The sequence below is a fragment of the Tachysurus vachellii genome, chromosome 10 (assembly GCF_030014155.1).
Source record: "Tachysurus vachellii isolate PV-2020 chromosome 10, HZAU_Pvac_v1, whole genome shotgun sequence".
Taxonomy (NCBI): domain Eukaryota; kingdom Metazoa; phylum Chordata; class Actinopteri; order Siluriformes; family Bagridae; genus Tachysurus; species Tachysurus vachellii.
Window position 1 is genome coordinate 18,387,526 of NC_083469.1, and position 101,071 is coordinate 18,488,596.

At 36.7% G+C, this 101,071-nt stretch overlaps 3 protein-coding genes and 1 long non-coding RNA gene across 5 annotated transcripts; 3 read left to right on the top strand and 1 right to left on the bottom strand.

The window, feature by feature from the left end:
• Window positions 1–7,633: 7,633 nt before the first annotated feature.
• ltk (leukocyte receptor tyrosine kinase) lies at window positions 7,634–64,855 on the top strand. The gene is made up of 29 exons (XM_060880269.1): window positions 7,634–7,744; window positions 22,427–22,525; window positions 23,731–23,883; window positions 25,087–25,312; window positions 27,625–27,764; window positions 27,993–28,136; window positions 34,702–34,851; window positions 37,946–38,046; window positions 38,932–39,092; window positions 39,280–39,374; window positions 41,744–41,836; window positions 41,961–42,135; window positions 43,834–43,984; window positions 44,141–44,272; window positions 44,551–44,707; window positions 45,195–45,377; window positions 46,690–46,788; window positions 50,296–50,448; window positions 51,255–51,368; window positions 55,217–55,403; window positions 56,634–56,724; window positions 56,816–56,880; window positions 59,713–59,842; window positions 60,092–60,189; window positions 60,425–60,517; window positions 61,531–61,632; window positions 61,785–61,919; window positions 62,765–62,855; window positions 62,964–64,855. The coding sequence occupies exons 1-29, from the start codon at window positions 7,690–7,692 to the stop codon at window positions 63,921–63,923; spliced, it is 4,533 nt and encodes a 1,510-aa protein (XP_060736252.1). The 5' UTR covers window positions 7,634–7,689; the 3' UTR covers window positions 63,924–64,855.
• A 3,512-nt stretch (window positions 64,856–68,367) lies between these two features.
• On the bottom strand, window positions 68,368–81,480 carry itpka (inositol-trisphosphate 3-kinase A). 2 transcript variants are annotated; one of them, XM_060880074.1, is made up of 7 exons: window positions 80,740–81,480; window positions 74,915–75,014; window positions 74,594–74,807; window positions 72,270–72,474; window positions 70,940–71,041; window positions 70,096–70,167; window positions 68,368–69,453 (listed from the first exon to the last, which is right to left on the bottom strand). In XM_060880074.1, exons 1-7 carry the CDS (start codon window positions 80,989–80,991, stop codon window positions 69,241–69,243), a joined length of 1,158 nt encoding a protein of 385 aa, XP_060736057.1. In that variant the 5' UTR covers window positions 80,992–81,480; the 3' UTR covers window positions 68,368–69,240. The 2 variants fall into 2 exon arrangements, with proteins under 2 accessions (XP_060736057.1, XP_060736058.1); XM_060880075.1 differs by having other exon boundaries at window positions 74,915–75,011; window positions 80,740–81,479.
• Window positions 78,278–79,658, top strand: LOC132852706 (uncharacterized). The gene is made up of 2 exons (XR_009649128.1): window positions 78,278–78,669; window positions 79,491–79,658. It is a non-coding gene; the product is annotated as an uncharacterized LOC132852706 (long non-coding RNA).
• Window positions 81,481–83,283: 1,803 nt separating the features above from the next.
• Window positions 83,284–93,169, top strand: ivd (isovaleryl-CoA dehydrogenase). The gene is made up of 12 exons (XM_060880077.1): window positions 83,284–83,513; window positions 85,996–86,085; window positions 86,195–86,246; window positions 87,234–87,403; window positions 89,002–89,095; window positions 89,383–89,513; window positions 90,400–90,496; window positions 90,590–90,683; window positions 90,770–90,851; window positions 91,560–91,664; window positions 91,762–91,834; window positions 92,497–93,169. Exons 1-12 carry the CDS (start codon window positions 83,385–83,387, stop codon window positions 92,628–92,630), a joined length of 1,251 nt encoding a protein of 416 aa, XP_060736060.1. The 5' UTR covers window positions 83,284–83,384; the 3' UTR covers window positions 92,631–93,169.
• Window positions 93,170–101,071: the final 7,902 nt, after the last annotated feature.

The following is a 101,071-nucleotide window of genomic DNA, read 5'->3' on the forward strand; positions in this document are numbered from 1 at the left end:
ATGTCACACATTCCACCTCCAAACAACTCTCATATTGAATGCTATGGTGACTGGACTCATGGTATAGCCAAAGCCAACAACCACCCCACCGCCCAAACCACTAATTTAGTGTAGTGAAATTTGTTGCTTTGGACATGGAAAGATAACAAGAGGATCAGATACATGGAGTATATGTGAATCACAATAACCAGAGCTCAGGACTGGGTTCCTAGAGCTGTGAAAATGTATTTCTACCCATTGCTCCTCTGTCCCAATAATCTCCTTCCTCTATAGGGTGCAATAAAATGTGGCTGTTTATGGTCTCACTTTACAATAACAGTACATGGATAATCCTGCACTCATACCTAAATAAATATTGACTTAAATATGAAAAGTACAAGGACAAATATTACAGATATTTCCACTTATTTAGTGTATTATTCCTAGTGGATTCCTAATAGTGGATTATTCCTAGTTCCTGTCACTAATCATAACTTTTGTGGCTACAGACTACGCAGTTTTTAATTAATACTTTTTTGTTCTTTGATTATTTATTGTTTTATTAATACTTTAATATTAATTGTTAAACTTTTACTGTCCTTTACCACTGAAATTTCTTGTTTTACTTTTACATTTATTATGTTAAAGGAGGGGAAAGTTTTTCTTTCAAGGAGACATTTGAGAATGCGTCTCAAATGAAATTACTTTACTTGACCATGTCATCAACCATAACAGGAAGACAGAATCCCCTGTTGTTGAACAGAATTTTTTGTTGTTGTTGTTGCTGTTTTTTATAAGTAGAACTGATGCATTTTGAAGGCATGATAAATGGATGGAAAGAAAAAAAAAATAAAAATAAACCCAAACAATTTATTGCGTTGGAGACAAAAATTAGACCTTCTGCCTCTCTCATAATCTAATCATGGCTGTTTGTCAGATGGTGCCATCTGGATTTCATTTGATGTTAATAAGACGTGCCAACTCTAGCTGACCACTTGCAGTATGTTTACTGGAGCACGGTGCCCCATGGTGTAGTAAGCCAACTCATAAACCATAACTACAACTTCCTCCGTCCATTTTCTGTAGCGTTTATACTACACAGGGTCAGAGGGAACCTGGAGTCTATCTCATTGGACTTCGGGCACAAGGTGGAGGACACCCTAGACGGAGTAACAACCGATTACATATTGTCACAATCACACACTTTTACAAAGTACAGATAATTTAGAGATGCCAATCAGACTACAACATATGTCTTTCACCCAGGGAAGGAAACCAGAGTACCTGGATGAAGCCCCCAAAATATATGGACAACATGCAAACTTGGAGTGTGAGGTAAACTTGCTAACCGCTAAACCTCCATGTCCCCTTAAATAGAACTCAAGGTTTAATATAGTTACAGTATGGTATCTTTAATCTGCGTACTTAAAGCAGAAGAACAGAACACAACCTTTTCATAGAAGTAAAGAATGTTTTCTTAAGTGAAGAGCATTATTAATCATTAGGATGCTTACAAGGTGATTCATACTGTATATTAGCAAAAAGAGCAGAATTTTCAAATGAATGAGTCAAAGCAAGTGGAAAATGTGTTTGTGTTTGACAGAACTTGTTTTCTCTCTTACTCTTTTCTTTTCTGTGTCTGTTTCTCTTCACTTCTAAGCTGCTCAGGTCAGGCGACATAGAAAACTTTCAGCCTAAACAAGAAGTCTGTTTTGTCAGTAACTTGCAGACAGGTCATGCTGTTCTAATTAAAGCATTAAATCTTCAAAACATGTGGGCTACACTGCCTAAGGACTCACGTCCATAGGAGACTGAATTTTAGGGAATGTCCCCTAGCTCATGTTAGTATCAAGGGGAGTTGAGGGAGTGCAATTTATGTTTAATGACGCACAAAACAAAGGTTTAAGTCTGAGGGCAAGTTAATGTAATGGTAATGGAATAATTTAATTTGCTTATTGAATTGACAATCATCCTGAGAGATGGACAGGATGCAGCCAGATGGAGGTCAAATCATTGTAATGGTGAAGTATCATGTTTGAATGCCAACACTCAAACCATGTCTGACATGATCTTTTATCAGATGTCAGTAGTGGCAATTTGTCATACAGTCAACACATAGAACACCTTCATAAGCCATTTTAATTCACTATTTCTTTCTCAATGTATACACTCATTTTCCCTTGTATGTTTCCCCTGATGTTATCAAGCCTTATTTCTAATGTTTGTTTATTCCAGTTTTGGGCCAGCTTTTGCCCACTGTTTCATTCTTTTGCTTTCTTTCTGATATCCTGTTTACTGATCACCTGACCGGTCACTGTTTTCTTACCTTGATATTGCCTTACATTTTAGATCGTCTTCCCTGTTGTTAATAAATCAAGCTAACCTGCAACAACATCCACCTCAATGTTTCTTTGTGACATCTGCCCTCATTTAAATGTCTGATTAAAAATGAAAATAAATTAAAATTAGATATTTTAGTCAATGCCACGTTTATGTAATTTTTTATGTAAAAGATTATGGCTTATATTACAATACTTCATTTTAAAAAGGCTCTAAATGCATTGGACTCAAGTTCATCAAGTTCATCAAGTTCAAAATCACCACAACCCTGATGAGGAAGTTGTTACTAGAGGGGAATTTTAAACTAATCAAGTCTTTATTCTATGTTTTCTATGTTCTGGATATCTCAGATTTATTTTTATTTTCCTTGTATAACAAATTGGCACAGGACTCATGAAGTCAGGGTTCTGAGGAGAACACACCACAGCAGCTCTAACCTAACTGCATCTGCAGCTACAATAAAACTACTAATAATTCACTCATCACTCTCACTCATCTTCTACCACTTATCCGAACTACCTCAGGCGTCATCGGGCATCAAGGCGCCTGAGATATCCGAACTATCTCAGGCGTCATCGGGCATCAAGGCAGGATACACCCTGGACGGAGTGCCAACCCATCGCAGGGCACACACACACTCTCATTCACTCACACACAATCACACACTACGGACAATTTTCCAGAGATGCCAATCAACCTACCATGCGTGTCTTTGGAACGGGGGAGGAAACCAGAGTGCCCGGAGGAAACCCCCGAGGCACGGGGAGAACATGCAAACTCCACACACACAAGGTGGAGGCGGGAATCGAACCCCCAACCCTGGTGGTGTGAGGCGAACGTGCTAACCACTAAGCCACCGTGCACCCCACTAATAATTCAGATAAACAAATAAATAAATAGACATGAACACTTTAAAATTAAATATTTTAGTTATATACTATGCCTTTATACTATTCAAATTTACTTCATTATCTTGAAGAGAGAAAAAAATGCTTGGTGAAGGTGTAACTACTGTATGTCTACCAGCTGTAAGTTATTACAGAAACTATTACTAAGCACTAGTGACTCCTTCTGTAAATGTTAAATAAAAGTCTCCTAAAACAAAACTTTACTAATTATAATATATTTTTAGTTATATAACAACATAATAAATGGCTTTTGATCGATTCATTAATAGCCATAGGTTAATAATGGCAACCTCCCTCTGAATGAGCTGTTACTGTAAAACCAAAAATTCATTAGAATCCTAGCATTAATATTAACCCATAGTATAAACATTGTCTTTGATACTGCCATAAATATTCAGATCCTTGCTTCTGTAAATAATGATCAATGTCTTATCTTATTAGAGAATTCACCCATCCAGTTGTATGATTACTGTAATCAACAATCTGTCTCTTTCTCTAAAATAAAATATGGTCTATCTGGCCTTTCACTTTATCCATGATGTAAGTCAGTGTTAAAAACTGCCAGCGGTTCTATCAAACCTGATATGTCGTGACCTATAAGGCCACAGCAGCATTAACAATAATAGGTAACTAATCTAGTGTAAAAATAGCTTACAGAGAGTCTATGACTTATGTGTTATTTCTGACAAGATGATTTGTCAAAGCTCAAAGGGAAGTTGTCATTATTAACCTATGCGTAATAGGTTTATGCTTAAGTTATTTATTATGGTACAGTATATCACTCCCTGAGCTAAGCATTCTGTATGGGACTGTGTTTACTATACTATACTACTGTATATTTCAAGAACTGAATTTAACTTGCTAGCTTTTTAATGTGTCTTTTGGCAAAAGATTGATGTTGTCTGATCTTCACCAAATATGCAGTGTGTGTTACAGGGGTCCAGACTAACATTGGAGTATAAATATTGCAAAATATTTGTATGATAGGATTAAATAGGATACATGTTAATCTTGAGGTCCTTAATGCACAGTGTGATTTTGGTGAAAATCATATTCGGGTGGTATTTGTTGGCCAAAAAACCCGTAAACTGGCTCATTTAGCTTAATAATAATAATAATAATAATAATAATAATAATTATATATATATATATATATATATATATATATATATATATATATATATATATATATATTTTGGCCAAAAAATTGCTGTCAGATTTTCACCATATTTTGCGCTAACATTAACATATACACCTGAGATTTTAGCTATTTTAATAAATTGTACTGTAATACACTATAATCTCATATTTTGCTCTACTATATTGCCTGATAGGATGAAACACACACACACACACACGCACACACATAGATATAGATATAGTATTTTATATTTTGACTATTTCGATGAGTCAAATAGCTTTTTATTTGCTTGTTTATTTGTTTGTTTGTTTGTTTGTTCAAAATTAATTTCTTAATTAATTAATTAATTTTACACTCACATACCATATTTGGTATATGATTATCTGTAGTCAGGTTGACATATTTATAAGCCTACATGTTCTTGAGTCACTATTATACTGATTCAATTGATTCAGTTTTAGGAACTAGGCTTCCAGCAATATATTCATCTCATGCCCTAGCCAAGGCAAAACACTGACACTGAGTTCATTTTACTTAACCTGTACCAGTGGTAGCCTTAGTTTTGCTGTTTGCTCATTTTTTGTAATTATGGCATCCATTAGTATAAGCATTGAAATTCTCCAGTATCTCAGATAATGTACTCCAGCAGTACAGCACATCTCTGTACTTGTACATGAATTAATTCAGCTGTCAGGACTTGGCCTGGACTCTGGCCATGAGCCTTTTGTTTATGTTTTTCTGTCACATGTCTGCCCTGCCTTCGTCTGCTCCGCCCGGTCTGCACACTTGTCCCTCATGTGTCTTGATTGTTAGTAGTATTTAGTTAGTCCGCGTTGCCTGGTGCAGCGCGGAATCTACTGTTGTTTTGTACTGTTGTTTTGTTGTCAGTCTGCGTTATGTTTCCTGTCTTTTGGTTATTAAACCCCGTTTCTGTTTGTCTATCCTGCATCTGGGTCTCTTTTATCCTGCGTCCGTGAGCATTACATCAGCATTATCAAGTGCAGAATACTTTCTTATATATTCTTATGACATAACATCTGAAGGACATATGAACACATGAAGGAGGGGGACATGAGGGTATTTATCTTCTCTTCTCAGGTAACAAGGCTGCAGTGTGCGAATGAAAAATCATTTAATTATTTATAACATTTTTATATTCTCATTTTATTTTTATATTCTTATTTTCTATCTTTAGTCTGTCTAGGAGAGTAGCCATACTGTAGATAATTTCATTGTACATGAGTATAATAACAATAAAGTTTGGTTCATTTGATGAATAACAGTTCTTTTGTTTTATCATTACATTATGTACCACACACACACACACACACACACACACACACACACACACACACACACACACACATACATACATTTTATAAACATCTTTTTTCTGAAATATTGTTAAACGTTTTTAAGCACTTTAACAAAAACCTTTATTTTCTGGGAAACACAAAGAACAAAATTAGACAATAGTAACCACTGTAGCACAAAACAAGATGGCAACTAAGTTTTTCAGGGTTACTGTCAAAAAAATAGTAGATAGTTTACAGGCCCTTGCTTTGAATGACGTCAGTACATCTGCAGTTGTACTGCAGACATCACTAGTTTCTCACACTGCTCTAGTGTAATCTTGGTCCATTTTTAATCCAGTCTCTTCCAGAGTTCAGTAACTGTTGTGAGTTTCTTATAAATAACTTTGCTGCCAAGGATTTTCAATCAGGTTTAGATCAGAACTCTGGGCTGGCCATTTCATTATTTTTACCAATCTCAATCCTGTTAAAGTAACTTTAAAAGGAACATTGTCATGTGTGAAAAATTAAATTGATTGAGTTATTCTCACAGGGAACGAAACACGTGCTGCCGAAGGAGATTCTGATAAACATTTACCTTCACCCTCCTATGTAGCTGCATAAGAAGGCCAACTCCTGCTGCAGAAATGATTCCCCAAACTATGACACTTCATCCCTCCTTTATTTTTCACTGACTTCTTTACACACATTGGGTTCAGTCTTTACCCAGTTTGATGCGGTATGTTGCCATTAAGACTGGAAAAACTTGCTTTCATCATTACAGTGAACTTTAGACCCATTCTCTAATCACACAACATGCTAAAAGTGTCATGGTCAATTTTCAGCAAGTCAGTACCTCCACAGAAATGTCTCCACATGACCCACAAATGGAGTTATTTCATTAAGCAAAAAAAAAATCTTTCCAGCGGCAAATTCTTGCCTTGCTGCACTTTGCCTCCCAATATACACTGATAATTAAGCTTATAAGAAATACATCAATACGATTCTGCACTCATCAATGTTTGATGTGATATCACATCATATAAAACGATTGATTCATTTTATTGGAATTTTTTCTTAAACATAATGTGCAAAAAATGTTAATAATTCGTCAAACTGGACAATGAATGCAATACAATTAGCTTTTATAAATCATTCACGTCTTCACACGTTAGTTGCAAATTGATCAAAATGAACACTGAGTGCAAGATTGTTATGACAGTATAACAATTGATAATGGTTTCAGATTTGATTGAAATATATCACTTGATATTATCTATCACAGCACCACCTGTGTGTTATGCGGAAAAAAGTTAAATATGTCCATGCGCATTCTTTATGTCAGATATTGATATAAACGTGAAGGTGACAAAGAACTTGCAATTTAGGTACAATATGTCTGTCTCTTTATTATAAAAGCTGAAATGCAATCAATAAGAAGTCTGTTGGACTCTTGTTCCTGCTGACTGGGATTGATTTCGGTTGGTTCAATAGTTGCACTGGGGAAATGCTCATCATCACTCACTGTAAATGGCAAAGCCATGCTGCTCTGAAAATGGACAGAAGAAGTCTACTGTAGATTTATGTTGATATTTGATAGTTTCCTATATCAGGACATGGTTAAAAACATCTGCTATCAGCAAGAATACTATGTGAAGTGAAAATGTGAAGCATCTCTGGTTATATAGGACTGTATGTATTCATTTTAAATGTAATGTATGTATACAACTGTAATGTACGTATAAATATTTTATATACAGTGCACATTTGTAACGGACTGATAAACGGCGGCACTAGGACCAAGAGTGATGGGGAAACTCTCAGTGAGAGACACAGAGAGATAAACAGAGTCGAGTTGCAGGCAGTCAGTAATTCGCGCGCGCGCTGCCGCAGCATCAGTATTATAATGAATGAGCACAAAGAGCTGTAAGAAAAGAAAAGATCTGAAAGTGGATTCATCCGTTTACATCTGGAACAAAACGAATCTTAATATTAGCACTTTATTTCCAGAACTGTTTAGGAAGCAGACATGGAATATCCAGCAGGACAAACTTCACTGTCATTAATGTTGTTCATTTTAACAGGTGAGTGGTTTATGAGTGAATTTTTGATTTAGCAAAAAAAAGAAAAAAAAAATCTTTTAACTTTTGTGGACTTAATATAAGAAGTTGTTTTATATATTCTCTTTGATAGATTTAATGGCACTTGGTCACATATTTGGAAGTCTGGTGGTCATTTCTACAGCGCATTTAAACCTGTCTTTTCTATCATTATAGCTGGATTTATATACCACAAGCTCATATACTTTACTTCTATATACTATTGTGTATAAACATTATCTGCTTCTAGGTGACTTATTCATCGTAATTATAGACAATCCCCGGACAAAGCACTGAATTGTGCGGTATATTTTTGTTTTTTAGTTACTAATGTGACTGAATAATAATAATAATAATAAGAAAAGTAAGAGCACTTGGGTAAACATCTTCATTTATACTGCTGCAGAATTAAAATACTGCATCTAATTTATTTATTGTGGTTTAATATTGTATTACAATCGATACGACAGTATTCCTTAGTGAAACACACACATACACACACACACACACACACACACACACACACACACATACACACACACTAAAACACACACACTCACACTCACATACACACACACATACACACACACACCAAAACACACACTTACACATACACACACATACATACATACACACACACACACACACAAACACACACATACATACACACACATACACACACACACACACATTCACATACACACACACACTCACACACACAGACACACACACGCACACACTCACACACACACACACGTTTAAATGACCATAAATTATTGTACAACTGGCTTCTGAGCTGTACCATGACCAGGTCTGTGTTATCCCCTCATTATTGTGCTTGCAAGAAAGCAAATAAAAGGTCTAAGGCTCTGTGTTGATTTCATCAAATCTGATGTTGGTAACACTTAGTATAATGTCCAAAGAACTGACAGTGAACAAAGCCATCATTTGATCATTTGGCAGAAATATCAAAACAAACCCAGAGACTGAAATATTAGGTGTGGCTAAATAAGCTATTTGGAATATACAGAGGGTTTAGCACAGGATATAAAGCATTGGTGTCAAATTGCAGTCTAAAAAAAAAACACGCACATACAGCTCTGAAACATCTTATGGAAAGATGAGACAAATATTAGCTTGTAGCAGAATGATAGAATGACAAAAGCATTGAGAAGGGAAGGATATGATACTCATGATACTAAACATAACCAGGCATGGGCATGTACTGTATAACTTTGTTTGTTCAGAGATTTTGGAACCGAGTATTAAAATGTAAATATAATTTATGATTATATTACTTTTTTTTTATGGTTGGGGATTACTTTTGGGCCTTGAATTTAGGGGAAGTGGAGTACCTGGATGTAATTAACCTTAAATTAAAGCTGAAAGTCTGAAAGACAGCACAAAGTCCAAATATTTATGGATCAGAATTTTTGTGAAATACACAGTACAATAACTTACTTAAAATACAATAAAACATTTTTTTCCACCATCAAAAATGTTCAGAGCCTGTAGTATTGCAAGAGGAGATTACATTTGTTTTATTATGAATGCCGAAATGTCAAAGAAAGTTTTAAAACACGACTTATGTTTATTTAAACAATGGTAAATTGCTGTCCATCGGTGAGTTTCAGTTCAGGGGATAAGGGAATTGATCCTAAAGGTTGTGTTAAATGCAAAATCCTTCCAGTGTGCTGGAACGTTCACAGTGTTCTAACTTACCAGTGTTCTAACTCGTCTACATGAGATAATTGGGATATACTAGGGAGCTAGAGAGTTGATTAAGACACACCCCTAGTCTCAAAATCAGATATGATTATTATAGCATAAACAAGAGATAAACTGCATGAATGGGGTTGGGAAAATCAGACCACACTTTAAGTAAAAATCAACAGATTACAAGGATCCTAAAGATTACGCTGAATAAATGATTCTAACACAAATATTTCCCTGCTCAGAAAGTCACAGGCCAAACAGGACACATCTGCAACTGCACTATAGCTCTAAGTTGCTCTCATATGGCCATATGGCTTTTATAATTCGGGGCATGTGCACAATAAAACCACAAAACTACAAAACCAGCTAGAAGAGTTTAGTGAGATTGAATAAGCAGACATCAGGAGGCAGGAGATAAATGAAACTTTACATTAACTAACATCGAGTTAATGTTACTCAGGGGGAAATTCATTGACTGCTCTGAGATCTTGAAATGATGAGATAGTTGATGTTGTACAGAGAATAGACCAGAGTAATAAGAAGAGCTGTCAGTCCATTTGCAAACAGCACAAAGGACATGAATGCCTTTGCCGTTGTATGCCGTGGTGTGCTTTATCCGTCCGTCCGTGCACCTGTCAGATTTGTTGTACATGAAATGTCTTTCAAGGTAGTGTTCCAAGGCTGATTTAGATGTGCTGTTATCTTGCTTCTGCAACACATTCCATTTGAGCCACAAGCACGGCTCGACTTGACCCACCATCTGTCAAGTTACTAGAAACAACGAAGGGTACTCATCTGTGTACCGATAACCAGGTGGTGGAATGGACTGAAATGCTCAGTCATTCGCTGTCTTCAATTAAAGACTGAAGATCTACATTTCATTATGCAATTAACTCTATAAAACAACCTGTAACCTGTAATCCTCTTCACCTTCAGCTCCTTCATTAACCAGGTTTTAGATTGATAGTATTCTTAGACCTTGACCTTGAATTGAATTTGAAATTGCTAAATTGCTATTGGTTAATTTTTATTTATTTATTTATTTATTTATCAATATTTTTTTTTTAGGTTGTGTTTTCACTATAACAAACATCCAACATAAAAAAAGGTCTGAATTACAACCATAGTATAGTACCACCTACAAACGTATGTTAATATGAATCATATTAAAAGAAAGAAATAGAGCTATACTAAACAATACTCATCAAATCAGCTACAGATCGGGCTTCATAAACTGATAACAAGTAAACACACCCTGCCTAGGTTATTGGGTTTAAAGAGTTGTGCTCGGATAACACGGAAATTACAGTGATGTGTAATGCTGCGCAAGACTTTAAAAACCCAACACTTTGGTTTTTCTTTCATGTCAAATCCCAAGTAAGTAACACCAAACCGCACCAGAAAAGTACTTGAATGTATTACTAATGTCAGGTCAGAGATCATAGCTTTGGCTCACAAATGAAAGCAAAATGTAAAAGAATGTAAAAAGAAAAGAACGTATTTTATTTCCACCGTGTGTTTGTTTGTTTTATTCCCGAAGTTGTTCTTCTTGGCATTAATGCAATGCATGTATGTTGTATTAGTACATCCTTGCCTTTTATTCTCAGTGTATTTTGATATTTCAATATTCAAATGACCATATATGAATAAGAATTGAAAGCATCATTGCATGCATCTTTTATACAGAATGTTCAAACCCCAATTTTGACATGTCTAGTCCTTTACTTTGACATTTCTTTCTAGTATGTAATTACATGTGATGATAGATGTAACACAAATACAGTATATGACTCATAGAAATTATTTATAGCAACATACCTAGCTACCAATTTCACATTTTTTTTAATGTTATGTATAAAAATGCATTATATATTTTGTTGTTCCGATGATTCCACAAGCTAATAAGGACTTCCTAAATGTAGCAGGCAGCGAGAGCTTGGACTGGGGTTAGCTGTGCTTTAATCTCTTGATCTTGTGCAGCTGAGTCCTGCACCAGCTACATCAAAGATGGTTGTTATTTAAGGCCACAGGAAAGGATAGAATTGGGTTCAGCTATAGCTGGTGAAAAGTGCATGCATTCATTAAGTGAGTTAATGTAAATGCAAGAAAAAGTTTTACTTTGCAATTTCTTGATATACGTATTAATATTTAAATCACATCATGTGCAATAGTCATAATTCTGTTGAACTGGTTGTCTGAAAACACACACACACTCATTCACACACACATTCACACAAGTTCCTTTCCACAGTCACCTTTGCTGTGTTTCGTCTAGTTTTGACACTTTTTGTGCAAATCTGGCTTTGTCATTTAGAGGGTAAGACCTCTGTCATCTTTCTTTGTGTAGAGTGCTAGAGTAGTCAAAATACTCTTATGTTATATCCAAAAATACCTTTAAAAAAACACAAGTATGCATTAGCAGCCCCTGTGCAACAACAGAGCATTAATAAATTATTTTGAACAGGTGAATGGATCACTTTGATGACACCAAGACCAGGTTCCTAATGGAAAAATGCATTAATACTATATATATAATGCGTCATGTAGCGTTTTAAAAGCATTGGAATTGTATCTTGTGTTTCTGTTATGTTGTTTTTTCCTCGTCATATATAATGACAGTTTTTACAGGTTATATCCAAAGGGCACGAGATGTTTAATGAGCTTTTGAATATACTGTATGAAATAAGTATGACATGCATACATAGATTGTAATATTAATCACTGATGTATTACTTCTTCTATGTAGACTCTCTGTGTTTCTGTGTCATGATAAAAACATACTGAAGCACCTGCAGTGATGGATCAGGTGGGCTTTCAGCATCATTTATATGGACTTAGATCTAAAAGGTAATTTCAGATACTTGCTTTTAGCTTCAGGGTTATTTTTAGAGTAATTGTGGAGATTGCCTTGATTGTTGAAGGTTAGGTCAGAGTCACCTATTTTTGCCCAAGACTGAAGGATGATTGTTAGTAGCAGAAAGAGTTGAAGAGTTAAACCATAATTGTTGCTCGGCATTATGCTTATTATGCTTATCATTCCATTCAATTCCATTTTTTGTATGGCTCTTTTGATGATGGACATTGTCGCAAAGCGCCATTACATGAATATGAAAATTCAGAAAAAAAATGTTTAATGTTTAAGATTTAATCCAAATATATCAATAATGAGAAAGCCAAAGGCAATGGTGGGAAGTAAAAACTCCATCAGATAATATGAGGAAGAAATCTTGAGCGGAACAAGACTCAAAAAGGAGTCCTTCCTCGGTCGCTTATAAATACTGTATGAGGATGATGCTATATTAAAAAAATATTCCTCTGTAACAAATTATGAAACAAGATCTCCTAAGGCTAAACTTACACGCACTACAGATTAGGTTTGTTCATTGATTTTCAGTTTTATACAATGGGTACTGCAGCTGAAACATATTTAGCTACAGATATTTGTTTTATTAAAAAAAGTTCTTTTATTGAAAATTCAATATTGTCAGTGCTTTTCATTGCATCTGCAAGCCTGGGGCTAGAAATCATAGTTCTGCATGGCAAGCAATGAAAACAGAGATGAAGCATGACTTGTTACTCTTTATGTTATACAGTCCCATCTAAAATTATTAGAACATTAAGACCAATTCATTGCTGTTGCTGTAAGCTGAAGACTTTTGGGTCTGAGATCAAAATATCAAGTTAAATTTCCTGATATTTACACCTACTGTAGATGTGTTTAACAATACAGAACATTGTACCTTTGGTTGCAGGCAACCCAATTTTTAGATGAGAGAATGTATACAGTGGTATAATAAATTAAAGTAAATAACACTTCATATCTCTCGTTTACAATAAATGCAAAGTGAAATGCTACTCAATTGGGTTAAGGCTTGGTCTTTAACCTGGCCAGTCTAAAAACCTTCCACTTTTCCCCAAAGACGTCCTATATTGAGGCGGGGATGTGTTCTGGGTCATTGTGTTTTGGATCACTGTGTAGCTGTATGTTGAAGTTCTTCAGAAATAGATTGGAAACATTACCATGTAAATTTTCAGACAGAAAGATTCTGTAAACTTCGTTACTTCTTTGCAATTCATCAGCTGCTGATGGTTTAAATTTACAGGTCGATGGCAGGTTGTTAGTACACCATTTTTTTTTTCTTTTGCAAGATATTCCAAATTGTATTGTATTGCCTATGACAAAGCTTGTACATTGGCTCAGCTTCAAAATGGCTTGCTTCCTCTCTGGTCTTCATGTTGGTGTATCTTTTTTTAACAAATGCAGACATCATAGTTGAAACCCAGGGTTCAACCCAGAGTAGACATACAGAGTTATGAACTGTTGGAACTGTTGAACTGAATCATTAGCTTTCAGAATAAATCCATGTGGACACAGGGGTAACATGCAAAACTCACACACAGACAAAATCCTGAGCTTAGGATCAAGCCAGGGAACCATGTGCTGGTCCAGAGAGCCTTGGATTCTTCTTCTTGGCTGACACGAGAAAAACCTGATGTACTCTTCTGATGTTTAATGTGAACACTAACTGATTCTGTTGACCTGCATCTTCATCATTTTATCCACTGCACTGTAACCACATGACTGGCAGATTGGATAACTGCATGAATTTGCAGGTGTTCACGAGTGATTACATGTAATATTAATGCCGGTTATTCATCATTTGACAGCCTTGAGCCTTATGGATTCTCTTTTTTGTGTAGTGGATGACAGAAAATTTGAAATTATGCTCAAAGTCTTATGATATTTTATTTCCATAGAACTTATGTAATAGATTCTACCAGTAATAAATGCCATTAAATCTTTGTCCTTATGTACAAAACATTTAACTAAAGTATACTATGAAGATTTTCTTATAAGAAAATAATGCTATTTGTTAGGATTTTGCCTGTGGGATGGGGATAAATGCAAATAAATCTACATTAAAAAAATTCTGTTCTGTAAAGCTTATTTGAGACAATGTCCATTGTTAAAAGCGCTACACAAGTTGAATCCAAACAAATCAGAGAGAAACATAAAGTGGGGGGATTCTGAGACGCATCCTGATCTATATGATGGACAGAACTATGTATGTCTGCTAGGAGACAATTATAGAGAGGGTTTTAACTGACGACAAAAGAACAAAAGAAACATTTTACCCTCTAGTGGTTTGCCATTATTTGTATTGTTCATGTTGGGAAATGGTGGAGAAAGCCTTCTTTGTAATTTTAATTCTTTGTAATTAGTCTACAGAAGAGCAGAGAAAGTAATATATGTACTTTCTTGGAATTTGTGTGTGTGGAGTTTCTGTGCATGCTCTAGCTGTGTCTGCATGGGCTTCTTCCAGATACACCGGTTTTCTCCCACCTCCCAAAAACATGCCAGTAGTTCCAGCGGCTAAAGTAGACTGCTTGAAGGTGTGAATGAGTGTGCAAGTGGGTGTGTGTTTGATGCCCTGTAATAGTGAGGTATCTCATACAGGGTCTATTTCCAGCTCATATCCACCTTTCCCAGGATAACATGACCCTGACAGGGATTGACAGGGATAAAGCAGTTACAGAGATGAATGAATAAATAATATTGAAACACTACTACTGAAATCACCCTTCCTTTCAGTGCAAAGGAATGTATATACATGTGTGTGGAAACAATGGTATTCAATATTACCCATTACTCTGCCTTGTGTGTGTGTGTGTGTGTAAAACAGCGTAAGTGTGTATACAGTAATTGTGTTCATTTCGCTGTGTTCTTTCCTGTGTTCATTATAATTATCTTCAGAGTACTCTACACTTTAGTTCTTTCCCTGATGTAACCCATTCATTTTGACTCAGGAACAGCCTGTATTGTTTTTGCAGTATTTTTATTCATTTAAAAGCCTCATGTCACCTTCTGTTTTGCAACATTAGAATCAAACTACATTTATTATTTAATTGAGAATGATATGAATGTGATCTGAATGTCATGTAACAGATTCTATTTGATTATCATAGACAACTGTGCATCAAGATGTTTGAGGAATAACACTTTATTCCTGAACATTGTTTTGTTTGGAGAAATAATTGCCACATGGCAACCATTGTCTAATTGCTAATCGAGCATGTCGTCCCAAAACAATGTACGTATTTAAAGAGTAATTAGTGGAAATGAAGAACTGACTGAATCCCAGTTGTTGCTATGTTTTTAGCGTTAATGATTGAGAGCAAATGTCCACAGACTGAAGTTGTGGAATAAATTGTATCACAATCAAGCTCAAGTGTTTCTATGTGTCATATAACTCGAATAAAACCTTTTTAATTCATTTTTTTGTAAAGTATGTCATTTTTCTACACTTTCTCCCTTACTTTCAGTGCCTGCATTTACAAACATCTGGATTGCTCTTGAATCGATTCTAATTTATATCCCACTCTAATTCATGTCCACAAAAAGATGGACTAGGAGTAGAAACGAACGAACAGTCTGACATTTATGTTCAGAAGCTTGCAGAGATCTTGCTACCTTTTTGAGGTGAACTGCAGTCCCTGATCTGATGCCATGTCCTCAGGCAGCCCATAGTACCTAAATACGACTTTAAAGATTACAGTACTTTGGATTTTCTATGGAAGTTGGAAGCTTTCGGAGGCACACAGTGCAACAGGTTTTAAATAAACAGACAATTACAGTTAATGTGGTTTGTGTTAACATGAGAAATGTGGAGGCCTGTGATGAAACTGGAGGACCAGGGTCATCATGGGATGGGTAGAGGTTGAATGAGGTCTGCTTGCAGTTGGCACAAGGTGCACATTTTTACATCTTAATCCAGAAACCTATCTGGATACTCAGAACTCCTTCAGAACACATTATATCTCTTTGTCTTGGACACGCTGGTGGTTTCAAGACTTCTTGTTGAGTTTTTTCAATGTTTTCCATTAAAGACATTGGTTTTTACATATTCCAGGTTGAGGTTATCTGAATAAGAATGGCCAGTGTCGCCATTCCTCATGGGCACCTTTGATTGACGCAAATCCTGTAATTTCTCTGAGCCAAGAAGAGATTCACATGGATATAGTTTGGTTGTGTTACGTTACAATGACATACTGTAGATGATCTTTGGCCTAGTTAGACAGCACCTAGGAGTTTTGAGGAGTTGAAAAGCATGGTTGACGTCTTCATTGTCCACCTAAGTGTCTTTTTTTGTCCCTTTTAGAAAAGGTGTTGATGGTGCTGCAATGAAGCTAACAACTCAGTTCAAAGGCTGATAGAAGTTTGAAAACTCCAGGAATCTGGGGTCATATACAGAAATCTGAATATTTATACAATGGCAAAGTTTCACACCAAGTCTCAAGTTCATGAATCTTTTATATGGTGCTAAGAGAAAATGAGTGGAAACCATAGAGAAGAGTTCAAATTTGAGGTGAGCCCTCAGTTGGCTTGGTGGAGAACTGTCCATGACGTGAAAATTCTGCTTATTATCCACCCTGATGCAAATTGTACATTTAATTATTTTTAATATGAGTTTTAATTTGTATCTGTTTATGCTTATACTGGGTTTTGTAAATCTATATTTGTCAATACAGCTGTGCTTTGTTTGGAAAACAAATATTTTTTGGCTTTTTTTTAAAACGTCTATTATTTAATTGTACTTTTTATCTCTTACTTTTTCTGTATTTTACCAACGTAAGTTTGTGAAGACACAACAAACAAAAAACAACCAACCAAAGCAACCAAAAAAAGAATTAAATACAGTAACGGCAACATGCAGGCATCTGTCTCTGGATCACTTTGACTCATTTTACATCTTTATTTACTGCAATTATTTAACCCAATAACAGAAAAACTATTTTCCTTATAGACTGAGCAACTCACCAGGTTAATCCTTATGCTTAGAGCTAAGCCTGACTTCTCCTCTGACAACTTCATATCTATCTCACATACTGTAAAGCGCTTTGATAAAATCCCACACGAACTTCATAGCTTCCTCTTTGATCTGCTTTCATATTGCCACACACGCGCAACTGCCTTGGCAAGGTTTAAGAAGCAGAAACCCTTAATATGAATTGTAAACATTGCTGTGATAAACATAGGGGTGTGTTTACAAATGAAATTAAGATAAATTATCATCATGAGTCATCATGGTATGGATTCTTATGAGCAAGAGCAATTTTTGGGACCGATGATATATATACGTATTTAAAGAGTAATTAGTGGATCTATTACTAATTAGTAATTAGTAATATATATATATATATATATATATATATATATATTTTTTTTTTTTTTTTTTTTTTTTTTTTTTGGGGGGGGGGCTTGTGGATGGGGTTTGTGCACATTTTAAACTTATCAAACACAATAGACAACTGTTAAAATATCTCCCTTTTTCTGCCAATTATAATTGATCATTGTGTATTTGAAGGCAGATCACATGCTGTGGTGTCACATGATGCTTACTGAGGCCTGAAATGTCAGCCTATTTTGGCTTCTGCTCTATTTAGTCCACGCATTGATAGTGTGGTAATAAACTTCATTTCAAAATCTGTCAATGTCTATTTCCATCAGTATTATCCACTTTATTAAGTCTATATTCATAACCCCAGAGATTGACTTCCTATCATTAGTGAACAGAGTTAAAGCTTGCATCTGATTGCCTGAAGCTCCGGATAGACAGCAAACCATGAAATACTGCAAATATCTTCTTTTTATAGTTGAGATAATATGCTTTTGGTACTGTGTGTTTGACCCATATGTAAAAATGAGATAACTCTTTTCTCATGATACTGATTGTGAAAGGAATAAAACTCACCAGCACATGCTGTCATAGAAAAACATCTATATGTGTGTGAAGTGTGTTATGACCCCACGGTGGATAATTTTTTTTAATACAGCAAGTTCTCATGTAGTTTGCCTTTTACACTATAGTGAATTTGCCAGTGACATATTTCAATGTGTTCAATAAATGTTATTAATAAGTGAATTAATATACATCATTTAAATTCTGTTTTCAGAACTGTTGTTAATTATTTAATGCCTTCTGACTAATCGTATTTGAAAATTCAGGTAACCCAATGGTCTCTAAAGTGCTGCTTCAAGGGCAAATCAGACGCACAGCATTGTGATTTGCAGTAATCTCATTGATTTGGTTGGATATATATAGCATTTTATCATAGATTAAAGACACTCTATGTTAATCTTCATCCTAAAGCAAAGTAATCACATATAAATCACATAAATATCACAGTTCTAGCGTTTGGTATGTGCAAAAACTGAAGCAGTCCGTCACTGGATTTTTTATTTTTATTTTTTTAACTGACATTGGAAAGTTATTACTTATTAAAGTACTAAAATCAGAGAGTTCATTCTCATATTTGGGGATGTGGTACTGTAGCTTAGAGTTGATGGTGTTGGCCTACTGAGCAGAAGGTTGCAAGTTCAAATCCCATGCTGCTGGGTGCCTTTTTTGTATGTAATTTGCATTCATATTATTTGCACTTAGATGAACACACAGCAGTCATTAATAGATTAGCATGTATTAAATGATGCTACTGTACACTGTGTGGTTGCCCTAGACAGCTGTCTCTACAGCCTTATCACTAGTATCTAGTCATAGCTGCTCTCACAAACAAGTCTGTAAGTTTGGCACATTTCCTTGTGACTTTCTCTCATGCCTTCTTGCTATCCACACTGATTAAAGGCTAAGAGGGCTCTCTGGACTAACTGTAAACCTGCACATTTCTCATGTGACATGCATTTAATCAGTCAAACACTTAAGGATCTCACTCATTGCCTTCTGTATGGGGAGACAGGGACGAGATTAATAGGCTGCCTGTATGTGGGTGTTTTCGTGTGTGCATACATGGCAGCATACATGGCAGTAAATAAGTACTAATATGTAGCTCTATAATGCTAACATTTATTTCTCCTGGTTCTACCAATCAGCCACTCTTGCAGGAGTGGCATTCATGAAAGAGACTTAAGAGCAGAAAGCTGTTTCTGTGGCTTTTAGCTTATAGCGTTTATCGCACACACACACACACACACACACACACACACACACACACACACACACACACACAGACTCACACACACATTTACACATTATGGGCAATTTAGAGATGCTATTCAGCCTAATAGACATGTCTTTGGACTGGGGAAGAAACCCACAAAGCACAGCGAGAACGTGCAACTCAACTCCACACACACAGACAGACAGGAATTTCTAAGCACTAAGGAAGATGCCTCCAGTTGTTACATTCAAATTCTCAAAAGAGTAGATTTACTATTATTTACCAGATAACAAAGATACAGCACTTACTTTACATTTATGGCATTTGGCAAATGCCCTTATCCAGAGCCATGTACAAAAGTTCAATTAAAACGTTTAAAGCAAGTACTTTGTCCTTAGTACTTGATTAAGTACTTACAGTACTATAGTAAGTACAGTAAGTATACTGTAAGTAATAGAGTACAGTAGTAAATAATACACTACTATAGAAAGTACTACTAAGTACTATACAGTACTGTGCAAAAGTTTTAGGCAGGTGTGAAAAAATGCTGTAAACAAAGAATGCTTTCAAAAATGGAAGTGTTAAATATTTATTTTAAATGAACAAAATGCAGTGAATGAACAAAAGAGAAATCTAAATCAAATCAATATTTGGTGTGACCGCCCTTTGCCTTCAAAACAGCAGCAATTCTTCTAGGTACACTTGCACACAGTTTTTGAAGGAACTCGGCTGGTAGGTTGTTCCAAACATCTTGGAGAACTAACCACAGATCTTCTGTGGATGTAGGCTTTCTCACATCCTTCTGTCTTTTCATGTAATCCCAGACACACTCGATGATGTTGAGATCAGGGCTCAAGGCAAAAGGTAGCAACACCAAATATTGATTTGATTTAGATTTTTCTTTTGTTTGTTCACTTTGCATTTTGTAAATTGACAGAAATAAACACTCATTATTTATATTTCTGAAAGCATTCTTTGTTTATAGCCTTTTTTCACAACTGCCTAAAACCTTTGCACAGTACAGTAGGTCTGTACAAGAACTAATTAGGTACAAACTGAATTAAAGCATGTCATTTGTTTTTTGTAAAGTGTTTGTGACAAATATCAGCACCAGCAAATTGAGAAATGTGTGGTATAAGATCAAACCACTTAACTAGACAAATATTAAAATGCTGCATTTATTCTATTTTCTTGTCTATAGTATGGGTGATTCTGGATCTTGAGGAATAACTAATGAATTGTTAAAGGATTAATTAAAATCAAACAAACATGTAGACAAAAGACATGTAAAAGTTCCCAAATATACAAAAAACAACTGTCTGCAAAATCAAATATTTTTATTTGATATTTGTAAGTTTATTCCAGCTTGTAAAACTTAATGGTTCTTGGAAAGCAAATTCAAGGGTTTAGGATGCATCAGGAACCTATTAAACCCAAATGAGTACATTAGTGTGTGAGCAGGGTTTCTTTCAAAGTCCCAAGAAACATGCTAAAAGGTGGGTTAAATGGCCTCTAGGTATGATGGTGTGCTTGTGTGTGCCTGTGTGTGTCTATGTGTGTGTGTTTCATTCTCACCTTAAATATTATATTAATGAGGAATAACATATCATTAAGGAGTGCTCAAACAAAGTAGCTTTTGCATGTGCAATTTGGAGGAAAATATTATTTCAGTAGTTTATTATCTTTATTAGTAGTTTATTATTTATTATATATGTTGAGATATCGACAGTCACATTTTGTTGTGCTTGTCTGAGCGCTTATGCACAACATGTGGTGAAAAAGACACGAGCCGACCTTGTGAGAAAGATATATATATATATAATATGAATATGTCCCAATGTGGCTTTTGTTTCTTTTACAACCAAAGCACGAAGACATCAGATTCTAGTTGTGTACTTCATTACATCTTGGATGGTTATAAGATTTGATTTTCATTGGACTCAAAGAGAAACCTGTAGCCACTCAGACCCTTTGCCAGCTGAAGACTCTTGCCATATGTGCAAGTGGTGGTGTACTTCCTTAATAGGTCTGTTGTACAGCACGTGCAGCTGATTCTTATCAGGAGAAATCTGCTGTAAATAAGCTGCTTCTTTCAAAGGACAGAACAGACTGGATGTACTAATTTGGTTATGAATGTATCACAGCAACTAGACGCGTGGAATGAACGAGCTGTCTTCAGACCACAATGGTGTTGAACGTGACCGATCATAGGTGTGGAGAATTCAGCCTTTCTTTTGAGACTTCCCCACCCTTGTAAGGTGTAATGATGTATTTGACTTCCAAGCAGAGTGTCGTTCTAAATTTTGCTACGACCGACATCTGTGATTTAACCTCCCGGCTCAGACTCACTAATGTGCCATCAAACAGCAGGTTCTCGCACTCTCTTTAAAAGATGTTATGTAAACATGTGTAGACACTGTTTTGCTTTGTCGGCTAAATTGATGTGAATGACAGTGGATTAGTGTGGGCCTTTTTTTTTTCCAAGTTATAAAACTAAGCTTACTTTTTCTTGTTAATGATTTATTAGCGGTCGTAAAAAAATAAAATAAATAAAAATAATAAAAAAAAAGGTCAGTTTCTCTCTCTCTTTCTCTCTTCCTCTGCATCCCTCTCTAAAGGTCAAATCATTATTTTTCTTTTTAATGAAAAAATAAAAAGCTGGCTGTTTATTTCAGAAGAAAGAAAAAATTGAAGGAACTGCAAGTTGTGGTTGTCAGTATTCAAGTGTTTGGTTAAGCAAGGATAAAAATACTATGTCAAAATGAAGGATGTGGAAACAAGCTGCTTTATTCTCCCTAAATAATGAAAAAACAGCTTTTGTAAATGAATTTGTATAAAGAAGTGAAAAGAAAGTTTTGAACCTGCATGAGAGAAAATTTTTCTAATAAAGTACTGTTAAGAGTTAAATTAACTCTCTCTCTCTCTCTCTCTCTCTCTCTCTCTCTCTCTCTCTCTCTCTCTCTCTCTCTCTCTCTCTCTCTCTCTCTCTCTCCACAGTGAGCCGGATCACTCTTGCTCTCTTGGATAGAACTGTAGAGGCAAGTTTTCCATTGCTGTTAAATCCTCATCACTCCAGTCCAGCAGAAGCAAGCCGAGGTAAAGCACAGAGCTCTTTTTCACTTCTGCAACGTGATCCTGAAAAAAATTATAATTAATTACATGGATTAAGCAAAGCAGAAAAACAGAAATAGAATAGAAATAAAGAGAATAGAAATATCACAGTTCTAGCGTATATACAGTACATTCCTGTATCATGGATTTAATGTCAATAAATTCAGCAATTCTTCTTCTTCTTCTTCTTCTTCTTCTTCTTCTTCTTCTTCTTCTTCTTCTTCTTCTACTTGTGTCTATACATGAAAATAAATGTTTTAAGAGAAAAGCTGGGATAAATCTGCAATGAAATGTTCAGGAAGCACATATAGGTGTAATGGTCAGGTGTCCACTTGGACTTTTGGCCATATTGTGTATCTGTGGGTTCAATAACTTTATAGATTGATATTTTAATTACTTATGGGAAATATTATATTAAATATAATATAAATTAAAAATATATGAAATATTTAAATTAGTTGGTTGATTTTTGATGTTCTAGGATTAAAGAAGAATATTTCTTTAAAGCAATATAGTGATATTGATTTTTTTTGTGGCTTCTTATAAACCACATAACATTTTTTTTGAGACAAACACTATCGATTTTTCGCCTAAAGATTTTATGTTGGAACATGCAGAAATGCTGAAAATCTCACAGACACACATCACAGACTGTTATTGTTGGCTGCCTATTTCAGCAAATCACATTAACGTCAAAATAGTTAAAAGCTGTCTTTCACGAAGGCATCGATTTCGCGAAAGATTGCTTGTGCTGTTGGGTTTTCTATAGATGACATTTTTAAAGTCATGAATCAGGTCGTTGTATGTGTCTTTGAACAGTAAATTGTGTTTTGATTGCTGTTTTATTTTAGCAAGAGCCATTTTCTGCAATATCTAAAGCATTTGAGAGAATTCTTGAAAACTTGAACTTAAAGATAAAATACATAGATTCCTTCAATTGAACAGATATAATAGTTTTTTCTTTTTACAATAGAAAACCTTGGCGATATGACTGTTAATGTTGATAAGCTTGGCTTAAGATGGGTGTGGAGATATTTCACTGGGTGTTGCCATTGTAGAGCAATTTTCATGCTCTTACATCTAATGCAGACTTTATTGTATGCAGTAGTTCAGTGGGTTTTTTTCACCACCCCACTTGAAAAAGTGTGTCGTGTTTTCTCCATAATGTAGCTCATTTTTTCCACCCACAGTCCTCACCTCCTGTGATTTTGAATCTCCTTGTTCCTGGATCGTGTCCAATCACAGTGCTCGTGGAGATTGGTATATCACATCACCTCAGCAACATTGGAATGGACAACGGGGTGTCCAACCAGTCACAGATCACTCGACTGGACAATCTAAAGGTATTTGTATGAACGATTTTGCATGGATTCATGCTGCCGTTAACTATTTGTTACAACAGATGAGAGGGTAGAACCCAGAAGCAGAAAGCAGACCTGGAGACAGGAATTTTCACAAGTTTTATTGATATATAATGACAGTAGAGGTGTGTGTAGGAATGGTGAGTTTGGGACTCTGTGTTCTGAAGCATGCAGCAGGTGTATTGCGGTAGATCCAGAGAAGCTCAGGCAGGCAGGGGGGTGGACATCACATCAAATCAGATCTACAGGATTTTCTTCATACACCCTCATCCAAGCAAGGCCTAGGATTTGAGATTGCAACCTTTCAATCGGTGGTCCAACACCTTAGCCACTATGCTACCACATCCCCCACATGGACATGAAGCACAGGAAGAAATAGAATTACACAAAAGCTGAGATTATGGTTGATAACACACTGTAACAGTATCTGAAGAATCTGGTTTATATACACTGCAGTCTGATGAGGAGATAGGAAGCAGGTGTGTACGCAGATATTAATTTCTATCTAAGCAGATAGAAAGTGGCACAAAGTAGAACGCAACACCCTGAGACACACAAACACAAACTGAGGAAGAAATAAACACAGGAAACATAAAGAAGGGGGGAAAAACTGAAAAAAGGGAATGGGGAAACAAACAGGAACCTAGTCCAGACTATTACACTGTGAGTTGATATGGTGAGATGAGAACAACATGAGATGATATGGCATATTATCAAAGTTTACCATCACCCATTTCATTCTACTTTTTTATTAATTCAGTTTATGGAGTAAAACGTACGCTTTTCAAATGTTCCTCTGGTAAATTGTTTTAGATTGTGTTTTATAAAAATATCTGCTTTGCAAAAACATTTATAGGCTTTCACAGTAACTGCAGAAAAGCATTTTCTTATATCTTTTCTGCAAGTTGTTTTTTGATTGGAATGAATACTTATTTCAGCAACTACAATAATAAATATGATTATCGATAATAAAAATAATATTTGCCAATGTGTAATGATTTTCTGGATTTGTTTTTAATGGAATAATATGTATTCCAGCATTCATAAAGCAACTGATTTAGATTTCTGACTGTTGTTATTCTCTGTGATGCAATCATTAGAAATTAATTTGATCCTTTTCCTGACAGAATAATTAGATTTTTGCACTGTGTTCAAGAACCTTCTTCTCTGCTTTCTTTCCCAAAGGTCACTTCCTGGTTCTGAGGCCTGTCTCTTCCCTGTGGGCTTCTGGGAGTTGCACATTCCACATTGCAAGTCCTATAGTGCAAAACAGTGGCCCACAGTGTCAGCTTCGTCTGGCTTACTTCCAGTCAGAACCGAAAACAGGAAACTTGTCTGTCTCCATAAAACTCACGGATTTTGCAATCGGCAGCCCACTGACTTCAGTCAACAGTGAAAAATCTGGCAATAGGTTAGAGTCGGTTCTTGTGGTTTTGTGCAGTCGAGTATAATCTGAATTCTTTAATGTCATTGGGCTGCACAGTAAAATAAATCATTTCAGTTAATTTAGATTAGCATTACCCACTGTCATAAACCCAAGCCAGAGGCAACAGTGAAGGAAAAACACAGAAAAACTATCTGAGATGAAATGAGAAAGACATTTAGAGAGAAACTAGAGTGAAAAGTGCTCCTCTCGAATTTTGTAGAAACCTTGTTAGCTGTAAAAACTGAAAACAACACATCACAGCTTGCCTGTTTCACCTTATACAATGTCCCAGATAACCATAATTCACTCCATATTAGTTGGCTAGCTATCAGTTTAATTTGGGTTTTATAAATATGCTACTGTTTCATAAATCGGCTTGTATTTCATGCTTTTGTTTTTCAATCTCAACAGTCCATTTAATCACATTTATAACAAAAGCCCAAAGTAGAGGTAAGCACACTGTTAGATTTTCTTAGAAAAGTCCAGGAGCTTGTTGAAGATGGTTACTAAATGATAAAATTCATTACAACAGTTTATTCTATTACTTGATTTCTGGAAAGGTCTGTAAACCTGCATTTAATTGCTTTGTTGCTTTTCTTTTTGAATGAGCTGATTTATATCTATCTATCTATCTATCTATCTATCTATCTATCTATCTATCTATCTATCTATCTATCTATCTATCTATATATATATATAACTAGGTAATATAACTAGATAATATCTATATAATTATTTATATTGATCATTTCAATAGTATATGTCTGTTTTTATGCAGTCAGCAAAAGAAAACTTTGAGAGCTTTAACTTGCACGGTTCAGTGTGTTGAGTGCTTTCAGCTTGATGATTATCATCTGAAAACATGTTAGTGAAGGCCATTTAAACGTCTTTAATTATCAGCTGTGGTCTTATAGTTATTCTACTTAAGATTTTGTATCATTTACCTGAACTTCATGCTTCATTCATGTTTCACTAGGTCTAATCACTATTTTCAGTGATTAACACTGTCGTAGGTTTTGATTTATTATTATGCAAAGTTAGGGATCAATCCAGATAATGACTAATGATTCATTATACAAATTCAAGCAAAAAAAACAACAACTGTATAATACATACATATATAATAATACATATATATTTAAAACAATACAAATGTGACATTCGGTTTTAGACTAAACAATGAAATGAGTTTATGCTGATGCATGCAGCATAGAATTTTGCACACTTTACCTTTAACTAACATTAAATATTGCTTTGCTCTGCACTTGTTCTGTCACAGGCTTTCCATCGCTGTTTCTGATTTGATCATTAGACCTTTACAAAGTTGCACAAATGGACAGAACACTGACATGTTTGGCTTAATAGCAGAGTCACATGTAGCCACTGTTCTGCAAATAAACCAAATGAATGTCATCTGAAAGTCTTGTTATGGAAATGTGCTCAGTATTGATTTCCTTAGTTTGGCTGAAGCTTGTCCAAGATGAATGGATGCATTTTGTTTCTAAAAGTAGATACCAATACGTCTTTGTAATTGGTTTTGACAGATGGCTTGAAATGGGTTGTGATGCAATGCAATTTGGAAAAAAGCAGTATGGTAATAATGGAACCAATACTCTTATACTCACTGTCTGTTTAGGAACACTCTGGGTTTGTATGGCTCAGTGCCTAAGAATGTACAGTGCTCCATCACACAAATCAGATTTAGTGGCTGCACTAACTGAAGTTATGGAAAAGGTTAGGTTGAGTTACAATCCAAGTGACTCTATAGATATGGCAATGCTAAAGGAAAATTTATCGAAAGCATCAAATCTTTATATGAGTTCATTGTTTTTAAACACACTGAAGTGAAATGGCCAGTGTTATATTTGGGACTTGTGGGCCAAGATGATCTAAAACTAATGAAAATAGCAAGAGGAGAAGTCAGTGTATATTATTTTAATGCAACTAAAACGTTTGATAATACTTTATTTACATTTAATCCCATAGAAACTCAACAGGATCTGTGAAATCTGTTTTGCAAGCGATTTGAGATACAATGCATAAAAAGATCTGGTCAGTTTACCAGGTTTCTATTGTGCAACAACAATATTCACAATTTAGCCATGAATCCAGTATTTACAGTATTTACTGATGTAATGATAGATTTTCTTTCTTTGTTGAATCTCTACATTCTTTGTAATTGACAAGACAGCAGTCCAATAGCATTTTTTTATAAAAATTAAAGTGTTTATTATTCAGCATATATATAAAAACATGTTTGTATTCACGGGTGCACATTTTAATGTTTTATGGCCCAGGGCATCTTGGGAGGTATTGGAGGCGTCAATAGGGAAAATGGATGAGCCTTTCCAGGTAACAGTGCAGTACACTTCTTGTAGTGGTCACGACTTTGGACTATTGGCCATTGATTCACTGGAGCTGAAGGACTGTAATGTGGGTAAGTATTTTATGAAATGAGATTTTTCACTGAAGCTCTTGCAGCTGGTTTCTATGTGAGACAATGATATGCTTGAGGAGCATGTTTGAGATCCTCTAAAGCTAAGGAGATATTGGTTGCTTTAGTTCTCGGATGTTATGGTGAATACAGTATATGACCATTTCCATTATTAGTCATTCACTTGAATTAATCTCGCTCACTTTCTGAATTCCTTTTTCATCTCCTCAGAAAGCAGACCTTTGAACGAGTTGGCTCCCGATTGTGTGGAGAACTCAGCCATTCGCTGTGATTTGGGAGGCTGTATAGATAAAAGCAAAGTGTGTGATTTCCACAGTGATTGCCCTCTAGGCGAGGATGAAGGATTCATTTGTGGTGAGTTGGACAGTGCTTTTGAAAGGTTCTATAGGTCAGTAGAGGATTTGGACAACATATTATTGTGTAACATCTGTTTGCAAATGAATGTAAAAGGTTGCCAGAATTAAAGCCCTGTAAAATATCCCATAGTCTTTGCAACATTATTTTGAAAATGTCAAGCTTGATGCTCTTGAGCTGTACCCATGCATGAAAAGAAGAAAAATAGAAACTAGAGTATGTGTGTGGTTTTTTAAATTAAAATTATTACTTGCACAAATATAGCTTTATATAAATTATTATTTTTGGTATAATAATAATAATAATAATAATAATAATAATAATAATAATAATAATAATAATAATAATAATATAACAATAATAATAATAATAATAATAATAATAATAATATAATCATTATTATTATTTTTATTGTTGTTGTTGTTGTTGTTGTTGTTGTTGTTATTATGTTTACAACAATAGAGTTGTACTGTGTCTCTTTGATTATCAGCATTGTCAGTCTCTGTCGGTCTCTTTCACCTGAGATTAAAATCACATTTACATTTACATTTACATTTACAGCATTTGGCAGACGCCCTTATCCAGAGCGACGTACATTTAAACACAAGCCTCATCACATCACTTCACACAATGATCTCTGTTGAGCTCTGATCTGTTTGTTTTCTCTCATTTGGGAAATAATCACTGATTGATTCAGGCATTTCTGTTCTTTAGGCCAAATGTCTTGTTATTAATGCCTTTTTATTAGGTCACATAAACATTAAACTTTGTCCAATGTGATCTGCACAGAGCACAGAGTGTTTGAATGCTCTTCTGTGTTTTGATGATGATGTGTCTGATAAAGCAACCAACAAAATGCAAGTGAAAATGAAAAACAAATGAAATAAATATAATAAACTGGTTGTTTAAGTGTGCTCATCCTATAACTACGTATAATACTATGTTTTTTGGATAAAAATCTTACTCAACTTTGCACATCTTGATTTGATTTTATCTTTGAAGGAACATCCTGTTCTTGGCCCTGTCGCTCTGGTGCTCCATTTTTTCCACTTGTTGATGGCCTTCACATGTTCTATGGTACATCAAATGTTTTCCAATGTTTTTGTACCCCTCTTCTGAATCATTTTCTCACTGAGACCCTGTAATTGCTTTGAAAGCTCTTTGCAGACATGGATTCAGCAGTCAGATGAAACCATAAAGGTGTCAATAAAATTTTAAAAGAACATCTGATCTTTTTTGGGATTAATCAGAATCACTTGATTGAGGACACGTTTATGATAAGTATTTTTAAACATGAGTTTGAATGTGATTGTGTCGTTCTAAGCACAGTCACATGGCCCTTTATAAAAGGGTGTGCACACTTATACAGCTAGTTTAAAATTTTACTGGTTCAATCTGACTGCTGAAGACATGGTCTACAAAGAGTTTACAAAGCAATTATGGGGTCTCACTGAGAAAAAGTATCAGGAGAGGCGTACAAAAAAACTTCCAAATTGTTTGATGTACCATGGAAGACGTGAAGTCCATCAACAGAAAATGGGGAAAATGGAGCAACAGATCGAAAATACCAAGATCCAATGATGGCCCTCTATTAGTTATGGGATACGTACACATATACAAGCAGGATCTATTTTTTTTAACTGATTTTGTTGGTTGTCTAGAAAATTCTATTTAATTTATTATTAAATTTGCATTTTACTCAAATTTACCACGTCCTCTAAGTGTATATGTTCTCTAATGTATCCGTTTCCCCAGAATTTCCAGCTCATACAAATAATACAACTGTCTAATTTATTGTAATTTATTTAGTAGTCAGCTATCCTTATAAGAAATGAAAGATCACTTTTGGCAGTCTGCATTTCAATGAGAATGTACACTTAAAGGCTGTGGAGTGGTGTGTTGGGACACTGTGTGCCACATACATTAGCTATATTAAAGCTTAGGCTGTAATAGATGGTGAATTATGCTTGCTGAAAATGCTTTGCTTGCAATGTCAAACTTCCCTGTGACAAGAATTTAGGCATTAGATGCTAAAATGTTTCTGGATTTTTTTTAAAAATGCAGGTAGTTCATGGATATTAACAGTTAACAAAGAGTCCATAATTTAGATGCAGCACTCAGAATTTAAATGCAGCACTCACACAGAATGAAATAAATGTATCTAGCAAGTAATGTTATTTCTGAAGCCCAGTGGAATAATAAGACTCCAACATTGTTGTGTTGCAAATGTGACTGGAATTAAAGTGTATTTCTTTACTGTATTGATTAAATTGTATTTATTTATTTAGTCAGTCAGTCAGTCAGTCAGTCAGTCAGTCAGTCAATCTACTATATAGTTTGTCCTTACACCAGCTACCAAATTGGAAGGAGTGAAGCCTAAGCCATATTTCATCTGTGAAGCCACAGAATCTTGTGAGCAATTGCTCATGCAAACTCATACAGCATCTAAATGCAAGCCAGTGGGAACTATAATGAAGATAACGACTAGTCTATACACTATGCACATAGACACCAAATTAACAGTTTAATACAATATATTGTGATTGGGTGCATATGCCAGAATATATTGGGTGTGTTTCAACATCCAGCCCAACCCAAATCCCTTCTAAGGGTTGAGTCCATAATTATGCAGCTCTCTGGACTCCAATCTATCTTATCAGACACATTGGACACATGGATAGGCATCAGCTAAGCAGTTTGCAACACACAAACTTCTAATAAGATAATCTATTACAACACATAGACACCATACACATTGTACCCACAATCACAAGCTTTTTTCTTCAGAAAGAAGTAAAGACAGAGACACCACCATTAAGAGCAGGGAGCTGTAGCAGCGGTAATGTGAGTAAATGTGGTAAACAGATGCAGGAGAGTGGAGAATACAGCAAGGAAAACAGGACAACATGGTGCCATGGAAATATGGAAATGAGCCTGTACATTATTGCTATAAGTTCATGTAAGTTCATCGTCATTTTTATAGCCAGAGAAAAATCGTTTTTTTGTTTATCTGGTCCTGCCTCAGTCATACATGTGAGCTAACAGGTGGCTTATTGTAGCCAAGTTGTCATGAGAGAGAGTGAAAGAGAGAGCAAAACCAATTACACTGTCTTGACCTCTTGGTACAAGTTACTTGTTAGTAACTTGTACCAAGTTAGAAAGACATCTGTTAATAAGTTACTTTGCTTGAAGCCAAATGTGTAAGGTCTGTCAGGAAACACTATAGCCTTTGTAAGGTTAAACTTTTACCTCAAACTTGGCAATTGTCATTTTCAAAAGTGCTTGAGTCATGACATCAGTTGCTTACAATGAGCTTTGCCTTCTCGCTAGCAGTAAAATTTGTTTCAACAGTTCCTCCAGGATTTCACAGTTTTGTGTTTGCAAAAATTAACGCAAAATCTGTGGAACATGACTACATCGTAGAATCTAATTACCTAGGTGTCTTCACTGGAAGGAGTTTAAAAGAAAAATCCTGTACTTGCGATTTCACCAATTCAAGTACTGTAGTTTTTCTCAAAGCACAAAAATTTGTTTGCAAGATCAAGCTTTTTAGCCACAGCATTCAAAAAATATGGAGGCATTTTATTAGGGAGTCAGACCTATCATACACAATATTATTTATCCCCAGTTTCCTCATTTTCTACACTCCTGATTTAGATACATGACAATTGCTTGGTTAGATTTGCTAGCTGAAGAAAAGTGGTGCCCAGTAAAAGAGAGACTTCAAACTCGTCTGAACTTTATGAGTTGTATTATCTTTAAATAGATCCTCGTGTCTATTGGTAGATCTTTCACTCAGACGGTGTTAGTCTCTCAGCACTGATTGACACTGAAGTAGCAGGAAACTTAACAGACTGTCATCTAGACTACCATTTATACTGTATATCTTGCTAGTTTCCTATGAACTGCTGCAAAGCTTCAAGGTTCTGGATTTGATTTTTGAACTTTATATACCAGAAAATAATGGGCAAGCAGGCTGGTATCAACATCACACCTCTGCACAGGATTTTAACATGCTTGTTACTCAGTCGTCTATTCTGATAGACTATGAGTTTGCCTTGATATTGTTCTCTTGTGGAGTGAAGGGGAAATGATTACCTGAAAACACTGGTGTCACTTTATCTGACTAATCCTTCCTTATAATTTCAGTTTAAACTCCAGTTTAAACTTATATTTTAACTACCTGCTTTTAAGCCATGGGTCTGCAATTACTCTGTTGTCTGAGGAGCCAAAACTATGAATTAAGGTTAAAAAAATCTGGTAAAACTGCCTTAAACTCAAATAGCAGGAGTTTAAGTGGGATTAGATTTTCAAAATGTTCATCTGCATTCATGTGAAAGGGCAAAAAGGGGACAACATTCAAAAATAATTTGGGTCACAGTAAATATTTAGTGATGTTAAATTGTCTTGTCAGTGCTCCTTTGGTTTCCAGAGATATGCAATATGTTTAGGTCAAAGTTCATAGTGACGACAATCAGATTTCCTCTCCCACTGAGGAGGAACAACTCATTCTGCCACAAAATAGGCTCACATTCTTCACTGAAAACCTGAATCTGGAGAAAATTCATTTCCAAAAATCCACATACCCACATAATGAGTGGGATATTAAAGCAATAACTTTTAACCTCAATTTGTGCTTGAACAAATCCATCCATCCATATATGGATTTAACTGAAATGTTCTGTCATGTGCATCTGTTGCTCATTTCCCTTTCCATCTGTTTAACATTTTTAACCTGCAAAAAGATCATTAGCAGACTCTCCAGAGTCTACAATGATCCTGTAGACTCTCTCTCTCTCTCTCTCTCTCTCTCTCTCTCTCTCTCTCTCTCTCTCTCTCTCTCTCTGTATATATATTTTCTAGGCGGAATTAGTAATAAGCTTTAATTTAGTGTACCTTTTAGACAGCTGGGTCAGGTTTGTAAAATTTGGATAATTGAAATGGGGATTTTTGTTTTGTTTTATGAATTTTGAAGTAATCAAAGGCATTTATAATTTATATATTGTATATATTATATACACAGTGAAATAGAAAAATCATTTGCTTATTTTGACTAGATTTTTAATTACAATGGAACATTCTTGCTTGTTTTTAATAGTGTTACACTATCATGCCAGATCTATTTAAAAAAAATCATTCATAATAATTTTTACCAACAAAGATCTTCTGAACAAAATAGGCAAGAAAAACTCTTATACATTTTCTGCTCAACTTTCAAGATTTAACACTAAGGTATAAGGTCATTGTGTAATTCCTACAAATTCATCTATTCTAAAGCTACATTCTCTTACAGTATAAAGTAATTGCAGGTCCCACTACACTGTACATTGTACTGTACTATGAAGTTTGTCAGTAGGCGTTCCTACTATTTGTTGCCAACATTTATGAGTGGGTGGCACAACTAATATTTCACTTGTGAACTAATCAAGTTTTCTTTCCACTAAAATTAAACATTCAAGAGGGAGATTTGACATTTGTGTATAAAATCCAGCAGTGTATATACTTTTCAAATTAAATTACATTTTATTTGTACAGCACAATTAACAATGGATATTGTTTCATATAGTACAAAAAGTTAAAGATTAGTATTATACAAAAGTGTAATGTAATAATGTAAATAAAGTATTTAAATGTGTTTGTATTTATCCCTAATGAGCAAGCCTGAGGTGACTGAGGTGGTAAGGAAAAACTCCCTTAAACGGAAGAGAACCCATCCTCATTTGGGTGACAGAAGAGGGTTTGATTATAAATTGTTATAAACACCAGAGAGTTTTTATTATAACGTTTTTCCTACAGTCTTATACAGTCTGACTGTATAAGAGTCTTTGAGTACTGATTAGGAGGTTGTTGTCCTCAAAAGCCCACATGTAGTTTGCATCTCTTTGAATGTCCAAAATCTTAGTTTAAGATTGAGGAGGAGCAGTTTTCACTTTTTGCCACAGATCACTTGTACTTTTCTGTCTTCATTTCCATTGGTAGTTGATGCACCAAATCTCCTCACATTTGCAAGTTAATCATTTCTCAACTTTGCGTGCCCACATCATTAGAGGTCACCGGCTCTAACATTAGCTAGAAATTGTAACCATAATATTTTGTCCTGTCTTTTAGAGTTGTATTACAGTCAGTGGGCTTACGTTACTTCAGACTATACCTGGCACACATTAAGTCCCCAGAAAGATTTAGTAGACAGTGAGTACAATAAGCTTTGGGTAAATTTTAAGGTTAATGATCACAGCTAATTTCTTTTTATGTCTTTATATGCAGCTATGTTGATTAACGCAGAGTAATGATGTATTTTTGGAGTTAACCTGCATATTGAAGTAGCGGTGGTAGCCTAGTGAATCATGGGACATTAGAATTCATTACACTTCTATGCTGTTATGGTTAAATCAGGGTCATGACCATATCTATCCAGCATAACCACTGAAACAGCAAAATGGATTTTTTATGTTTATTTGGTTCACAGGCAGATGATAATAAACTTATTTGATTGCATGACTGGTTATTGTTAATGTTTAGAACTGTATGTCATATTCTTAAAACTGCATGTGGCTTGTATTCACAGATACATTGCCTTTGGGTTCATACTGTTCATTTGAGGCAGGATCCTGTGGCTGGACAGTCTCTGATATACAGTTCAATTGGAACCTGGTCAGTGGAGAACAGTTATCAAGAAGTTCTTACCTATTAGGAACAACGCTTCAAAACACTCAAGGTGAATATGTAAACCTTGACGCAAACACCAGTTATTCACTTTAGTTTTGTTTTTTCTAGGTAAATTCATTTTACTGTATTATAGGAAACAAAGTTCGAACCTACATAATTAATCATAAATTGTACCCATGCCGACATTCAGATAAAAAGCACAGCTGATTTCTCAGAGCTTCTTGTTTTTCTGAGCAGAGACTTTGAGACATTACAGTCTTGTTCATAACATTAGCTAGTGTATGCTTTATTCTTGTTGACACCATGCATAACAAGAGCTGACAACCCCATACAATAGCCTGTAAATGTAGTTAACGTCAAATTTTGTCACATACACAGCCACACATAGTGTGACATACACAGTAGTGAGATGCATTTTGACTGTCTGTGTCATAAAAAGTATCAAATCAAATGAAATTACCTGAATACACAAAGGGAAAATTTTATAGGACACACACACCCACATGCACCCACACACACACATACACTGGAGGCAGTTCTAAGTGCAGATCTATTACTAAGGTGGGTCAGATATGGATTTAGGCAAAATGTGTTTATCTGACTGTAATATTTCAAGAAGCATCCACATTTTCTGGCCAGAAATAATAATAATAAACATTAAATTATTGTACCTTTGAGACAGCTGGGTCAGGTTTGGAAAATTTGAATAATTCCTTTAGTGATTTCAAAAGCAAAACACCAATGTCTGCTTAGGCAGATTTGAAAGGCAACTAAAGACTAACTTAAGCTGCACTTATTTTTGTCATAAGGACAAAAAGGACTTTTACACTGTATACATACCAGGCAGATTTCTCAAAAACAATTGAAATATTCTTTGGACATCATTGTAATGATTTAAGAGAAGGCTTTAAACAGGATATATTTCATCATTATGTTGGCAGCTACCGTATATTCATAAGCCATAGTTTATGAATGACTGGTATCTAGCTCTGTAATTCCACCTTAGTGCTATGCATCTTTGCAGTAGAGATAGAAACAAGGTCATAAGGTTTTTTCTTTACAATGAGGTGGAAAAATGGAAAATTGCACATTCTTTCCGAGTTCTAATTATAAACCTAAACGTATATGGTTCACTCAGGTTTCGAGAAATCTGAAAATGGTTTTGACATTTCAGCTCTATAACTTTAAGGTAGTTTAATCCTCATGGCCTGTATTTTAAAAGTGCTTTAAAAAGTAGCAGATGAGTCATTCTGCAAAGGTCATAAAAACACTGTTCTCTTCCCACAAAAAAACTTTTTCCTGTGTTAAAGCATGAAATTGGTTGCAGGTAGAATTAACATGACCATTTTTAAACAATGAATACATAATCTGATAAAGGATAATCTGACAAATAATCTGGGTTTATATGTCGCTTAGTACTACCTTCTCAACATTTTTACCAATAATGATTTGGATCACTTGTATTAAATGACCTTTAAATTGGTAAAGTAGCTTATTCAAAAAGAGTCATTTTGAAAAAAAAAAAACAGACCAGAGACTTAGAGAGACTTTAAAAACACAAAGATGATTAGGTTTTTACATAATGGCTGCCCAAACAAACAGAGCCATGTGTACCAATACTTTAATATTTAGTAAAGATTCTGAGGAGTTTGTATCCAAGCCTTACAGATGACCTTAAATACACGTACAGAGAGTTCTGGAGCTGAATCTCAGATGTCTTTCTACACTGTTGCTCTTGAAAGAGCTGCATAATGTTCAGCTCCATTCTGTTCTATCTGTTCTATCTGATACAGCACACAAAGTAAACAGGATGCCATAAGAGATATGCTTCAGATAGAAGATTTTATTTATTAAGGGGATTTTTATTTAAGCTCAAGCTACACAGCAATTAATTTACCCAAATATTATTGTGGGTTAATTAATTAAATAATGAATTAATGAATTAATCTGCAAGATTAAAATTACTGTATAAATTGCTGGCCTCTTATATCCTTAAAAAATCCTTTTTACTGTTAAATAAGTGACACAAGTTTAATTAGGATGTGTGTGGTGTTAATTTGGCATGAATTCTTAAGTACATTTGAAAAAGCGACATGTACATTTATGGTGAATTATTTGCGCCAAACTATGTAAAAATACTAAGAGCTTATGCTGGTTAGTAGTCAGGTGCAGGTTATTGTTAGCTAACATGTAATACTAGCAATATTAAAATATTGGATACTTTAGCTGAAGTATCAGAAACCTAACACAATAAGAATTAATTTCTCTAGACCCCGATGATAATTAAGTAATATAGTTTGAGCAGGAATTTGGTTAATCTATATAAGGAACACAGACTACTGAAATATCCTACTGTGCGAGTACTGTAGCTAATCACAGTCGTGCCAAGATTCACTACAACCGCTGTCTTGCTGGTGTGCTATTACTGTACATATTACATTACATAAGCAACATATTAAGTGTTACAGACATCAAACACAATATGGCCAAATGTTTTGTATTTTTGAAATAGTCCCCAAATAAGCTACACTCATTTCATAGCATGTCAGCTATCTGGCTAGCTAGCTTAAGCTATTTTGTATTTTGTAGGCGCTTACAGTTAAATCAACTTCCTTCCTCTACTGACCAGCTATAATAAGTCAAAAGTTCTAATAAAAATAAAAGTATTTTGCCATGTAATTCTGGTAGTGTCACTAAAACAACTGTAGTAACGGTTTCAAACTAAAAAGTGGAATGAAGTTGTGAATGATAGAGTGAAATGTTCCAGAGCATTTATAGGTTATATAGGCACACATGGAACGCCACTCAACCAATCAAGTTAATGGACTGAAACTAACTGTTATGTAATATTGTTTTACAAAACAGTTTTATCCAGTATAGTTTGTCCTTCTAAATTCTTTTAAACCACACTTTGTTTTTATTCAAATTTGACGTGCAAATAATAAAGAACTACTATTCGTATATAGCATATACTGTAGGGTGTGGTCTATAGTGTGGTCTATATAGTATATATTAAAACCTTCTAGACTTCACATGTAGTACAAGGCTGCAATTCATATACATACAGTACAGTATGTAGATATACAATCTTTGCAAATAAATAACTTTCCGTTTTTGCTTGTTCTCTTCTGTTACCTCTTTAGGACACTTCCTGTTCCTGAAGGTCAGAGGCAGTGCTAATAGAAATGAGGCATTCATTTACAGCCCTTTTCTTCCTGTGACTCTGTCTAGGCAAGATTGCCAGGTGAAAATTCTGAACGACCGAATCTTGCTTGCTTCTAAGAATGAATATGACTTATTCTAGGTATATGATGCGATGCATTCAAAGTACCGTTTAGACCAGTTTTGCAGTTTTCCTTTAAATGAAAATGTGTACACAAGGGTCAGCTTTTAGATACACAACTAATACCTGTGTGGCTCTTTTAACCTTTTATAGGTTGAAACCTATGCTGGGTATTCTCTCCAATTTCAGGACACTAATGGCTATGTTTGACAAGTCTGGGGTCATTACTCTAAAACATTGTGTTTTTCTGATGGTACATGCTGCACCGACGATACACTGTGCACTGAAAAAAATAATAATAATATTTGGTCAGTCAGATTTAAAGTAAAAATATTACATATAGTTTATCAAAAAACACTACATTTTTTAACATTTGTGATTTCATTGCTTATATTACACTTTTAACATCAACATCAAGTTTCTAATTAGTAGACTGAATGATGTATAGCAAGCTCGATCTATTCATGTAGTGTTAATGTAAACCATTAACGGTGTGAAATCTCATGAGTAAGTGAGAAGGCACTGATGCAAACTAGAACTTTAGCATTCGATTTTTCAATTAAAGGATACATAGCAGAATACCGAAGTAGATAAATGTGATTATTACACAACACCGGTGTTTTGTGTTTAGGTTTGATTCTTGGCTCAGGTGTGAGCTCGATGTTCTGTTTCATTCAAGGCTTTGACGATACAAACTCAAATAATGTTGGATGAATGAAGACTAATTGAGTTACTGTTACTCAGTTCAAGTGGAACAGAATGAATGAAATTCAATTAATCTTTTCATGTTTTTTTCCACTTATCCTTCTCTATGGTTGATCCATTTCTTGTGTTTTCTGTGTGTAGTTGCACTTCTCCCTGTATCTCTATGGGGATTTTAACGGCACTGTGCGTCTGTCGGTGGTAGAGAATGGTACTTCAGAGACTCCTTTAGTTTGGGAGAGGGCTGGACATTGGAAGGACAGTTGGCAAGATGTCACTCTACAGATTACTGACTTGCTTAATGGGTGAAGAAAATGTTGATTTTTATTTATTTATTTATTTTTACTGAATTCTGTGCTTACTGTGTTGTATAGTTGGTTATACTGTATACTAAAACAGCACAATGTAACCATGTACTGTAACCCAATGCTAAATACTTGGCCTGGTTTTTAATCCTTAAGGCTTTATTTGTTTTATTTGTTTTGATTTTAGGTTCCGTCTGAAAGTGCATGCCCTGTGGGCTGCCGAATCAGAAGCTGACATTGCGTTGGATGATGTTTCTTTAAGTGCATCGTGTTTTGAACAAGGTGACCTTTTGTCCACCCACACACACGCTACATCACTGTTACACCCCTGCCAAGTTGCAAATTACTGTTTGTGCATTAAGTGGTTATGTTCATATGAGGTGGAAAAGAATGCAATCTTACGCGTTGTTTATTATATCCAAGAATTTATTTCACTAGGATTGATATACACTGACTTAGGAACACTTGTACTATCTAATAGATCGATCATTGGCAGCAGGACAATGCAAAAAATCATGCAAATACAGATCAAGAGCTTTTTACACAGAATGTGCATGTATTTCATATATATCATATTATTTTACTCAAATTATACTGTATCATCATATTTAAATTCATATCAGTCATACTGTATCTGTATTCATATACTTTATATTTCCTATATATTCCATTTTTTTTGTCCCCTTTCCTACCTGTACAGTTAATATGGTTGTCACATCAAGTTTGAACTAATTTAAAATGTCATTCAAATATATTCAAATATCCTCCATCAAAAAAGGATACCACACCACAAACATTCTTTTCACTATTTATATTAACACTCTGTACAACGTCACAGAATAATATGCAGTCATTCAAGGTTGCGTGCTTAGCGCTGCTCAACTTGTCTGTCCGTCCGCTGTCGTGGAGGTGAAAGCCCTATCAAGACCGTAGCTTTGCCATCTACGGTGTAGAACAAAAATACTTCCACATGCTGCTTTTTTTTTTAGAAGATTTGGTGTTGTAATTGTCTGCTAAATGCACCTCCACTGCTTGCTGTTTTTTATAGAATTTATATCATTAGCTTAGTTTACTAATTGGTTAAGAGGACATTTAAACCGTAAGGGCACCTACTGCTGGATCAGATGCTAGACAACAAAATTAAAATCTGTGTAATGCACCTAAGCTACACATTAATATTCGTATGGGAAAATACTCTCATATTCGTTTGAATATCGATTAAAAAGTGACAGCCCTAATAGTTAAATGCTATTTTTATCATAATTCAATTCTTAGTCTATTTATATTCTATTTTAATGACACAAATTCACTACATCTCGTTCTGTGTATGATTGTATATGTAACCGATAATATTTAAACTTGAATTTGAATGGGGTGAAAACCAAAATACATCCTGGTTATTCAGGAAGTATACAGAATTTAACAAGTTTTTACAACCATAGTGAGCAGAAACCTCAACATCAAACCTTGAGGTGGATGAGCTACAGCAGCAGAATACTTATGAAGTTTCACTCCTGTCAGCCAAGAACCAGTATCTTCCTGTCAGCAGTCTGGTCATCCTCGTCTGATCTCTCTCATCAGAAATAATCAATAATAATATCTGCTTGTGTTCATAGCTCTTGAACAATGTGACGTGACATGACATGACATACGGCTAAGTATGGTGACCCATACTCAGAATTTGTTCTCTGCGTTTAACCCATCCAAAGTGCACACACAGCAGTGAACACACACACACCGTGAACACACACCCGGAGCAGTGGGCAGCTATTTATGCTGCGGTGCCCGGGGAGCAGTTGGGGGGGTTCGGTACCTTGCTCAAGGGCACCTCAGTCGTGGCCGGACCGAGACTCGAACCCACAGCCTTAGGGTTAAATGTCAGACTCTCTAACCATTAGGCCACGACTTCATAATGTTTATGTGAAATTCATAGTTTATGTGAAATTCATAGATGATCTGAATTTCTTAAATTGTGTGTTAGATCGGGGGGCACGGTGACTTAGTGGTTAGCACGTTCGCCTCACACCTCCAGGGTTGGGGGTTCGATTCTCGCCTCCGCCTTGTGTGTGTGGAGTTTGCATGTTCTCCCCGTGCCTTGGGGGTTTCCTCCAGGTACTCCGGTTTCCTCCCCCGGTCCAAAGACATGCATGGTAGGTTGATTGGCATCTCTGGAAAATTGTCCATAGTGTGTGATTATGTGAGTGAATGAGAGTGTGTGTGCCCTGTGATGGGTTGGCACTCCGTCCAGGGTGTATCCTGCCTTGATGCCTGATGACGCCTGAGATAGGCACAGGCTCCCCGTGACCCGAGGTAGTTCGGATAAGCGGTAGAAAATGAGTGAGAGTGAGTGTGTTAAATCATGGAAACACAATCGCAATATTCTTCTGTGTTGTTTTTGATATCCTTTCGTCTATGTTCTCTATGTTCTTCGTCTAGATCTTTCTATTCCTTTGTAACATTTTGTCCATTATCTCCAATATAATTAAATAGTTTATCTTCTGGCCTATGCACTTTAGAAACCTCCCTTTTACTTTTCTGATAGTGCGTTATTTGTAATGAAGGAAAATGGTTTAAATAGTGATGCCTTAATGCTCCAAACTGTTTATTTTTGTTATGGATTTTGCCTTTTACTGTCTGTCTGATCTAATCAGATCTAAAAGCGTTGCTTCTTGGCCATCAAAATGATTTGGACTCCATCAGCCAGTTAGACTTCCCGAGTCCTCTTCTTGAGCCTTCTGCCTTAGGTACAGTGTTTTACTCTGATTGTATGACAAATTCATTATACGTTAATGCTCTCTGTTTGCATTTTTTTGAGCCATAAGCTTACTTCAGTATAGAAGAAAGAGACGGTCAATATTGCTTTTTCAGAGGTGTCCCAGATGACGTGGGTGTTCACCTCATGCGGAGCCAGCGGACCTCAGGGCCCTACTCAAGCGCAGTGTGAAAGTGCTTATCGCAACACCAACGTTAGTGTGCTGGTGGGAAAAGAAGGCAATCTCAGAGGTGTTCAGATGTGGAAAGTGCCTGCTACCAACAGATACAAGTAAGAGTTAATTTACGTCCGTTTAATAGCTGCTACAAAAAACTTCACAATAAAGTACAGTGAAAATACACTGAAAAAAATGGTTCAATGGCTTTACACAGTTACGTTTCATACATCCAGCATGATTTGCTTGCCTATTTTCAAAGCACTGAATAAAATCAAACACTAAGATCACACCTAAGATGCGAATCAAACCCACAATGCTAGTGTTTTGCAACAAACACATTACTACTGCACTATTCTACTGTATGTTTACTGTTGTATTACTATAGGTAAAGATGTAATCGCTTTACGTTAGTACTACAGTACGTGAATTGCTCATGCACACTCAGCATCATTCAATCTAGTAAATTTGCAACTTGTTTAAATTTAGTATGAACAATGAAATCACGTTCATCATCGTGCTATGAGCTACTGTATATATCTAACCACCCTCTCCTGTCTAAATAAGAGTAAAAGCTGCACATTTGTTCCTAGACTTTTTTAGGACCTTATCTTACTCCCTCATCTTCCTCCTGGTGGTCCAGCTGCACGATGCTTTCATTGCTACGGCCTGGGTTTGATTCCCGGGCAGGGAGCTAACCCAGCCGCTGAAAAGCTAAGTCTCAGTGCTGGTCCCAAGCCTGGAAAAAAAAAGGTTGTGTCAGGAACGGCATCCGGCATAAAAACCTGTGCCAAATCAAATTTGCAGACCAGATGATCTGCTGTGTTGACAACAACATGTTACTCCCTCATCTACAGTATTAGCCATTTAGTCAGTGCGTGTTTACTGTGATATCAAGAGGGATTGTCAGAGTAAATTGGTTCTGTGAAGAAGTGTCAAAGTGCCACACAGAGCCAAGTCTCTTTGCCCTAGATGTAGCTGTTTTTGCTCTCTATTTAATCTGGTTTTTACACTAAGAGGCCTTTGAACTGATTTGCTCTATTTGCCTGGCTAGTCATGGGAGCTCATTAAAGGAGCACTGGCTAATAAGACATCCCTGAGAGGCATGAGAAATGCAGGGAAAAAAACTAGCTGGAAACAAAGACAGATGGCTGGTCCTTAGCTCTTAATAATTAGCCATTGAGATTTAAAGACTGGAGTTGAAGCCACCATTAAAGCTAGAGTGTTGTCATTTGTAAAATTGGCCAGTGACAGATACAGCTGATTTCCCTTTATCCCAATAATTAGTCCTGACATTTTACACCAGGTTACAAAATTACTCTTAAATATTCTGTGCCACAGCTGCATTAAATCACAAATGTTTGATTTCTCCAAGATAGCATAGGCTTTAGATAGTAGATAGATAGTATTGCTTGTTGTTTTTTCCTGTTTGAATATTGTTGAGCAATAGATGTAGCAAGCATGGGTGTAGGATTTATTTAGAGAATAGCAGAGATTTCTGAGTGCCTATAATGTGAACAATGAACATGAGGCAGGTAATACACACACAAGCACACACTCACACTACTATACACCTAGGAGCTAGGTATCTTAGCCAGTTCACTTACTGTCTGTTTTTAAAAGGTGCATGGAAATTTAGGAAAAAAATGGACAAAACTTCCGGAGCTCAGGATCGAACCCTGAGATGGCAACGCAATCCCCACCATGGTTTAAGTGTAGAATAGACGCTATTCATTGTTGGATCATCACAAACATTTTTGTTACATTTATTATGGTATAATCACCCAATTTATTTGGTTTCACTGCCTTCTCAGGATCTCAGCTTATGGAGCTGCTGGAGGCAAAGGGGCAAAAAACCATAACAAACGTTCACATGGTGTCATCATTTCAGCCATCTTCCTGCTCGAGAAAGGGGAAATCCTTTACCTCCTGATTGGTCACCAGGGGGAAGATGCTTGCCCGGGGGTGAGCACAGCTGCAAATCTATAGCAGGCAAAAATATAATCCAGTAGCATCTCATGCTTCTTGCATTGTTTTATCATATTAGTACAGATTTTAATTGTTCTTGATGTTCTCATTTCTCAACCCTCTGTTCCTTGCCTTTTGCCTTTCTTCCCTCAGAGGAACCCTCTGACTCACAAGATCTGCCTAGGTGAGACTTCTGTGATCGAAAACAGGTCCAAAGGTGACGGACCTGCTACGGAATGGGCCGGGGGTGGAGGCGGCGGCGGGGGCGCCACATTCATTTTTCATGTAAGCTTCATGCATTCTTTGTTCCTTTATTCTTCTCTCAGCCATCATGAGCACATCCCTTCAGGTGTTTAACAGTGCCTAAAGGAAACCATGTGGATAACAGTCTTTAAAGTAATATGCATGTCTACAGCATTCTTGGGACATGTTGAAAACATTTTGAGTCATCAGAACTGGCTGCAGATGGAAGTGGGGGATGGTCTGGGATGATAACAGTGGGTTACGTTGGTCTTTGATGAAAAGCAGCTCTCTTTTTTTTTGTGGGGGATATCCTGGTGCAGATGGAGAACGGGGAGCCAGTGCCTCTGCTCATAGCAGCAGGTGGAGGAGGGAAGGCCTATTTGGAGAAGCCTGAGAGCAGTTTGGATCAGAGCCCTCTGGAACAGTATGAGAACGACACAATGGCTTCTGGGGTCAATGGCAGAACTGGAGCAGCAGGTCTTTATCTAACTCCTTACTTGCTAGAATGGCTGAATGTTTCTAATTACCACTTAGAAGCAGAAAATCAATAATTGCATAATCACATAAATGCGCTGAAATGGCATTGGATTGCGAGGCTTCATGCAATCTATTTATTGTGTGTGGCTTTTCTCAGATGTGTCACATTTTAGAAGCAAAGCACATTTACCTGTTCTGTTGAATTAGCAGTATATTTTCAAAGCTAATCTTGTTTACTTGATTCCTATGGCTTCCTTTTAAGCGTTTAATTACACAAAATTCCCAAATTACAGTTGAGATTTGCAGCATAACGAGCAATCCATTTGTCTGAAGTTTAGGAATGTTTTTAGGCACTCTCTATTACTTTATTTGAAACGAGTATTTATTATAAGCGAGATTAGTGCATGTGAACTGAATGCAATAACCAATGATCTTTTCAAGAGGTTTAAAAAAAAGTAGTCATTCAGTTTTTTGTGTGTTTCTAAAGGAGCTGGAGGTGGCTGGAAAGACTCCACTACTCACATGTGGGCAGGGAAATCTCTGTTTGAAGGGGCAGAAGGTGGCTCACCTTGTCCTCAGGCCTTGTCTAAACTTAGCTGGGCAACTTTCGGTGGGTTTGGAGGAGGAGGAGGATCCTGTACTTCTGGAGGTGGAGGTGGAGGATACAGAGGTTAGTGTATTGATTAAGACACACATTCACTATCAAAAACATCGATACATTTGCCATAACTGCCTGTGTAAAGACCTTTACATGGTATACTGAAGAAAAAGGAATATATGGTCAATCAGAAAAATATGTATAACTTTCTAACAATACGTAATTTCATTGCTTATACTAAACTTTTAACATTTAAACTAGATTTTAATGACTTGATGTAGAACGTCATGAATGATGTAGATAGAATAATCAATTCACGTATTATTAACATAAACCAGATACAATGTGAAATCTCAGTAAATGGACATGGTAAGATCGTGTGTAAGCAGTTTAAAATTTCCTTACGTAAGGAAAAGTCAGCAGTGTGAAAGGCAGAAAATTGGCTGACATCCCATTTGATTATGAAGTGATTTTAATGGATTGATAGATATGGAAAGAATTAAGCTATTTTTTTTTATTATTATTTTAAAAGACCTGAAAATCCCATAGCCACATTGGTGTAAATTAGGATTATTGGAATAAATGCTGCTTTCTATGATGTTTATTGGTACAGGTTGTCGGAATAATGCATCAGAGTTATGAACATCTCAATGTGATCACGTGATCCCACACAAACTGCTTGTCTCTGAACTGCATTTTTAGAGAAAATTTAAAGAATCAATAGTAAAATGGGGGGCACGGTGGCTTAGTGGTTAGCATTTGCCTCACACCTCCAGGGTTGGGGGTTCGATTCCCGCCTCTGCCTTGTGTATGTGGAGTTTGCATGTTCTCCCCGTGCCTCGGGGGTTTCCTCCGGGTACTCCGGTTTCCTCCCCCGGTCCAAAGACATGCATGGTAGGTTGATTGGCATCTCTGGAAAAATGTCCGTAGTGTGTGATTGCATGAGTGAATGAGAGTGTGTGTGTGCCCTGCGATGGGTTGGCACTCCGTCCAGGGTGTATCCTGCCTTGATGCCCGATGACGCGTGAGATAGGCACAGGCTCCCCGTGATCCGAGGTAGTTCGGATAAGCAGTAGAAGATAAATGAATAGTAAAATGCCTGTTGCATGAACGTGATGTGAAATACATTAAAATATCGATACAGAATGTAGGTTTGTAAATCATATCGTCCTTTGTTTTAAGCCAGAATGAAATAACGTCTTTGTTTTGTACCATCAGCCATTATATGACACATCAGTACATGCTGACACTTCCCACACGTCTGGCTGTTATATATCTCAAAGCAAAAAGAATGATTCTGCATCAACAAACGGCTTTGAAATACATGATTATGCTACGGTGGCCTTACTTTCAGAAAGCTTGCATGCTTCATTCTTCTGTTAAGGTGGTGATGTGTCCCGCACTGATGACCTCACAGCAGATGGACAGGATGGCATTTCTTTTGTCCACCCCTCAGGAGAGCTATTTCTACAGCCTCTGGCAGGTGTGGGATACACACACACACACACACACACACACACACACAGAATAAGGCAAAGTAATACTAAAAAGCTCCATTAATTTGGTGACATACTAATTTCTGTTGCAGTGTTTGTTTACTGATTTCTGTAGATTATATACCTGGATGTTCAGTTATTTACTTCAGTGTGGTTGGTTGTCATACATACATATTTATAACATTTCAGATTGTATATTTATAGTTACAATACATCGACCTCACACTCCGAAATGTTTCTATTAACTTATAAGAATGAGCATCAAAGCATCTACAGAAACACTCAGAGACATAGACTTTAGATGTATGGATTGGAATAGATCATGAGATCATGTTTTTTCTCCAGTAGGAGATCATTACTAAGCCAGTGCATCTCGCCTGCTGACCTACATCTGCCATCAGAGCAGCTCTTTAATTTTACACACACTCTCACTCACTATCACCTCCTTTCACACCCACACTCACACTTTCTCTCTCTTTCTGTCTCCTTCTCTGTAGCTCGCGCTTCTTCCTGTCTTCCTCCTTTCCACCATCTCCTTTATATCATCTCATATCCTCTTCTTCCCTCATAAAGCACTAAGCATAGCTGTTCCTCCTTCATCACTCTCTCACATTCTCATTAATCTTATTCTGTTAGATATTTGTTCACTTTCACTGTTGTGCTAAATCACAATAGTGTACAGCTTGCTGTTCCTTTATAAAGAAAGCTGTGTATAAAGAATAATATACAAGATCATTTCTACTATTATTATCATATCTTTATCATCCAGAATGTTTATTTATTTACCTTGATTTTACCAGGAAGTCTCATTGAGATCAAAAATCTCTTTTACAAGAGAGACCTGGCCAAGGTAGCAGCCATACATAAACACAACATAGTAAAAACATACATACATTCAATAATACAATACAATGACTTCTTCAAGAAAAACAACTACATGTCTCCTTTACCACATTTTTTATGATGGTCTTAAATGTATTTATTGATATACACATTTCTAATTTAAGATCTTTTTTGCAAATTATTCCATGCGCATGGTACATAGTATGAAAATGCAGTTTTCCCCAAATCTGTCCAAACCCTGGGTACATTAAAAAGCTACCACTTGGAAGAGCATAGCTGATAACTAGCAGAATTGAGACAGAGGAGGGTACAGAGGTAAGCTGAAAGTTTACCTAGCATGGCTTTATATATAAAAATATACCAATGCTGTTTCCTGCGAGTCGTCATTGATGTCCAACCCACCAGATCATAAAGAATACAATGGTGAGTAAGGGACTTTGCATTTGTAATAAAGCGTAGAGATGAATGATACACTGAATCAAGGCTCCGTAAGATGGAGGAGGCTGCGTGCATATATAATATGTCACCATAATCAATCACAGACAGGAAGGTAGCTTCCACAAGTTTTTTTGGCATTAAATGTAAAACTAGATTTATTTCTAAAATAAAAGCCTTTATTTTAAAGGCTAATAAAATTTTAATTAGCCTAATAAAAATCTTTATTTTGAGCTTCTTAACTAAATTAGCAATATGTACATTAAATAAAGGTTTGTCGTCTATCCGTATGCATGATATGTATCAGAATTCAGTTTTCATATCAAGATAATTATCTTTTAATAATTATACAATTAAAATTAGACAATTAAAAAAACAGCAACAACAAGAGAAATATCCGAATAGTATAGGAAATACTGTATATACATATGTACACTATACAGCAATGATGTGTCTATACAGGCAGGTGGAACAAGAACTCATCATACAGAGCCCTCCCAAAATAATTGGTACAGCAAGACCAAATTTTTTCAGCTCCCCATTTCATGATATCTACATCTAGATGTTTTAAACAATTTAGAACATGGCATCATTTGTCAATGTCACTGCTATCCTGAAATTGGAGCTCATCTACATTATCCATCAGCCCCGTTCACATGCCACTGATAACTTATACATCAAGATCAAAACATATTGAACAGGTGTTTCTGGTTGCCTACAAGGTGTGCCCATTTAGATTGATTGTCTGCTTGTGGTTTAAGGCCTGGGTTTTATTTTTTAAGACGGATAAACCAATATGAACAACAGCGTGCTGTCTGGAGAGTGGTGGCTCATATGGTTAAGGCTCTGGGTTCAAGCCCAGCATCTATGGCTGTCCCTGTACTCTGATGCAGCTTCTTATCAAATGTGAAGAAAAGATTTTTGTTATGTATATTTGTCAAATTAAGGCTTCTGTTCGTACTTCTATGGGCTTGCTGTTCAAATACTTTGAGATTGGATTGTGTATCAACCTTTCAACAAATGTCTTTGGTGTAAGTGACTACCGATTTTTGAAAAAGTCAATTATATCAATTAAATATAAGCCAGTGTTCCGTAGATTTCCCTGCCTTTCATAGGAAAGCTTGCTAACTGCCTCATTCACTCCTGAGAGTTGATTTTGCTCCTAGAGTTCAAATATGAGAAATTATAACAATGTGCCATTAGAGTCCCATTGGTGCACAAATCACGCTGCCGTCATGTTCAAGAGAGGAGCAGAGGACTGGAAAGTTAATGACAGGTTTGTGGGTCATTTGTCTGACATTTAAGATGAAGTTAGGTTGGAATTTTTATTGAAATCTGGTAACTCATTTTCTTGGCACCTTGTTATGTCTTATTGAATGCCGAATAATAATCTCTATAATAAATATACAGTCTTTCCAGGATTTCATGACTTTGCTATCACAGAAATAAAAGTAAAATCAGGCAAACTCGACAATATTGTGAGGAACTTGCAAGTTGTCAAAATGACCTCAGATTGTCTGAAGATTCGGGGCTAGAAGCGTTGTGCGATGTCATCACAACACACATTCAGCAAAAGCCGATGCACTTTTTAATTCACGTGTGTTAAACATGAGTTCAGCTATCATAGAAACTACATAATAGTTTACAAAAAATACAAATACAAATACAAAAAATACAAAATACAAATACATATGTATTTTTAATTGGTAAGGACAGGGACAACATGGGCTATGGAAAATCACATGTATGTGTGGTATTGTCTATAAGTTTATAAAAATCATTGGTTTTTATAGCCAGAGTAAATATCACTTTTTATGTTTATAGTGTTGATGTGGTCCTGCCTCCTTCATACAGTACATATGAGCTAGCAGGTTGCTTATTGTTGCCGAGTTGTCATACTGTAGGAGAGAGTGAAAGACAGAGCAAAGCCAATTACACTGTCTTGACCTCTTAGCCATGGATGACTTTAGTTTCAAACTGTTAGTACAAGTGTATGTGTGCTTTGCTTGAAGCCAGAAAATGTGTATGGTCTGTCAGGAAACACTATACACTCCCATTTTATCTGGGCTTGGGACCGGCACTAAGGGTTACTCCTCAGTGGTTGGGATGGTTCTCAGGACCACCAGGGACCCTGGATTGACTGATTATAATATGCATATAATATACAGTATTTCAACAGTTTGACGTGTTACAGTGTGTCTTTGTTCTGTCTTCAGTCATGGAGAGTCATGGTGAAGCTGCAATTGAAGTGCATCTGAACTGCAGCCACTGCCAGACTCAGAGCTGCAAACGTGATGAAGATAGCAGGTTCATCATCTGCCTGTGTCATAATGATGAGATTCTTGCTCCTGACAATGTCAGCTGTATAGGTGAATAAGCGTGGTGATCAGATCATTATATCCCAAAGCAATGCAGTTTTTATAGTCTATATTAGGGCTATATAAGATGAGGAATAAAACAGGAATGCTGTTACAGGAAAATAATCCACAGTGGGCTGGTGTGATTCTGTCGCTACCATGAAGTGGACTATTTTCCTATAACAGTGTGTCATTTTAGCACTTTGAGCTACCGAAGATTTATCAATGCATTTCTTAGATAGATTTAAACAAGAGAAGTTACAGCTTTACAGAAGTTAATGAGTTATAGCTTTACCTTTAAAAAGACTTCTAAGATAAGATTTCTTTAAGAACGGTTAAAAAAAACGTTAAAGAAACACTTCAGCATCTCGCGATCATTTGTTTTTTCTTACATAATACTTTTCTTAAACTTCTATTATTAGGCTTAGTTTATGGAAGTGAGCTGTTATTGAAATGGTAACACAGTAGAACAAGCACATGAATATAAATCATTCCAGTAACACTTTCAAAGCAACAGATATGAGATTGGAGAAAATTCAATACATACTGTATGCAGAAATAATATATAATTTTGTGACAGTGATACACAAATTCATGTGATGTTATGAATAGTAATTATCTATCTGTCATTTATTTAGTTTGTCATTAAATTTACACAGAAGGTATTAATGCCTTTTTTTGAAGTGACCAGACTAAATTGTTTTTAAAATATTTGCTCAGTGTTAAAATGTTTTATTCAATTTTTATTCTTTTAATGATTTTCTTTTCACATTCATATTGTCTTTTACCTTTTTATTGCTCCATACTTGATCCGCCAGCAGATTTAAAGGATTCCAAGGTCGCCGGACACCCGTCCTTGTCTCTGATAGTAGCAGTGGTGGCGTCGGCTGTGGTGACCGGTGTTGTATTGACCTGTGCTTGCCTCACTCTCAGTAAGCGACTCTTCCAGTTGTGCCTCAACTCCGTCCCCTCCACCTTCCACCGCCTCTGACTCTTTCTACCCCTCCAACCCATCTGCTTTCTCTGACTGTACTGCTACAGACCTGCTCCCATTATTTAACAATTCCTCAAAAGTAACACGGCATCTTTAGAGGAAACAGATTTTACAATATGGTTACAAGTTCTATTTTTATGCCCGATTTAGGATTGCTAGATTTTGAGTGGCAGGTCAGATAGTAATAGAAGTAAATATTATAGAAGGAATAAGAATGAAAAGAAAAAGAAAAAAGAACTTTACATACAAGGTCACATAAAAATAGAAATCAAAATGAACCACAAAATAAAAAAACAACTCATAATAAACTGATCTTTGAGAACCTTGAAATGCCATGCAAAAAAAAAAGGCTTTAAAAACAACATAAGTACATAGTAGCACAATAGCTGTGATTTAATGTCAGTGTGCAAACAGCTTTGAGACTGTACACCAACTTTGGTGACATTTTATACTGAGACTGTGTTAGAATTTCAGGTGCATTATGAAGAAGATGCTGTTAAGTGAGAATCGATGTGTCGCACAAAGTAGATAAATGTATTAACGTTTATTCGAACAGTTAAACAAAACTCATAAATTGTTTAACACTGTAATACACTTTATATAATATTTGCATTAATAATACTAAAACTCATATATACTGTTTAAACAAGTAAGCCTGTATTAGCCAAATTCAATCGAACAATTAATAAATTAAAGCCCAAAATGACCAATAGTTCAAAACAGAACTGGATAATAATATTTAATATTCTAATATTTATGTAATTACAATAATAATTATATAATTTACATGGACTTACCTGTAACCCACTAAGTTATCAGTATTTATGAACATGTTATACATATTTTTAGCCAACAAATTGATATCTTAACAATGAAACAAATATTAGACTACTTTATTTATTGATTGATTTATGGATGCTGAACTTCATGGTTTATATGTGTTAACTAAAACAGCATATTATGTTGGTTAAGAGACTTAAATGACTCATTATTTGAAACTTTTGGTTCCATAAATTCCCTCATAAAATGTTCGTTTTTGAGACTTTACAGAGAAAGTAATTAAAAGTAAGCAAACATTTTAAAGAGCCGACTGCGTACCCTTTACCGAGGCAGTTATTGAAGGAGCTTTGTATTTTAATCATGTTTTTGTTTAAAAATTTTCCTAATTAGGCTGTTGTAAGATGCAGTGGAGGCAGATGTGCAGAAGTGTGAGGTTTTATTAAAGAAGACAAAAAAAAAAAGAACAAATTGGAAACATGGAGCAAAAAGATATAGGATACAAAAAATTATTTATAAAAAGCAGAGAAACCTGCAACTAAAATAAAGTGAAACAGGTACGAGTAATAAGTGAGTCACGTGACCAGGCACATGACTTGCAGAGCTGCTAGGATACAGAGTCCTTGTCTGCAGTTACGTGGCAAACCATCACTGACGTCACAGCAGCGTCAAACTTTACTGCTAAAAGCAGCGATAGTGGATGACTGATGGCAAATTAACTCATATTTATCTTTTCTCACTTATATTTTATCAATGTAACAATTATTGCTGCTATTTATTACTTAAAATCCCCTGCATTTTAAAGATCCTTTATAGCCCAGGATGATCAGGGGATATTTCATGTATCTCTGCGCTGTTCACATAAATGTGATGTGAGCATTAAAGTGAGAGTTGTGTAAATAAAATGTATCAAGTGTTATTTGACCCTTCTTATAGTGGACATGTAATTATTAATAGCGCTTCTAAAATTGCAGTTCATGGAAAGTTTCTGTTTTATAAATTAGATTTGAAACAATACTGTTATCCTGACCTCATTATGATGCTTACTAAGATATTCCTAAACACAGGATTTGCCATATTTGTGGGCTATTGGGAACATTCATGTTGGTCACAGAAGCTAACTTAGTTTCATATGTTTTATAAAACAATATTCACTTATACGGTTGGAAACAAAAGCTCGGTCATACTGACATTTTGTAGGTAAACATGGACACTTATCTAAAAAATAAAATGAAAGGAAATGTGCAGGTGCTTTTGTCTACATACTCATGTAAATTGTGGATCCATGTAGAAGACTGTTTTTACTATTTATTAAGATTTATAACAGAAGTGAAGGCATTGAAATGATGAAATGCTTCACACTGATTTATGCAGTGCCTAAAGAAATGGAAACTGTTTTTTTTATAATCTATAATTTATCGTGTACTCTTGATAACAACTTTACATTCTCTTGGCATTCTCTCAAGTGGCTTCATAAGTTAGCAAGCAGTGAAGCTTTTCCAAAAATCCAGAATGTTCAAGAAGTTCACAGTTATACAGGGCACTTGTAAGACACAGAGGGTATATACAGTAATAGCCACCAGTTAATCATACAGAGGTGTGAACACTCGGTCCTTACCCACCGTTCAGTCTTCATTCACAAAGCCCATGATTGACATAACATCACTTTCACCAGTTACTGTATGTTTATATTAGAACAAATTTTAAAAACATCATACATCCAAACATACTATAACCAGATGTGTCCAAGGTTTGTACTCATACTGTGTACGTGATGCAACCTCATTTGAAGCCAGTGGCATAATTGCAAGTCTTTAATGGTGCTGAATATGAATGATTCATACTTAATATTTTGTATTGTTGACTATCTTTTGATTTGGGCAATAAGCACAGAATTTTGTGTCTCTGTATAATAAGACTAGTGGATTACATTTAAGAAATCTTTTTTTTTTCAGTGTTTTCTCCAAACTCTTAATCCTACAGACTGGGTTCTCTAGTGGAAGAGCTCCATGTTTAGTTTGATGTTAGAGCTAAGTAACATGTCTCAGACCAAGCATACAAGGTAAACGTCTTTGGACAAAACTAGTGTTTGGGTCAAGCAAGAATTCCAGTGTCTTACATTAATTTCTGCTCCACTGGGAATCTTAATAACCATATTATTTGGTGCTAACTCCTGAGCTCTATTGGTGGTTAACTCTTGTCTTTTCCCATGAGCTCTCCCTAATGCAGGTTGGTAGTCTGTGCTTGGGCAACTCCCTTCCTCTTTTACACCCTCCCCTCTCTTGTCCCACTTCCCTCCCTTGGTCAACATCCTGCTGGCTCCGCTTCACACCTGACAGCAAAAGGGAACCCCTCACCTCCACGCAGTGCCCCCCACAGGCAGACTACCAACCTGCAGCAGGGACGTGGACGCCCGTTCCTGAGGGTGAGTGCTTCCTGCTCAGCTGTCAATGCAGAGGGCACTACAAGAACCTCACCAAGCCAGACAGTTTATTCCATTAGAACAGTTTTGGGCCATTTAAGTTAAGCATACTTTAAATTCCTGATTTTTTGAGAGTTTCCATGGAAACTGGGTTGAATTTATTTTCAGCTCTGGACATGACAAATGAAAAAATGTGCTTGGAAGGGTACTTGGAAGACTGTTAGACACAACTTAGACCATTAAGCTTAAAATATATCATGGAAGCAAATGCACTGGTCTGCATATAATAAGAAATTAAAATGAAAGTGTGGTTTTGGCTCCACAGGGCACTCCTGATTCAGTATTTTGTGTTTGGCCATTCACAATTTTTGTTTCAGTAGCGGTGCTAATCATATTCCATATAGTTTTCTATGACATGTTGTAAGTGAACAAACGTAGCTATATAACCTTGATTATCCTGAAAAGTTTAGGATAAATTTCTTGCATTTAATGGTGATCTAGTAGATTGAACTGTAAATGGTGTGTGGTGTTGTCTTCTGTTATGAACACCTCCCGTTTTGTTAACCCTGCTCTTTATGCTCCTGCAGTATACTACCGCAAGAAGAACCACCTTCATGCGGTCCGGGTATGTTTACAGAGTCCTGAACACAAGCTGAGCAAGATTCGCTCCTCTATCATCATGACTGACTACAACCCTAACTATTGTTTTGCTGGAAAAGCTGCATCACTGTGTGAGCTCAAGGAGGTTCCACGCAAGAACATCTCCCTTCTCAGGTGCTTCAGCCTTTAATGGATTAATAGGTTAAAATCAGATCCAGGATAATCTGTTAAAATGTATCTTGAGCAAGCAAGTATGAGATAACGTTTAGCTTTCTAAAGGGGTTCTATATGTAAATTTGTTGTAAAATTAGAAAACTCTCTGATGTATGTAGACCCTTTAAAGGAAATGTTCACGCTGAAACACATTATATATATTTGCATTGAAATATTTGTGGTGCGTTAAGTGAATATTGTACTGATTTTTTCACTCTAAAAGTAGTAAAGACAAAAAATTTGTGGCACCATGTTACAGACTGCAATGCAGCTATACAGTACAGATGCCATAAGTTACAGCAGAGACTTGACATGGCTCGTTAGAGGTCGAGTTGATGATATCCATCAAGGTGACAGCAGTATAAGGTTCAAGTTTGGATCCTTATGTGTTTGAGCTGAGAGTACTGGAAAGATTAAAAGAAATAAAGCACAACTGCATCTGTCTTTTTAGACAGGATTAAGTCCTACTGGTGAAACTATTAGCAGATAGTTGAATGGCATTGTGGTTAACTCACTTTACCACAGGCCAAAAAATGGAATTTCTCAGCGTTGAATTTCTTTAATATACCGCTGATGGTTTATATAACAGTGGAAAATTGCATGATTTCCAAAAAGAATTAACTGGATTTTCACCTTTGTATATAACATTTATTACATTCTGACTACTGAGTTCAAATTTCATCTTTTTTTTGTAGCAGTGTTTTACTATTAAAAAAGCCTGAGCTGTGCGGTCCATTTTATCTTTGTACCAGTGTGGTTGTGGAGAGGTGTGAATTATTTGCCCAGCATGGGGCTCAAACCTTGCTCCTTTCACAGCACCCTGCTCAGCCAAACAAAGAGTCACGGTACTCTAGACAGAAACCCAACTGTGTCCTGACTTCCAACGATAAAATCACTTGTTTGTTTATACAGTACCAGATAAGCAAATACCAGATAAGTCGATTCACCAGTGTACTGGTAGAAAACTATTACATAAAGTGAAAATATAAACCAACATGCCAGTGTTTAAAATAAAAAATAATCTCAGCATTTTAGTAGAAAGTGTTATGTCTTTCAGGGTAAATATTTCTTTTAAGCATTCCCCTTTCGGTTGCTAGCTGAAACCAGACTAGTGTTATATGCATGCATCGTTTTTAGTAGTGTCGATCTAACGAACGAGTTTCACTAAAGTACAGAGCATTGTCGTTGCAGGGCTTTAGGGCATGGTGCATTTGGGGAAGTGTATGAAGGTCAGGTTTTGGGAATGAACGGAGAAAACACTGCCATGCAGGTTGCTATCAAGGTCAGTATAACTGTTATGTGTTCAATGTGGGGTTTGGGTTTTTAATAGCTTGAAATTAATCCTGTCTTTCATTTCATGCCTGTGTGATTAGACTCTTCCAGAAATCTGTTCTGAGCAAGATGAGATGGATTTCCTCATGGAAGCACTAATTATGAGGTATGTATTACAGGCACTGGTTACGCAAACAAATAAAGCTTCAATGGATACACATGTGCAGAACAGACAAAGGAAAGAGATATTCCAGACCATTCTAGTAAAATATCCTGAAGGGGAGATAATATTTTTGCTTTCTTTGTTTTTTTTTGCTTGACCAGTTCACAGCTGTTAGTACATTGTCTCAGCTTTGAATCAAGCCTCCTAATTTACATATTTTAATGTTTTTTTGAGGCTTTTTTCTGTATTACGTTTGAGAACAAACAATATCTTGCAGATAATAATTTTTATAGTTCCTGCAAACCATGTATTATTTAATTACATTTAAAAAATATCATTTGTGTACTTTGAACAAATGGCCTTAGATATACTATATGACCATCACACCAATATGTGGACTCCTTTTAAGAGGTCGAGCCCAAACCTGTTCCAGCAAGTCAAAATTGCACAACAATTGCCTCTGTGCACAATATGAGGTCTATGAAGACATGGTTTGTCAATGTTAGAGTAGAAGAAATGTGTCCTGCACAGAGCTCTGACCTCAAACCCACTAAATATCTTTAGGAATATGAATGAACTGGAACATTGACTGCATGTCTGGTCTTTTACACTCAATCTCCGCATCCATCCCTACTAATGCCCTTGTCATGGGTCATTCATCCATGCTCCTCTCATAAGAGAGGAAGCTGTTGTTGGAGCAAATGGGGACCAACTCTGGAACGGGATGATCAACAACAGCATATGGTCAGCATTCTTTTGGCCATACAGTATATTAACAGGCTGGGACATACACTGTTGGCTCAGGCTGCTGCAAAGGAACTACTTCTACATTTTTCACAAAATTGTCCTCACTACTCGGATTGTCCAATGCTTTGTGGCAACTTTGTTTTGAAAAGAAGTGGAGACATGAACGATTATAGAGAAAAATCTGATGAGAAATCTTTTTTATGTAGTCCAGTACTAGTTTGACACATTTAAATTCACCCACAGAGGTTTTTTAAGCTCTCTAACAATCAATGATGCTTTGATTCATTTTGAGATATTATGGTTTACATCAGTACACTTAAAGGCCATTACAAAAAAAGGACAATAAAGCACACAATCTTGCAGGGGGACAAAATGGCCTTTGTAATGACAGCCACATATACATTCACCCGTGACACAATATTATTTTTGTATTATTCTGTAAATAAATCCATGAGTATTGACACTGTATAACACATCACATATCAGGCTCAACGATTCAAGCCCAGGATGGTCAAGCTGCCAGTGTTGAGCTCTTGAGCAAGGCCCTCTCTGGTGCAAAGGTGCTTTATCATACAGTAGCTGTCCCTAGCTTCTTAACAGGCTAATTTCACTGTGCTGTAAAGCATATATGACAAATAAACGCTTATTCCTCTTCTTTTTCTATGCATGAAAAGTACAGATAACAAATGAGAAGTAACAGAAGTAACAAATGAGACATATTATTACAGTCAGCACATTGAGCAAATAACAGACTAAATGCGGCTAAATGGATATTTAAATAAATATTTATTTATTTATTTTTAAAATCATGCTATTATATAGTTATCTCCAGAATTTGGGCATAAAATGGTAACAAAGAATGTTAGCATGGTTAATTAACTTAATCTTACGACTTTGTTTAATATCCTTACTGAAAAATTTCTTTTTCTTTTAGTGCGTTGTGCAACCTTCCTTTGCCAAAAATGACAGCATTAAGACTTGTTCTCTAATGTTTGTAATTTCAGTTTTATTAATTCACAAATGTAATAAACTATTTGATCTTTTCTGAAATATAATTTTTCTGAACTATTATATTTGTAAAATATAATATAAAATATAACTTTTCTGAACTATTATATTTGTTTGGGAAAAGATTCTATTGGTCAAGTACTTAAACCCAGGGATCTATATAGAGCCCCAAGAAACCGCTTTCTTTGTAAGAGTGCAGGTTTTTAGTAGGCTTTATGTCAGGATACTGGAATAGACATGAAACATTTGTAGTGTATTTAGACTTATGTTTTGGATTATTGAACAGGAGATCCAGTAACCGTGCAGTTGTAAAATATCTGGCAGAGGTGTTTACATTTTCATTTAAAATAGTCCTGTAGGATTTCATACAGTCCATGACTTCATGTATCTTTACAATGTTCTCAGGGATTATGGAGGAAAACAGCACCATATGTCCACAGAGTATTTTTAACACATAACAGTTATAGTGGTATTTTTGTGTATTCATTCTCCTTTACACACACACACACACACACATATATCATAGAACTTGTTTATTCAAAGTTCCAATAGCATCTCATATGATAGGATGACTGAAACTGTTTTCTATACAAATATATATGTGTGTGTGTGTGTATATATCTCTTTTTTTTCTTTTCAAGTGAAGTGGTGCCTAATTATAGTCTTGGTGATCCCAAAATATTGACATCTTTTGCAATTCTCCAACTGTGATCTTTTTTTGTACCATTAGCCTCCTTGTTACTCTGCATAGGAGCACAATACACCTGCATCCTGTTCCAGACAGGTTTATTACAGCCATTGTCTGATGTATTTAAGACAAAACAATTTTATCTCATTTTATTTTTGTATTTTTTATTCGCTAGTTTTTAGTCTGGCCTCTTTGTCACTTAGAATTTTAAGCAGAGTGAAACAGGAGGCTATGGATCACAACTTAAGAGTTCTGAGTGGTTTGGTTTTAATAGAAATGGGAAAAAATTTGATAAAGCATTGCATAAAATGAATGTATGTTTTTTTTTACTGAATACATAGTGGTGTGTATTTAAGTGAAAAAAAAAAGTCTGTGTTTGTGTGTTTTGGCAGTAAGTTCAACCATCAGAACATAGTGCGTTGTATTGGAGTCAGTCTTCAGATCTTGCCCAGATTTATTCTTTTGGAGCTCATGACTGGAGGAGACATGAAGAGCTTTCTCAGACAGAACCGCCCCAGAGCTGTGAGTGTCTTAAGTATGTGTATTGTACAGTGTGTGTACATGTGTCAAGATGTGCGTTTTTTTCTACCTGTGGTACAGTGTCTGCCAGGTTGGATTAACTAATTCACACTTATGTACAAGTGCTATCTTATATACATAGGAGGTGTCAGGTTCCTAACAGTCTGTGTGTACTGTGTGGTACAGTGAGTCAGAGTGATTTGTAAGCTGACAGTGTGATTAGACAGTAATCTGACAATTCGACTCACACAGAATCAGCAATCTTCCCTGACGATGCTGGAGCTGCTACACATGGCCAGAGACATTGCATTTGGCTGCCGATATCTGGAGGAGAACCACTTCATTCATAGGTAGTGACACAGCAGAAATATTGCAGTGACATTTGTAAACACTAATAAATGCCCCAAATGCAGTTTTTAGTATTTATCGTATAAAAGAAGAAGAAAAGAATTTCCTTGAAGTACAAACTACTAATACATTGAGTGTGTATCCTCTTTCAGAAGTGTAAATCAGCTCAAATTGTTTGCTTTGTCACGTTAGAGTTGAACAAAATGAAAATGCTTTAATGAGACTTTCCTGTTTCAGAGACATCGCTGCACGTAACTGCCTGTTGACTTGTCCTGGTCCAGAGAGAGTGGCCAAAATTGGAGATTTCGGGATGGCTCGTGACATATACAGGTGCCATTACTGTCTGTTTTCATAATTTAATAAAGGATGCTGTACTGTACTAGCATCTCACCTGATGTCTTTAGAAAATATATAAATGTAACACTTACAGTCAATACCCTGTTTAAGTGCTAATTAAACTGATAAATCCTGTTCAATATAATTATAAAATATATGACAATGGGCTCCGGGGGGCACGGTGGCTTAGTGGTTAGCACGTTCGCCTCACACCTCCAGGGTCGGGGTTCGATTCCCGCCTCCACCTTGTGTGTGTGGAGTTTGCATGTTTTCCCCGTGCCTCGGGGGTTTCCTCCGGGTACTCCGGTTTCCTCCCCCGGTCCAAAGACATGCATGGTAGGTTGATTGGCATCTTTGGAAAATTGTCCGTAGTGTGTGATTGCGTGAGTGAATGAGAGTGTGTGTGCCCTGTGATGGGTTGGCACTTCGTCCAGGGTGTATCCTGCCTTGATGCCCAATGACGCCTGAGATAGGCACAGGCTCCCTGTGACCCGAGGTAGTTCGGATAAGCGGTAGAAGATGAATGAATGACAATGGGCTTCATCTGAACAGTTTTGTTCATAAATCATTCATTGGAGCATTTGCACAAAAAAATGTATTCATCTAGCGTTAAGTCCACAACCTGGTGACCGAACGTCTGATGCATATTGCAAAAAAAATTGTAAATGCTTCAGGAGCCTCAAAGTTGTCATCTGATTGGTTAGATTTTTCAGAATTTCTGAGAGACGTGTGTAGCATATTTTAACAGTGCACCTGGAAACAGAGCCATTATAACGCCTTATCTCTTTATGGAAGCTCCTGTGTGTACAACCGTGTAAATGAGAAATATTTGAAATTATGTGAAGTTCATGGTATAGACTCTCTTAAATGAAGGCTCTATGCTTGCACGCTGCTCTGTTTTTGTAGGGACATCGCCAACTAGAGAAATGTTCATTGTGCGGGAAAAAAATGACAGGAAAATTGCTGAGACACAATTATTGGTTAAACTATAATTTTCTTAACTGCAGGGCCAGTTACTACAGGAAGGGTGGCCGTGCCATGCTGCCTGTGAAATGGATGCCACCTGAAGCCTTCTTAGAGGGCATTTTCACTTGCAAGACTGATACATGGTAATGTTTTTTTTGGCCTTTGTGTTACATTTCTTTAGGCTGTCAGTTGATCAAATGGTTCTATCCTATTTTTAAAATGCCCACTAAATCCTTTTTGTTTTTAAATTACTGTGGTTTTGATGGAAATGTCTGTGATATGTCTCCCTCTGTAGGTCATTTGGTGTACTGCTGTGGGAGATATTCTCCCTGGGCTACATGCCATACCCCTGTAGGACCAATCAAGAGGTGCTGGAGTTTGTGACAAGTGGAGGACGCATGGATCCACCTAAGAGTTGCCCAGGACCAGTGTAAGTAGCAACCAGCCAATATGTTCTGCACTGCAGACAGGAGAAGTGTGAATAATAACAATAAATGTATGTATCTATGTAGATTTGGCTTGTCCTGCACTATTGTTATTCAGGTTATTGGGATTAACTTGTGCCTATTTTTTAAAAAACATTTATGATTTCACACTCCACAGTAGTTAGTCTTTCATATGAAACTCAGGGCTTTAGTGTTTAATAAATATTTGTTTTTCATAGAAATTTATTTATATTCATAGAAAGCTATAAAAAAAATAAAATAAAACTCTTGATATCTTCAAAGTGTATGATGATATTAAACCCATTCCAGCTCTAGTAGTGCTTGTTCATATTCATCTAAAATTTTAAGTTGTTATCGTTAACCTCTAAAATTCTGCGTAAGGTTATCCCAACAGAGGTAAAAACATCTCACTGAAAGCCATCAGACTTGCAGCGATCAAATAATTTATTTGTTTATACTGATTGAAAAAGTCTGATTATGTTCAGCCGGTGAAATGGAATGCCAGTGTACTGATAAACACAGTTTAAGACACATAAACAAAACAAAGTTTCGTCAAGGGAACATTGGATGGTTAATGGTTATAGCTTTTTTTTATTTTATTTTATTTAGAACTTTTTGCATTTGGTAATTATTATTGATGTAATAATTTTTAGGTGTTGAAACCCTAAAGGTGCCAGGTGTAACCTGTGTGATAACAAATGTAGAGCTTTATGTACTGATACAATCTCAAGATCTCACATGAGTTTAATAAGTACTCTGTTATAAATTGGTTGGTTTCCATACAGAGTCAGACTTGTTCATTGACAGATATATTTTTTCCATGTTGTAGTTACCGGATTATGACACAGTGTTGGCAACACTGCCCAGAACATCGACCAAACTTTTCAGCTATTTTAGAGAGGATCAACTATTGTACTCAGGTAGAGTCAAATTAACACTTTCAATTAATAATTACATTTGTTTTTGGTCAGGAAACCTAACTTCCTGCGTCTTTCCTCCATTTCTTCTTATCTGCTAATGTGGTTCAGGATCCGGATGTTATAAATACGCCCCTGCCAGTGGAGTATGGGCCAAATGTGGATGAAGAGGGCAGCACTGTGATTCGTCCTGTAGCATCTGGCAGCGTGACTCCTCTTCTAGTGAGCCGAACAGTGGATGCACCTGTGCAGCCTGCAATCTTTACTCCACTCCCTCAGGTCCAGAAAACAAAGCTGTTGTTACAGCGGCCACCCCAAATGCCTCAGGAGGTGACCATACTTGAAACTTTGGAACCTATTTGGGCTGAGCCACCTTCTGCTTCCGGAGCCAGCTCGAGCTCCTGGTTGCAGGTCCCAGAGCACCAACCATGTTCCAGATCTAGGTCCTCCTCAGGAAGCCAAAAACTAAAGAACAACACCAAGAATCTTTGGAACCCTACTTATGGTTCGTGGATTCTGGAGAGCTTTGGAAGGACAGCCCTTTCTCACACCCAATCCGTGCCTTTGTCCAGTACCCCCACTGCTCCTTCTCATTTTACCTCAACCTCAGAATATACTGACTCTGCAACTGAAGCTGATGCGTCACCATGCTCAAATTCATCACCAGCTCCCTCTCAGATGAGTTTGAGTACTCCTGGATCTTTGAGTCTTGCATTACGAAAAGGTCCAGCTGGGGCTGTAGGGGGATCACTTGCTGCTGTCATGGACTTGGCTAAGCTCCAGAGCTTCCCTTGTGGCAATGTAAATTATGCGTATGATGAGCAGAGCTATGAAGCTGAGAGTCTACCCCTAGTAGTTGCCAGATCTCCAAAACCCAGCAGTAGTGCTGCAGCTAGCTCCTCTCTAACAGCACTGGGCCCTGCTTTCTCTGTTACCCACAAACCACTGGTCAAGCGCCACGCCAGCTACGGACATGAAGACATCAGGAGGCATACCAAGGCTGAGAAACCCACACGAGACAGAGACTCTGGCTTCTCGTTATCAGAAGATCTTAGCGTTACTCCTGTGTAGCACTTACAGATGCTGGACTAAACCTAGATACGGTATAATAACGGAAAAATATCGTAGCTCACTTCATTCAGGTTGCGTCACCTAGAACTAAAAAAATTGGGAGGGCAGCGACACACTTGTGGCGCCAAAATAATAGAAAACCTGATGGCCATTCCATTATTATTTTTTTGTGTGAACTATACTGTATGAATGGGTAATGAATGGGTAAGCACTTTGTGCATATATTACAGAAAAGTTAAAACATTACTGGAGGGCATTACATCCACTCTGATTAGTGACATCATTAATCAACCCGCTACTCACAAACTATAGAGAATATAGAATATGTGTTCAGCAAGTCTTACAGGCACTACAAATCTACGTCTGAGTGCCATCATAGAGTGAGTTTTTCAGAACATCGTGAATGTTGTATGTGTAGGTAATTATGAGTTTTTCTTTTAATGATCTAAGTGAGATTTTGGCCATTTTGTCATTTTAGTTGAAACGTAAAACAGTAATCTGAACTTGAAAAATATAAGGAACATTAGCTATGGTTTTTTTTTTATTTGTATTAGATTCTGTAGTAGATTCTGCTTTGGTTTCCAGTTTCGATTCACTAGGCTGTCCTTCTGTCTTCTGTCTACTAAGAGGGATTTGGTATCATTCACATGTTCAACATCTTTATGGAAAGATCCTGATGTGTACAGCATGCAGAAGAATTTAGGGCTACACAGTTTAGGCAAGTAGTCTGAGTGCTAATACTGGTGTTAATTCTGGTGTTAAAACTGGTATTAATAATGGTGTTCACACTGGTGTTAATTTTTGTGTTAATTCTGGTGTTTGTACTGGTTTTAAATCTAGTGTTAATATTATTAATTCTGGTGCTAATACTGGTGTTCATACTGGTTTTAATTGTGGTGTTGATTCTGGTTTAAGTCTGGTGTCAATACTGGTGTTTTTACTGGTTTTAATTCTGGTATTAATACTCGTTTATCGTTTGCTGTTAATACTGGTTTTTATACTGGTTTTCATTATGGTGTAACTTCTGGTGTTAATTCTGGTGTTAATACAGGCACCACTAAACCATTAGCCATTTTCTGTCACTGATGTTTCAGTTATAGTGGTTTAAATCTATTGTTAATATTGGTTTTAATACTGGTGTTCATACTGGTTTTAATAGTGGTGTTAATACTGGTTTAATTTTGGTGTTAATACTGGTGTTAATACCGGTGTTCATACTTAATTTAAATCTAGGGTTAATATTGGTTTCAATTCTGGTGTTAATACTGGCATTTAAACTGGGTTAATTCTGCTGTCAATACTGGTGTTCATACTGGTTTTAATTCTGGTATTAATACTCGTTTATCGTTTGCTGTTAATACTGGTTTTTATACTGGTTTTCATTATGGCGTAACTTCTGGTGTTAATTCTGGTGTTAATACAGGCACCACACATTGTCTCTAAACCATTAGCCATTTTCTGTCACTGATGTTTCAGTTATAGTGCATGTAACACAGTTATGCAAAAGATTAAAAAAAAGCACTAAAATAGTTTCTTCCAGATGGGATGCCATTTGAATTGGATTGTAAAAAAATTTGCAATGTGGAGATACAAGGTTGACATTCCCTCTGATTCGCCTCTGCTGTGTGATAATTTTGGTGTTTATTTTTTTGTTATTTTTCAATTTTATTTTGTGTAATTTTCTATAACTGAAAATATGAAATGTGTTTCCTAGTAGCAAGAACTGCATACTACTGAAGAAGAGAAGTGAGGTTGCACTTGTAGAGATAAAAGACGAATGAGCAAAACGTAAGCAAATGTTCATGCAGGTAGCATTTTGTAAGTAACTTTTAGAAATCTGTTACTTATCTTTTACTCCTTTGTGTTCTCAACCATTTACACTAGATTTAAAACTGTGAATGATATTTTGTTGAATATATGTTGAAGAACCAGCAGTAGATATACAATCATGTCTAAACCAGGATAGCTTAAAGGACTCTGGAGGAAATTCATTTTTACTATAACAGGAAGAGCCAAATGCCAGATTATGAGATTCTCAAGCAATAGTAGTTTAAATAGTAAACTGCTAGGTGTTCTATAAGACTAAAAAAATGCAAAAATGGCAAGAAAGCTAAAAAAAATTCCAATCCTACAAAGAAGGTGTAAAAACAATGAATGAATGAAGTATGAAGAGAACCAGTGGATTCATACTGAGCTGAACTTTTGTCTGGATTTGTCAGTAGCTGACAGTTTCTTAAACAAAGTGTTGGTGTTTCACTGTATGTTGTGTAAGTGAACCCATGGTGGAACATCGATAAGGATGTGCTCCAGGACAAAGTGACACATCAGTGATATATTCCTACATCTAATGCATTCTGATGAATATTATATGTTAATGCTATATTTTATTTTGTTGGTTAAGAATTCCAGTTAATTTAAGTTAAAAGCTAAGTGTGGGTTAACCACTTTCTAGGCCTGCTGTTGGTTTATTGCATTTTATATTATTGCATTTATGAATTTTATTTTCTTGTAAACAAAACCTCAGATTTTTTTTTTTCAGATAAATTTAGAGTTTTTCATAATTTGTCGTTCATTTTCTGTTATTTTTTTCACTGATGCTACTACTACACTGAACAAGCTTCTTTTACCCAGAAAAAAAGAAGTGTTTGTGTGTGTGTATATATAGATTTATAGATTTATATTTTACTTTGGACTAACAATTACTATATATTATTTAACCTCATGTGTACTTTGTTGTTTGTTTAACCTTTTTGATTATTGAGACTGGATCACTGCCAACAGGGTGAATAAATACCCACTGTTTATGCAGGTAGCTGCATCATCTTCAATCACCACAAGGTGGAGCAATGGAATTTCTTGAAATATCTGTTCCTTTTGTTTCTGGGAAAATTCTATTACTACTGGATGTAATAGTCTTCTAGATTTATTAGAGTAATTCCAAACCTCAAATAAATTAAAAAACATGATTGACTACAGTTCTGACTGTGAATTTGATAAATGCGGGAACACGAGAACTGTGCCTCAAGCAGCTGCATGAAACAATTCAATATAACATGCCAATTTCTTTCCTGCTGCAGGTCATCCATTCACTGCTCAGCCATAATGTTAAACATTGAACATTAAGTATTAACTACCTGCTTCATATTGTGTAGGTTGTCCTTGTTCTGCTACAACACCTTTGACCAAGAAGACCCCTGAAGATGTGCCGTTGTGAGCTACAGTATTTGTGCTTCAGTTGCTCCATTGTGGGATCGAACCAGATGAGTTAGCCTTTTGTTCCTCAGTAACATCAGTGAGGTTTGTACGAGCACAACAGCTTGTCACTGGTTAACTGGTTGACCTTCCTTGGGCGATTTTTGTTAGGGACTGACCACTGCATATCAGGAACACTCCACAAGACCTGCTGTTTTGGTGATTCCCTGAGCTAATCATCTAGCCATCATGATCTGGTCCTCAGCTTCTTAAACTTGCCTTGACATTTTTCCTGCTTCCAACACTTCAATGTTGAGAACTGACTGTTCACTTGCTGCCTTTTTTACTTGTCACTTCATTCACTTTAGTTATTTCTTCCTTCATTTACCCATCATCCTACCATCCCAGTGTAGAAATTAACTACATCACTAAGAATATTTGAATGTTAGTTTTATGGTTGTCTGAACTTTGGGATGAAAAAAGACAACAAAATGAACATTCTAAAGATATTTATTATGAGAACATCTTAAATGTGTTCATCCCGTGACAATAAATACTGTCACCTTGTCCCTAAAAACAATAGTGTCTGAAGGTAAATATTTGTCCGATCTGACATGGAAAATACTTTTAGAGAAATCTAGATAAGCAAACTGCAGCCCGGGTTCTTGCACTTAATGCTTAACAACATAAAAACACTATAAAGCCTTTAAAATATCAACAAGAAAAGCCACAAGATGAGCTCTAAAAACAATCTGAAACAGTTTGTATATACACTGATTAATTGCATACTAGTGATATTCAAGTAGGAAAGTCTCAAAAATGATCAGGGGTTTAAACGTGGTTAAAACCCACAGACCCTCGTAAACCCATACACGTGTTTAATGTTTCGACAGAGAGAATAGGTCCTAGTGGACAGTCCCATATTAAGAAAAAGCACAGGAGGTGAGAGAGAAGATAGAACTTAAGGTGGGTAAAAAAGAAAAACACACAGAGAGACATGGTGATGTGTCTTACAGTTTGTGGAGATGATCGTGATTTAGTTTTAGCACAAATTCTCTACAAAGGATCAAGGTTTAGCTATTTGGTGGGTCCAAAATTGGTTCTTTGGCAGTCCTGGGATTTCAACTCAACATGGCTACAATACCAGAGCTGGGAAATATTTCTGCTCTTGTGGTGCAAATACAATTAGAGCAGCCAAACAAAATACAAATGATTGAAAATGCTGCCTGAAATAGTTAACACTGCAGTACACTGTTTTTTTTTTTACTAGCACATGTTATTTAATCATTATATGCAGCCTTTTCAGCATTACACATTATTTCACTGTGGAAAAGATGACTAAGGTTCCTGCTGTGCCCTCATATTCCTAAGACTGTTGGTTCAATTTGCTCATGAGTCAGAACCTGCATTAGGCCAATTTTCACTTGCCATTATACCAGTAACTGCATGAACAGGCGAGTCTTCATTTGCGCTAAACACACTAACAGGCACTGCACAAACAAGTGAGTCATTCCACAACACCTCAAAGTGAGAACACAAAGCATGATCACAAAACTGGTCTTAAGATAAGGCTCAAGAGAAAAGCAAGTGTATGAATGTGGGAAATAAATCTGGTGAGCCACCCCCAGATGTGGTGTGGGTGGATGTCTTGTGATAATGTTCTTGCTTAGGCTGGGCATGCATAATAGGCTCTGTGTTTCTTATCAGTCTGGTACACATTAGCACTGACTAATCGTCATAAAATACACCATAAATGCTTACCTCAAAGCAAAGGAATCTGGCTCGCCTTTTTGATGGTAATTTGTTGGTAATGAACTTTCAGTTATTGTACTGTAATGGTAGATTGTGTACTAAGAGTCTACTGGTATAATCATAGTCTTCACTGTGGTTGTATGGTTATTTAAATTGAGGCTGATTACAAACAGGGTACTAATTGATGTCAGTGTCTGCTGTAAATTCTCCAACTTTATTAGCTATGGACAGGAGGCACTGAATTGAATTGAAAAGCTAGCTGATACACAGCTCAGAAGCTAGAGCGTCGAAAGGGCACAAGTGATTTTATTCTGCAAATGAAAGGATTGTTGCATTTCCCCGTGGCGTGATTGAAAAGGGTTCGTGTTTAAGTTCAGTACGAGCATTGTACTGGCAGGGAGCGGAGGGTGAGCAGCAGGTTGTCAAGGCCCCATAAGTATCCGTCCTCTCGGTTGCCCTCGTGCCAGGGTTTATCGTGATCCAATGTCTGACCCTCTGGGAGAGCTGTGGTTTTACCGAAATCGATGAGCCAGACTTCAGCTCGCTCTGTGTGGTCGTGGATAAACAGCATCGAGCTCCCAATCACCTGGGAAATGAAATGTTCCATAACATGTCATTGCAGACGTGTGTTATTTGACAGTACAGCAATTACAGCATTTTGCATACGCCTGTATCCAGAGTGACTTACAGAAGTGTGTTGAAGTCTCTATCAATAAATACATCCTGATAATGGTTCACTGGGTCACAGACTAAGAATACCATCAGTCTAAAAAACTCTCAGCTTAATATAGCAGGAAAAGCACACAGACAAGATTTCCGGGTTTATGTTTAAGCTTCACTAATTCAGAAAGATGTACTGTAGGTCTTTAGATGTTTAGATGTGGGTGCTAGTCTTTTTTTGGCTTTGTATGCAAACATCAGTGTTTTAAATCTGCTAGAAGAAGCAAGTGAAGGGAGTGGCGCAATGGGTGGTGTAGGAGATATTAGGTAAATTGAAAACAAGTCGTGCAGCTGCATTCTGCATCAGTTGCAGAGGTCAAATAGTGCTTGGAGGCAGACTTGCTAGGAGTGAGTTGCATTAGCCCAGACTCGACATGACAAGAGACTGAACAAGCACCTGAGCACATTCATGTTGCATCATTTGAAAAGAAGGAAGGTCTTGTCTGCCATAAGTTCAAACCATAATCACAAAGACAAAGAGCAAAAGCACAAAAGTGCTTGAAGTTACCTCATGTCTCATGAAGAAGTCTGAAGCTGTCAGGGTCTGTTTGATATCCTCCAGCCTCCTAATGTAGGAGTTCTGTAACAGACAGATGTGAGAATTAAACTAAACACTATATAGCAAATACCAAAGTTAGTGTCCAGACTAGTGACTAATTTAATTATAGCTTAATATTGAAAAACCTTTAATAATACCTTTTCAATTTGTGTGCATCAAACATGAGTACAGCTATCATAGAAAGTCATTACGCATGTGTCTTCACTGGTAGATTTTATGGAAAAAAAAGGCCAATAAAACCCCTCATGGTGTATTGCAAATATTGAAAAAAGCTTAAGCAAAAACAAACATTTTCAACCGAACAATCACAAAAAAGATTTGATTCATTGCATTGTTTCTGGTCCTCTCTAGTATTCTATAAAGTCCCACTTTCATCCATTTAAAACATACAAATTATTCATTCCATTTCAACACACGTTCACAGTTCACAACGTTTAAACCCCTTAAGATCAAATCATTTTATTAATTTCTTCATTAAAAAACAAACCATTTCATTCAGTAACTTATTTACATTATTTAGTAACAACAGTAAAAATGTATGTTTTAGGAATCCAAGTCTGAATCTGGCAGCGAGTCCTGAGAGAGAAGTGAAATATTGAGGAGATTAAAAAAACTATCAGATGAATCATCATCATTCTAAAATCTACTAAAGTCAGATAAATCCAAGATAAAATATTGCATCTGGGGTAATCAATCTGTGTGTTCTTAAGTACATATTTTCATCTTAAGTAATAGTGAGAGTATTGGCTAAGAGAGTTGAACCAAACTGGATGATCTGGTTCTTCTTACGCACAATTATTTTTCCGTTCCCGCTGACAAAGTCCTTGAAGACCTGTGTGACTTCTTCTTTTGAGTGAGTCTTCTTAAAGTCTGTCCGGCATGTTCCGTCTGCTTTCTGATAGATAGATAGATAGATAGATAGATAGATAGATAGATAGATAGATAGATAGATAGACAGACAGACATACAGATAGATAGATAGATAGATAGATAGATAGATAGATAGACAGACAGACATACAGATAGATAGATAGATAGATAGATAGATAGATAGATAGATAGATAGATAGATAGATAGATAGATAGATAGATAGATAGAGTGGCAGACCGACAGACAATCAGACAAACAGATAGATAGATAGATAGATAGATAGATAGATAGATAGATAGATAGATAGACAGACAGACAGACAGACAGACAGACCGATAGATAGACAGACATACAGACAGACACAGATAGATAGATAGATAGATAGATAGATAGATAGATAGATAGATAGATAGATAGATAGATAGATAGATAGATAGATGTGTGAAATAATGAGAAATAATAAATAGCAATTCGTTTTATTTTTATAGCTTTAAAAACAGACATTGTCACAAAGCAGCTTAACAAAATAATAATCCAGGATATACATTCTATCCTGAATGTATGGATATTCTATCCATCATTTATCCCTAATGATTTAACAAGAGCCTCTGATAGGAAGGAAAACTTCCCGAGACGATATGAGGAAGAAGCCTTGAGAGGAACCAGATTCAAAAAGGGAACTTAAACTGATCTAAAGGGTAAATAATTCCCTTCTGTAACTGTCTACTACAAAAAATAAGCAAAAAGTACAATTTTATAACCAGGAAATTCTTTCTTGTTCAGCACCTAAATGACGAGGCAAAGTGCTTCCTTTAATCTTGCTAATCTGCAGAGATGATTTTCGGTAAGGAGACAATTTACCAAACGTGAACATAAAATCTTTCGTTCTGGCTGTCTTTAAACGCCTTTAATTTTACTGAATGCTACTGTACCTGTGGTTGAGCTCCATGCAAAAGGCTTCATTTTTTAGTTTCAGGAGAAAATTCTATGTAAATTTCATGTTCTTATGTGACAGGTTTTCCAGCTCAATGTACATGTATGTGATATACATACAAAACCGTTGCCTTACTCATAAGTGCTGGTGATTTACACGGCGATTACGGCGAGTCAATATTTGCGGCCTAACCTTTATATTGACATTTACATGCAGGTGGGATCACGTTAAATAATTCAGATGCCGTATCCTGTTTCCACTGATACTAAGTGTGTCTTCCCTCATCAAATGTTTGGTTTTTTTTGCCTGTGCAGGTACCTTGATGCCCTCGATGCGAAAGCCCAGAGTGCTGGTGGTGCTGATAGTCTCCCTCCACTGCATGTACCGGAGCTTGGTCACGGCCTGCTGCTTGTGTTCCTCAGCAGTAGGAGCCTCGCTGTCCACCTCCAGCATTTTGTTATACAGATCCCTGCGCAGTTTGGGCTTATCCCTGGCTCGCACCAGCTCTTCCTCCAGATAGGTTCTGATGGAAAAGAAGAGAACACGTACCGAGGTGTGAGTCACTCTCTGAAAGACGGGCTGTGAAGAGCTTGATGATGCCTGCTGAGAAATCTGATGAAGCCTTTTACAGCAGACAAAAACCTTTTCATGCTTGGTTTTAAAGGGTTGCCGGATTGAAAAAGACTCTCTAAAGCTAGGATTTATAGTATCCGTTTTATCTGAGCATTTTCAGTGATAGCAAGTGATTGAATGGATCGACTATAATTCTACACATCTGATTGTCGGGCCATTTACTGTACAGGACTACTGAGAAAAATGAGGTGGAAATCACAGGAAATCTTTGGCCTCATTAACAAAAAAGTCCCATAAATAATGTAACACTTCATCATACTTTTTAATAGGTCTCTACAAACATTTCAGCATCAGACTTATACAAATAGAACAGCGGAGTTGCTTAATCCTGTTGTTCTTATTTTTTTTAATGCAAGTTTCAATTACAATTTTTTTGTGATTTCCTGTGTAAAAAGAGGAAGTCAACAGGGGACTCCTCCAAAAACAAGTCTAAGTATCTGTCATGTGTAAAGTGTATGAGAAGGAAGCCCTAAGGGACACCCCATGTGTGCTTGTGTGTGTGTGTGTGTGTGTGCAGAGACGAAGAGAGTGCTCTGTGCCGGAAATTCATGCCTCGCTTGTTAATTGTGAGTGTCTTCATTTTTTATGAGCTTAAGCTTTAGTCTTTGTGCTTCGACAGGAAACAGACCAAGAGCTAAAACAGGTGTTTAAACAGGCTGAAGTTAACCACACACAGTCACTCATTTCACAGTTTTACATGCACAAGTAACAAATACATAAAAATGAAAATAATATATGTTAGCTTACATTCTCTCGATGTGAGATCCTTACTGAAATGTGTGTAAAGTAGGAGTTTACATTATCTGTACCTTATTATTATTAAATAGAAACCATACCACTCTGCCCTGCTAAAACACAGAAAAACATCTTGTTTCTGTAAATTCAATTCAATTCAAATTTATTTGTATAGCCCTTTTAACAATGGTCTCAAAGCAGCTTTACAGAACATAAGTAACATACAAAAATGTAATATTATACAAAGATTAATATAATACAAAAATTCAAGATTAATCAAATAAAAGTCTGCCTCTAATAGTTTCTCAACTTCCTCAAGCTATATTGCTGTCTGGATTATAAATGTGTATGGGATTATATTTTTTTTAACGATAAAGAACATATACACTTATCCACATACTTTATCTGCAGTTTGTGCAACAGTGGTGTGTACAGTTCAGTGCGATTAGACCAGGTGTACTAGCTTTCTCTCACATGCATCATACCTGCTGTTTTGTAGACGTTATGACTCAGTCGTCTTACCATCACCATGTGGTGCTCAGAGTTTCATGCATGCCTGTTTTTTCCAGCATCCAACAAATGAACGTTGAGAACTGACTGTTCACTTGCTACCTAATATATCCCACCCCTTAACAGATCCCACTACACAACATAATCAGTGTTATTTACTTCACCTGTCAGTGGTTTTAATATTATGGCAGATCAGTGTAAACAACATAAACAAACTATTAGCCTCGTTTAAACCTCTATGAACCTGACCACAATAACTTCCTTTCTGAATAACACGGTTCTTCAGTTCGGTCCTTTACACAAACACATCTCTCAGTCTTAACAAAAATTATAAGCTTTTTCATTTCATATTTAAGTGCAGAGATTAAATTTGATTTATTAGTAATCCACAATGTTTAATACATAAATGAGTATGTACAACTTGCTGGGTATTAAATAAATAGACAATTAGCACTAGCATTTGGCAGTTCCAGCAAAATGCAGTCATGATGCACTCAGCACTGACTTAAACATTTGCATCACTTTTTCATCCACCTCGTTTTATCCACAGCAGCTCTGTTTTTTTTTTTTTATTTACATGAGTCTTACTGACCACATGGAACCCTAATCTGTTAATTATTGCATAACACACCATCTGTTTTAAAGAAGCATTTAGTAATTTTGTAAAAGCACAGATAATGGTCTAAATCCAACAAGTCCTTTGACTGAAAAGGTTTGCATTCTATAAATCTACAATTTTTCTACAAGCCTTTTTAATTTCTAACCTCACTCCCATCTTGCAGTCCATGACATTTGGCCCGTCAAAGCTGGTCAGCAGGTCGCTCATCTGCAGGAAGAGCTCTCCATCTCTCTCAACCGTTCCGCGGTACGCTGGTACAAATTGTTCCAACACATCTCCGCTTAAGCTCTCGAAGCACAGCTTCTCGTTCTCGGCGTACTTCTTCAGGATGGTGCCCCCTTCTCCTGCTTTGAAGCTGCCTGCATTAATAATAATAACAATAAATGAAAGAAAAAAAACACGAGATGGCTAGAATTCACTGGTTGTAAGTTAGTACTAATTATATGTTAAGATGAAGCAGTCTTACCTTTATGACCGGCTAACTGTACCCATGACAACCGTTTTCTGTGCGAGGCTACAACTTGCCAATGGACGACAGTCTTCAACATCCACCAGGGTTTGACCTGCTGAGACACATTAAACACGAGTGGTAACTGCTTGGTTAATTGTATGCTGCGTTCATTTTGGCTTAGTGCTCTTACACACAACATCCAAATATACTAAGAGCAAAAAAAGCTGATTATCTTGGAAATATTCACTCATTCGGTCAAGTAAGGAATACAACATATACAAATATAATCAGCCAGTTTCTCTCCTGAGAGGTGAGTTTGAATTCTGACCATGGCAAAACCCGGGAACCAAGGCAAATGAATGAAATAATACTCTCTCTCGCTCTCTCTTTCTCTCTCTCTCTCTCTCTCCTAGCATCAATCACGGTAAAACTAGCAGATCACGGCTGAGCTCATGTGTGTGAAAGAGGGCTCATCTCAGACAGGGTTGTGCTGCCCTGTGATACAACATGAGCAGACGTTCAAAAAGATGAGGGCTTCATGTCTCTCAGGGTAGTCTGGGGTTGGTAAAAGTACCCTGTCAGGTAAAAATAGCTTATCTTGCTAGAAGGTAGGATGTGGCAGGATCCCAACAACAATGCAAATTTTATAAAGTTTATACCTTTATACCATATCAAACTGCTGAATATTTGTAATTGTCAACAAATCAGTATGTTTTTTTTTCTGTTTATATTTACAGTTAATGTTGTGGAAAAGCCATGAAGCTAGTTTCTGTTTAACACTTTCGTTACAGCAGCTAGAAACACTCATTCCTTCTTTCCAGTTTTTTACTTTCACTCTCTTTTACTTTACAAGTTCTGAGATCTGACTATGGGAAACTTCACCATATCAAAAATTATAGTAACAGTACTAAAAGTAACAAAATTATATTAAAACATTATTTCTAAGTTTATCTTTGTTATATATATTCAGTCTTAGTTTGAAGTTATCTTTTAATCTTATTTTATTGAGGTTTATTTATAAGGTAATGAGGAGCATGTTGTATGATAGGGTGAGGAAAAAAAACAAAAACATTTCAAAAATTTGGATTCTTGAATCTCTTACTGCGTTTAAGTCTAAACTGTGCTGTAACACAAAAGATCTCAACTCATTGTGACCAGGTCAGATTCAGGTAATCTGCAGTACGGTGGTGTAAATGGATGTAAATCTTGTAAACGTGTAGGTTCTTATTTCTTAAGTTATAGGACTTGAGTGAAGTTTAAGAAAAAAGCATCCAACTCAGTATAATACACTGTGTATAATGTGTCACTTTATCTCTGTCGGGATGTAACTCTGTATCCGACCCATGGAAAATCACACTTGGATCTAATTCTAGATCATCAAACACGGTGAGCAGTCGGATCGAGTGCCAATTTGGTTTAGGATTAAGCTTCAAATGTTTGACTCCCTATCTACCAGCAATTAAGCTGCAGAAATCCAAAGAATGTAAATATTAGCAGAATTTCATTGTTGGTCATCCTGTACCAAAGTATATATACACTTCGAGATGATTGTTTGTAAAATGTGCCGTGTGGAGCATTAGCAGGGTTTTATTACGAGGACACGACTTGGGTTGAGCTGCTTGTTTGTGTTACTGCTCATTAGCAAAGCTGACAGAGAAATCGGTGTGTTTTTCCAGTAAACGCGGCCAACGTGACTGTTGGCACAGATGTAATTCCATTTGCAAGTTAACAGCCTGGTCACCATTCTATCCAGAGGGCCATCAGTAATTAGACAAATGAACAAGATATTAAATCAAATTGTCTAAATAAATAAAATAGTAGGTCGGAAATGTGACCCATAGACGACACCAAATGCTGGCAAACTTGATCAAACTTGAACAGCCATCTTTTAGTTTTTCACTGAAGCTAGTTTTGAAAGATCACAGAGCAAATCTGTGATCGAACTTCACAGCAGTTATTTCATTTTGATACTAACATGCAGAGTGCTAAGCCAATGTCAGCCGGATATTTTCAAACTGCTTCTGTGATATTTATTTGAACTACTTGTGCTTCTTATCATATGAATGGATCATAAAAAAAAAAAATGTGGTCAGTCAGATAAAAGAAAAAATATTACGCATACTTCAAATAAAAATATTACGTTTCTCAACAAGACATGACTTCCTGTATGGATTTATGCAAGTAAAGTGTTAAAAAACACCAGCATTGTTTGTTTTTAGTCTCAGCTATGGGTTTATTTTTATTCAGGAATTTGAAATGCTTGGTGTGTTTATGCTAATTCTATCACGTGGGACCAATGCACGCATTTTATTTTTCTAATTTCATCAAGCTTTTTGCAGTGTAGCTATTTTATAGTTTCCGTGTTTTTTTCCGTGTATTCACACCACAAAAGGCCTATTTTGGTTAAAAGTTTATTTCCTATACCAACATGCCAGTATCCATAAAGTCTCAACACACTCGGTGTTTGAAAATATTAAAATATTAAGTGTTATTATTATTAAATTCACTTTTTTTTAAAGTCACATGCACAATCGTACACAGTACAAAACGCTTTTTACGACTGTCCTCGATATAAAAATAGAAAAAATAGAAGAGAACAAAAATAAAGTAAAGGAATAAAAATAAAAATAAGGCACAAGTTAGATAGAAATTAAGGAAGGAAGGAAGAAAGAAAGAGGTAGTGTGAATATGAACATAATGTCATATATGCTGTTAAAGTACAAAATGTGCAATTGTGTAAAAGTCCAGCTGAGGTAGTGGGTGATGTGGCAGTTATTTTTATTATTTATTTATTTATTTATTTTAATTATTATTAATCAAACAAACCTGTGTGACCTGTGTGTAAGTGAACATGAGTTATAAATGAGACGGCTGAAAGGAAAAAGTGCAGTAGTGGAAATATGTCATGCTCACAAATAATTGAGGTCGAACGTGACACGTTACACGTGTGCTGGAATGAACAGAAACTCTATTTTAGTTGAATTCGTGTTTAAGATTTCTACTGAGTGTGTTTTTCAAGAGCGCATTTTTGGTTGAGTTTCAAAACATTTGACAGTGTTTCTTTTTGTTTGTTTTTTCCACAGAAAGTCATAGTGGCAGTCTTGAAATGTTTTTCACATCTAATTCCTCCTCTTTTTTTTTTTTTTACAAAGTATCGGTATCAGTACCGGGAAACGTAGTCTTGTTATTACTTGGTACTGGATCGAGAAAAAAAAGATTTCTGCTTCTTGTTTCTCGGTCAGATGACCAGCTGTGTTTGTTATTATTACATGAGAATGACTGTTTAACGTAAGTGAATTCTATATTTTATATAATAGTAAGAAATAACATGCAGTTACTGGATACTGGAAAATAATTAGCCATAATCGCACAATCACACCACCCACATTGTTAAATATTGTTTGTGTTGTTTTGGCCGGACATATGAAAAGTCTTGAAGGCAACGTTTTAGATTTAGATACTATTAACCTTCCTGAATTCAAATGCCATTTTCCTCCACTAACATGTGCACACACCTACACACACTCCCCACCTACACACACACAAAACACATATTCTGACACACAACAGTGTTTATAGTAAAAGGTCACAGCTGAAATGTTGAGCACACAATCTGCTCTTACTATGAAAGACTTTTTTTAATCATTTAAATGCTTTATAAATAACTGCCCGTGTCCTAGTTTTAAACAGATACAGACATGTGCGTGCAACATTAACCTCAGGACTCTAGGTATAGAACGCTAAAGAACGCAAAAGATAAAAAGGACCAGGTAAGCTATTTTTCAAACGCTATCTACTTTCCATGACAGAAGTTGTATTGTGGATTTGTAGAGAACTCTCATATGGACAGATAAGCAATAAGAACAATCAAGCTTTTGCACAACATCAAACTTGAATCTTGTACAAAAGTAAATGCACAGATCTGTAACACACCCATAAGGCAAATATTGAATTGTGCAGTCATATTGGATTTTATATGCCAACATGAGCGAGTCAGCTCTTAAACTCTTATGAATCTTGGGTGGGAGAGCAAAGTGGCTGCTATGCTTGTATTAAAACAACAAAATGTTTGTCTGCAGCAAATATTACATCATGTACTCACCAAGAAATACTTTACCTCAAATTTCTCAGTTTCATTACGGCGAAAAAAGTTAAACAAAGTAAAATACTGTATATATCTTATTCGTTTGTATGTATACAGAGTGTATGTATGCACAGATGAACCCTAAGAAGATTATAGCACTTTATAAACCCACTTTGCTTGACCAAAATGTCACCTCTCACACAGACGTATTAAACCACACTCTGGTTTGATGTATTAACCCTCTACAGTGAACAGCTCTTAGTCATTTTACTGAAAATATCCGAGAGCCTGACGCTTTGTTTTCATTAACTGGATGGATGTGCAGGCTGTAAGATGGAAAAAAAAAACTTCAGGCAAGAGTAGCCATTAACACTGCATTACCATATAACTGTGCGCTATTAAACAAGAACAAGCTAAATAAAGAACTCATTGTTTAGCCAAGTTAGGAATATATGAAGCACACTCAGTCTAATCATTGTGATGATCTGTCGAGTTTTATTTCAACAGGCCTGAAGTTGTTCCTTTTTAAAGAAGTGGTGAAAATGCCCTCTGAACGATGTAGCTTCACTTTTAAATGTCACTGCACTAAAGGTTTGTTTTCTACAAATGTGCCAAGATAAGACTGCCTCAATCCTCAAGATATTTAAGGGAAATAAATGCTCTAATGCCCTTTCAGGTTTATGTCTCTTTTGTACAATTAAAGGGTCAACAAAATAAGACCTTCATGTGGAAATGAGCTTCTGAAGGCTCAGGTTGGATACTGTACAGACATGACACCCAGACTGTGAGACGCTGCTGGTGTTTAAAGCTCTGAGACTGTTAACGCCTTCTATGGATGCGATCGTCCAACAGTATTCCGAGAACTGCACGTTTATCCAAAACAACAGTAGACACTTGGCAAACAATGGAACACACACACACACACTTCAGATAAAATACTACTCTGTGTTTGTTCAGATAGCATATTAAATGCTACTTTAACGACAGATTACCACCTACAGTAAGTTTTAGTCTCGAAAGCTTATAACGTGTTGAGTTTTAGCTTTGATCACACCACTCCTAAACTCCAGTGAATTTTTATGCAATAAATGAATAAGCATGTTACAAACGAGTTATGTCTATCAGAAAGGTCTTAGTCAACTGTAGTCATGCGTACAGTAATGGTGAAAAATGATATCTGTTTTCACATGCCGTCGTGTTCTACTTTGTCCTCGCAGATTACAAACATGTCCTAACATTAACTTCATAAGTTTGGCTTCTTGATCCCACAACGCTCTTGTGATCCCATCAGAGATACATGTTGTATGTGTTTAGTGCGCACTTGGTCAACTTTTAACCTAAAGCATAACTTTTAGAAAAAATTTTTTTTGGAATGTTTTTACCTTAAATCATTTTAAACATATAGTATGTGCAGGTTTCTATGGAAAATATACAGACTAAAGGTACAACAATGATCCTTTATAGTACAATGACACAATACAGTTACCTTCATGTCTGAAAGTGTAGTTTTGACCTAGTAGGTTGTTTGTTTTTCATATTAAAATCAAATTGCAGTCTTTTCACTGACAAAAAAGTCTATGTTTACTCACAGACAAGTGAATAATATCATCACTACAAACAGAGAGCGAGAGAGACACTGACTGAGTTTCTCTAAAGATTAGTCCAGTTGTTTTGATTTATTTCTGCTGGAGATTTAAAAGTCCTGGCCGACAGAAAACCTTTAATTCCGCCTGAATGTGTTATCGTCGTGACTCACCTCTCCTCCGTCTCCTACATGCTCTAAAGTAACGATCCCTTTGCTCTTCGTTTCGTTGTCGCTCAGAACGTCGTCTTCAGACTCTTCTAACCCCACTGACGAGCCAGTGGACGACACGGACGAGTTGGAGAGTTTGCGGCGGAGCGGCGCGCCTCCGTTCAGCGCCTCCACCTCCTCGAACTCGAGCTCCCGCGCGCCGCTGCCTTCCACCGCCGTCACGGTCACCTGCGGCACCTGGCGCGCGCTCGCCATCGGCAGCCGCTCATCACAGACCGTCGTGGACGAGCAGTGGCCCTGGCGCGCTTTTCCGCTGCTGGGGGGAGAGTGGAGCTTCAGGTCAACGCCTCCTTCCGAGACCTCCGCCTCTCTTTTGGCATCGATTATGGAATAATTTTAAGAGGAAAATGTACGTGCACTGATCCAGAGTGCTGCGATTTTTTTACACCGCGATTGATCGCTCCATGTTCCGTTTACCAAGTCGCCGTGCATTAATCATCGGATTTTAAAAGTCCGTCACAGTGATAGAGCAAAGATTTGAGCCGGTCCAGTTGGTCATGTTTGTCTTGACGCGCACTGCAGACACAGTGGGGAAGCCCTGTGACACACTTCACTTGGACAAACGTGATCTTCCGCGTTTCAATCTCTCTGTTCTTTTGCTTCCTGATTCTGCGTTTGTTTCACTCATTTCCTCGTTAGCTTCTGCTCGTTTAGCCTATTGCGTCTAAGCTACAGAGGTTTCCCTCTATTAATGTGCAGGACAATCACAACGCTATACTTACTATTAATACTAACAACAACAAATCTACTACCATTAATAATGATAACAACAATTACAACAAAAGTACAACCACTACTACCAACAACAAATCTACAACCAATACTAGTGCTAAAAGCAACAAACTTAGTACTCTTATACTACCAACAACAAATCTACTACTATTAATAATAATAACAACAATTAAAACAAAACTACAACCACTACTACTAACAACAACAAATCTACAACTGCTACTAGTGCTATAAACAACAAACTTACTACTCTTATACTAACAACAAAACTACAACCAATACTAATGCTAAAAACAACAAACTTACTACTCTTATACTACCAACAACAAATCTACTACTATTAATAATAATAACAACAACAATTACAACAAAACTACAACCACTACTACTAACAACAACAACAACAAATCTACAACAGCTACTAGTGCTATAAACAACAAACTTACTCTTATACTAACAACAACAAAACTACAACCAATACTAGTGATAAAAACAACAAACTTACTACTCTTATACTACCAACAACAACAAATCTACTATCATTAATAATAATAACAACAATTACAACAAAACTACAACCACTACTAACAACAACAAATATATTACCACTACTAGTGCTAAAAACAACACACTTACTACTCTTATACTACCAACAACAAATCTACCACTATTACTACAAAGAACTAACATCACAATTACAACTAATACTAAAACAATACTGTACGATTACTTCTACTTCTAGTGATAACAATAAAATGCTTCTATTTGTAAAAAAAAAAAAAAAACACTACTTACTACCACCAGCAACAACATATTACTACTGCTATTTTATGGGGAACCTGGAGGGAACTCAAATGGAATGAGAAGATGCACAGAAACTCCAACGGAACAGGATCTTGAACCAGGGACCCTGGACATGCACTACCTTCTGCATAACCATGTTGTACTCACAAAATAGTAGTAGTAGTAGTAGTAGTAGTAATAGTAATTACCAGTGTATAAAGCTGTCAACCCATGTGCATATTATATAATGTGTCTCTGACATATCCAGACTTTTTGTCATGTGGTGGCATAAACAGACTAGAGATAAGAGCAGAATATGCTGTGCTTCTTTATTTCCTAATTGCACTGTAGTTCCTCATGGTAATTTAATGGAAGTCTGTATGAACAGCAAATACCAAAGTTGTGTCAAGTTGTATTTCAGTACATTTTAAATGTTCAATTTCAAAACTTTTAGACCTTGACCCACACATCTGACTAAACGTCCCAGGTTTACATGAACAAAACTGGAATCCAGACCCAAATTATTCTCACTCACTCATTTTCTACCGCTTATCCGAGCTACCTCGGGTCACGGGGAGCCTGTGCCTATCTCAGGCATCATCGGGCATCAAGGCAGGATACACCCTGGACAGAGTGCCAACCCATCGCAGGGCACACACACACTCTTATTCACTCATGCAATCACACACTACAGACAATTTTCCAGAGATGCCAATCAAACTACCATGCATGTCTTTGGACTGGGGGAGGAAACCGGAGTACCCGGAGGAAACCCCCGAGGCACGGGGAGAACATGCAAACTCCACACACACAAGGCGGAGGCGGGAATCAAACCCCCAACCCTGGAGGTGTGAGGCGAACGTGCTAACCACTAAGCCACCGTGCCCCCCCACCCAAATGATTGATTTTTAGAAATAATCACTGTGCAGAATCCTTCACCTCCTGTACACTAGATGGTAGTGAAGTATCAAGTGTTCACGTTGTCACCGAGAGAAGAAGTGACCTCTTCGTGTGTGTTCGTATAAATAGGCTTTTTATTTACGTTCTTGATAATATATCGTTTTGAGCTAAACATGTTTGCAGTTAGAGGAGTTTTGCGGCTTGCACAGAGGTTGGCTGGTGTTAGTGTGTCGAGGAGGGGATGTGCTGGTGCTGTTCCTGTGGACGACGTCATAAACGGACTTACAGAAGAGCAAATGCAGGTGAACTAAACAAAACAAAATGCTGTCTGTATTTTATGACTGAGGTGCAGTCATTATAATGATAAGGATATTGGACGTTAGTCAGCTAATTAGCCAGCTGTGCAACAACGTCTGAAAGTCTGTACTGAAAACACTGCTTTTTCTTTTTTTTTTTACTGTAATTCCAGACTTCATGGCTTTTCAGTGAGTCTTCTGTAAAGACGTGTTAATAACAATCTCCACACATCTATTTACAGTGTATACGGGTTTCCCTTTCCGACTAGCTAACAATTTATTTATTTATTTTTGAACAGCTATAGAGTTTAACCAATACAAACTCAGTTTAGTGGTTACCTAGGTACCTGTGACGTCACTCCTGACCTTGTACTATGCTCTCTAAAATAGTGTCACATACAGACATGACAGCAACACCTAAAATAATAAGAATAATTTACTAAATAGCAGTTAACACATACTTTTGTTTCATCTATTAACACAAACTACTGCATTAAGTTGTATGGGAAAGTAGTACGTTTCTGCAGCTTCGCCATTTCCCCCCCAGGGGGCGTGGTTCGTACACCGTTTCTGATTGGCTGCCATGGTTTTCCACAATTAGCTGTATGAAAATAATGTCTAAAGTGTAATGTAAATAATGTATAAAATATACGCATACGTTATACATAATCAAAAATGGAGATTTGTTTCTGTCTTTTAAAACCAGTACTTTTAAAACAAGTACAGTGGGTGTTGAGTCTCTTCTGGGTTTTGTACCCAACTTCCTGTTACGGAGCTTCTTCATCGATCCTGATTTCCTAATGCTGGCTGGAGTCTCGTCGGCTGGTGGTCACCTTGCCAGGGATTGATCTACATGGTCAGCCAGTGTCTCATGGGATTGTTGTGTATGAAGCCGCCCGGAGACTGTCATGCCTTCTTTTGAACCAATGTTGAGTCAGTCAGCTGTATGGTCTGGTCTTAAGGCCTGTGCTGATCTCAGAGTTTACGATGACCTATTAGTTCCTCAGGAGCTCTTGGTTGCACTGTTATAAACTGTTGTAGAAAGGACATTATTTACATTTACACTATTTACTGTAAAGTGTCACCCAAATGAGGTTCCCTTCTGAGCCTGTGTTCCTCTCAAGGTTTCCACCTCATATCCTCTCAGGTAGTTTTTCCTTCCCGCCATCGCCGCCGGCTTGCTCGTTAGGGATAGCGATTAAATGTATAGTATCATAAATTTTAAGTTAATCTTTTAAATTCATTTTAAACTTCAATTGTATATATTCATTTATTTATTTTTATCCTTATTTTTTCTTATTATTATTGTATATTCATTTATTTTTCTCTCTCTTCTGTTTCCATACTTCTGTAAAGCTGCTTTGAGATAATGGAAAATTGTTAAAAGTGCTATACAAATATATTCTATAAAAATTGAATTGATATTTAGCTGTAAATGGCTTTGACATAATGTGCGTCAGCTTTATATACAATATCTATTCAAAAGTATGTGAATACCCTAACATCATCCCCATATTTACACAGCAGTTCAAAGTTTAGAGTACATTTGTTGTTACAATAACCTCCACTCTCCTAGGAACACAGTCCTTTGAGTTTTGTATCATCTCTATGGGGATTTGTGGTCCTTTAGCCACAAGAGCATTAGTGAAGTCGGGCACCGATGTCATACGAGGAGTCCCAGTAGCTGTTCCTGTTCAAATGAGTACAGTAAGGGAAATAGGTTCCAGTGAGGGGAAATTGTAATTCAATAGCTTACAAAGACATCATATACAATCATGTGCTCCTAATTTTGTGCTAACGGTACGAGGAAGGCCCACATATGAGTATGTATTTAAATACAACAAAACAGACATAAGCCTGCATGCTTATACACTTTGTCCAAGTCACAGAGGACAAAGTTTTATGTTTATGTTGTTTAAATGACCCAATAAAATAAAATCCTGAAACAGATCAGAGATGAGTCGAGTGAAGAGAAGATAATGAGACTTGTGTGAGAGAGTTACAGGTGACTTTTACCTCAGGTGATGAGACTGGCTGATCTATGTGATGCTGATAGTCGATGTTTGCACACATTTCCTGATGTAACTGCAGAATACATTACAAAAATGGCAGCAATGTTGTTTTTTCCATGAGCAGATTAAGTTCTAAAAATAGAGGAATGTGCAGTGTCTGTCCAAAGTATTGAAATGGGTTCAAATGTGATTTTCTCCCTTTTTGACTTTTAAGGATAAAGAAAAAAATTTTAAAGGAGGAAAAAAAAACCTTTGTGATTGAAATATATATATTTTAGTTTATATTTCCAAACCTATAGTATTCAAAGCTGTATTGTAAAAACAATTAAAATGTAACAGTGTGAAGGGATCTTGCTCCTTGCCACCACTGCATACATGCTATGTTTTTTAATCCAGAATTAGCATCCTTGATTATTACTTTTATGCTGTCTGATTACTACTGCGCAGTCACTGACTGATCTCATGTTTTACACCAGCTCAGAAACACAGTCACTCGGTTCTGTCAGGAAAAGCTTGCTCCCTATGCTGATGAGATAGATAAGGCGAATGATTTTCCACGTATGAGAGTAAGTCCTAACACAAATTCCATTTACATATCATGACACCACAGCTCTTTATAATTAAACAGAGGATATTGAATGTAAAAATATCCCATGTCATTATTTTTTGCTTTAGGACTTTTGGAAGGAGGCAGGTGAACTGGGATTGCTTGGGATTACAGCTCCAGGCAAGAACTTTTTAATACATTTTTGCTCAGCAACCTCCCTGTGTCTGATAAATATATACTTACTGAGCACTTTATTAGGAACATCTGTACACCTACTCATTCATGCAGTTATCTAATCAGACAGTCGTGTGATAGCAATGCAGCGCAGTGCATTAAACTGATGCTGAATCAGATTAATATTTTCATCAATATGTGATCGCCATGATTTTGACCGTGGCATGATTGTTGGTCGCAGATGGCTGGTTTGAGTGTTTGTCTAACTCCTGATCTCCTGAGATTTTCACACAACACTTTCTAGAGTTTACTCAGATTGGTGCCATAAAGATTAAACATCTGATTCTCCAGACTGGACAGTTGAAGTCTGGAAAAATCATAGTCTGGGCTGATGAATCTCAATTTTGATTGAATTGCACAAATTGTAGGGTCAGAATTTGGCACCAACAGAATGAATCCATGGACCCAACCTGCCTTGTATCGACAGTTCAGGCAGGTGAAGGTGGTGTAATGGTGTGGGAATTTTTTTTTTCCTTAGAGCTGTTTATAGTCTATATATGACTATAGTCATTAGTTTTAGTATATATTAGTCAGTCATTAATGCCACAGCCTATCAGAGTATTGTTGCTGATCATGTCCATCCCTTCATGGCCAAAACTTACCATCTTCTAATAGCTAATTCCATCAGAATTGTAATGCACCAAACAAAAAGTCATCTGTTCTTCCTAGACACTGGATCTCAGTAGAGAACAACAGCTTTGGGATTCACAGCATGAAAGTGCACCTGAAAAATCTGCAGGAATTGTCCCAAGATCTCAAAGGAATGTTTTTCCGAGATCTTGTGGAATCCCTTGAATTGAGGCTGTTTTGTGAGCAAAGACAGGCCCTCCCCAGTGTAAAGAGTGTTCCTAATAAAATGCTCAGTCACTGTATAAGTAGTCTCTAAATGTAGTAAAGAAAGCACGGCCATCTTAAACCCTGTTTTCATGACAGTGGAGTATGGTGGAACAGGACTGGGCTATCTTGATCATGTAATCGTGATGGAGGAGATATCACGGGTGTCAGGAGCAGTAGCGCTCAGCTACGGCGCACATTCCAACCTGTGTGTCAATCAGCTTGTGCGCCATGGCAACCAGAATCAGAAAGAAAAGTATCTACCAAAGGTAGGAAGTTAAATCATGTTCAAATAGTGATCTCTCTTGCTCTCGCTCTCGCTCTCACTCTCTCTAGCTCTCACTCTCACTAGCTCTCACTCTCTCTCTCGCTCTCTCTCTGTCTTACCTTTTCCCCTTACTTGCTTACAGGCATCTGTACAGGCAACAGGCTTTACATAAAATATACTGTATCAGTCATATTATTTAGTATGGATCGGTTTAATTACAATTGACTCCAGAATTGTTGTAATGATTATTGAGGAGTAAAAAAAAAAAAAATGTTTTATTAGCCAGATCTCACACTGAAAATATGAAAATATTCCGCTTTATTTCAAATTAAATGTATTTTTAAGAAATGTGTTTAAAATTGTTTGTAAATAATTGTTTTACAAAATTCTGATAGACATTCTGAGCAAAAATGAAGTAGAGTGGTTTGACTTCAACACCGTTCAATTTCCATTTCCGTTCTAATTCCATTTAAAATTTTGTTTTAAGTTTATTTGAGTTTTTAGAAGCTCTTTATTTTTAGCCAGATCTACCAAAGATCCTTCGTTTGCAACAAGAGCTGCTGTTTGTGACTAGATGTGGGTGTGTCCAGTGATGCAACAAATGTTGGAAAAGTTTAACTTTATGCAAATACAGAGCGGTATGGTGCAGCGACTACTATTGGGAGTGAAGACAATAGAGCAAACACTGCTTTTCCCCTTTCAGCTCATATGATATGATACAGATATACACTACTGAATTTTATACACAAACGGCAAATCTCCCTCCAGAAGTTTCTAATTTAGCAGCAAGAAAACTAAGTTTGAATGCTAGTTGCTCCATCCACTGTTTAATCTTATTACTACAAGCAGTAGTAGAAATGCTTCCTAACTGACCATTAAAATGCATTGTGTGAATTTAGCTTATGTGTTCTTCCATGACTTGGTATCACCATGGTGTGTAAGACAGGATAAAAATATTTGTAGCATGATTACGATGATGATGTGTATTCAAAAACGTATTGTTGTTTGTCCCAGTGAGCTGCTTAGCATTAATGGGGGGAAAACCTGGAGAACTGGATCTTGCCTCATGACCGTGCACCGTGTACACCGTGTATTCAACCAACCTGTGTAGTCATTTTTAACCTGGTTAGCGCTTCACATTCTCACTCTCGCTCTTTGCAAAATATGTTTTGCTTCTGAAATGAAAAATGAGACTGAAGGATAAAAGATGTGGTATTGGAACCAGGAAAAAAAACAATAAGAGGCTCTAAACACAAGGACAAAAGAGGATGACGAAAATAAATGTTTCAAGAAATAAATGAGACGCTGAGACGAGTTCCTCCATGTAAATATGAGATTTATATAGAAGTCAAAATATTTCTTTAGTCACTCCATGTTTTTCATCTCTGGCAATATTCCAAAGCTGACATAATGTTGAAAAACATTGAGAAGATCACAGCAGATGTTTTTCTTGTATTACTTACAAGTAACTGACTCTTGAATGTAATCACTTCAGCTGCTACTTTTAATTGAAAAAAAAGGTCTCTTTATTAAAATGGTACCTTGAATGAAGAGGCAGCTGATATATATATATATAGGGCATGATGATGTATTTTCCAGTTAATTACAGGAGAACACATAGGTGCTCTGGCCATGAGCGAGCCCAACTCCGGCTCTGATGTCGTATCCATGAAAACGACTGCAAGGAAAGAAGGTGAGCCATGGCCTTGTTCTTCCTTTCTGTTACAGCCTAAATGTTGTGTAATACACAGTGATCTGATTTTAGACCCTGATTATTGCATTATATTGTGGCACAATTTATGGTCATGTGGCTGGGTATTCAAGATCAGCTGTGCTCAGGGCAAATCTACCCCTGCTTAGCCTTTTATATGTGATACATTTCAGAAATGTCTGATCAACATTGTTTTTTTTGTTTGTTTGTTTTTTGTATGTTGTCACATGTTCTTTCCCTTTTGCTTTGACTGCTTGTGCCCTTTTAAGGTGACCACTACGTGTTGAACGGGAACAAGTTCTGGATCACGAACGGACCTGACGCGGACGTTCTGATCGTGTATGCGAAGACGGACGTAACCTCAGCTGCACGTGGAATCTCTGCGTTTATTGTAGAAAAGGTTAGAGATGCACATGCACTCACTTTGCTCAGATTCATGTCCAGCTAAATCAGAATAAAGTAGAAGTTTTATTTTGTCACATATACATTACAACACAGTGAAATTCGTCTTTGCATATTCTAACTTTTGATGTTCAGGGATCAGAGCGAAGGGTCAGCCTTGATATAGCACCCCTAGAGCAGTGAGCGTTAAGAGCCTAGCTTAAGGGCCCAACAGTAGCAGCTTGGCAGTGCTGGAGCTTGAACCCTGATCTTCCAATCAGCAACCCAGAGTTTTAACCACTTGAGCCACCACTGCACCAGGATCAACTGCTGAATCCTGTAGAAATTGAATCCTGTTGAATTGAATTGAACTGCTGAATCCTGTGTCTCAGATGACGTCCTACACATTATGCATTTACTCTATGCATTTATGTTTGTTTACTAGATGAAAAATTGAAGGGGAATTCTGTCTCAATTAGAACACTAACGTTTGTGTACTAGCTGGAAGTACAAGCCGTTTCGGAGTCGATGGCGAATGGGATCAAACGCACATAAAACGTCACTTCAGTACCTTTAGCACTATAGAGTGAATTCTACAATATGAGCTAATTTTAAAAACATTTGTGAGATGTGTTGTCCATCAGATTGTCATCGACCATCTTGATTTATTTTTCATCCATTGTCAGAGCCTGGTCACTCTGCACTACTTCTGTATTTTAAGCAAAACTTGAGAGTGCTGAGTGCATGAAGTGTCCAACATTCCACACTTCAAATGTTCGCTTGAATAAGTGCATCATCCTGGTACTTGAATTGCAGTTGGAGTGTGAACACACTATTTATATGTAAGTATGAGATTGTAGGAGGCACCTTCAGTGGCGATTCAATTCTGTGTTTGTACCTTGAAGGGAATGCCTGGATTCAGTACTGCACAGAAGCTGGATAAGCTGGGAATGAGAGGCTCCAACACGTGCGAGCTCATCTTTGAAGACTGCAAGGTTCCAGGTCTGTATTTTGTGCAGATCAGCATTGAAATGAAAGTCAAACTGTTTCTTTTTGGTTTTACTGCATTGTTTTAAAGCTCATTGCTAATTTTAGAGAAGAACATGTTGGGACCATTGAACAAAGGCGTGTACGTACTGATGAGCGGACTCGACCTGGAGAGGCTGGTGCTCTCGGCTGGGCCTATAGGGTAAATTAAGCACCTTGTGTTCAAACGGATTTCCAGATAGGTTTGTTAATTAGGTTGTTTTATCTTTTATAATCTTTGTCTTGCAGCATTATGCAAGCAGTGCTTGATCACGCTATACCTTATCTGCATGTCCGAGAAGCTTTCGGTCAGAAAATCGGCCACTTTCAGGTCAGTTCTTAAAGTAATTTCTGATTAATAGGTTTTTAACGTTTAAAGTTGACAATTTTTTTGTAGATCTGTCTGTAGCTATCTGTATTGCAAATTGTTGACATTTGTTTAGAATAAACAGCAGGGGAGGAAACATCTTTCTGCCTCAAATAACTGTTGAAAAACAATTGTGAACAATTGTTGAAATACAATGTAATGTAACCTGCATCACTTAAAAACGGAATATGCGGTTAGTCAGAATTAAGAATTAAAATATTCCATATATTAGGCACAGGCTCCCCGTGACCCGAGGTAGTTCGGATAAGCGGTAGAAAATGAATGAATGAATGAATATTCCATATACTTCAGTTTACATAAATATTACATTTCTCAGCAAAACTCAATTCAATCACGTGAAACCGATGTACACCTTTTAATGACATTAATTCAGCAAGCTTTTTTGTGGTTAGGAATTGAACACCCTTGTAAGAAACTCTTTAAAGAGAGCTGTATGCAGAAAAAAGTGCTTAGATTCTGTTTTTTTTTTTCTGTTCCAAGTGCTGTGGGATCACTGAACTGCACAGTGTTTTTCTGGCTTTAACACTTAGGAAGGGCTTTGAAATAGCTGAGTTCTATCTAGTGTACTGAAGCGGGCAAGATGTCATTTGATAACAGATTACGGATTTCAATAATAACACTTGTCGTTTTTTTCCCCCTCCAACTGTCTAGATGATGCAAGGAAAGATGGCCGACATGTACACCCGACTTAGTTCGTCTCGCCAGTACGTGTATAACGTGGCCCGTGCTTGTGACAAAGGCCACTTCAGTGCCATGGTGAGTTGTACAAATAACTTTCCCCTCTTTGAATTGAAGCAAGCAGCTGTTCAACAGCAGTCTAGTAGCTGTATTGATTTTCCTCGTGCTGTTGTAGGACTGTGCTGGGGTAATCCTTTATTGTGCTGAGAATGCCACTCAGGTTGCCTTGGACGGGATTCAGTGCCTGGGTGAGTGTTTTTGCAGTTTCACAGCAAAAAAAAAAAAATAGAAGTAGGGAGGTGTATCATTCAGTATGTTTTTGGTGAGGAGGTTTAATACATTATTGCTTCATGCATTTGCGTACATAAAAGCTTGTATTGACTTGAGTTGTAATTGTGTTTAATTGTGTAATTGGGCATGGAATAGGGTGTTGAAATAGAGACTATGTGCGCTTCAAATTTTAATTTTAAAACACTTGAGCTTTCAGACTATACTATTAAATCTAATTTGTAACATCTATCATTGTGTATATATGTGAGTACTATAAAAGAATCAAATCAATAAAACCATAATATTACAGTATTCATGAGCAACTGATAATTTTATGAAGGATTATCATTTATGAGACTCAATATTATTGTATTCAAGTCCTATAATATTATATCTAATAATGTACAAAGTAAGTTCAACACTTTTCAGATCAGGCCAAAGTCTGAGTTCTTGTAGTGTTAAACTTTACTCAGTTATACAGTATATTTATTGAATATATCCTTAGCCTAATCTCATTAGATTAATTTAATCTTAATTCTTAAAAAAATGAATTTATTGGAGTGCCTTGTATCAGATTGGTGTTTGGTTCATGCTTACTTACTTCTTCTGTATGACTCTAACAGTACATCTGTACCCACAGGTGGAAACGGTTACATTAATGACTACCCAATGGGCCGCTTCCTGCGAGATGCTAAGCTCTACGAGATCGGCGCAGGCACCAGTGAGGTCCGAAGGATGGTCATTGGCAGGGCGTTCAATGCCAGGTTCAAATAAGACTGCAGCCAAACTGGACGTTATCCCCAGGGATCTAGTGGATCTGCCTTTCACAGACTTGTTAGGTTACAATATGCACAGATCAACAAGGAGACAAACTTGTAAAGCTTGTGAATTTGCTGTACAACAGAATAAATATTAAAGACTGATCTATAAATGCATTTCAAGTCAAGTCAAGTCAAGAAGCTTTTATTGTCATTTCAACCATATATAGCTGTTGCAGTACATAGTGAAATGAGACAACGTTTCTCCAGGATAAAGGTGCTACATAAAACAAAGACAGGGCTAAAGACTTGTAAGTAGTAAGTAGTAAGACTTGTAAGTAGTAGTTTATTTCCAAGTAGGAGAAAATTGCTGTGCAATTAACAATCTCTGTCTTCACATAGTATGTGTTACAAAGCTCAGCAAAGCTAAATGCATTGCTGGAAATTAATATTATTGAAAAACTGATCTCACAGGTCTCTCTCTCTCTCTCACTCACATACACACACACACCTCAGAATGTTTGTTCATAAAAGCACTAAAAAAGTCCCTGAAAATCTGTTTTAGTTTTGTGTGATTTTGTAGTATATAGGGAAGTGTGTAGAAAAGCATTGGGATTCATTGCTGCGTTTTGAATATAATCGTCCATTGCAAACTATTTTGTACATCAGTGTCTTTAATAACAGCCTTAAATCTTGTTAGATGTTTTATTTTGAACATTTAGAGGCTACAGTTTTGTGGCAAATATAATTTTTGCTCAATGAAATGTGTCCTCTGAGCATTGGGCACAATTCAATATCTAAAACTCACTTTGTTATAGAATTAAAAGATTGAAAGTTTTGATTAAACTTTTTTATTATTATTTAAACACTGACCAGCTCTTTAAAAAAAAATTACATGCATCATCACATGGATATGCTCTCAGAACAGCTTAAATTTTGTGTGTGGCATAGAAATGTTTTGCCACTAAGGTTTTGAAAATGTTCCTCTAATATTCTGGTCCATGTTGACATGACTGCAGTACAGAATTGTTGGAGATTTGTCAGCTGCACACTGATCCTGTGAATCTTCTGTACTACAGAATCCCAAAGGTGCTCTTGGCTTCAGATCTAGTGACTGGGGAGGCCACTGAAGAACAATGAACTCACTGTTTTGTTCTTGGAACATGTTTGAGACAAATTGTTCTTTGTGACATCCATCATGCTGGAGGTTGCATTTATAAAGTGGGTAAACTGTGGCCATTAAAAAAGAGCCACTTGGTCAGTGACAATACTTAGATACTCATACTGTGGCATTCAAACGATGCTTAATTGGTATTAAGAGGCTGAATATGTGCCAAGAATGTCATTATCCATGCCATTATGCTGCAATGCAGGTCAAGTTCACAATACTGATGCCAAATTCTGACCTTAACATCTGGAGGAGAAATCAAGATTCATCAGAGCTCCCCATATTTTTCTAATCTTCAACTTTCCAGTTTTAGTTTGTCCATGCACACTGTTTCCTATTCTTTTCTGACAGAAGACAAACATCATGTGGTCTTTTGATGTTGTAGCTTTGCTTAATCATTTTTTTCTTTGTCTGTCTGTCTCTCGGTCTGTGGTAAAAACTGATTATTTGAGTTACCATAGCCTTCATGTCAGCTCATACTGGTCTGTCCATTCTCCTCTGACCTCTCTCTTTAACAAGGACTGACATTCTATGGATGTTTTGCTTTTTGTCTATAGAAACTGTTTGCTTGGAAATCTCAGGAGATCAGCAGTTTTGGAAATAATCAAACCAGCCTGTCTGGCACCATTAACTATGATATGGGGAAGTTACTGAGATCACATTATTTCCTCATTCTGATGTTTGATGTAAACATTAACTGAAGCCCTTGACCTGTAGCTGCATTGTGCTGTTATTACATAATTGGCTGAAGGCCGAGGGTTTATAAAGCGTTCAGAGCCCATTAGTTTTTGCACATTTTATTGGATTAAATGTAAATGTATTAACTGAATTAAATGTAAATGTATTGTCTAATCTACAAAGCTTCTAAAAAGGACTGAACAAAGGGTCTGAATGCTCAATGATCAATTATAATAATAATACTTGCTTTGTCTGCAAAGCCAAAAACGGACCTATTTACCTCAAAGCACACTCTGTCCAATTCTCTATCACTGCTTGACTGATCCCGCTAACTCAGTGTAAAAGGAAGACATGCACCAAGACTCTTCTCTTTTCTGACACCCAGGTGATGGAATGAACTTTGACTAGATGTCCAAACAGCTGAGTCACTGACTGTCTTCAAATCACATCGAAGCACCTACATCTTCACTGAAGTCCACATTTTTTGTGTTTTCTTTGTGTTTTTTTTTCCTCATTACCTCCCCAACAGTTTTTATACTGATGGGGTCCTTAATCTGTGACCTAGTGAACCAGAATCAGGATGTATATATTGAAAGAGACTAGCTTTAAATGTAAATGTGTGTAGATTGATTTGATTTATAATAAGCATTCAAATGTCTTTGCTTTGACTTTATGGATTATTTGGATTATAATCCAAACCAACCAAATTGTAAAAAAAGAAGGGGAGTGAACCAACTGTAGACAGATGTTTATAGATTTACACTTTACATATACACTCATGTATACTGTATACATTGTGCAAATATCTAACAAACCTGCAATGGGAGAAAGAGCTTTACTTCAGCTTGTATCTATAATTAATGAATATTCAAATCAAGTCTTAATTTGCTGAAATTTACATCTATAGGCACTAGAGCATGTAGACTGCCTCAGTTTTGCTTTTCTTTTTTCCGACCCTAACTGCTAAAGGAAGGGAAAATTACCTGGATACCTTATTGTGCACACACATGCTGAGACCTTTAAACAAAATCACATGTAAGGGCAATAAATACTGCTGACATACAGCCATTCTTCCCTTTCTTCTATTTGCCTCTGGGTTTTGGTGAATCTCAGCTTGTGTTACTGAGATGACTCACAAATGATGCTTACAGAAATAGACCCCAAAGGGGGGAAAAGAAAAGTGAAGATCTATACTCAGATCTATATTTGTGTATATATATGTCTTTAATTATGGACATGAAAATCCATTCCCAGGCTGCTTAGTTGTTATGTTTAAATTGTGTTTTTACAACCCATACCACTACATATTTTGTTCCATTTACTCCACGTGACTTTGCATTTAGGATCAATGACAGTTTCATTCATTCATTCATTCATTCATCATCATCATCATCATCACTCTCTCTCATTTTCTACCGCTTATCCGAACTACCTCGGGTCACGGGGAGCCTGTGCCTATCTCAGGCGTCATCAGGCATCAAGGCAGGATACACCCTGGACGGAGTGCCAACCCATCACAGGGCACACACACACTCTCTCTCTCATTCACTCACACACTCGCACACTACGGACAATTTTCCAGAGACGCCAGTCAACCTACCATGCATGTCTTTGGACCAGGGGAGGAAACCGGAGTACGCGGAGGAAACCCCCGTGGCATGGGGAGAACATGCAAACTCCACACACACAAGGCGGAGGCAGGAATCATTTTCTGTCTTCTTTTCATAGTGTGGTAGCATTGGAATAAGAAGGTTAGGCTTTCTCTCCTCAACAGATTCCAGCTTGCTTGCTTAGCAACTGACAGATATAGTCTATCTGATGGGTTCTGGATTTATTCTGAGGACTCTGTCCATTACCATTGGGAAAAAACTGTCCAGAATCATCCTTTTTAGATGCCCAACCCACTTTAACTGGCTCTACTCTAGTCATATGAGCTGTGGTTATTCCAAACATTTTTATAAGGTAATGAATCTCTTAAAAATTCATTAAAAACTGCTTATAAAATGCATATGTTCTCAGTGATAGTTGTAATGTTTCCATATATTGTGTGTTGGATTTTGCATTTTGGAGACTAACGTACACAATTTAGTTCAGGAAAAATCGTACTCATGAAAAACATCCAGTCTTACTTTAGATCAGTGCATGCTATGATGACTTGTTCAGCTATCTACAACTACCATGAAAAATCGAGCCATTGGAACCTTGATTAATTTAAGCAAAATGATATCATATTAAGACTATTTCAGCATAATGTAAATGTTACAAAACAATAAATCTTTCTTTAGCTTTGTTTTCTCTCACAATTGTTTGAGAAATGACTGCAACCCTGCCTACTTCCCTGCCTCACCTCAGCGATTAATATCTGATGATGTGATAAGTCTCTTCCTGTAACGTCAAACACCAGTCTACACTTTGTGTGTAATTTCTATAACAGTTTGAGATCATTAAAATCATTTGACAGTATATTTATAAATGATTCACTTTTGCATAAAACATTCATGATACCATCCTAACAACAGCCCTTGTGATACAAGGCCAAAACAAACCACCAGAATCACAGTATTGTGTTACTTTTATTTATTTCATCCTTCTTTTTTTTCTCCAATCATCCAAATAATGATCCAGAGCATATCTAAAAGGTTTGTCTTATCTTTCCACAATACACGATTTAGCTTCAACGATTCTTGAAGTTCTTATGCTGTGCTTTTCTGTTGCTTTTAAGAAGGGGCTCTTTTCATGTATTCCAAACAACTGGTTGTTCAGGAGGTGGAGGTTAAATGTTGATCTTTGTGTTTTTCATAATCATCCTCAGCATCTTCCCCACTGTATGCGAGGGCAGTATTTTTACAGACTTCTAAAACATTATTTCACAGATTGTGGTCAATAGAAATGTAGCTGTATTTAACAGTAATTTGTATGTCAGTGTATTGTGTTTTTCCCCCCAGCATGATGGATGACATGGGGATTTTATTTCTGATTAATACCCCAGGGAAGTACATAGTCATAAGCTTTAACAGAGAATAAGAGCAATTAAAGCATTCATTCATTCATTCATCTTCTACCGCTTATCCGAACTACCTCGGGTCACAGGGAGCCTGTGCCTATCTCAGGCGTCATCAGGCATCAAGGCAGGATACACCCTGGACAGAGTGCCAACCCATCACAGGGCACACACACACACACACACACACAATCACACACTAGGGACAATTTTCCAGAGATGCCAATCAACCTACCATGCATGTCCGGGGGAGGAAACCGGAGTACCCGGAGGAAACCCCCGAGGCACGGGGAGAACATGCAAACTCCACGCACACAAGGTGGAGGCGGGAATCGAACCCCGACCCTGGAGGTGTGAGTGCGAACGTGCTAACCACTAAGCCACCATGCCCCCGCAATTAAAGCAATTAAAAATACATAAATTCAATAGGGATTGACAAGTTGCTTATATTCATTATTAATGTTGTCGATTAATTGTAAAAAAATGATAAATTGTTTGTGATAGGATTTATTATTTTGAAAAACTGACAATTTATGCATAAAAAGATGTAACTAACTAATGTAAACCTCAACTTATTGGCTTTAAGTTAGCACTTTTATATAGGAATTACAATAAAATATAGTTTAAATACCTTGTACATTTCCGTTAATTTAATGGAACTGTAGTGACGTTTCATTCATTTCATATTAACAGCATTTGAACATATTTTGAATATGGGGGAAAATGTATTAAGAAAGCAAGGCAGCATGAATCCTTATATTAGAGCAAATACGACTATTCGGTTCATTAAGAATGCTGCTGTATAAAAGGGTTTGTATGGCTCAGGCAGTCTGTGTAAGTTTGCTCCATTTGTCACGCCATTTTCTTTTAATGCTGTGCAACACCTCATTAACTCAGCACTAAGCGACAGATAAGTGAAAGATCTGGTATGGCTCTGGTATACAAGCTGCCGTATACTCCCAAGTGCACTGTGTGCCAATGTTCACTTCCTGTTACACATAACCTCCTGCTTTTCCAACACAACATCAGGAAGGGTGCGCTGGTGTGCACAGAATTTCTGACCAAGAGCTGCTGAGACACTTTGTTTTGATAAAAAAAATTAAATGAAATGGCAGTTACTTGCTATCTATGTCCATGATCCCCTGGATAAAGTACCTTATAATTTTCTCCAATTTCATGTCAAACCCTATATCATGCTTTGAAATGAAATCTAATTCACCTTTTCTAAAAAATGTGGCTTCAGGTTTTGGCCTTTTCAAGGGTTGTTATGCTGGTAAATAATATATATTTTTATATGGAGATTGTGGGCAATCCTAAATGTAAATCATACACCTGGTAAATAAATTACCAGGTGTATGATTTACATTTAGGATTGCCCACATTCAATATATTGATTGGTTGATTCAATATATTACAGATGGTTCGCATTCCATTAAAGTTGTTTATTTTGTCACTTACAAGAATTTAGACTCCATGTTACTGAAAGATTGATGAATCCGTCTTGGTGTGAGCAATATTTATTCTATACTATAACCTGCACATTCTCCTGATGAATGCCAATAAATCTGGATTTGACTGTAAGTGTAGTTTGCTGCATGAACAGACTTTTACAGATTATAATCCACCTCTGCCTGGACTTTATGTGAAATATTTATATGGTTAACTTTACCAAAACTAGACCAAGCCACAAATTACAAATATAGTAACATTCATTCATTCATTCATTCATCTTCTACCGCTTATCCGAACTACCTCGGGTCACGGGGAGCTTGTGCCTATCTCAGGCGTCATCGGGCATCAAGGCAGGATACACCCTGGACGGAGTGCCAACCCATCGCAGAAATATAGTAACACATACAATTTAATTGATATTTTTTAAAGGTAATTCTATTTCAGATTCCACATAAACAGAAAAATGCATGAAATGTATTTCTGCCAGGGACTGGATCAATGTGTGTTAGCCTAGTGGTTAAGGTGTTTGGCTACACAATCGGAGGGTTGTGGGTTCGATCCCAAGTCCACCAAAGTGACAATGTTGGGCCCCTGAGCAAGGCCCTTAACCCTCCATTGCTCAGTTGTATTAAAAAAAAAAATGAGATAATGCAAGTCACTCTGGATTTGGGATTTGGGTGTCTGCCAAATACTGGAAATGTAAATATGTATTATTTAACAAAAGAAAAATACAGTGCGGATTTATTATTTTATTTTTGTTCAAATTTTTATTTTTTGTTTTGTGAGTGGGTTTGAGAAGGATTGTGAATAATAGCATAATTCCTGTTTCACATTAATTCCTTAACTAAGAGAAAAGAAATGTAAAAGTGTAATAGAGAACATTCCAGGGTATTGCTTATCAGAAGCATATTGCTTTCTTAAGAATTGAAAGTGAATGCAATTTTCTAGTGCATTGTATTCACTTTCATCAGGCCATTGCATCAGTTCCACAGTGAAATGCAATCACAGAGCTAAGCTGCACTTGGGGGTGTGTTTGTAATCTGAGAAGGGCCTGAAAGAGTCATTTTCCAGGAATGAGATAGACTCTGGATCTCAGATGGCCAGAGTAAAGTGGTTATGAATGAATATCTAGGTCTTCACTTTATGCTAACTGTATAAAAAAAAACAACTGTGTTTGCAATATGTCAAGACTAAGGCATGTTGGACATGATGTCAAATATCAGAATAAATGACAGCAAAAATTTGGCACATACTTTTTTCAAATTTGGCTTATATTTTAACCTACAGTTATCTAAATGTTCAAAATTTCTTACTTTCATACAATTCCATACAATGCCACAACTCATCCTCTACCAGACGTGAGCCATATAAGAGAAGATTATACGGACCACATCTGAGCCCAGTGGTAACTTGGGGTATTTATATCTCATTCACAACCCACAATCTTCAGCTTAAATTCCACTGTATAGCACATTTAAGTTTCCAGGGTATTGCTTATCAGCAGGGTATTGTTTTTTTTTAAGAATTAAACGGGAATGTACTTACCCATTGCATCACATTTCATTTTCATTATTGCCACATTGTAATATAATCACAGCCCTAAGTTATACTTAGTGTGTGTGGTTGTGTTTAGAGAAGTCCTAGAAATATTTATTTTTTCAAGGGGATTTGTGGTTCATACTGTACAAAGGACTTTATATAAGCACTTTATCTCGACATTGAGGCAATCAGTAATAACATTAAATTCACTGACAGGTGAAGTGAATAACACTGATGAGCTTGTTACAATATAACCTGTCAAAGGGTAGAATATATTAAGCAGCAAGTTAACAGTCATTTCCACAGATTCCACAACTGGAGCAAAATTGCTGATAAAGTTAATGCGGGCTATGACAGAAAGTGTCAGAACACACAATGCACTTGCTATGTGTGTGAATCAGTGTGTGGTCATAGTGCATTCTATCCAGGGTGTAGTGGATACTGAGTGTTTTATTGACGTGGACATAATTAATGCACAATTTAATGATCCAGTCAACCTCGGGGACTGCTGTGTTGCTTGGAACAATGTATGATATACTGTGAAATTTAACTATTGCCTTAAACTCCAACAAGCAATTTATCTACCTGGCGCCTAGTGCCAATTTAACAGAGTTTGAAA

What these genes read in the sequence shown, in the direction of transcription:
- ltk (XM_060880269.1), top strand. Translation starts at nt 7,690, where the DNA reads ATGGAATATCCAGCAGGACAAACTTCACTGTCATTAATGTTGTTCATT. An exon ending in CCATGCAGGTTGCTATCAAG is followed by an intron (nt 56,725 to 56,815) that starts GTCAGTATAACT and finishes CTGTGTGATTAG; the next exon opens with ACTCTTCCAGAAATCTGTTC. An exon ending in GGATCAACTATTGTACTCAG is followed by an intron (nt 62,856 to 62,963) that starts GTAGAGTCAAAT and finishes AATGTGGTTCAG; the next exon opens with GATCCGGATGTTATAAATAC.
- ivd (XM_060880077.1), top strand. Translation starts at nt 83,385, where the DNA reads ATGTTTGCAGTTAGAGGAGTTTTGCGGCTTGCACAGAGGTTGGCTGGT. An exon ending in ATGATTTTCCACGTATGAGA is followed by an intron (nt 86,086 to 86,194) that starts GTAAGTCCTAAC and finishes TTTTTGCTTTAG; the next exon opens with GACTTTTGGAAGGAGGCAGG. An exon ending in CTGCGTTTATTGTAGAAAAG is followed by an intron (nt 89,514 to 90,399) that starts GTTAGAGATGCA and finishes TGTACCTTGAAG; the next exon opens with GGAATGCCTGGATTCAGTAC.
- itpka (XM_060880074.1), bottom strand. Translation starts at nt 80,991, where the DNA reads ATGGCGAGCGCGCGCCAGGTGCCGCAGGTGACCGTGACGGCGGTGGAA. An exon ending in GCGGGAACGGAAAAATAATT is followed by an intron (nt 70,168 to 70,939) that starts GTGCGTAAGAAG and finishes TGTCTGTTACAG; the next exon opens with AACTCCTACATTAGGAGGCT. An exon ending in ACTTCTTCATGAGACATGAG is followed by an intron (nt 69,454 to 70,095) that starts GTAACTTCAAGC and finishes TTCATTTCCCAG; the next exon opens with GTGATTGGGAGCTCGATGCT.